Source organism: Loxodonta africana, chromosome 12 (assembly GCF_030014295.1).
Source record: "Loxodonta africana isolate mLoxAfr1 chromosome 12, mLoxAfr1.hap2, whole genome shotgun sequence".
Classification (NCBI taxonomy): Eukaryota; Metazoa; Chordata; class Mammalia; order Proboscidea; family Elephantidae; genus Loxodonta; species Loxodonta africana.
Genome location: NC_087353.1, coordinates 97,836,555 through 97,980,733, shown reverse-complemented (window position 1 = coordinate 97,980,733; position 144,179 = coordinate 97,836,555). Strand labels below are relative to the sequence as shown.

Below are 144,179 nucleotides of genomic sequence, written 5' to 3'. Positions count from 1 at the left end.
AAATATGCAGTAGCCTATTAATAAGGTCTCCCCACTTCCATTCTCCCCCTCACACTGTTTGGTTTCAACCCAGAGACCAGAGTGATCCTTTTAAAACATAAATCACAGTATATCATATTTCAGCTCAAATCGTATGTTACCTCCCCACTTCACTCAGAGTACATGCCAAAGCCTTTATATGGTCACAAAGTCCACGTGATGTGGCCCACCTTAATTCTCTGCCCTTACCTCTCACTTTCTCTGCTCCAGCCACATCACCCGCCTTGATGTTCCTTGAACATATCCAACATTTTTCCAGCCTTTGCCATGGCTATTCCCCCTGCCTGGAACATTGTTCTGAAAGATTCTTATACGGCTCATTCATTTTCTTTTTTGTTTTTTTAATTGTACTTTAGATGAAGGTTTACAGAACGAACTAGTTTCTCATTAAACAGTTAGTACACATATTGTTTTATGACATTGGTTAACAACCGCACAACATGTCAACACTCTCCCTTCTCGAACTCGGGTTCCCTGTTACCAACTTTCCTGTCCCCTCCTGCTTTCTAGTCCTTGCCCCTGGGCTGGTGTGCCCCTTTAGTCTCGCTTTGTTTTATGGGCCTGTCCAATCTTTTGGCTGAGGAGTGAACCTCAGGAGTGACTTCAGTACTGAGCTAAAGAGGTGTTCGAGAGCCATATTCTTGAGGTTTCTCCAGTCTCTGTCAGGCCAGTAAGTCTGGTCTTTTCTTATGAGTTAGAATTTTGTTCTACGTTTTTCTCCGGCTCTGTCTGGGACCCTCTATTTGATCCCTTTCAGAGCAGTCAGTGGTGGTAGCCGGGCACCATCTCGCTGTCCTGGGCTCAGTCTGGTGGAGGCTGTGGTAGATGTGGCCCATTAGTCCTTCGGACTAATCTTTCCCTTGTGTCTTCAGTTTTCTTCATTCTTCCGTGCTCCCAAAGGGGTGAGACCAGTGGAGTATCTTAGATGGCCATTCATAGGCTTTTAAGGCCCCAGATGCTACTCACAAAGTAGAATGTAGACCATTTTCTTTATAAGCCATGTTATGCCAGTTGAGATAGATGTTCCCCAAGACCATGGTCCCCACAGCCCTCGGCCCAACAACTCGGTCCCTCAGGGAGTTTCGATGTCTCTATGGAGCTTCCATGACCTTGCCTTGTACAAGTTGTGCTGGCTTCCCCAGTACTGTGTTCTGTCTTACCCTTCACCAAAGTTACCACTTATCTACTATCTATTTAGTGTTTTTCCATCCCCACCCCTCCCCTCCCTCGTAACCATCAAAAATTGTTTCTTTTTGTGTGTAAACCTTTTCATGAGGTTTTACAGTAGTTGTCTCATACAATATTTGTCCTTTCGTGATTGACTTATTTCACTCAGCATAATGCCCTCCAGATTCATCCAAAGTTATGAGATGCTTCACAGATTCATTTTTCTTTATCATTGCATAATACTCCATTGTGTGTATGTACTATGGTTTGTTTATCCATTCATCTGTCGATGGACATCTAGGTTGTTTCCATCTTTTTTGCTATTGTGAACAATGCTGCAATGAATATGGGTTCATTTGTCTATTCGTGTGATGACCCTTATTTCTCTAGGATATATTCCTAGGAGTGGGATTGCTGGATCATATGGTGTTTCTAACTTTCTAAGGGAACACCATATCATTTTCCAAAATGGTTGTACCATTTTGCATTCCCACCAGCAGTGCATAAGAGTTCCATTCTCCTTGCAGCCTCTCCAACATTTGTTATTTTCAGCTTGTTTGATTCATGGCAGTAATGCCCAAGTGAAATGGTATCTTATTGTTCATTCATTTTCTTAATGATAGGTAGGTAGATAAATAGACAGACAGACAGATGGGCAGATGGATGGACAAGTGGGTGGATGGGTGGACGGTTGGACAAACAGACGGATGGGTAGATGGATGGATGGAGAGAGATATAGAGATAGACTTATGGTGACCCTATGTACAACAGAACAAAACATTGCCCTGTCCTGCGTCATCCTCACGATCTCTAGTCCATCATTGCAGCTATTGTGCCAATCCATCTCACCAAGGGTCTCCCACACCCTCGCTGGCCCTCTACTTCACCAAATATGATGTCTTCCTCCAGTGATTGATCCCACCTGATGACATGTCCAAAGCAAATGAGTCAGACAATGTTCTGTTGTGATCCATAAGGTTTTCACTGACTCATTTTTGGAGGTAAATTACCAGGCCTTTCTTCCTAGTCTTAATCTGGAAACTCCATTGAAATCTGTCCACCATGGGTGACCCTGCTAGTATTTGAAATACTGGCGGCATAGCTTCCAGCATCACAACACATGCAAGCTACCACAGTAGACAAACTGACAGATGCATGTTGACTTTTCAGTGAAACCTACCTTAGTTGCCCTATTTAAAGTTCCAACTTCCTTCCCCTCTATCCCCTTTCAATACTGTATTACTTAATCTGCTCAGATTTTCCTGTTTTCCCAGGATTCTAATCTCCTAACAATGGATATAATTACAGCTTATAGTTTACTCCTTTATTATTACATCAGCTGGAATAGACCAGGTTATACTACAAACTGGTAAAAACAACCCCAGAATCTCAGTGACTTAAAAAAAAAAAATGTTTATCACTCATGCTACACATCTCAGGGAAGTAGGGTGGTTGAACAGCCTCTATTTGAATGCTTCCAGGTGAAGTGAAAGCTCTGAGGGGGTCTCCCACCAGCAATTAAATGCTCTGGCCTGGAAGAAACACAATACTTCTCTTCAGAATTCATTGGCCAGAACAGGTGACATAGTTTCACCCAACCACAAGAGGACCAGGAAGTAAAATCCTACCGTGTACCTAGAAGGAGGAGAACTGGAAATACTTGGAGAACAGCACTAATGACTACTACAATTATGTTCATTTTTATCATTTCCCTTCCCCCTCTAGAATATAAGCTCCACAAACACAGATACCGCAAGCACCTTGGAGAGTGCCTAACACATAGTGAAAAAAAAAACCAAACCAGTTCCCAACAAGCAGATTCCAATGCATGATGACCCCATGTGTGTTAGAGTAGAACTGTGCTCCATAGGGTTTTCAATGGCTATGACCTTTTGGAAGATCACCAGTCCTTTCTTCCAAGGTACCTCTGGGTGGATTCACACTATCAACCTTTCAGTTTATATCTGAGTGCTCAACCATTTATGTCACCCAAGGATCCTGGCACATGGTAGATGCTCAATAAATATATTTTTTAATTGTATTTATTTTGTTATTGTTGTTGAGAATATACACAGCACACACACCAATTCAACAGTTTCTACATGTACAATTCAGTGACATTGATTACATTCTTCGAGTTGTACAACCACTCTCACCCTCCTTTTCTGAGTTGTTCTTCCCCTACTAACATAAACTCACTGCCCCTCGGGGTTCCTATCTAATCTTTCAAGTGGCCGATGTCAATTTGATCCCATATGTTGTAGTTGTTGTTAGGTGCCATCGAGTCAGTTCCGACTCATAGAGACCCTATGCGCAACAGAACGAAATACTGCCCGGTCCTGCACCATCCTTACAATCATTGTTATGCTTGAGCTCATTGTTGCAGTCACTGTGTCAATCCACCTCATTGAGGGTCTTCCTCTTTCCCACTGACCCTGTACTCTGCCAAGCATGATGTCCTTCTCCAGGGACTGATCCCTCCTGACAACATGTCCGAAGTATGTAAGACACAGTCTCACCATCCTTGCTTCTAAGGAGCATTCCAGTTGTACTTCTTCTAAGACAGATTTGTTCGTTCTTTTGGCAGTCCGTGGTATATTCAATATTCTTCGCCAACACCACAATTCAAAGGTGTGAATTCTTCTTCAGTCTTCCTTATTCATTGTCCAGCTTTCACATGCATATAATGTGATTGAAAATACCATGGCTTGTGTCAGGTACACCTTAGTCTTCAGAGCGACATCTTTGCTCTCCAACACTTTAAAGAGGTCCTTTGAAGCAGATTTACCCAATGCAATGCGTCTTTTGATTTCTTGACTGCTGCTTCCATGGCTGTTGATTTGGATCCAAGTAAAATGAAATCCTTGACAACTTCAATCTTTTGTCTGTTTATCATGATTTTGCTCATCGGTCCAATTGTGAGGACTTCTGTTTTCTTTATGTTGAGGTGCAATCCATACTGAAGGCTGTGGTCTTTGATCTTCATTAGTAAGTGCTTCAAGTCCTCTTCACTTTCAGCAAGCAAGGTTGTGTCATCTATATAACGCAGGTTGTTAATGAGTCTTCCTCCAATCCTGATGCCCCGTTCTTCTTCATATAGTCCAGCCTCTTGTATTATTTGCTCAGTATACAGATTGAATAGGTATGGTGAAAGAATACAACCCTGACACACACCTTTCCTGACTTTAAACCAATCAGTATCCCCTTGTTCTGTCCGAACAACTGCCTCTTGATCTATGTAAAGGTTCCTCGTGAGGACAATTAAGTGTTCTGGAATTCCCATTCTTTGCGGTGTTATCCATAGTTTGTTATGATCTACACAGTCGAATGCCTTTGCATAGTCAAAAAACACAGGTAAACACCCTTCTGGTATTCTCTGCTTTCAGCCAGGATCCATCTGACATCAGCAATGATATCTCTGGTTCCAGGTCCGTCCTCTTCTGAACCCGGCTTGAATTTCTGGCAGTTCCCTGTCGATATACTGCTGCAGCCGTTTTTGAATGATCTTCAGCAAAATTTTGCTTGCGTGTGATATTAATGATATTGTTCTATAATTTCCACGTTCTGTTGGATCACCTTTCTTGGGAATAGACATAAATATGGATCTCTTCCAGTCAGTTGGCCAGGAAGCTGTCTTCCATATTTCTTGGCATAGACGAGTGAGCACCTCCAGTGCTGCCTCTGTTTGTTGAAACATCTCAATTGATATTCCATCACCTCCTGGAGCCTTGTTTTTCACCAATGCCTTCAGAGCAGCTTGGACTTCTTCCTTCAGTACCATCGGTTCCTGCTCATATGTCTACTTCTGAAAAGCATTGGTCAGTGAAAACCTTATGAATGTTTTAAGTGTATCCAACATCAATAAATATTTTTGAGTGAATGAATGAATGGATAACATGGTTAGATTCATGTCTGGAAAAGTAAATTAAGATTTAAATGTAAACCCCAAATCAAAGCCTATACAGCAAACATGCAGGGCAGAGGTCTTTTATCTATTCCTGTGCTGTTCTTTTTTTTTTTTTTTTTTTTTGAGATCATTGCTGGCTTTATTGTTGTTGTGACAGAGTAGAACTGCTCCATAGTATTTTCTTGGCTGTAATCTTTGTGTGTGTGTGTTGTAGGTGAAAGTTTGCAGTGCAAATTAGTTTTTTATTCAAAAACTTTATACACAAATTGTTTTGTGACGTTGGTTGTGATCCTTGCAATACTGTCAGCACTCTCCCCCTTTCCCTTTCCACCCTGGGTTCTCAGTGTCCATTCGTCTAGTTTTCCTGTCCCTTCCCTCCTTCCTTTGTGCAGGTGTTGCCCATTTGATTTTGTATACATGATTAAACTAAGAAGCACATTCCTCACGTGTGTTATAGCTTGTTTTATGGGCCTGTCTAACTGTTGGCTGAAAGGTGGACTTTGAGAGTGGCTTCGGTTCTGAGTTAGCAGGGTGTTTGGAGGCCATAGTCTCGGGGGTTCCTCCAATCACCATCAGACCAGTAAGTCTGGTCTTCGTTTGTGAATTTGAATTTTGTTCTGTTTTTCTCCCACTCTGCCAGGGACCCTCTATTGTGACCCCTGTCAGAGTGGTCGGTGGTCGTAGCTAGGCACCATCTAGTTCTTCTGGGCTCGGGCTGGTGGAGGCTGTTGTTCACGTGTTCCATTAGTCCTTTGGACTAATATTTTCCTTGTGTCTTTGGTTTTCTTCATTCTCCTTTGCTCAGAACATGCTGGGACCGATAGATGTATCTTAGATGGCCACTTGCAAGTTTTTAGGACCCAGATGCTGCTCAGCAGAGTAGGATGTATAGCATTTTCCTTAGGAACTATGCTATGCTAATTGACCTAGATGTCCCCTGAGACCATGGTCTCCAGCCCTCGGCCGCAATAACTCAGTCCCTCAAGGTATTTGGATGTGTCTAGGAAGCTTCTGGAAACCCTGGCGGCGTAGTGGTTAAAAGCTATGGCTGCTAACCAAAAGGTCAGCAGTTTGAATCCACAAGGTGGTACTTGGAAACCCTATGGGGCAGTTCTACTCTGTCCTGTAGGGTCACTATGATTCGGAATTGACTCGACAGCAATGGGTTTGGTTTTGGTTTAGGAAGCTTCTGTGACTTTGCCTGGGTCAAATTGTGCTGAGTTCCCCAATATTTTGTGTTGTCTTTCCCTTCATTCAGGTTAGCACTTATTTACTATCTAGTTAGTGATTTCCCCTTCCTCCTCTACCCTCCCTCGTAACCATCAATTTTTTTTTCTGTGTGTAAACTTTCTCTTGGGTTTTTATAGTAGTGGTCTCATATGATATTTGTCCTTTTGTGATTGACTTACTTCATTCAGCATAATGCCCTCCAAATTCACCCATGTTATGAGATGTTTTGAGGATTCATCATCGTTCTTAATCGTTGCATAGTGTTCCATTGTGTGATTGTGTGTATGTATATAATTTGTTCATCTATTCATCTGTTGATGGGCACTTAGGTTGTTTCCATCTTTTTACTATTGTGAATAATGCTGCAATGAACATGAGTGTGCGTATGTCTATTCGTGTGATGGCTCTTATTTCTCTAGGATATATTTCTAGGAGTCAGACTGCTATTTCTAACTTTTTAAGGAGGTGCCATATCCTTTTCCGTAGTGGTTATACCATTCAACGTTCCTGCCACTAGTGAATAAAAGTTCCAGTCTCCCACAACCTCTCCAACAATTGTTATTTTCTTTCTTTTTCTATTAGGGCCAGTAATGCTGGGGTGAAATGGTATCTCTTGGTAGTTTTGATTTGCATTTCTCTGATGGTAATGATCGTGAGCGTTTCCTCATGTCTGTTAGCCACCTGAATGTCTTCTTTGGTGAAGTGTCTGTTCATATCCTTTGCCCATTTTGTAATTGGGTTATCTGTCTTTTGATTGTTGAGGCGTTGAAGTATTCCATAGATTTTAGAGATTAGACCCTTGTTGGATATGTTGTAGTCAATTTTTTTTCCCAGTCTGTAGGATCTCTTTTTACTCTTTTGGTGAGCATAAGTGTTTAATTTTTAGGAGCCCCTGGTTTTCTAGTTCTTTTCTGATATTTGTGCATTGTTAGTTATGGTTTATATTCTATTTATGCCATATATTAGGGCCCCTAGTGCCTACATTGTTCCTGAAACCCATGAAATCATTTGCAAATTTTTCCAAGGGGGGTAGCTTTCACCAGGTTGTCAAAGATACCTCTGACCCAGAACAGATTAAAAACAAGTGATCCAGGAAGGAGAGTTTGGGTATTTCAGGGGTAACACCAGAGTCCATAACCAATATCAGTTAGGTACTAAGCGGTAACAGGTAAGTCATTTCACCTCTCTGTACCTCGTCTCCTCATCTATCAAGTAGGTCTGTGGTGGGGATCAACTGAATAAGTTGTGCATCACCACACAGCAAGGTGACTCACAAAAGCTGGGACGTCCCAGGGAGGTGCGCAGGCTCACCTGCGCAGCTAGCGCGCCATCTAGTGGCCACAGTGGGCAGTAAGGGCGGCTCTACACAGACCTCGCCCTGCAAGGAGCTCAGTAAGGTTTAAAGGGCTCGGCGTCTCTGCAAACTATGAAGCAAAGTGGGCTTTTTGGCCCTTTCTAAAGGGCAAGGAGCCCTGGTGGCACAACGGTTAAGTTCTTGGCGCTTACTGAAAAGTTGGCAGTTCGAACCCATCTGGCAGCTCCTCAGGAGAAAATACCTGACGTTCCGCTGCTCCCTTAAGATTAAAAAAAAAAGAAAACCACTCGGTTCTACTCTGCCACATGGGGTCACTGTGAGTCAAAATTGGCTAGATGGCACTCAACAGCAACGTAGAGTGACTACGTGGTGCAGACAGTTAACACACTCAGCTGCTAACCAAAAGGTTGGAGGTTTGAGTCCACCTAGTGATGGCTTGGAAAATCAGCCACTGATTTTTCTACTGACACCCACATGGGGTCGCCATGAGTCAGAATCAACTTAACAGCGACTGGTATAGGACAGGTGGAATTCCAGGGCTGGGCTGCCTGGGACAAGCACCTCCTCTGTCCATCCAGCAACTCTGACAAACTGGCAGGGACTGGCAGGCCTTCAGCTAGAGCAAGACCCAGACTAGGGTGAGGAAAATGAGGCACTGGACCCAGCACAAAATTTTAGGGTACACAAAGAACTCAGTAACCAAGATAGGGAATATTTTAATCCAACATTTTAAAAAAATCAAAATTATCCATCACCAGGGTAAGACAGTAGACAGTACTGGGGAAGCCAGCACAGCTTGTACAAGGCAAGGTCATGGAAGCTTCATAGACACATCGAAGCTCCCTGAGGGACTGAATTACTGGGCTGAGGGCTAGGGACCGTGGTCTCGGGGGACATCTAGCTCAATCGACATAACATAGTTTATAAAGAAAATGTTCTACATTCTGCTTTGGTGAGTAGTGTCTGGGGTCTTAAAAGCTTGTGAGCAGCCATCTAAGATACTCCACTGGTCCTAACCCATCTGGAGCAAGGGAGAATGAAGAAAACCAAAAACACAAGGGAAAGATTAGTCCAAAGGATTAACGGACCACGACTACCACAGCCTCCACCAAACTGAGTCCAGCACAACTAGATGGTGGCCAGGTACCACCACCAACTGCTCTGATAGGGATCACAACTGAGGGTCCTGGACAGAGCTGGAGAAAAATATAGAACAAAATTCTAACTCACAAAGAAGGGCCAGACTTACTGGCCTGACAGATTCTGGAGAAACCTCAAGAGTGTGGCCCCTGGACACGCTTGTAACTTAGTACTGAAGTTACTCCTGAGATTCCCCCTTCAGCCAAGGATTAGACAAGCCCATAAAACAAAATGAGACTAAACAGGCAGGCTGACCCAGGGCAAGGACAAAAAGGCAGGTGGGGACAGGAAAGCTGATAATGGGGAACCCAAGGTCAAGAAGGGGAGAGTATTGACACGTCATAGAGGTGGCAACCAACGTCACAAAACAATGTGTGTATTATTAAATTTATTTGCTCTGTAAACCTTCATCTAAAGCACAATTTAAAAAAGGAAAAAAAAACTACCCATCACTATAAACAAAAACTCAGTGTTCCATAAACAATGACTCCCTCTCTCTCCCTCCCTTTCACCCCTGGTAACCACTAATAAACTTTGGTTTCTATACATTTGCCTATTCTTGTCATTTGATATATGTGAGGTCATATATTTGTCCTTTCGTGATTGACTTATTTCACTCAGCATAATTGTCTTCCACGTTCATCCATGTTGTGGCATGCATCAGGGCTTCATTTCTCCTTTCCGCTGAGCAGTATTCCATTGTATGTATGTGCCACATTTTGTTTATCCATTCATCCATTGATGGACATTTAGATTGTTTCCACCTTGTGGCTATGATGAATACTGCTGCAATGAACACTGGTGTACATATATGTCTGTTCGTGTCTCTGCTTTTAAGTCTGTTGGGCATACACCTAGGAGTGGAATTGCTGGGTCATATGGTAGTTCCATATTTTTTTTAATAATTTTTATCGTGCTTTAAGTGAAAGTTTACAAATCAAGTCAGTCTCTCACACAAAAACTTATATACACCTTGCTACATACTCCCAGTTACTCTTCCCCTAATGAGACAGCCCGCTCTCTCCCTCCACTCTCTCTTTTCGTGTCTGTTTCACCAGTTTCTAACCCCCTCTACCCTCTCATATCCCCTCCAGGCAGGAGTTACCAACATAGTCTCAAGTGTCCACCTGATCCAAGAAGCTCACTCCTCACCAGCCTCCCTCTCCAACCCATTGTCCAGTCCAATCCATGTCTGAAGAGTTGGGTTTGAGAATGGTTCCTGTCCTGGGCCAAGAGTGGGTCTGGGGGCCATGACCACCGGGGTCCTTCTAGTCTCAGTCAGACCACTAAGTCTGGTCTTTTTATGAGAATTTGGCGACCGCATCCCACTGCTCTCCTGCTCCCTCAGGGGTTCTCTGTTGTGTTCCCTGTCAGGGCAGTCATTGGTTGTAGCCAGGCACCATCTAGTTCTTCTGGTCTCAGGATGATATAGTCTCTGGTTCATGTGGCCCTTTCTGTGTCTTGGGCTCGTAATTGCCTTGTATCCTTGGTGATCTTCATTCTTCTTTGATCCAGGTGGGTTGAGACCAATTGATGCATCTTAGATGTCTGCTTGCTAGCATTTAAGACCCCAGACGCCACTCTTCAAAGTGGGATGCAGAATGTTTTCTTAATAGATTTTATTATGCCAATTGACTTAGATGTCCCCTGAAACCATGGCCCCCAAACCCCTGCCCCTGCTACACTGGCCTTCGAAGCATTCAGTTTATTCAGGAAACTTCTTTGCTCTTGGTTTAGTCCAGTTGTGCTGACCTCCCCTGTATTGCGTGTTGTCTTCCCCTTCACATAAAGTAGTTCTTATCTACTATCTAATTAGTGAATACCCCTCTCCCACCCTCCCTCCCTGCACCCTCTTGTAACCACAGAAGAATGTTTTCTTCTCCGTTTAAACTATTTCTCAAGTTCTTATAATAGTGGTCTTATACAATATTTGTCCTTTTGCAACTGACCCATTTCACTCAGCATAATGGCTTCCAGGTTCCTCCATGTTATGAAATGTTGCACAGGTTCCTCACTGTTCTTTATCGATGTGTAGTATTCCATTGTGTGAATATACCATAATTTATTTATCCATTCATCCGTTGATGGGCACCTTGGTTGCTTCCATCTTTTTGCTATTGTAAACAGTGCTGCAATAAACATGGGTGTGCACGTATCTGTTCGTGTAAAGGCTCTTATTTCTCTAGGATATATTCCGAGGAGTGGGATTGCTGGATCGTATGGTAGTTCTATTTCTAGCTTTTTAAGGAAGTGCCAAATCGATTTCCAAAGTGGTTGTACCATTTTACATCCCATCAGCAGTGTAGAAGTGTTCCAATCTCTCCACAGCCTCTCCAACATTTATCATTTTGTGTTTTTTGGATTAATGCCAGCCTTGTTGGAGTGAGATGAAATCTCATTGTAGTTTTGATCTGTATTTCTCTATGGCTAATGATCATGAGCATTTCTTCATGTATCTGTTAGCTACCTGAATATCTTCTTTAGTGAAGTGTCTACTCATATCTTTTGCCCATTTTTTTAATTGGGTTATTTTTTTGTAGTTGAGTTTTTGCAGTATCATGTAGATATTAGAGATCAGGCGCTGATTGGAAATGTCGTAGTTAAAAACTTTTTCCCAGTCTGTAGGTAGTCTTTTTACTCTTTTGGTGAAGTCTTTCGATGAGCTAGGTGTTTGATTTTTAGGAGCTCCCAGTTATCTAGTTTTTCTTCTGCAGTCTTAATAATGTTTTGTATACTGCTTATGCCATGTATTAGGGCTCCTAACATTGTCCCTATTTTTTCTTCCATGATCTTTATCGTTTTAGATTTTACATTTAGGTCTTTGATCCATTTTGAGCTTGTTTTTGTGCATGGTGTGAGGTATGGGTCTTGTTTCATTTTTTTGCAGATGGATATCCAGTTATGCCAGCGCCATTTGTTAAAAAGGCTGTCTTTTCCCCATTTAACTGCTTTGGGGCCTTTGTCAAATATCAACTGCTCATATGTGGATGGATTTATGTCTGGATTCTCAATTCTGTTCCGTCGGTCTATGTATCTGTTGTTGTACCAGTACCAGGCTGTTTTGACTACTGTGGTGGTATAATAGGTTCTAAAATCAGGTAAAGTAAGAGTTCCATTTTTTTAACGCTGTTTTCCACAATGGTTGTACCGTTTTGCATTCCCACCAGCAAAGGTAAGGGTTCCAATTTCCCTACATCCTCAGCATTGATCAAGGATAATGATTGCCCAGCTGATTAATGTAACCGATGTCATTGAGCTGTACACCTGTAAAAAGCTAAACTGACAAATGTTGTGTGATATATGTTTCTACAACAACAAAAAAAGAAAAGCACCTGCTGATGGGATTTGTTTTCTTGGTTTGGAGGTTTAGAGTCATGATTTCATGCGCTATCCCTGTTAATTGGCCAAATATAATTTCTAGTGCTTCTGTTCTACCTTCTAGTTCATTGTGGAGTGTCTGGGGTCTTAAAAGCTTGCAAGCAGCCATCTAGGTCCTAAAAGCTTGCAAGCAGCCATGTAAGACAACAATTAGTCTCAACTTACCTGGAGCAGAAAGGAAAACGGAGAGTCAGGAATAGAAGAGTAAATGGAAGGCGTGGCTAATTTCCCCCATGAACAACTGCCTCCTTTGCCTTAAAACCAGAAGAACTGGATGGTGCCCAGCTACCATTACTGAATATTTTGATCAAACATTCTATAGAAGAATCTTGATCAAAATGGGGAAAAATGAGGAACAAAATTTCAAATTCTCATGGAATCCAGGTTTTCTGGAGCCATAGAGGCTGGATGAACCCCCAAAACAACTGCACTGAGATAATTTTTAAACCTAAAACCTTAACCTAAAAATATCCCCTCAAGTCTTCTTTTGACCAAACAATAGTTAGCTTAATTACTAAAGAATGTCTGCCTTGAGCATTGTGCTCTTTTAAAGAACTGTCTACATAGGATCAAATGGACAATAGCAATTTGAAAGTTTAGAGAGGAAGCTTGGGGGCAGTGAGTTTATGTTAACAATGGAGGAAAAATTCAGAAAGGAGGCTGAGAATTGTTGCACAACTTGAAGAAAATAATCAATGTCACTGAATTGTATATATAGAAACTGTTGAATTTGTGTGTTTTGCCATGTATATTGTCAAAAACAACAAAAATAAATTAATTTAAAAGTCAAAATTAGAAAAGCAGAGGGGCCTATAGTCAGAAGCACAACACCATCCCTCCACAGCAAAGACCCAAAAAACTAAGACAGACAACTGTCAGTCCTAGAACCCTAAGCATCAAACGAAGAGATAAAGAACTCAACCAAGCACTGAATAGAATAAGAAACTGACAGAGAACAGAGAGTGAGGAGAGATACAGAGTGGAAGCCCCCTATCAGCTATCACAGCACAGATTCACTATCTCGGACCCCTATTGGAGACCAGTAGACAGGGAATATGGGAAAGCAGCTTCAAGAATCTCCCAGCAGGAGACAGAGCACCTGCTGGACCTGCCCTGCTGCATCATAGCTAAGCAACTGGCCCTCCCCACTGGACAAGGTGGTGAGAAGTATCATGCCCACAGATGAGCAAACAAAAAAGAACACACAGCCGGCCTGCTCAGACATAACCAAAAAAAAGTTGGATGAAACAAACAAATCTACAATCAATAAATGAAGAAAATAACTACTGAATGTCCTGAAAGCAGCAGACAATACCAAAATACACTAAAAAAAAAAAAACAGGACAGGATGGTTCCTGTAGGCATCCAAAATAAAACACCAGGTGACTTTCCAGTAGAAGAAAACACACTAGAACTACCTGATAGGGAATTCAAATCTCTAATATTCAAAGCTATCTAAGAGTTGAAGGAAAAAGCAGATAAGAATGATGAAAAAATAGACAAGATCATGGAAACGACTGACAAAACAATAGAAGAATTCAGGAAAATAATACAGGAACAAAATGTCACTATAAATTCACAACTAGAAATCATACAAAAATAGCTATTAGAAATCCAAAAGATAAACAACAAGATTTCAGAAATGGGTAGTGTCATAGAAGGTCTGAGGAGCAGGTTTGAAACAATGGAAGACAGTATCAACAAGATTGAAGACAAATATTTGGATACCACTTTGTGTGAGGAAAAATCAGAAACAAGAATGAAGAAAAATGAAGAAACCCTGAGAATGTTGCTAGATACAATCAAAAGCAAAATTTTCCAAGTGATTGAAGTTCCAGAATAGAAGGGAGAAAACAGAAAACACAGAGAGGATCATTGAAGAATTGCTGACAGAAAGATGAAAAGCTGACCATCCAAGAAGCTCAACAAACCCCATATAGGATAGACCCTGTCATGGATTGAATTATGTCCCCTAAAAAATGTGTGTATCAATTTGCCTGGGCCATGATTCCCAGTATTGTGTGGGTGCCCTCCATTTTGTGATTGTAATTTTATATTAAAGAGGATTAGGGTAGGATTGTAACACCCTTACCCAGGTCACATCCCTGATCCAATGTAAAGGAAGTTTCCCTGGGGTGTAGTCTGCACCACCTTTTATCTCTCAAGAGATAAAAAGGAAAGGGAAGTGAGCAGAGAGGGGGGAACTCATACCACCAAGGAAGCAGTGCCAGGGAACAAAGCATGTCCTTTGGACCAGGGGTACCTGTGCGGAGAAGCTCCTAGTCTGGGGGAAGATTGATGAGAAGGCCAACAGAGAGAGAAAGGGTTCCCCTGGAGCTGATGCCCTAAATTTGAACTTTTAGCCTACTTTACTGTGAAGAAATGAATTTCTCTTTGTTCAAGCTACCCTCTTGTATTTCTGTTGTAGCAGCACTAGATGACTAAACCCAGACCCAGTGCCGTCGAGTCGATTCTGACTCATAGCGACCCTGTAGGACAGAGTAGAACTGCCCCACAGAGTTTCCAAGGAGCACCTGGTGGAACTGAACTGCCGACCTTTTGGTTAGCATCTGTAGCACTTAACCACTATGCCACCAGGGTTTCCAGAAGCTCCACAGACACATCCAAATTCCCCGAGGGACCAAATTACTGGGCTGAGGGCTGTGGGAACCAGGGTCTCGGGGAACATCTAGCTCAATTGGCATAATATAGTTCATAAAGAAAATGTTCTACATTCTATTTTGGTGAGTAGTATCTGGGGTCTTAAAAGCTTGTGAGCGGCCATTTAAGATACTCCACTGGTCTTGCCCCACTGGGAGCAAGGGAGAATGAAGGAAACTAAAGACACAAGAGAAAGATTAGTCCGAAGGACTAATGGACCACAATTATGACAGCCTCCAACAGACTGAGTCCTGTAGAACTAGATGGTGCCCAGCTAGCACCACCAACTGCCCTGACAGGGATCACAATAGAGGGTCCCAGACAGAGCTGGAGAAAAATGTAGAGCAAAATCCTAACTCACAAAAAAAGAGATTTACTGGCCTGACAGACTGGAGAAATCCCGAGAGTATGGCCCTTGGAAACCCTTTTAGCTCAGTAATCAAGTCACTCCTGAGATTCACCCTTCAGTCAAAGATTAGACAGGCCCATAAAACAAAATGAGACTAAAGGGGCGTACTAACCCAGGGGCAAGGACTAGAAGCCAGGAGGGGACAGGAAAGCTGGTAATAGGGAACCCAAGTTCAAGAAGTGAGAGTGTTGACATGTCATGGGGTTGGTAACCAATGTCACAAAACAATATGTATACTAACTGTTTAATGAGAAGCTAGTTTGTTCTGTAAACCTTCATCAAAAGTACAATAATTTAAAAAATAATAATAATAAATATGAAAAATTAGTTTATTCTTTAAAACAAACAAACAACAAAAGACTAAATTGGCACACTAGCCCACAGGCAAGGGCAAGAAGGCAGGAGGGGACAGGAAAGCTGATAATGGGGAACCCAAGTTCAAGAAAGGGAGTTTTGACATGTTGCGGGTTTGGCAACCAATGTTACAAAACAATATATGTATTAATTGTTTAACGAGAAACTAATTTGCTCTGTAAACCTTCATCTAAAGTATAATAAAAAAAGAAAGAAAAAGTCAAAATTAATGCAAAAAAAATCCACGATTAGCAAGATACCAATTTTTTAAATAAAGAAAAGATAAGCATTCCAGATTTTTCCATCTGCCTCAGGCTCTGGTATGGATTGCATGGAATGTTATTGATCCTCTTATCACCAGCCTCCCCCTGGAGGGAGCAAGGGCCACCTGCCTGGAGTCCATCAGAGTCACTACCACCCCCCTGAGCATGCAGGCAGATTCAAGAGTGGTCCCAGCCCCACCCTAAGCCCCCACCACAGCAGCGGCAGCGCCAGGACAGGCCCTAGGGTTGCTCTTTGGCTCTGCTCGCCTGGTTCCAGCTCTTGAGTGGTTTTGTGGCTGTGCAGACTGGCCAGTGTGGGGCCAGGGCCCACCTGAAGTCCAGGAAAACCCCGAGTTTATAAGGCTCAGGACCTCCAAGGTGGTCATCCACACACAGCTGGCAAGCTCCGCTGGTACTGCCAACAGAAAGGTGGCCTTGCTAGAACTACACAGTCCTGCCTTATTTTTTGGTTTTTTGTTTTTTAATTGAAGTGAAATTCACATCACAAAATTAGCCATTTTAAAGTGAACAATTCAATGACATTTAACGTGTTCACAATTTTGTGCCACCACTGCCTCCATCTAGTTCCAGAACTTTTTCATCACCCCAAAAGGAAATCTTGTACTCTGCCTTTTTGCTTGACCAAGGACATGACCCTGAAGAAAATGGCAAAATCCCAGCAATGTACCTCATGCCCAACCACCACCTGTTCACCATGATACTGAGCAGGTTTCAGTGACACTTCCAGACTAAGGCAGACTAGGAAGAAAGGCCTGGGTGGTCTACTTCCAAAAATCAGCCAATGAAAACCCTATGGATCACATGGTCTGATCAGACACCATTCATGGGAATGGCACAGGATTGAGCAGCATTTTGTTCCATCATGCATGGAGTCACCATAAATCAGGGGCCAACTCAACAGCAACAAGAACCAACAACAATCAGCCTGAGACCAGAAGAACTAGATGGTGCCCAGCTACAACCGCTGACTGCCCTGACAGGGAACACAACAGAGAACCCCTGAGGGAGCAGGAGAGCAGTGGGATGCAGACCTCGAATTCTGGTAAAAAAGACCAGACTTAATGGCCTGACTGAGACTAGAAGGACCCCAGAGGTCATGGTCCCCAGACCTTCTGTTAGCCCAAGACAGGAACCATTCCCAAAGCCAACTCTTCAGACAGGGATTGGACTGGACTATGGGATAGAAAACGATACCAGCGAAAAGTGAGCTTCTTGGATCAAGTAGACACATGAGACTATGTGGGCAGCTCCTGTCTGGAGGGGAGATGAAAGGGCAAAGGGGGTCAGAAGCTGGCTGAATGGGCATGAAAATAGAGAGTGCAGAGGAGTGTGCTGTCTCATTGGAGGGACAGCAACTAGGAATATGTAGCAAGGTATATATAAATTTTTGTATGAGAGACTGACTTGATTTGTAAACTATCACTTCAAGCACAATAAAAAAAAAAAAAAAAAGAACCAACAACAGCAACAAGCAGACATGTAGACAGACAGGCCCAGAGCTAGGCACCAAAGGTTGACCCTGACAGCAAGATGCCCACAACCTTTAGCTGAGACTTATATGGGCAGGAGACAGAGTTTTAGGGGATACGCTGGCTGGCGTTTGAAAACCAGAGACCTAGGGGAGACTGGGCACAGCCTCAGAGTAGCCTTTCCCTGCTGGGATTGAGGACACCCCCTGCTTCCCTATACTTTGGCAGAGCTCCGGGACCTCTAGGGTTTTCCTATCCTGAGATGCCCTGGTCCTTCACGGACACGTCATGGCACAGAATTAACACCCATGGGCTTGGCCCCCTCACCCTCTGCACAGGCCCAGCCCGGGTGGTGGCGCTTATCTCCGTATGAGACTCGGTATCTATGACCAGCTATATTTGCTGATGATGTCACATCCGTCCTGGGCTTCCTGATCGATCGTGACTCAAGGGTGAGCTGCTGGCCAAGGTGAGTCATGCCTTGACCCACACAAACAGGCAAGAATCTGACTCCCAGAACTGATACCGTCCTCAGAGAAGTAAGCTGGAGGGAAATCCCCACAGATGAGACACAGCTATTGATGTAAAGAGTTTGTTGTGCAAGTTTGTGGTAGCTTGCATGTTGCTATGGTGCTGGAAGCTATGCCACTGGTATTTCAAATACCAGCAGGGTCACCCATGATGGACAGATTTCAGCAGAACTTCCAGGCTAAGACAGACTAGGAAGAAAGCCCTGGAGATCTACTTCCAAAAATTGGCCAGTGAAAACCCTACGGATTATGAACAGAAAATTATCCGACTTGCTTTGGACACATCGTCAGGTGGGGTCAGTCACTGGAGAAGGACATCATGTCTGGTGAAGCAGAGGGCCAGCGATGGTGAGGGGAGACCCTCAGTGAGATGTGTGGGCACAATAGCCACAACGATGGACTTCAACATGCTGGCAATTGTAAGGAGGACGTAGGACTGGGCAATATTTCATTCTGTTGTATACGAGGTCGTTATGAGTCAGAGGCAACTCAACGGCAACCACCTATCTCTGTCTATCAGACCCCCAACCCTTACCTAGCACCGCAGTCTCTGCCAACCTCACATTTGTAAAGCTCACAATGTCTCATTCCCATTTTGCAAACGAGAAAAAAGGCTCAGAGCAGTGCTGCATGTTGCCCAAGGACACATAGCAAGCAAGCAGCAGAAAGGTTTGCTTACCATCTGGTGGCAAAAGCAGCAAAGTCAGGACAGGAGCAATATTCCCAAAGGCAGAGAGAGAAGGGCATTCCACGGAGAAGTGGGCAGAACCCTGTTGTAAAGAATTTACCAGGCAACAGATCTTTTCAGGGTGGGCCCAAATATCAGCAGCAGGTCCAAAGGCTTCCTCCTGAGCAAACCAAAGACCAAACCCATTACTGTTGAGTTGATTCTGACTCATAGTGACTGTATAGGACAGAGTACAACTGCCCCATAGGGTTTCCAAAGAGTGGCTGGTGGATTCAAACTGCCAACCTTTTGGTTAGCAGCTGAGCTCTTAACCACTGCACCACCACATGGTGGCCCAGGAACAGTTCCTTTCAGCTTTCCCAGGCACCTGGCCCATCTGTGGCTCGTCCCCTTTCCTGATCCCACCAGGACTGCTCAAGGTCAACAACTTAGACTCGTGATGATGGGTGGGCCAGCAAAAGGAAATCAAGAAGTGTGCACTCTGTTAAATAGAGAGAGAGAGAAAGGAAGACGCAATGCTTAGGGGGTTACTGGACTTCTGTCAACCAAAAACCCGAACCAAACCCATTGCCATCATGTCGATTCGGACTCATAGTGACCCCATAGGACAGGGTAGAACTGTCCCCATCGGGCTTCCTAGGCTATAATCTACAGAAACAAATCAGGTCTTTTCTCCCATGGAGAAGCTGGTAAGTTCAAACCGCCACCCTTCAGTTAGCTGCTGAGCACTTAACCACTGTGCCACCAGGGATCCTTTTGAGCATCTGTCAAGGGTGACGGAAAAATTTGGGAACCATTAATGGTGATGGCTGAACAACATAATGAAGGTAATTAATGTCGCTGAACCAGACATGTGAAGGTTGCTGAAATGACAAATGTTTTACTACCAATATATTTACAAATATATATATATTTTAATTAAATTTGAAATGCATCTGCAAAGTGGTTGTACAGCCTGGGAGAGATGTGGGAGTTCCACGTGACCTCACCAGCCTGCAGGGAGCCTGAGGGCGGGGGTGGGGGGCCAAAGAGCCTGGGCCTTGGCTGCAATCTCTGTTTACAGTGAAACGGAGTGATCTGGAGATCAAAGGCAGCTTTGGAGGGCAGAGGAGGAGGCAATGGCTGCAGCCTAGGACGTAGATCCATAGATCCATGGCCTTCCCTCTGCCTCCGCCAGGCAGCCCCAAGCCACCTGGTTGTCTCCTCCTGGCCAGGAGCCCCAGCAGCAGGGGTCACGCTGCTGCTCCTCGCTCCTGCATATTCCTGAGGGGCAGTCTGACCTGGCATCATGCCAGGCGGCCATATATCTTGAGAAGTGCCACAAGGGAAGTGTGGGCTCTCGAAGCCCGCCCCTCTTCAGTCATCTGGAGCCCTGCCCACCTCCACTCCTACTGACCAGAACACTGAGGCCCAGGGACATGACCAGACTTGCTCCAAGTCATGGGACCATTATCACTGAGATGAGATTTAAATTTGCCAGACCTGGATGGTGCAAATGGTTAACACCACCCAGAGGGACCTCAAAAGGAAAGCCTGGCAGTCTGCTTCCAAAAAATCAGCCATTGAAAGCCCTGTGGGGAGAAGTTCTGCTCTGGCACACGTGGGGTCGCCAGGAGTCAGAATCGACTTGACGGCAGTTGGTGATGGTGAGACAGTCCTTTCCACCACACAGAGGACACTACCATGGGGTCTACCATGGGGTCTGTCACATTCAAACAGTAGCAGAAATTCTCTGTCATCAAGTCATAATCAAGACAGGCCTCAGCAGCCTATGCCTGTTTCCGACTGGGGGAGGTTTCTTGTTGTTGCCGATGTTCTGTTTACAACTGCCTGGAAACATTTTCAGACACTAAATGCAGCACCATTTTGCAAGCTGCCATGCTTATGTAGAGGAAGAATCCATTGAGTCTAGACTCAAGAGTCCACTCAAAAATCGAACAGCTAGCTCAATCAAAGTGGGAGGAAATGCAAACCCCCAAATATTGATGGCACAATGGTTAAAGCGCTTGGCTGCTAACTGAAAGGTTGGCAGTCCAAAGCCACCAGTTGCTCCACAGGAGAAAGATGTGGCAGTCTGCTTCTGTAAAGATTGTTGTTGTTGTTGTTGTTGTTGTTGTTGTTGTTAGGTGCCGCCAAGTTAGTTCCAACTCATGGCAACCTTATGCACAACAGAACGAAACACTGCCTGGTCCTGCATCATCCTCACAATTATTGTTATGCTTGAGCCCATTATTGCAGTCACTGTGTCACTCCATCTTGTTGAGGGTCTTCCTCTTTTTCACTGACCCTCTACCAAGCATGTGTGTTGCATCACAGCAACACACAAGCCCCCACAGTACAACAAACTGACAGACACATGGGGGTTTGTAAAGGTTATAGCCTTTATAATGGGGCAGTTCCACTCTGTCCTGTAGGGTCGCTGTGAGTTGGAGTTGACTCAACGGCAATGGGCTTAATGTCAAATATCCACACTTCACAACCTAAGGAATTCTGAATGACATTTTGTACCACAAGTAAACAGCCAAAACCTCCTCTCCTTTTGTGCTCTGAAGAAAGCTACTGTTCTAGGAGAAATCACCCAAGAAGTATAAACTCAATTACAGGTCCATAGATGTAGCATCACTTGAGCTAATAAAAATGCAGGAATACTATCCTATTCAGGGACTTATTCACATCTGTGGATATTGTCGTTGTCGCTGCTGTTTTGTGGGAAGGCTTGCAATAAAAATGACTGGATCAAAAGCGAAGTTGGTGATTTGGCTTTATATTTTTATTTGCCAACTTTGAAAATTGATTTGGAAATTTATTTCTTAGAAGAATGGGTGTAAAATTATGTTCTTCAACTAAAGCAAAATAAAAGTCCTTTTGGAAAGTAGCCTGAGGACATAAGGCACAGACAATATGGGATTTTCCAGGAAAATCCCAATTTTAATAACATTTCCCTCCTTTGGGCTCTATAATCATACTCGAATTTGGCAGTCCAAGTGTCTTTTGTGTTATCTACAAAATATGGCCATCACAGAAAGGAAGAAATTTAAATGTATTAAAAATTCCAAGAAGTTCTTTTTCACCAGTTGGATTTTTTGTTTGAAGACTCATTATATTTACATTTGTTGAACTCAACACAATCTCAAATTTTCCTAAATTCTAATAACAATGTGTCAATTAGGAATGCTTTCAGCTGCAAGGAAGTCAATGCTCAGTGATGCTGTCAGGGCTCCACTCACCAGTCTTAACTTGTTGATTTTCAGTCCTGCTGTTGCTTTAGGCTTGCTAGATGGCCGCTTCTTCTTGCCTGGACACCATGTCTGCTTTCTAGAAAGGTTTGATGAGGCCAAGCAAAAGGCTGCGCAAACCCCAACTATTTAGCTTTTTTACCTCACCAGAAGACCTTTGTTTACTTTGTGCCTTTGGCCAGAACTGTGTCTATCTTGCCACCTCTAACTGCATGGCTGGAGGCAGAATTTTCACCTTCCATGCAGGAAACCCAAGTTCAATTCCGAGCCAATACACCTCATGGCATCTACCACTCACCTGTCAGTGGAGGCTTGCATATTGCTATGATGCTGAACAGGTTTCAGCAAACCTTCCAGACTAAGACAGACTAGGAAGAAAATCCTGACAATCTGTTTCCGAAAATCAGCCAATGAGAATACTATGGATCACAATGGTCAGATTCACTGCCGATCATGGGGATGGTGCAAGACGAGCAGTGTATCATTCTGTTGTGCGTGGGGTCACCATGAGTCAGGAGCCAACTGGACAGCAGCAAACAACAGCAAAGGAGTCCACAAAATCAAGTTTTCAGCTCTCCAGGGGATTGAATATCTGCCCTTATATGTCTGCTTGTTGCCTTTCTAAGGCTATAGAAACTCTGGACTTTAAATATCCCCAACACAAAAAATAGTAAATAGAATGCATGCTTTTGGTTGGCGAATGCATCCTAGTGATCAGTATTCAAATAGTGAAGGTCTTAGCACCATGAACTTGTGACTCCTGCTTCTGAGCCCGCAGTACTTCTTGACCTTACGGCCAATCACATGCTAAAAGTTTTATAGTGATCAGGCACTAATGGGATGTTGTAACAGGCTTAATTGGTGAAGTCCGCCTTTCCACACTCAGCAGAGTTTCCATTGATTCTTGGGCATTCTTGTGCTTACTCATCAATGTCAATATGTTGGGGACATTTTTAAGGAAACACATAAATCACTACTCAAGGTTTTGCTTAATTATTTATAATTGTATGCATTTGCCTAATGGAAATTTTCATTTTATGCTGAAGTTCCAGAAACAGTTACACTCTCTCCTCCGTTATTACTCATAGATCTGGGGAAATAAGTCAGAGCTGAGGCCCAATGGCAGACAGAGCAGAAGGTTACAGAAGGTCTGAGCTGATCTGGAAACAAAGTCTCTAGAAACGCCAAGGCCCAGTGCTAAAGGGGCTAGTGTTGTGATGTGGTACCTGACAGATGAACACAGCACATGTGTGTGATAAGGTGGGCATGTGGACAAAAGGTTCATCAGAGACATCATCAGTGTGGCTGTCCTTTGCTCTCACCGAAAGAGAATTAAAGTATTGAAAGACAAGTCGTCCTGGTGGAAAAGAAAAGTCCATTCTATTCCACGCCCTTGGCATCCTCTGCAGTTCGCTTTGGAGAACTGCTTGGTGATCCAGGTGTTTTCTTTCTGGCTTCATTGCTGAACAGCTGTAGGAAAGGAAACAAGAATTCTTTATCTGGCTTAATAGATTTCTGTAAAAGAGCTCCAGGGTGACTTTCCCACAACTTCCTCTCTCAGAGAAAGCAGCAACTGAGGGAAAATTGTTCCAGTACTTACTGTACTTATTTATCAAGGAAAAATACTGGGCACACAGTGCAAAAATTCAGGTTCCACTAAGAGGAAGTTTTCAGAAGTGGTCAATGTCTGAAGTTTGATCGATACAGAAAAACATTTCCTTAGAAGAAGAAAATTTGGAACTTTCTCTGATGATGTTTTCCCATGAGAAGTCAAGACAAGGCAAATGAAGATAGGCCAGGCAGATCAGCTTCCACGAATCCAACTGAGCCAATTCCCCATGAAGCCAAATCACTATGGAGTTTTTAGGACAACAGACCAGTGTTTCTCCCTTCCTGCCCTTGGAAAAGTAAAGAATGTTCAGGTTATCTTGGCCTTGGGCGAATAACCTCTCCTCACAGAGGCCAACCTGCATTTAAGGAAAGAGACCAGAATCAGAGAAGTGGACAGAAGTTAAAAAAAAAAAAAAAAAATCATAGAATTTTAGAACTAAAAGAAATTTGAACACCAAGTACCTTACTTCAAAGGTAAAAAAACTGAGAGCAAAAAGTGAAAAATGCCTTGCTCAGAGTACATAGAGATAGAGGCAAACTGAAACAGGATCTTAGGCCTCCTAGTCCAGCATTTATCACTCTATAAACAGTCTCAAATGAGAACTACAAAGGCCTTTTCAGGCTTCCGATTCCAGCAACATGGTGGACTTGTATAACGTAGAATTCCTCCTGTTACAGGTACCTCAGAATTATGAATAACATGTAACCAAGATATTTTAATACATAGCTGACTTTGCAAGGAAAAAGGAGACATACCAGGTGCCAAAATCGCAAAGGGAAGAAAGCTAAGCACATGAACAGATGGTATGGCAACCCTTGAGGGGGGGGACATTGAAGTTGGAAATGGGCCCAAATGGTCAGGTGTTTCAAATGTCACGTGTTTCATCTGCATAAGGACACGTGGTCTATTCAAGATGGAGAGTAGAAACTAAGACCCATGCACACAGGTGGGACCCTCTCAAAACTGCACACCAGTAAGAGGGGGACTGTTGTGGTTAATTGCCATCAAGTCAGCTCCCTATGGCAACCGTATGTATAACATAACAAAACATTGCCCAGCCCTGTGTCATCTTTATGATCATTGACATATTTGAGTCCATTGTTATAGCCACTGTGTATTATGAGTGCCTTCCAACCTAGAAGAAGACCTGGTGGTGTAGTGGTTAAGAGCTACAGCTGCTAACCAAAAGTTTGGCAGTTTAAATCCACCAGCTGCTCCTTGGAAACCATATGGGGCAGTTCTACTCTGTCCTATAGGGTTGCTATGAGTTGGAACCAACTCAACAGCACCTAACAACAACAGCAACGAACCTAGGAAGCTCATGTTCCAGCATCATATCAGACAATATTCAGTTGTGATCCATAAGGTTTTCACTGGCTAATTTTCAGAAGTAAATCACCAGGCCTTTCTCCCTAGTCTGTCTTGGTCTGGAAGCTCCATTGAAAACTGTCTACCATAGGTGACCCTGCTGGTATTTGAAATACTGGTGGCATAGCTTCCAACATCACAACAACACGCAAGTCACCACAGTAGACAAACTGATGGATGGATGGTGAAAGACAGGAACTAGAAAATACTTATTGAGCTGGGGGAGGACAGGAACCTTGACTTAACTGGGGTCTTGCATAGAAAAAAGAGAATATCCTAAAAGAAATTACCTCACCAAGCCTGTGACAAGGGGCAGATGCAGAGTCTGAATTTTACACTATCCCAAGTGGTGTGAGAATCTCTGAGTGAGAAATTAACACTAAGACCGGTCTACACCAATGAGCCCCTTGGAGCAGGAGCAAATGCAAACATTTTCTGGATCTTTTACATCCTTTACAACTCAGGTCACATGGGACTCTTAAAGATAAAACCATCCCCTCTGTTATGGATTGAATCATGTCCCCCTAAAATATGTGTTATGAATCCTAACCCCTATATCTGTGGTTGGAGCCCTGGTGGCACAGTGGTTAAGCGCTTGGCTGCTAACCAAAAGATCGGCAGTTTGAACACACTAGCAACTCTGTGGGAGAAAGACGTGGCAGACTGCTTCCGTAAAGAAACCCTATGGGGCAGTTCTGCTCTGTCCTATAGAGTCACAATGAGTTGGAATCAAATTCGGCAGCAGCTGGTATACCTATGGTTATAATCCCGCTTGGAAATGGATTTTCTTTGTTATGTTAATGAGAAAATATTAGTGTAGGATATGTCCTAAGTCAATCTCTTTTGAGACGTAAAAGAGATTAAACAAGCAAGCGAGCAAGCACACATGAGAGATGCCAACCCACATGAAAATCATCCAGGAGCAGAAGCTCAAAGGAGACAAGGACCTTTCCCCAGAGCCAACGAAGAGAGAGCCAGTGCCCTGAATTCAAACTTCTAGCCTCCTAAAATAATTTCTGTTTGTTAAAGCCAACCAATTGTGGTATTTCTATTATAACAGCACTAGAAGATGACCTCTGAAGATTACCTCATAATAAAAGATCACCCAAAAAATGAGGAAATTGTCCACTCCACCATTAGAATGCAAATGCCACGGGGGCAAGGGTCTTCGGTGTCTTCTTCACTGCAGGTTTCTCGGTGTCTGCCACACAGTAGGTCCTCAAAAACTGTTAAGAGAATGAATTTGTGAAATAGTCAAGATACTCTTCATTTCGTAAGAAGCTACACTAGGGATTTGTTTTTCTCTACTTTCAGAAAATCATAAAATAGACCACTGCAAAACAGATTGTGGGTCTGAAGTCCTTGAACGGAATATACAGATTTTAGATCCAACATATATCAAAAGATAATAAAGCATTGGCATAAAGGGATTTTTGAGAAAAAGCTGTGAACCTTTTAGCACAGCACATTCTAGAATAAGCACCTAGTCAGCGTTACATGAATGCGCTGAAAATGTTAGTGCTTAAAAAAAGGTAAATAATTATCAAATTCATAAAAGCACTAAATGATAGACCTAAAGCATATATATATATATAGGTATGATGGCTTATTAACCTCTAGTATAAGCCCTTTCAGGAATAAGAGGACTGTGATGGTTAAGGTTGTGTGTCAGCTTGGCTGGGCCATGATTCTCAGTGGTTGGCAGTTATGATGTAGCTTGGCAGCTGTGTAATGATGTAATCATCTCCATAATGAGATCTGCTATAATGTAATCACCTCCATGATGAGATCTGCTATGAGCAGCCAATCAGTTGAAAGGGAGTTTCCTTGAGGGTGTGACCTACCTCCAATATATGTGGACTTTCTGGCAAAGCTCACTGGCTTTTGTTCACTCTGGATTCTCATTTGACCTCCGGTTCTTGTGACGTGAGCAAGCAACTTACCTGCTGATCTTGGGATTTGTCAGCCTCTGCAGCCCATGAGCCAGTGGTCTACCGTCTTACCTGCCAATCTTGGGATTGTCGGCCTCTGCAGCCTGTGAGCCAGAGGCCTGCTGTCTGACCTGCCAATCTTGGGTTCATCAGCCCCTGCAGCTACATGAGTCAGGAGAAGCCTCCAGCCTGACCCACAGACTTAGGACTTTCCAGCCTTTACAACCGCGTGAGCCATTTCCTTGATATAAATCTCTCTCTCTATATATACACATAGGTATAAAAAAATATATAGCATATATATATATAGGTGTAGATATACCAAGCCATTTCTTTGATATAAATCTCTCTATCTATATTTAAATATATATAACCATATGTGTATGTGTGTGTGTGTATATATATGTATTATATATATGCTTCACTGGTTTTGCTTCTCTAGAGAACCCAGCCTAAGGCAAGGGCTTATACAAATAACAAATGGACGCAAAAAAGATTAGTAAGTGTATTAGTTCCAATTGCTGCTGCAATAAGAAAATTACCATGAACTTAAGTAGCTTAAAACAACGAACATTTATTCTCTTATAGCTCTGGGTCAGAAGTCTGAAATGAGACTTAAGGGGCTAAAATCAACGTGTAGCAGGGCTGGTTTCTTCTGGAGGCTCTGAGGGGAGAATCAGCTTCCTTGCCTTGGTTTCCCTGACTTTTTCCGTTTCTACTGGCAACCTGTTTCCCTTGGCTTGTGGCCCCTTCTGCAATGTTCAAGGGGCATCACTCCAGTCTCTGCTTCCATCATTCATCATATCGCCTTCCACTCTGGCTCGGATTCCTCCTGGGTCCTTCTTATAAGGACCTTTGTGATTACATTGGGTCCACCCAGAAAATCCAGAATAATTTCCCTATCTCAAGATACTTAACCACACTTTCAAAGTCTCTTTTGCCATGTAAGGTAACATTCACAGGCTATAGGGGTTAGGACTTGGACATCTTTGGGGAGCCATTATTCAGCCTACTGTAGCTACTGATAGGCACTACAGGAATTAAAATTGATATGATAGAGAGGACCTAAAATATTACTTTCACCACACATCTGCCAGTTTATCACACAGTGGTGGCTGGCGTGTGACAAACTGTTGCTATGATGCTGGAAGCTATGCCACCAGTATTTCAAAAACCAGCAGGATCATCCATGGTAGACAGGTTTCAGCAAATCTTCCAGACTTAAGCCTGACAACCTACTTCTAAAAATTAGCCAATGAAAACCTTATGGATCACAACCAAATACTGTCCAATATAGTGCTGGAAGATGAGCCCTGTAGGTTACAGTTGGAAGGCACTCAAAGTACACAGTGGCTGCAACAATGGACTTGAGCATAACAACGATCATGAGGATGGTACAGGACCAGGCAACATTTTGTTCTGTTGTACATTGGGTTGCCATACATCAGAGCTGTATCAGAGTTGACAACAACTAAACAACAACAACACAATACTACCTCGGGTTGAGTGGTCAGGGGCAGCCTCTCTAAGGCAGCATCTAAGCTGAAATCCAAATGACAAGAAAGAGCTGTGGGGGCACTAGGAGGAATATTCTAGGCAGAGGAAAAAGCTACTGCAAAACTATGGCAGAGATGTGCTTGGCAGGATGGAGAAGCTAATACTGCATGGACTGGAAGAAAGTTACAGAAAGGTCAATGTGTTTTCAATTCAAATTTGTTTTTTTCAGAATAAGAAAAGTTGAGGTCTCACGCTCACAGTATTTCATACGGGTGTTTGCCCAAAAGAGCTGTCATGGACAGGGACCTCTCTGTCACAAAACATTCTGTCACAAAACAGTTCCCAGAGCCCCTCAGCAGACCCTACAGTAAGTTCAGAAGAAGTAAACCTCAGAACAAAAGCCTTTTCTTTCTTTCATGTTCATTTTTGGTGATAAAATACATATTACATAAAATTTGCCATTTTAACCATTTTAGTTGTACAACTCAGTGGCATTAATTATATCCACAGGGTTGTGCAACCACCACGACCATTTGTTTCCAAATTTTTTTCATCACCCCAAACAGAAACTCTGTACTCATTGAGCAATAACTCCCCAGGCTCCCCTCCCCCGGCCCCCGGTAGCTGCTATTCTACTCCCGTCTCAGTGCATTTGCCTATTCCAGACGTATCATGTAAGTGGGATTGTATGATATTTCTTCTTTTGTGCCTGGCTTCTTTCACTCAACATAATATTTGCAAGGTTCATCCATGCTGTAGCATGAATCAGAATTTCATTTCTCTTATGGCTAAATAATATTCCATTGTATTATGTACTACAATTTGTATATACAATAGCCTTTTTTTGATTGTGGCCTTCAAAACCTAACTGACGTTGTCACCTGCTGGTCTTACAACCATAAACAGGAACTATGATTATTTAAATTCCAGCAGAAACTAAAAAAGGAAATCTTGGTTGCTTGCCCTGCAGAGTCAGGGTGTTGACTTACAGAGAGAAACCAGACCAACTTCCCTTCAGGTGAATGTTTGAATGTTCAGTGCACCTGGAGCTGCTGCAGGGCTTTTTCAGTGCAGAGAGCTGTTGAGCAAAATAATAGCAGCTGCTCCTCGCCTTCTCCTGAGTCATTCCTTCCTATCGATTCCCTTTCCTTCATGCTCAGCGCTCCAAGAATTACGAAGACTATGGATTTTCAAGTTTACATGAAACTAACAAACAGACTTGTATTGGTTTCCTAGGGCTGCTATAACAAAGTGCCACAAATTGAGTGACTTATAAGAACAGATTTATTGTCTCACAGTTCTGGAGGCTAAGAACCCAAATTCAGAGTATCAACTGGGCCGTGTTTTCTCCAAAGGCTCGAGGGGAAGACTTTCTTGCCTCTCCCAGCTTCTGGGAGCCCCAGGTGTTCCTTGGCTCAAGACTGCAGCACAACTCTTGTCACATGGCCGTCTTCCCTCTCCCTCTCTCTGTCTATTCTCTCCTTTCATAAGACACCACTCATATTGGATTAGGACCCACCTATTCCAGTGTGAAGGAGCCCTGGTAGTGCAGTGGCTAAGCACTTGGCTGAGTAAACCATTTGTTCATGGGAAGAATGTGTCAAGATGCAAACAATTTGCTCCTGGGAAAAATATGTTCATGACTGCAATCATGTATAACCAAACCAGCTGGCGCTACTCACCTAGGTGGTAAGTCACTCCCTCCTAGCCAAGTGGCTGACCTTTACATTTCAAAGGACTTCAAGCTGAAGCTGATCTTATCTATAATCAACCATTAATCCCCTACCTTTCCTTGTTCTCTATGTATGTAGACCCCTCTCTTCCCTTGAATGGTGGAGTGCTTTGTATTTTTACTCAGCGTTGCCCAGGTCAAGCTATACTATTGCTCAATAAAACTCCTTTTCTTTCATTCCTAACAGAGTATGAGATTTTCTTCTTGACACTTCTGGTGTCAGAAGTGGAACTTCAAAGGTGCATTATTTCTGATGATCCCCAAGGCATCCAGACACGGGCATGGTAACTGCTCAGCTGCTTTAGGCTCACTGTTTCTGCAAATTCTCAGGAATCGTTTAAGGTAACAAACCTCTCGAATCCAAACTCCACTCCCTTGCACTGATAGTTCTTTGAGTTTTATTGTGGATTTGTTTTTTTTCTTGCAAGTAAACGTTTGTTTTGTTGTAATTGTCATTCTAAAATGGGTAATGCCATGTCTAAAGGAGACTTGGAGCCACCTTCCGGGACTCCTGCTCACTACATGAACAAGCATTATGGTCCTTTATCATGCATGTTCTTGTCTGTCTGGTGTAGCCTTGTTTGAGACAGTTTGGAACGGTGGCGACTTTGGGGTTCTTTTGATCTCTCTAAGTTAACCTTTCTGTGCAGTAAACAGTCTCAGTGGGATACCTATTTTGGTTGGTATATTGAGGCTCCTAAAAGACATAAAGATGGTAAAATTATTTCCCTGCAGGACACTGTCTCTTAGTTAACTAAGCAAAGTGAAGAATTTCAATGTCAATTTCAGCTCCCGTCCCTTCTGTTCCTCTGCTGGCTGCTACCTCTTTATCCCCTTCTTTGCCTCCCTACTCCTCTGATAAAACTTTATCCAAACTTTCCTTTTTCCCTGAAAAAAACAGCAAATAAACCTTTGCCTGAAATGCCCTTTAAAATTCACCCCAACAGTGATGCCAAAGTTTCCTCTCATATCACTTTTTCCCCATGGACATGCTCAGAATTACATAGCATTGTGAAATATTTTCCTAAACTCTGTGAGGACACCCACAAAATTTCTGAAGAATCTAAAATCCTCGTTGAAACCTATCAGCCTGGGCTCCCTGACTTATATCAGCTTGTTCACATGATTACTTCCCCAGGGGAAGCCCAATTATAGCTTAAACATGCAGAATGGAAGGACCCCAAGGACAGCCTAGCCTTAAATATTGACAAAACAGACAATGAACTGTTGGAAGACTCTCGGGCCATGAGTAAAAAATTGCTAGAGGCTATCCCAAAGGCCTTTCCTCCACTAATTGATTGGACTAAAATTCACTCTTGTGAGCAAAATAAAGATGAACACATTTACGATTATCAGACTCAGCTGTTTCAGAAGTTTTCTGAACACCCTGGCCTCACTTTGTCCATGCCTGGTGCCTCCAGTGTTTTCAATGCTGTTTTCATATCTGGTATAAAACTTGAGATCTCAGCCCTAGTAAAGCAACATCAAGTAGACTGGGAGACAGCACCAATTGTCGAGCTAACCAACTTAGCTTACAAGCTTTCCCAGACTCTTGAAGCCAAAAGGGTTTCTAAGGCTAATAAATTAAAGACCCTTCAGTTGCAGCAATTACTATCTCCCAATCAAAAGAAAACTGCTAAACCTTCCAATGGCACAAAGGTGAGTATTTGTCATTATTGTTAATTAAAAACAAACAAACAAACCTGGCCATTGGAAAAATGAATACTGTAGTTAAAAAATAAATGAAAGACTGACATAGCTCCCTTTAAAAAAATTCTACAATCTAATTCAGAATGCAGGGGCTCTGGGGACAAAACAGGGACTTTTCCTGTGATTGCTCTTAACTGGCAAGAAGAAACTATTTATTATATGGAGACTTTGCCAATTTTTAATTGACACTGGAGTCTCCCTGTCTGCTATTAACCTCAGCTGTTTACAAAAGCACCTGCCCCAGAGTACTAAAACCTCAAAAGTATTGGGAGGGGGTCACCAGTCAGGAACAAATGTTGATTCATTCCCAACCTGTTTTGATATCTTTCGGTCCTATTGAATTTTTACACTCCTCTTTGCTCAGTTCTGATACCCCTGTCAATCTATTGGGAAGAGATCTTTTATCCAAACGGAATTGCCATTTATAATTTAATGAAAAGAGGGAAAAGTTATTGAGCCTGACTGATATTCCTAAGTCAACAGAGATAAGCTCTGAATTAGACAACATTCAAGAAGAAGAAGCCATTTGTTATATGCAAGCACTCATCATGCTCTCCAAAATTCAGCTCAGCCTAGTCGTCTCTCTTCTGACATCTTTTCCTGAGTTACTGAAACCTTATAAGCCACCACATCCACAGATGTAGGTTGAGTTTTGTCAGCTGAGCTGATTAAAATTCAAATAGATTTATCTAAGCCTCTGCTGAAAATTTCCCAATATCTACTCAAATGAGAAGAAAAAGGACTAGTTCCCATTATACGCAGTTTCCTTTCTAAAGGTTTAATTGTCCCTTGTACCAGCCCTTGTAATGCTCTTGTTCTTCCAGTTAAAAAAAAAACAACAACAACAAATAACAGAGGCAGAGATCTGTTCAAGATTTTCCTGCAATCAACTGTAGCGTTACTCCTAGTTTCTCGGTAGTTTCTAATCCTCATTTATTATTTTCCTTTGTCCCTTCAGATGCAATTCATTTTATGGTTGTTGATCTTTTAAGCACCTTTTTCACTATGCCTGTACATTCTGAAAGTCAATATTTGTTTGCTTTACCTGGGAAAATCAACAATTTACCTGGACTGTAATGCCCTAAGGATTCACTGAAACTCTCCCCTATTTTTCTCAGATTCTGCATGTGAATTTGCAGCCTTTACAGTTTACAAACAAATCCATATTGCTGCAATATGTTGATGATTTGCTATTTAGCTCAACCTCCCAGCAAGCCTGCCTTGATGACAGTATATGTTTATCAAAATATCTGGCTGTTGGTGGACATAAGGTATCCAGAGAAAAATTACAGTTGGCTCAGCCTTCTGTTAAATATTTGGCCCACCTAATTTCTGCAGAAGGCATTTCTATTGATTCTAAATGGAAAAGAACTATTCTCATCTTTCCTATACCCGAAACAAAGGAATAGCTACGGGGGTTTCTAGGACTCTGCAGCTATTGTCGAACCCAGATTCCCAATTTTTCTTTGTTGGATCAACCTTTATACAGATATTTAAAATCCTCTGAGCCAGATTCATTCCAAATTGCACCAGAAGATTGAGATGCCATAATCCAATTAAAAGGACCTTTAATGAACACACCTGCTCTAGGTTTTCCTAATTACCACCTAGATTTTTCTTTATTTGTAAATGGAGTATCTGGAAATGCTTTAGGCATACTAACTTAAAAACATGGAGCACAAAAAGACCTATAGGTTATTATAGCCTACAGCTTGACCCTGTAGCCAGAGGATACCCTCCCTGCTTTAGGGTTGTGGCCACTACTGCCGAACTAGTGGAAACCACAGTAGATGTGGTGCTAGGAAATTTTTCAGATGTCTATATACCCTATCCTGTGTCTGCCTTACTTAATTCTGCCATGACACATCTTTCTGCTGGCAGGCTCACCTCGTATGAAGTTCTCCTCTTGGCTACATCTAACATTAGACTACACTCTATGGCCTGTTTATATCCAGCTACTGTTTTCCTCACAACTAATGAAAACATATGATTGTCTAGACTTGACTGAGCAACTTTTAACCCCTTGCAAAGACTTAAAAAGACCTGTTTAACTAATCCTGATTTAGTTTTGTTTGTGGATGGTTCCTATTTAAAACCTAACCGTTCTAGTCCTTACTATCAAGCTGGATATGCTGTTAGGATTTCTAAAATTTCTACTAAACTCCTTGGAAGTCAGGCTCTCCCTGACTTCAGCCCAACAGGATGAATTAATTGCCCTCACTGGAGCTTGTAGAATTGCTTCAGGAAAATCTGTTACTATTCTTATGGACAGTAGATATTGTTTGGGGATTGTATATTATTTTGGCATGGTAGGGAAACAAAGCAGATTTTTAACCTCTTCCAAAAATGCCATAAAAAATGGAGCCTTAGTAGTGGACCTTCTAGACGCTCTATTACTCTTCTCTGAAATTACTGTGATAAAAATACAAGCTCACCAACCAAAAGCAGCACCCTAAACTGAAGAAATTAGAGGAAATAATCTTGCTGATATGGCATCCAAGCAAACTGGCTCTCAAGTTATTTCTGCACTTGTGATAAATAAAGTAAGGGACTTCCCAAGTTTGCCTACAGATAACTCCTTCACGAATTAACATTAGAAAAACTTTTAAAACACCAACAATTAGCCCAAACAGACAAAATTAAGGTATGAAAAAAGGCAAGCTGTAACCAAGATCTTGCCACTAAATTGTGGACTAGGCATAAAAAGAAAACTATCTTACCCAATTTCCTGCATGTTCCTATGATGCGAGCCTTACATAAAGGTTCCCACATGGGACTAGATAAAATGATTGAGACTTAAAAAAAAAAATTGTGGGGAAAATTTTTCGAGGCTGATGAACATGTTGCCACCCATTGCCCTATTTGCCCTCACTATAATCCCAGAAAACACCTTAAAGTCCTACCCAGATAATACCCTTTACCTTCTGGACCTATGCTTGAATGGCAGCTAGATTTTATTCAGCTTCTACCCTCAAATGGTTATAAATACCCTCAAATTGTTATAAATATATGTTAGTAGTGGCTCGGCTGCTAACCAAAAGGTCAGCAGTTCGAATCCACCAGGTGCTCCTTGGAAACTATCTGGGACAGTTGTACTATTGTCCTATAGGGTTGCTATAAGTCAGAATCGACTCGATGGCAATGGGTTTGGTTTTTTGTTTTGGTGGCAGACGATAGCTAAGGCAAACAGCTGACCCGAGACCCTGGACCAGGCCTGAAAATTCACCTCTTTATATCTCTTTTTCTTTTATCTTTGTTACAGTTATGCCTCTACTAAAGTTTTCCTAGATTGGGCAGATACTTATGCTCACTGTATTAAAAGGTTTAATCGTTGGATATGTGGTGCCCTTCCAACCTCAAATCGGTCTGGCTTTTCCTGGTGGGTCTCTCCACTACAGGGATCTGATTGGGTTGCTCTTAATCTATGGATACAAGAACAATGGAGAAATAGTTCATTACTACAGGAAATCACTGTTACTAGATTTTCCACTGATAAATGGTCTCTTTTCTAATCTGTATGAAAGCCAGGCCATAACTTAAACTTTAGTCTTACACAACCCTTACTTTACTAAATAAAGCTGCCCAAGAAAGGTAGCTAAAGAATCTTCCAAACCCAAAAAAAGTAGTCTTCATATTGTAGGTCCATATCAGCAACTATGGGATGGATTCATCTGGTTAACTCTCCAAGAGGGGAGGCTAAGTCAGGTTGCTACCCTTTGCTGGAAACAATCTAACCACACCGATATGAATAACCCAGCTGTCACCAGACCTATAGGATGGCTTCCAATGTCTGAATGTTCATCAATTATGACATTACAAGCTACTGATTGATTCACCACTGACTGGCTATGACACTCGCGTATCTATTGGGTAGCCCCTAAAGACACCTTTTGGCTATGTGGAACCAACCTTTGACCCTGGTTCCCAGCAGGCTGGATTGGAAGATGTACTCTGGGCCTGAGCTGGACTCAAGGGCATATTTTAACTGAACTCCCTTTACCTTCTAATATACCCATATTAAGAGCTTGATAGCCTCAATCAATGTTTCATTGGCTTGATCATTTAGCTGCAGTATTCAAATCTCAGATAGGACTTGAAGATGTTATAGCACATGCAGCAATATTAACCAAATATATACAAATTTCCCTAAATGACTGTGCCTGTGGGCTTCAAGAGATTTAATACCAAAATAGCAATGATGAGAAAAGTAGTACTCCAAAATAGAATGGCCCTTAATATTCTCACTGCAGCTCAGAGAGGTACCTGTGCCATAATAAAATCTGATTGCTATTTACATTCCTGACAATAGTGCTAATATTACACTCTATATTAATCACATGCAACGTGTAGTATCTCACCTTAACCATCTTGTTCCTTCCTTAACTGATATTATAAATAATTGATTTTCCGGATGGTGGAAAAAAATTGCTACTTTATTTTGGTATCTTTATATTCATCATTGTTTCTATTATGTAATGATATAATGCTGTTTTGCTTTAGTTTAGCACATTTTATCCATGAAATACTGTACTTCAAAGCCATTTGATCTTTCACATAAAATCATTCTGATTTCATAGGCTTTCACCAATGATCAGGCTGTTTAATTACCTCCCTTTTGTCTCCCTGAGTATGTTTCATCTTGACCTCTATCATTCTGTCCTGACTGAGAAATGTTCCTTGAATGTGGTCTTGTCCGTTAAGATGTTCCCCATAAAACCTACTCACCCTGAAGATGAGGCCTATTAGCTCAGCAAGGTGAAGAAAATAATTTTTATTAACCAAAGTACCTCAAAAAAACAAGGTCTTTGCAGAAGAAAGGCTACTCCATTGTGGGTGATCGGCGCCCCCTAGCACAGGCTTGATCAAAAGAGGGAAATGTAAACAGAAAAATTTCAAACTGGAGGCACTTGTGTAAGACATAAGAATGACGGGGCCAACGTGGATTCCCAGGGAGCAAAAGGCCAGGATGTAAACCATTTGTTTGTGGGAAGAATATATCAAGATGTAAACAATTTGTTCCCAGGAAAAATATGTTCATGACTGCAATCATGTATAACCAAAACAGCTGGTGTCACTCACCTAGGTGGTAACTCACTCCCTCCCAGCCAAGTGGCTGACCCTTACATTACAGAGGACTTCAAGCTGAAGCTGATCTTACCTATAATCAGCCATTAACCTCCTACCTTTCCTTTGTTCTCTATGTATATAAACCTCTCTCTTTCTGCCTGAATGGAGGAGTACTTGGTATTTTTACTTAGTGCTACCCAGCTCAAGCTATATTATTCCTCAGTAAAACTCCTTTTCTTTCACTCCTAAGAGAGCACTAGATTTTCTTCTTTGGCAACCAAAAGGTTAGCAGTTCAAACCCACTAGCTGCTCCACAGGAGAAAGATGTGGCAACCTGCTTCTGTGAAGATTTACAACCTTGGAAACCCGATTCTACTCTGTCCTATAGGGTCACTATGAGTTGAAATTGACTCCACAGTAATGGGTAACGGTACTCCAAGGTGACCTCACGTTAACTTAATTGATAACACCTTCAAAGACCCTCTTTCCAAACAGTACCAGGGTTAGGACTTCAACATATCTTCTAGGGAGACAATTCAATCCATACCTACTTGTAAAGCCTAATGCAAATGCCCTTTTGTGAGCGCCCCTACTTTTTTACACCTAAAGCACATTTATTTCACCTCTATTACAGCTTTCATTGATGTCCTCCTTTAATTTCACATTGTGCCATGTATTAAAGGCAGAGGTCAAACCCTGATCATTCTGCACAACTACAGCCACAGCACAGCACCTTGCACAGAGCTGATAATCATTGCTCACTTGCTATCTCATTCAACAAATGCTCCTGACTCATGGCAACCCCACACGCAATGGGATTGGACTGTTGTGATCCATAGCGCTTTCATTGGCTGATTTTTGGAAACAGATCACTAGGCCTTTCTCCCTAGTTTGTCTTAGTCTGGAAGCTCTGCTGAAACCAGTTCAGCATCACAGCAACAGACAAGTCTCCACGGCGGATGAGTGGCGGCTGCGCATGAGGGGATTTGGCCGGAAGTTGAAGCCATGGACCACCACTGCCTTCTAACAAACTCCTACCAGGCATCTCTGTGCCAAGCACTGAGCCAAGGGATCTTTTTTATTTTTTTTATAATGTATTTTATTTTGTTGTTGAGAATATACACAGGAGAACATACACCCATTCAACAGTTTCTACATGCACAATTCAGTGACATTGGTTATTTTCTTCAAAGTTGTGTAACCATTCTTACCCTCATTTCTGATTTTTTTCCTCTCCCATTAACATAAACTCACTGCCCCCTAAGTTTCCTATCTAATCTTTAGAGTTGTTGTTGTCAGTTTGATCCTATATAGATAATTCTTTAAAAGCGCACAGTGCTCAAGGCAGACATTCTTCACCAATTAGGCTAAACCATTGTTTGGTTTAAAGAATACTTCATGGGGTAATTTTGGTTTAAGGTTTAAAGATATTCTCAGGGCAATAGTTTTGGGGGTTTGTTCAACCTCAGTGGCTCCAAAACTCTGAATTCCATGAGAATTTGAAATCCTGTTCTGCATTTTCTGCCTTTTGATCAGGATTCTTCTATAGAATCTTTGATCAAAAAACTCAGTAATGGTAGCCGGGCACCATCCAGTTCTTCTTGTCTTAGAGTAAAGGAGGCAGTTGTTCATATAGGCAATTAGCCACACATTCCATTTCCTCCTATTCCTGACTCTCCTTCCTCTGTTCTTCCCAGGTGAGTAGAGACCAACTGTTGTGCCTTCGCTGACTGCTTGCAAGGTTTTAAGACTGGAGGCACTATGCAACAAAGTGGGAGGTAGAACAGAAGCACTAAACAACAAGATTAGGCCAATTAACAGGGATCAGACTGCCCTACTCTTAACGTGGGTAGACCAAGAACTGACCATTCTCAAAGACTGCTAAAGGAGCAGGATAGTCAGAACCTGGAAATTATTTTGGAGAAGGAAAGTTGAATATGACTGGATGTTTGCCTGGAGATTTGCATACAATTAGGAACTTGGTCCTTCTATCAAATTGCAACCTTGGCAATCAAATGGGACCATCTGAGATACTTGCTGGGTTTAGGGTGGTTTCTTAATCCCTGTCATTGCTGGCTCTGAACCACACTTCTGGGCTGTAGGGTGTGAAAGGTTAAGCCTCTTCTCTCTTTCCAACTCCTCAGTTGGCTGCCTTTCAGCAGATGGTGAAATGACCCCATTTATCACAAGGCACAAAGGGAAGTTCTAAGACGAAGGATGATCTGTAATGTTAAGGCGGTGATTTTCAAGTTTAAATTTTCAATTATAAGGTTGCAAGTTCCACTCACGTATGTCAAATGAAACCCACTTGGCAAATCTCGTGTGCCAAATGTTGGAAACCTTTAAGGAAGGAGGCAGCTGCTTCCACTGCCTGAAACCTAGGTGTCTTAGTTATCTAGTGCTGCTATAACAGAAATACCGCAAATGGATGGCTTTAACAAAGAAATTTATTCTCTCACGCTCTAATGGGTTACAAGTCCAAATTCAGTGTGTCAGCTCCAGGGGAAGGCTTTCTCTCTATCAGCTCTGAAGGAAGATTCCTTGTTATTAATCTTCCCCTGGTCAAGGGGCTTCTCAGGCACAGGGACCCCAGGTCCAAAGCACGCACTCTGCTCCCAGTGCTGCTTTCTTGGTGGTAGGAGGTCCCCAACCCTCTGCTTGCTTCCCTGTCCTTCTATCTTTTGAGAGAGAAAAGGTGGTGCAGGCCACATCCCAGGGAAACTCCCTTTACATTGGATCAGGGAGGTGACCTGAGTAAGGGTGGTGTTACAATCCCACCCTAATCCTCTTAACATAAAATTACAATCACAAAATGGAGGACAATCACACAATACTGGGAATCATGGCCTAACCAAGTTAATACACACATAATTCAATCCGTGACACTAGGGCTGACATGTTATTTCCCCCCAACATCCAAGAATACTTTTAGTTTCCAAGTGTGGTATGTTTTGTAGCTTGAAAAACCTGGTAAGATTGCATCAGAGTCCAAGTTGTGTTTCTTGTGCTCTTGGTGTTCCCATCTGCACCACGTAATCCTTTCTTTGTGTACATTTCCCAGTGGACTTTAGCACAGGAGCAGCTTAGAAGCCTTATATCCTAAAGGCCCATAAAAGATCTAGTTGCCCCCAGATAACAGTTCTTAAAAATCAGATTAAGACCACCTACCTTGGTTTGAATAAAGTCTCAGGTGGCTAAACAGTGGTTCCCACTGGGAGAAGGCTGTTCTGGAGTCCTAGGGTCTGGTCACCCCAGCCCTAGGTGTATACTCTGGGAGAGAACCAGAGAGGGCAAGGGCCTTACCCGGGGCTGGGTTGAGATAGAACAGAAACTAGACTGTCTGTGAGTGATGGAAGTCAGAACTATCTCCACTACACCTCAGTGCAGCGTGGTTTTACAAATCCTGTAATACCTTTGTGAATAGCATGGTTGTATGGCATTGGGTTAAAGGCAGGTCTTAAAGCAAACTTGAAAAATACACTGCCATTTCTGTAACCAGGCCTTGGCATTTATTAATTTTTTGATATATCAGAAGATTCCAAAACTTCAAAGGGCAGCCCCCTTTCCTTTCTCCACCTCTGAGGGTCCATGCTTTGGGGCCTGTAATAGCGATGGATGGGGAGGTGTCAAACAGGGATGTCAAATAGAGGAGCTGGGGTCGTGGGCCCTCTTCCTTAAGTCCCCAAAAGGGCAGGGCTGAGCAAAAGCGCCCGCGGAGGGAATGGGTCTTGGGGACTCCGGGCCAGCACCATTAGGGACACGAGAAGGCTCTAGGACTACAGAGGCCTAACCACCCTCGGTCGGTGCCCTGCCCAGGTAGGTCAGCATCCCCAGCTAAAGACGCCTCCGGTGTCTTGTCCCGGCATCGCAGGGAACTAGGGGTGGGCCGCAAGTGGGCGGAACGAGGGCAACCCGTGGCCTCCGGGCCCGCCTCAGGTGGGGCCCCCCGCCTACCTGGCCCGGCCCTCCTCTGCTCCGCCCATCTCGGCTGAGCAGCCCCGCCCACCCTGTCGCCCTCCCCGTGGCCTCGCCTCCCGCCTCAGGTGCAGCCGCCCCGCTCACCCGACCGGCCCCACCCACTCCAGCCCGTACCTCCTCCTCCTGCCCATCCGAGGGGCTTTGCCAGGTCTCCGCCGCGGCCCCCTGCCCGCCTCAGGTGCTGGTCTTCCCCCACCCGCCCGCCCACGTCCGCTGTCGCCCCGCCCACCCGGCCGGAGGCCCCGCCCCCACCGACCGACGGCCCCCACCCCGACCAGCGGCCCCGCCCCCGCCCCGGCCAGAGGCCCCGCCCACCCCGACCATTGGCCCCGCCCCCCACCGGCCAGCGGCCCCGCCCACCCCGGCCCGCCCCCGCCCCGCCCGCTCAGGTGGGGCCGCCCGGCCGCCCGGCGCTTCAGCCCCTTCTCCTCAGTTCTCCGCGGGCGGCGGCGGCGGCGCAGCAAGTTTCAGTGTTTAGGCGGCGGCTGCGGCGGCGGCGCGGGCACTCTGCGGCCGACTGTGCGGCGGCGCCGACCCCCGAGGGCCTCTCAGCCGCGCCCCGGCGCTCCGGCCGCCAGGAGTCGGGCGGCCACGAGGCTCCGCCGCGTCGTCCCGCGCTCGCCGGCCCGGCGGCTGCAGCCATGTCGCGGGGGCCGGAGGAGGTGAGCCGGCTCACCGAGAGCACCTACCGGGTAAGCGGGGCCCGGGGCGCCGGGGGCGGGGTCCGGGGAGGCCCCGGGGCTGCGGGGTTCGGGGTTCGGGACCCGGGACAGGGAGGCCCCGCCGGCGACTGGCGCTCCGGCCGTGGAAGGTCGCAACGTTTCACCTTCGGGGACAGGAGGGGACTTTACGCGGCCACGCCTCGCCTCCCCCGCGCCTCACTCCTGGCGCCGCCCTCCGAGCCCCGCGTTTCCCACCCAGTGGTGTTGGGGTCGGTCCCGGGCACCCCCTCCTCCGACTTCATGGGGTCCGGGGCTGCCGGGCTCCAGCTCTCGGAGGCCAGAAATGCCGGTCGAGTTTCTCGGGATAAACTAACGCGCCCAGGAACGCAGGGCAGAGACTCCCAGGTATTTAGGAACGCCAGGTGAGCCGTGCTCCTCGAGCCTCCACGAAGGCGTCCTGGGCGCTGGGGTTTTTCTCGGGTGGGGACGAGTCGGTGCAGCGAGGTTGGAAGCTCCTGCCCTTGGAGCCGTTTTCTCAGCGGTGCTGAGGTGAGCTTGGCTTTTACACATCGATTATTTTGTAAACTTGTTCGAAGTTGTTCATAAAATTGACCCAACCTTAAGGAATGCGTGGATGGTCAGTCTCGGAAGTTGTATTTATTATAAGAAGATTTTTCCAGAAACAGACGTGAATTTAGGATTAGTGGCTAGTTTACTAAGTTTAAGTACTTATAAATGAATTCCAGTTGAAATAAGATATGTGTTTAATCATCTGCTATTAATAGGATGCAAAGCAACTGTTGTTTTAATTCATCTCAGGCTCATTGAACCCCTGAGACTTGAAAGTTCTCTAAATTCATTTGTAGCCGTTTTTAAGGCCCCGGGTTTGGTCATTTTGATAGTTTTTTGTTTCTAACCCTAAATTTTAATTTCTGGGTTTGCAAGGTCTGAGTAAGTTCCTGAAATCAGAGGAGTTTATTGACTTTTGTCGGATAAGAATTTATTTAAAAAAAAAAAAGATGGAAATATTTTCATAGTTTATCCTTTCAAGTCCAAAAGATTATTGATTCCCTTCATCTGAGTACACAAAGTGGTTGCTGTAGCGTGATTAACACTATATTGGTAGGTAGGGTAAAAAAAACGGCGAAATAGTTGACACGGTATTTTGGGGCTAAGCAACAGTGACCAAAAACTGTTCCTTATCCATGTTTTCCATAATAGAGGACAATATTTGGAGATTTGAGAAACTGTACAGTCTTACATTTATATTGAGATGGTTAATGTGTAAATGATTCTGAAGATGGTGGGGCAGAAGGCGCGGGGTGCTGACAGAGTGTGTAAATAAAACATTTCTACTCTTAGACTTGGGAGCAGTGGCTATCTAATGAATGTCAGTTAAGATAAACTATGTAATTGGGAAATATGGAGCATTGCGGATTAGAGGCGGAGTCTAAGTATCAGCTGGGGTACAAAAACTCATGAACACAGAAGTTCCTTTCCCTCTGCCTCCAAGAATATAAACCAAAACAAACCAAGCCGGTTGCTGTTGAGTCGATTCCGACTCATCGTGACCCTATAGGACAGGGTAGAACTGCCCTGTAGGGTTTCCTAGTCTGTAATCCCCAGATCTTTTCTTGCACAGAGCAGCTGGTAGGTTCACACCACTAGTCTTTCTCTTAGCAGCTGATCACTTAACCACTGCACCACCAAGTCTCCTTTCCAAGAATATAGGTGTATGTATCTTTTCAGCCTTAGATGAAATATCACATTGAGACAATTAGATGTTCAGGAGTAAACTGTTTGCTCGTTCTGCTACTACTTCCTGACTTATTTTTAGTCATGACTCGATGGAGGGGCTGCCCTCCAGTGAATTAGTGTCACAGGTGCCAACCACTTTGGCATGTCACCCCAAAGAACAATTAAGTGTTCGTGCAGAACCTATACATAGACTAAGAGGTGGTCATTTGAACAGAACAAGGAGGAACACTACGTGGTTTAAAATCAGGAAAGGTATGTGTCAGGGTTGTATCTTTTCACCATATCTATTCAGTCAGTGAGGAAATGGTGAGTAAAGCCCATCACTTGGTTTTAATCAACAATTAGTGAGCTTTTGGTATGTTTCAAGACACCTGGGAAGCAATAAGGTTTTGGTCTCCAACCTTTGGTGATTATAACCTTTCAAAAAATGAAAATGACTTATAGATACATATAACCCAAATGATAAAAGCCACAATTTTTTAATTCTGCTCCATTCTTTGGGTAATGTTAAGCACCTGGTGATGCAGTGGTAAAGAGCTAGGCTGCTAACCAAAAGGTCAGCCACTTCTTGGAAACCCCGCGGGGCAGTTCTTCTCTGTCCTATAGGGTTGCTGTGAGTCGGAATGGACTCGCTGGCAACGGGTTTGGTTTGTTTTTTTATTCAATCTGTATGCTGAATAAATAATGGGACGCTGGACTATATGAAGAAGAATGAGGCATCAGGATTGAAAGAAGACTCATTAACAACCTGTGATATGCAGATGACACAACCTTGCTTGCCGCAGTTGAAGAGGACTTAAAGAACTTGCTGATGAAGATCCAAGGCTACAGCCTTCGCTATGGATTACACCTCAACATAAAGAAAACAAAAATCCGTACAATTGGACCAGTAAGCAACATCACGGTAAATGGAGAAAATATTGAAGCTGTCAGAAGGATTTCATTTTGCTTGGATCCACAATCAATGCCCATGAAAGCAGCAGTCAAGAAATCAAACGACATATTGCACTGGGCAAATTTGTTGCAAAAGACCTCTTTAAAGTGTTGAAAAGCAAAGGAGTCACTCTGAGGACTAAGATGCACCTGACCCAAGCCATGATATTTTCAGTCACTTCATCTGCATGCGAAAGCTGTACAATGAATAAGGAAGACTGAAGAGGAATTGATACCTTTGAATTATGCTGTTGATGAAGAATATTGAATGGCCTGCCAGAAGAATGAACAAGTCTGTCTTGGAAGATAAATAGCCAGAATGCTCCTTGGAAGCAAGGTGGGGAGTCTTTGTCTCATGTACTTTGGACGTGTTATCAGGAGGGACCAGTCCCTGGAGAAGACATCATGCTTAATAAAATAGAAGGTCGGCAAAAAAGAGATGGATCGACTACAGTGGCTGCAACAATGGGCTCAAACGTAGCAATTATTTTGAGAATGGCACAGGACAGGGCAGTGTTTTGTTCTGTTGTACATAAGGTTGCTATGTCAGAACTGACTCGATGCTTAACATTACCCGAAGAACTGGAGCAGGAGTAAAAAATTGTGGCTTTTCATCATTCGGGTTGTATGTATTTACAAGTCATTTTCATTTTTTGAAAGGTTATAATCACCAAAGGTCAGAGACCAGAGCCTTATGCTTCCCAGGTGTCTTGAAACGTACCAAAAGCTCGCTAATTGTTGATTAAAATCAATTGATTGGCTTTAATCACCATTTCCTCATTATTGTTTTGGAAACACATTTTTGGTGTTGGGGTGATGGATCAGAATTTACAGTGCCAGATAGGTTTATGTCATCTGTAAAATGAAGCCCGCTAGGTCATGCTTTGGCTGTGATGGGAATTCACAATGAAGTTTTACATTCACACCTCTGATTGGAAGGCTGAAATCCTTTCACCACCTCCTCATTCCCTTCTCCCACCTCTTCACTGCCCCTCCCCACAACAGTCAAAAGCCGGACATAATTTAAGCTTAATATGGCAAAAATCTACTGGCAGTGTTGATGAATCCAGTTCTTTTAAAAAGAGATTTTCTTTGTTACCTAACAATCTACAATGTTTTACTAATAGAAACACAACCTAACCAGTTGCATTTACAAAAGACACCTGTGAATAAGATTTTATGTCATGCTAGTATGGGTTTTATATATATATATATATTTTTTTTTTTTTTTTTGATACAGTCAGTCCCTGGGTTATGGATGCTTGAGTTATGGACAACTCATACTTAAGAACGGACTGCCATAAAGCCTATTATATTAAAAATTTGAGTTAAATACAATAACACAGTAATAACCAATGCACATGCTACTTTGTGACACTCATGAAAACATTGCATGGTGTGCTTTGGAAGTGTTTTAAGTATTTGGTTTTATGTGCATGCCCTGTTGCCGTCGAGTCGATTGCAACTCGTAGCAGCCCTATAGGACAGAGTAGAGCTGCCCCATAGGTTTTCCAAGGAGCGGCTGGTGGATTGGAACTGCTGACCTTTGGTTAGCAGCCGAGCTCTTAACCACTGCACCACCAGGGGTCCTTTATATGCATAGAAAGATAAAGTGTATACTATATACTGAGACATTCGAGACTAAATAATAGCCATACATACCTCTTGCAACTTACCTATAAATTCGACTTAAAGGCACATAGGAAATGATCTTGTTCAAAACGTGAGGCCTGCCTGTACCCAAATATCTTCAATTTTGACATAAAGGAATAAATTCTTTAGAGAAATGGGGTGGGGGAAAGTGGGGGTTTATAGAGTAGTGTGATCGTCTGTATGCAGCATCAAATATCCTTAAATACATGTTTACACATTTACTGAGTTTTCGAAAATATGTACTTAGACAAATGATTACTGGAGATCCATGCTAACTTCCAGGAGGATTTGTGTTTTACTACTTCGCAAACAAATGGCGTAATAATAAGCCCCAAACTGTCAAGTAACGTTACTGTTGCTAATTAGAGCTCAGCCAGAGACCTTTCCCTCTCCCCACACTTTAGTCCACAGTGTGCCCATAATTTGCCCTCAAAAGCTTGCTTGTGATTTTGCATGGTTTTCTGATGAGTACATGCTTTCGTGGTACTGGGAAGAAATAAAAGTTCAAAAAACCTTTAATTAAGAGTAGCCACAACCTTCCTAGAAGTTAGAACTGTTGAACTGTTGAAGTCTTAGAAAGTTGAGGAGGGAAGGGCAGGGCACCATCCAGGGATATCTTCCTGCGTTAATCTTGTTAAGGCAGCAACAAGGTAGAAAATGACAGTTAAAAGGGAGAAGGGAAAGGTGCTTGAGCTTCTCCCCGCCCCCTGCCCCGGCCTCCGTAGCACTTTGGACCTTCTAGTAGACTATATAGTGCGTTTATTATATTTCTCTCTCTTCCCACACCAGCTAAAATGTGAGCCCCACGAGGGCAAGGAGCTACTGGCATGTAGTAGGTGAGCTTATTTGTTGAATGAATGAACATTTACTAAGCACTATCTTGTGCCAAAGGAGCCCTGGTGACGCAGTGGTTAAGCACGTAGCTGCTGCTAAACGAAAGTTTGGCAGTTTGAACCCACCAGCCACTCCTGGGGAGAAAGATGTGGCAGTCTACTTCCATAGAGACCACTATGAGTTGGCAGTGGGTTTTGGGTAATTTTTACAGAAGCAGACTGCCTCATCTTTCTCCCAAGAAGCCACTGGTGGTTTTGAACCATCGACCTTTTGGTTAGCAGTTGAGCACTTTAACCACTGAGCCACCAGGGTTCCTTTCTGTAAAGATTACAGCCTTGGAAACCCTATGTGGTAGTTCTGCTCTGATCTGTAGGGTCGCTATGAGTCAGAATCGACTCGATGCCACTGGGGTTTAGTTTTTGGTGTGCCAGGGCCCCCTCCCGCCCTAGACAATCCACATAGAGCGTTTCATTCTAAGTGTGCATCAGCCCTGTGAGTTGGATATGGATTTTGCTTATTTGATTCTCATTTTTACATGGAGAAACTGAGGCCCGAGGACTGTTGAGTCATCAGCACCCACATACCACCTGCCGCTCTCTCCATTTTGTGCAGTAATTTAGTTTCTAGTGGCCAACAAATGCCCAAACCAGATGCATTTTCATAATTCGGTGATCTAAGATGGTACCAAAATATTCTGTCACCTTCATGGTGCTGATTCATCGTCCTTGGCTTTTTTTTTTTTTTTTTAATTTCATGTACTTTTTATTGTGGAGAAAATAGGACAGAATATATGCCAGCTCAGCAGTTTCTACATGTATCATTCCGTGACGTTGATTACGTTCTTCAAGTTGTGCAATCATGCGCACTATCGTTTTTCAGCTCATTCTGCCCATTGGTTTGCTCGGAAAATGAGGTTAGTTGTCTTACTGGGTAAAGCAAACAACCTAGGCTCGTGTGCAAGGTTTTATTCGTTTGTATTAATGGTTTTCTATTTTCTCGGACTTGGGTTTAACTGGGGTGCGTAAGTTAGAGCCCCTGCCTAATTTGTTTCCACTGTGGACTGCAAGGTACAGGTTTAGTTTTTGCAGCATAAACTGCCTTTGTAAAAACCCCCTATTAGGTATATTTCTTGCTCTAGGTGTATACACTGTTTGATATCTTAATCTTTCCCCATAACACAGCTTTCTTCAGGTATGCCGAAGATAAAATGGGATTTACAAAAGCCCAGACAACCTGCTCTTAGCTCCATGATGACTAAAAACGGGGACAGTGAGAGGCAGGTGCCAGGTAGTGGCCAAAAGGTTGCCAGGTATCGGATACTAAACTAAAACAGCCCAGTATTTTAGCTTCTTGTCTAGTAAAATGAAAATACAAAACCAAACAACAGATGTCTTTTTCTGTCTGAAATATTTTTTCTTGGTTGGAAAGAGGTTGGAGAACTGTAACATTGCTATGCAGACAAAGCAGCCTCCTTTATCACGAAGCCTGGGAAACTGGGACCACTTGGATAGACGACACCATTCACAAGTTTCAGGTCGCTTTTGAGTTTACATTCATGACCTTATTTCCACATGGGGCACTAATTCTGGCGGGCACAGAATGCATTTCTCATGTAATGAGCCAGTGTAGCCCTTCCAGGGAAACTGAGTGTGCATAGAATTGCAACAAATCAGATTTGTGTTTTCCTCAACATTTCTTTAGGAATTTATTCCACATTTAAAAACTCACAGTTATAAAAGCCTTATAGCCTTGACATGAGTATAAGTTATCTGTCGAAACATGCAAATATATTTTTCTTCCATGTATTTTTAAAACTTTTTCTTGGACTGCAGAATACATATAGAAAAGTATAACAGTTTACTAAATTGTTACAGACCAAACACATCTGTGTAACCAGCGCCCAAATCAAGAAACAGGCCATGACAGTGCACCTGAAGCCAGCGCACCTGAAGCCAGCGCACCTGAAGCCCCTCTGCTGCCTCCCTCCGCTTATTACACCCCCTCAAGGGTGACCACTCTCTGAACTTCCAACAGCGTCCATTAGTTTCACCTGTTTTGTGCTGCACGTACTTGGAATCTGGACAGTAAGCGCTCCTGGGAGTCTGCCATATTTCTCCCAACGCCTTTGTTAGATCCGTCCATGTCGTGGGAGTGATTACAGCTAGCTTGATCTCACTGCTGTACAGTAGTCCATAGTGTGAATGTATTGCAGTTTTATCTGTCCTTTCGATGGGCGTTTGGATTGCTCGCAGACTACTCCAGGATGTTACGAACAGTGCCACGGTGAACATTCTAGTACATGTCTGGTGGCCCAAACCCTCGTTTCTTTTGGGCGAGTACATAGGAGTGGATTTGCTGGGTTTTAAGTGTTGCAGGGTTTAGCTTTAGTGGAAACTGGCAGGCGGTTTTCCAAAGTCATCGTGCCTATTTAAATTCCCACCACTAGTGTATGAGAGTTCCAGTTGTTCTGTATCCTCACCAACACTTGATATTTTCCATCCTTTTCACTTTACTCATCCTGGTGCGTGTGTGCAACTAAAAATTTTAAATTTAAAAACAAAGCAAAAGAAGCAAACCTGTTTACCCCAGGCCTGCTGGTGACGTTTTGCAGTGCGGACATCTGCATCCTCAGCAGGAGCCCTGCCTGATACCTCTCTGGATCTCCATAACCCATTGCTATTGAGCTGATTCCGACTCATAGTGACCCTATAGGACAGGGTAGAACTGCCCTGTAGAGTTTCCAAGGAGCACCTGGTAGATTCAAACTGCCAGCCTTTTGGTTAGCAGCCATAGCCGCTACCACTGCGCCACCAGGGTTTCCTAAATCTCCCTACCAAAAAAACCAAACCCGTCGCTGTTGAGTTGATTCCAACTCACAGCAATCCTATAGGACAGAGTAGAACTGCCCCATAGAGTTTCCAAGGAGCATTTGGTGCGTATGAACTGCCTACCTTTTGGTTAGCAGTTGTAGCTTTTAACCACTACACCACCAGGGGTTTAAGTACGGGGCGGGGGAGTGGGTACTTAATGTCAGAAGCCCGACTAGGACTAGGGAACATGGGGTTGAGAGCTGTCATGCAGTTGGGGTATTCACTAAAGTAAAACATGAACTTAAGTTTATTAAACTCAAAAGCTGTCATAGCCAGACACACCAAAAGATTTTGTGTGTAAGGGATGTTGGTGGCCCTATTTAAAGAAACTGGGGTAGGATTTGGGTTGGTTGAATATTCTTGTTAGTTGAGTATTCATGAGCGTACCCTCCCTTTCTTTTTTATGTGACTTTTCTTAGAAAATCTACCCACTTTACTGTTACAGACATATTAGACTAGTTTTTAAAAAGAATTTCAGTGAGTTAACAGTTTAATCAAGAGTTTTTAAGAATTTAGCATCTTCTAAAGGAAATGTTACTTTTAATTTGGGTCTTTTCCCCAGTTAGATTGTGAGCACTTGAGAACAAGTTCCCAAAATGATACTTCTCAGCATCTTCCACAACTGTTTATATTTTATTTATTTGTGTGTCTGTTGGTTTTAACTCAGAGGTTTTTTTAAACTGCACTTTTTTCTCTGATAACCAGAAAGTTTTCTGTGAAAAATTACACTGAAAATAAGTTACCCAGAATCTCAGAACTCAGAGAGAACACTGTTAACTCTTAGCATCTCTCTTCCAAGTGGTTTTTTTCAGTACGTCCTTCCATGTCAGTCAGTATTCTGTGCCGCCTCATTCAATGACTCCACAGAACTTCGTTCTTTATCATCTTTTATTGATCCAGTCCCCTCTTGTTGGGTATTAAGATCGCTGCCAGGGTTTTGCTATTAAAGTTCTGCAGTCGATGGACATCACTGCAGATATGCCTTTGCACTCATCCCTGGTATTTTCCTTCAGCTAAATTCCCTGAAGGGGACTGGGAATCAAAGGCTAGGCACATTTTAAAGCACATTTCCTACACATTGCAAAATGTCTTCTAGACAACAAATACCGAGTTATGCTTTACATTGTGAGAGTGCGCCTTTCCTCAAGCCCAGCCAAGGAAGTAGATTTTTTAAAACTACTTCCTTTTTTATAACACAAAGGGTTTGTTTTTCTTTCCAACAGTAGTAAAGCTTATACACCTATAACATATAGGTACAGTCCGTGGACTTTGTACTTGTGGGGAATAGAGAGTAGTTACAGCTCTGTGACCCCTCCAGCCTGCATACTTTAGTTCCTCTTTCTCTCAGCCTAGATTTTAATACTTCTTTGTATGTTTTCCTGGCCTTGAGTCTGTCTTTTTGTTTTATCATTATTTTGTTGACTCTGTCGTGGTTGTAACAACTGCCTCATATCTTTGTGGACAAAGGTGAGGCATGTGTAAATGAGATTAAAACGTTGCTGGTTTCTCTCTCTTTCAAAAATAAATGAAAAATATTACCAGAGTGCTTTCCCAGTCCAGGGAGCAAAAAGGACAAGCAGGGCTCAGAGATCTAATTGACGGCTTGGAGCCTCATGGTACCCTTGTGTCTTAGAACAGCAGGTGAGTGAGGATGCCCTCAGGTTTATTGCTTAAATTGTTTTTGTTTACATGCTACTTTGGGGGTTAACAAGTCCCTAAACAATAGCAGTTCCTTCGGTAGAAATATCAGAATAACAGTGGTTAACCTTGGGGGAGGTTTCTCACTTTTACGCTACCTTTTGGAGTGTTTACTTTTTTAATATATACGTGAACGGATTACTTCTTATACTATTTAAAATAAGCAGAAATTGGTGTATATATTCAGTTTCAACAGGTGAAATATTTTTAAAATTAAGCAAAAATTTGCCTTTTTCTCCCTCTGTTTTGCAAATTAATCTCTTGTAAGATAAACCAAATTTAAAATCTTGAAGCTTTTCTCACAATTTTTACACACAGGAGTATTTTTTAACATTTACTAACCAGAAACTACAAAATTTTTCAACAAAATTGAAAATACCCAAACGACAATGCTTCTAACTATCTTTTAGAAGTCTTATTCCTGATGTTGCAAGCAGCCAGTCCCTTTCAAGGTGCAGCAGCTATATACATCCAAGGTAAAGGGAAAGTACAAATGCGGTAATAGCAACCTGTCACAGGTACGTAGGAGAAGGAGAGTCAGGAATAGAAGGAGGAAATGGTACACATGGCTAATTGCCTCCATGAATAACTACCACCTTTGCCAGGAGACAGGAAGAACTGAATGGTGCCTGACTACCGTTACTAAATGTTTTGATAAAGATTCCATAGAAGTATCCTGATCAAAAGGGAGAAGGTAGAACAGAATTTCAAATTCTCATGGACTCTGAACTTTCTGGAGCCATGAAAGTTGGATGAACCCCTGAAACTATTGCCCTGAGATGATCTTTAAACTTTAAACCAAAAGTATACCCCTGAATTCTTCTTTAAACCAAACGAGAATTTATCTTAACTAGTAAAGAATGTCTGCCTTGAGCATTGTGCTCTTTGAAAGAACTGTCTGTGGGATGGAACTGACAACAGCAACTTGAAAGAGAAGCTAGGAAGCTTAAGGGGCAGTGAGTTTCTGTTAATAGGAGAGGAACAATTCGGAAAAGGAGGGTGAGAATGGTTGCAGAACTAGGAGAATGTAATCAGTGTCGCTGACCTGCACATGTAGAAGTTAGGGAATTGGTGTGTGTTCTGCTGTATGTATTTTCAACAACAACAAAAATAATTTTTTTTAAAAAGTAAGTAGGGAATAAAGTTCAGATGATTAGAACCCATGGCTCAGAATAAACATGCAGAAGATAGGGAGCGAAGGTCAGAACAGGCCTTGGGGTGACAGATCTGACTATTGGCTACCTTAAGTGCTTCTCCCCATCTTCATGGCAGAGAGCCCTGTGCTGTTGGCACTGGGAGGAGGGAAGCCCCTGCCTGTGGTTAGAGGTTAAGGTACAAAAGTCTGAAGAGGAGAGGAATACAGTACAGGAAATGACCCTGGTCACCTTCATATGCCTATCAGACACAGAGGCCTGTTAACAGACCAAGCCAAAATGATGAGTCTGAAGTATGTAACAAAAGTGATCTGACAAGTGACAACAGAAAACCAGGAGGAAAATCTCAGGGATTACTCTTTACTTCAGTACTGCAGTTCTAATGCAAAACAGAATGACGTGTCCTGCCAGGTCTGGTGGAGGGAAGTTCAATAGGGTTATGCCAGACACTGTCAGAAGAGTGGCATATGAAAAGAACTATTGAACGAAAAAAGAATGTCATTTGCTATATGAAATCACTGTACTTTGATCTTGTAAAGTGCCTGTTACGTGTTACATACTTTAGGACTTTTGAAACAAACGGGGCCCGGTGCCTGACACGTTCTTTCCAGTAAATTCGTTGCCTTTTTATTCCACGACATACCTTTTTTTCTAAAATTTTTATTGTGCTTTAAGTGAAAGTTTACAAATCAAGTCAGTCTTTCATATAAAAATTTATATACACCTTGCTATATACTCCTAGTTGCACTCCCCCTAATGAGACAGCGCACTCCTTCTCTCCACCCTCTATTTTGGTGCCCATTCAGCCAGCTTCTGACCCTTCTAACCTCCCCTCCAGACAGGAGCTGCCCACATAGACCCATGTGTCCATGACATACCTTTTAAAAACAGTAAGTAGACAGGCAAAAACACTTAACCAAATGGCCTAGTGCTCTCTGTGGTCTTAAAAGTGTAGATGTTATACATGGTGACAGCTGTTTAAAACCCAATAACTAACTAATTGCTGTTTCCTTATTGTGGGCTATTTATCTGTGATAGTTATATATTTCTAAGTGACATTCAAGTAATACTAAAGATGTTTGCATTTCTTCTTTTCAACTGGTCAACCTGGATTGCCTCTGTATTTTTTCATACCTGTCTCCTGATTAGGTGGTACGTTTTCAAGGGCTGGAACCCTTTTCTTGTTCGCCTTTATGTTCCTGAGTCCAGCAGGGCCTGCCTCAGTGTAGATATGTAACAAAGCTCGAACAAATGTATAGTTTTTTGTGTTGTTTCAAAGGCCCAGAGGTAAAAAACACTTTACAGAGTTAGTGGAGTGAAACATACGTGCACATATCATCTAGGACTTGCCTTGATTTGTCTCTCAAGACATCTCTCTCTGTCTCTATCATACACACACACACACACCCTAGAGGAAAATACTAGAAAGGAGGTACATTTTCAGATTCAGATGAAGTGTTATTTTTTGTTTCCTCTGAAGTCACGTTTTCTAGTTGTCCTGGTGTCATAGCTTAAATTGAAAGAATTGTTTTCCCACCCTTTCAAATACCAACATGTACCTATACCAACCAAGCAAAACTGGATACTGATATTTTTATCACAGTTGGAGTTTCATGAAGTGATTTTACTTCAACCATAGGTACTCATCCCATTGTTGAAGTCCAAGAGTTCCTAGAGGCGGGGTCCCAAAATCCCCTGCCTGGCTGAGGCCAGTGTGGGCCAGACACTGTTAGAATATCTGATCCCTTGCTAATTGCCAAGGCTCGTGAAGCCTGCACGCAGCGCCTGAAAGCTTTCTTGGCGCTGCCACACAGCTATACCACCTTCTGCACCTTGAACCCAGTGTAATTGGCTACGCTTGAACTAAAGGCAAAGTGGTTTCAAATGATTCTACCCTTAGACAAATGTAAAACTTTTATCTGGTATTGAAAATACCATGAAATTTTCCAGTTTCAAACTGGGTTCAAACTGGTTTTTTTTCCTCCATTTTAGTTACTTTATCAGCTGATCATTAACTCAGATTGCCGGTGAAGGGACATGGTTTTCCCTCCACAGTTTTATTTTTAATAACAATTGAAAAACTATGTTCTTCTACCAGCTTACTGGGTGGGGTCGCACTGGGAATTAATTTTCCAGAAAGGCCTGAGCAGCTGTAGGACACATGTCTCATTCTCCCACCAGTGTGCTGGGCCTTTTGGTCCTGCTTAATTGTGCTTTAGCTTCAGAGCAATTCTTGCTTCCTAAATGCCTCCAGGAGAGGGAAAGTGGAGTTGGTCACAGAAGTGTGATTGCACCTCGTGATGCATCTTAAGAGCTGTCAGGACATTTTTCTGGAGGGTCACACTGGTTCTGATTGCTTGTTGGTTCTTAGGGAGCTCAGGATCTGGTAAGTGCTCCCAGGATTGTCAGAATGTCCTTCTGCAAGAGGCTCAGGCCAAGAAGACAATGACTGCCACAGCGGCTTCCTGCAGTCAGGTGACATTGTAGGGATGGAGCCATGTCAATCTGCAGGCCTTGTGGCTTCATTTCCAGTATGACCTTTGCACCTTCAAGGACCACTTTTGCAGAAATACGTCTTTATAAGCCAAAGCTTTATACAGTCTATGGATGAAGAGAAAGGAAAGATGAAGGCAAAACAGTGTTTGAGTCACAGTGAACGTTTCATGGAGAAGCTTTCTCGGTGTGCTGAAGACTTTATGAGGAGACAGCAAGAATTTTTGCCTGGAGAAACATTTGTCAAACTCCTTCCCCAGTCACAGCTGTAAAGACAGCTGCTAACCCAGCAGCACATTTGTCTCAGAATAGCTGGGTTATGTTTTTCTAATAATGGGTCAAATTGATTTTCACCTTACAAAGCGAGGTTGCTACAAACAGCTAAATGAGCGTAAAGGCTTTGCAGACCAATAGCACTCTTCTGGCAGGTTGTGGACCAGTGGTCACAAAGGACACTGGATGACCTGCACCTCAGGAAATCTGGCTCTTCTGTGGACAGGCCGGTCAGAAACAACCAAGAATGAGCAAGTGCACACAACTTTGTGGCCATTCCCTAGCACTAAAGATTAGATTCCTTTAATCTTTAGGAGCCTGGAACAGAAGAAGAGCTGAAGGTTGTTTTTCTTTCTTTTTTTTAATAGCATTATTGAGCTCTAATTTATATGCCATAAAATTTACTCATTTTAAACATACCATTTAGTGATTTTTAGTAAATTTATGGGGTTGTGCAGTGGTCACCACAATCTAATTTTATGACATTTCCGTCACCCCAGGAGGATCTTTCGTGCCCGTCTGCCGTTCCTCTGCTTTTTGTTTCCATAGATTTACCGTTTCTAGAGGTTTCATGTATGTAGAACCCTAACATGTGGCCTCTCGTGACTGGCTTCTTTCACTCGGCATGCTTTCGGGGCTTGTCCAAGTTGTAGCACCTGTTAGTTCTTCATTCCTTTTTATGGCTGAATAGTACTCCATTGTACAGGCATACCACATTTTGTTCATCCACTCAGTTCACCAGTTGATGGGTATTTCCAACCAGGTGTTTTCTTAAAGACCACATTAATACTTAAAAGATAATTTAAAAGACTTTTTTAGTTTTAGTAATTTAAAAGAGCCTGGAAAAACAGGGTTGGGAAGCGAAGTTCACAGGAAAGCCCTGATGTTTTGGATCTGGAAGCCTCTTATGACTGGCTAGGCAGAGGGCAGAGGCTGGTAGCTTTTGTGGGTTGGAGAATGATTACACTTTGAGCTAATGAAGTTGCAGGTAGCGGCCCCATTAACTCACGCTCGATTTTCGTGGCTAATTGGCCCACTGGGCCATGGTGTCTGTAGTGGTGTTTCCAGGTGAGCTGGTGGAGATGAAGCCACCTTATGCAGCTGATTTGTCCATAAGCACAGATACATTTGATAAATGCACCATCTCCAAAAACTGCCGGTGTTGAGGATACTGGGGCTTAAGCCGTTCCCAGCCCTGCTCTTAGTGCTGGGGCTGCAGTGGTAAACTAAGATCCCTGCCCTTAGTTTACATGTACTTTCTACTGGAAGACAGAAGAGTAAACAGATAATACCATGTGAGGTAGTGATAAGAACTCTGAAGGACGAGGAGCGGGGAGCAGAAGCAGCAAGGAACAGGGCTAGAGAGAGAGAGGGAGGCTGGAGGTGCTGCCATCCATGAGAGAAGGATTGAGGAAAGCGCTCTGAAAGGGAGCTCTTGGGGCTGAGATGCAAGTAGGATGGATACTAGGAGAAGAGGGTTCAGGCAGAAGGAGAAGCGAGTACACAGGCCCTGCAGTGGGATTGGGTTCTGAGAGCAGCATGGAGGCGAGTGTGCCAGGAGCACAGTGACCTGCAGGAGACATGGCCAGGGACCAAACCCGTGTTTGCGTTGACTGCAGGAAATGTCCAGGCTTGTGGTGCTTCCTCTACCCAGTCGTTATGACAGAAATCACTGACTGATGACATTAATCTATAGATGCACGTGAGAACCAAGGATAAACCATTAAGTTACAACATCCTCTTCCCCTGCTTAGACATTTTCATCATACATACATTTTTAATGCTCACAAGGGAAAAAGTATGACATTACCAAGTGCTGATGAAGATATTGTAAAAATAGTACTTTCATAAAGTAATTGTGGGAGCGTAAATTGCTGCAGCCACTTTCTCCAAAGTATTTGATATCATCTGACAAAATTGAGAAATTTATCAGGTACCCATGCCCCAGCAGTTCTATTTCTGGGTAAATTCTTATCTATATGCACGAGGAGCTGTGTATGTGGCAGTAGTGAAATTTTGTAAGCCACCTAAGTGTCCCTCAGTAGAGAAAAGAGTGAATGAAATGCAGGGTATATGTAAACCCATTGCTGTCAAGTCCATTCTGATTCGTAGCGACTCTATAGGACAGAGTAGAACTGCCCCATAGGGTTTCCAAGGCTGTAATTTTTATGGGAGTAAATTGCCAGCTCTTTCTCCCAGGGAGCAACTGGTGGGCTTGAGCCACTGGCCTTTCACTTAGCAGCCTAGTGCTTAACCATTGTGCTAGCAGGGTTCCAGTATATGTGTATGATGGGTATATTGGTCAGGGCTGTACCAGAGAAAGAAAACCAGATATGTGTGTGTGTGTGTATACATACACACACACACACATATTTCAATCAGTTGGCTTACACAGTTGTGGGAGCTGGCAAGCCTGAAATTTGTAGAGCTGGCTGACTGGGAAAAGCTGACGGTACATTCCACAAATGGAATTTCTTCTTCCTCAGGGAAACCTCAGTTTTGCTTAATCTTAAAAGCCTTTCAGCTGATTGGATAAGGCCTATCCAGATTGTCTAGGATAATCCTCTTTCCTTTAAAGTCAACTTATTTAGATGCTAAACACATCTACAGGATACCTTCACAACAATACCTAGGTTAGTGTTTAATTCAACAACTGCGCACTAGAGCCCAGCCCAATGGCAAGGCTAACTAACCATCACAATGGGATACATATAGAAGTTAAATAGGAATAAACTCAATCATAATATATCAACATGGACAGGTCTTAGAAGCATAATGTTGGATAAAAAAGTAAGAGGTAAGAAGGAAATGTATTTTATGATAAGGATATATTGTTAATGGCCAGAGTGAAATTATATGTCAGACACAGCTAAAAGTGTGTGAGTGTGAAAGTATAAAATAATAGGTTAGAAAGTTAACAGCTTTTCTTAACTAGGGGTTCCCTCTGATAAGAAAAAAAGGTGAAGCTTGGATGGGGGTCCTGGAGCTTCGTCTGTAGTGTTTTCATTCTTTTTGAACAATGGAAACTAATATGACGGTGTTAGCCTTTATTAAATTCTGTGTCGGGGCTATGGGTGGTTCTGGAGAGGCCTCCTTCATGTTGGGGATCAGGGGGGCTGGGGGTTCTCTTTTCTTGGTGGAGGGGAGGGAGGTCAGTAATATTTCTTTTTGTTTGCCCAAGCAGAAAATATGTTTTTGGTCCTTAGATAATGCTGCTGCTGCTGTTAGGTGCCATGCGACCCTGCAGGACAGAGTAGAACTGCCCCATAGGGTTTGCAAGGCACAGCTGGTGAATTTGAACTGCCACCCTTTTTGTTAGTAGCGAAGCTCTGAACCTCTGTGCCACCAGGGCTATGTAGGTTAATTATATTCCTCAAAAATCAGGAGTAAGGCTACAGAAAAGCCTCTAAAAAAGAAAGTATTGTAGAGACTCCCTTAATTTCTCACACTTAAATTAGTGCTTCCCAGTCGTAAAAGCATTTCTATCTCGTTTTATTTCACAATTCAATTCAAGGAACTTGCATTAAGCCTGAGGGGGTGAGTACAGAGGTTAGTAGGGAGACTGACTCCGAAGTCCTGCTGGACCAGGGGCCTTCGCAAGGTTTTATAGTTTAGCCTCTCAAAGCTTCAGCGTCCTCATCTGTAGAGTGGGCATAATCATAGCCACGTTTTTTAGAATCAAATGAGATAATCCATGTAAAATGCTAGGCGTAGAGCCTGAAGCGAGTAACACTCCGTTAATGTTATAACGTTTGTCAGATGAAACAATGAAAAAAATGAGTAAGGTGCTCTCAACTGAACAGAGCAGATGATAACAACACCGTCAGTTTCCTTGGTGCCGCACACTTCTCTGGAGGTTTTTGTGTTCACGTTCTAGCTCTTTCATCCCGATAAGGAGAGTTGTAGGTAGGGAACCTGGTATCGTTTATTTTTGTGTTATAGAGAGGAAGTGGAGGTACATGGAGACATCTTTGTAAATTGGGATGTTCAGCTATTTGTAGAGTTGGCTAATATTTTAGAGCTTTTCTCTTGCAGTAAGTCTTGATGGCTCCTAACAGCACAACACAACAATAATTACTGCAATCGATTCAGTATTCACCAAGTGTCACGTGCCGTGAAAAGCACATAATATTCTCTAAATGTTAGTTATTATCATTGAGTCCTCATACCCCTTATGAAGTGAAAATTACCGTAATTCCCGTCTTACAGAGGAGGAGACCGAGGCTCTGAGGTGGTGATGTGATTTGCCCAAGAATTCAAGGCCAAGGCTTTTTCATGCTGGGTCCTGTCACCGCCCCGCCCCCGGGCCCAGTGCCACCTCCCTACCTGGATTGCATGTTACAAATAATAAATAATACAAGTTGATACATAATGCAAGTCGATAGTTAATACCATAAATAATACAGATGGAAGGAGAGCCAAAGCCTTATTCATACGTGATTGACAGGATTTTGTGTTTATGTATTTGAATATGGATATTTCTGATCTAACTTAATACTTCAAACAAAAACATCTCAATTGTCTATTACTTGGTCCATGCTCCCTAGTCGTGACTCTTCTGACCGTCTGTTAGCCCATAAGCAGCTGTCTTTTTGCCAGATTTGCTTGCTAATACTTTCCCTAAAGGCAGGGGAGGTAACCAGGGATCCGTGATCTTAGTCTAGGAACAATAGCTCCCAGCAGCACAAGGAAGGAGGAAGCAAAACTCTACAAATAACCTCTATCTGGAAGTAGTCTTAGGTAGCCCTTGCTGCAGTCTCTTGTTACAGGAAATCAGAATACACCTTGTTTAAACATTTGTGACCTTGTTATCTTAATTTGTAAGAGATTGAATAAAATAAAACCTATAAAACTTAAAGGATACATACATTACCTGAATCAAGTTCTAAAACTCCATGTTAGAGATTCTTAAATCACTTTTAACAGCTTATTCTAATGTAAATATTACCAGCATTTTTCAAATGAGAAAAATAGAGCACTGAACTAGCAAAAAAATTTTCCCTCAGTCATGTAGAAAATTGGAAAAGGCAGCAGAGGTTAACTCTTAGAAGTGTACAGTCCACTCGGTTTAATTGTCTGCTAGTCATGATTGTATTAGCCTGTGTTTTATCGTCCATAATTGAAATCGACAATCACTTTCCAGAAATGAAAGGAAAAGTCCGAATGCTAAGGAAGTTAAAACCATCATGAGATCGTATAATCTGTTTTAAGATGAAGATCTCTACCTACAGGAAGTATTTTTGTGTTTATATATTTGAATATGGATATTTATGATCTAACTTAATACTTCAGACAAAAACATCTCAATCGTCCAATTTTCCGGGGGAGGCACATGAGATAAACAGACCAGCTATGAATCTGGTGGAAAGCGCCTGTAGGTTCCTAGTGGCCTGTTCCTCATCATTGGATTTGGAATACCAAAAAACCAAACCAAACCCACTGCCGTCGAGTCGATTCTGACTCATTGTGACCCTATAGGACAATAGAACTGCCCGATAGAGTTTCCAAGCAGCGCCTGGCGGGTTTGAACTACTGGCCTCTTGGTTAGCAGCTGTAGCGCTTAACCACTACGCCACCAGGGTTTCCAAATTTGGAATAGCTAACCATTAATGTTCCAGTGTTGAGCTTTTGTGGTAGAACCTGCCCCTCTTCAGGTGAGACTCAGCATAGGTAGAACAGTAGTATTGCCAGCCTTGTAACCATAGCTACCCATATTCTTCTCTGAATAGAAGTGAAACTCATTTTGGTTAAAACTGGTTTGGCAAATCATCTTCCTTGCCAGGCCCTAACTGGTGGACTATATACTATGCCTTTGTTGCTGTTTGTAGCAAAATGATACTTCTTGGCCTGTTCTACCTTTTATGATTCATTTGGTTTTTGCACTTGGTATCCTAAATCTTTTTTTTTTTTTAGTGCCAACCTTATTAAAATGGATTTGTTCATCACTGCTGGTGATTCTCCCTAAATTTTAGGCTGCATTACAATCAAGTCTTCACAAACCTTGCCACAGTACTGACCTTTGACCCAGCTGCTACCATCCCAGAAATGTGGGACCCATTCAGTTTGCAGATATGTCTACTGCTACTGTAGAACTTAAAGATGTGGAATAGAAAGGCAGTGCTGCTCTTTTGTTCTTGGGTTAAAAATACATGTACTTCAGCTAAAATAACTAGATTAATGGCCAAGAGCCATTGTAGAAATGGATTTTCCACTGCTCAAAGGGGCCAGAATTTCTGGGAGGAAAATTTCTGTAGCTGAAGCTAAAGTTATAAAGGACTGAAGTACATATGTTGAACTTTCAAGCTTAAAAACTCTTGTATTGCTTTCTTTGAAGCTGAGTGTAGTCTGAAATCTTAGTTGAAATTTTTTTCCCCAGTGGAATCATTTGGATATTGATTTGTGGTTGGTGTTAACTTTGGAACTTCTCATTAATTCCTTGTTCTTGGTATCTTAAGATGTAAGAGCTATACGTGGGCATTTTAAAAATTAAATCAAGACATCAAATTATATTTTCCCCTTTATTTTGATAAGATGGACTAAAGAATAATCTTAGGAAAGATACAGATTTGAGCTTCTTTCTGTGACAGCTTGTATGCTATAGGACAGGGTTAGCTCTGTCTCAGTTCCCTTAGCTCTTAAATAGTCTTATCATCCAAGCTCAGTCTCAGAAAAATATTATAAGAATTTTGAATAAGGTATCTTTAAAATAGTTTTATCTTTTTTAAGAAAGTAACCATTTTATAGTAAAATTATTAGATTAAAAAAATTATTGATTGCTGTAGCTATCATAGATTGTTGATGGGAATATAAAATCATAAAGCCATTCTGGAAAACAGTTTGGCAGTTTCTTGTAAAGTAAATATACACCTACCATGTGACTCAGCAATTGCCTTCCTCGATCTTTATCTTAAAGATAGGAAAACAGGTTTACACAGAAACATGGGTTGTTCATAGCAGCTTTATTTGTAATAGCCAAAAGCTGGAAATAACCGAAATATTCTTTAACAAGTAAATGGATCAACAGATGCGGTACACCCCTACATGGATTACTACTCAGCGATAAAAAGGAATAAACTGTTGATACACCCAACAGCTTGGATTGATCTCAAGGCCATTATGCTGAGTGAAAAAGCTAATCTCAAAAGGTCACACTGTGTGGTTCCATTTATATACCAATCTCAAAATGACAAAATTAGCGTGATTGAAGTGAGTGGTTGCCGGGGGTTGGGATTTGAGGAGGGGGTTGTTGACTATAAAGGGGTAGCGTGAGGGCAATCTTTGTGTGAATGGAATAGTTCTGTATTTTGATTATGGTGATGGTTATATGAATCTATACATGTGATAAAACTTCGCAAAACCAAACACACACACAGGTGTAGAAACTGATAAAATCTGAATAAGGGCTGTAGCTCAGTTAGTAGTACACCTACTCCTCATTTACCGACTGTCATGCATTGAATTGTGTCCCCCAAAAATATGTGTCAGCTTGGCCAGGTCATGATTCCCAGTATTGTGTGATTGTCTGCCATTTTGTCATCTGATGTGATTTCCCTGTGTGTTGTAAATCCTATCACTATGATGTAATGAGTTGAATTAATGGCAGTTATATTGACGAGACCTACAAGGTAGATACTGTCTTAAACCAATCTCTTTTGAGATATATAAGAAGTGAGCAGAGAGACAAGGGGACCTTATACCACCAAGAAAGCAGGGCCAGGAGCAGAGCTCGTCCTTTGGACCTGAGGTTCCTGCGCTGAGGTGCTCCCAGACCAAGGGGACTGATGATGAGGACCTTCCTCCAGACCGACAGAGAGAGCCTTCCCCTGGAGCCTGCGCCTTGAATTTGGACTTCTCGCTTACTGGACTGAGAGAGAATAAACTTCTCTTTGTTAAAGCCATCCACTTGTGACATTTGTATTAGGACCAGTAATGGATGACTAAGACATCGACTATCTCATTATCCAATATTTCACATTTATAACTACAGTAAAAAATCTACTGGCTATTTTGCACATTAACTACACACGTCTGGCAGTAACGAACACCGAAGTGTGAGGCGAGAGTCACGCTGGCTGTGGTGGTTAAGGTTATGTACCAACTTGGAGAGAGTGACTGGCAAAGTATCATTATCACCCTCTGGACTTCAGCTAACTCAGAATTGAAGCCACTCCCGAAGTCCACCTTTCAGCCAAAGATTAGACGGGCCTATAAAACAAACAATAACACACCTGAGGAACGTGCTTCTTAGTTCAATAAAATATGTAAGACCAGATGGGCAACACCCGCCCAAAACCATAGCTGAGGAGGTAGGAAGAGACAGGAAAACTGGATGAATGGACATGGAGATCCCAGGATGGAAAGGGACAGGGAGAGAGTGCTGACAACATTGCAGGGATTGCAACCAACGTCACAAAACAATTTGTGTATAAATTTTTGAATGAAAAACTAATTTGCACTGTAAATTTTCACCTAAAGCACAATAAAATTTAAAAAAATCAGGAAATGCTGTCAGGAGTGAGGCTTCGAATGGTGAATAGTTGAGGCAGGGGTTGTTTTTCACTCTAAGCCTTTATCACTATTTGATGAAAATAAATATGTTCTCTTTATATATCCAGTTTATAATGGAGAACCTTTTTATCCTAAAGAGTACCTGTGAAGTATCTGCCCCTTTGAATGTTGGGTAGTTTGTCGTTCTTTTCATTGTGTGGTCATCAACAAACTGCACATTTTGGGAGAGGTGGCACTGTGGCTTTTGTGGCCTATTTGAAGTGATTAATTGATCATGAAAACAAATAATACACACTCACTTGCCATGTGTTCTGAGTCAGGAAGTCAGAGCACCATTGGAATAATTTTGTTTTCTGTACTTCAGATTTAGGATACTTTAAATTTAGACCAATGTTCTAAATAATTGCATGTTTCATACTTGACGTGGCATTTGTCTCTTTGCTTTTCTAATGATATAGGAATGACACTTTTTAAAATGAAAACCATGCTATCTGCTGGAATGCTGCCCCATGAAATTCATGAGGGGAAATCCAGGTCTTTTCAACCACGAGTGTATGCCTAGGGTACTTACTCCATAAGTACTTCATGAATAAATGACCACTAGAAAAAAATGCCAGTGACCACCTAGAAAGAAGTTTCCAGGCTGGCCTGTGTCCTGGGGCCATCAACAACACCCACCTCCGTATTCTCCCCTGGTAATTCGGCATAGCAAACACAAAATCTCTTGGAAATTTTCTGTCAGACCAAGAGCCAAAACGTTGCCCATATAATTAAGCCCAGGTAGCTGACCAGGTGCCTGTTTCTTAACGCTAGAATGGCAGCCATTAACTGACTTCAACCCAAGAGAGAAAGCGTTAGCTTCTGGGCTCACAGTCCCTGTGGAGTAATCTTCGACCATAGACACCTGTAAGTCTGCAGCTCCAGCCATTTATAGTAGGTTCTAGGCAGCCCTCGGGCAGCTGGAGAACTGCCAGGGTTGCATACACCTGGCTGGATGTGAGCACTACCAGGTAGGAAATGTGTGTTGTTAATTACTTTAAAAGCAACATCCATTGCTTTGTATGTAGACTGTACTATTAGGCATACATAGGTCTCCTCAGCTGCACAGTGACAAAATCCGAAGATTACTTGGCTTGTTTATTTTATTGTTTGTCTTGTTTATCTTTTGTCAGAATGTTATGGAACAGTTCAATCCTGGACTGCGAAATTTAATAAACCTGGGAAAAAATTACGAAAAAGCTGTTAGTGGTAAGTCTTCCTATTTTCTAAATTTATAAATGTAAAGCAATATGAAAGCTATTCAATAAATAATTATCTTTATATGCTTAATATTGAATTTTTAAAATATCTTTAAATTGGTTGAAATTATTTATAATTAATCTACAGAACTTTGCAATGATAGTATATTTGAAAGGAGCAAATTGAATAGTAGGCATACGTTATCAAATCATGGTTTATAACATGGCTCAATCTTTTATATCATTGCCATAAACAATGATACTTTTAAACCAAATTCTTTGTGAACTGATAACATATAAAATGTCTACTTAAAATACTTATATTATACGTAGTGTCCTGCAGCATAGGAATTATTTTCCTTTTATTTATATAGGATTTCTTGCTGTTAGCTGTATTACTTTTGCTAGTAATAAGAAATATTTGTAGCCCGAATGGTATAAAATATCCAGATTAAAGGCTGACCTTGGATTTCTCACGCCAGAATAAGTGTTTCATTCAAAATGAGTTAGAGTCTTGGTGTTTGTCTCTCTTTGTGAACTGGAGTTGTTGGGACAGATATCATTTGAGGAAGCTCACATTTGTCTACCTGTGCATTTCCATAGTAAAAGGTGTAGGCACCAATCATTGATCACCTTGAAAACTGAAAATGCTAACAATTACCAAATTCTCCCATGTGCAAAACAGTTCTCTCTGTGTAGGCAGTGTTACTACAAAAACCTTCAGACCCCTGTGTCACCCTCTAACCCATTTTAATGAGACCACCAATAAACATCAGTGGAAATTTTAGTTTCTAACAGTTTTAGGTCTGAAGAGCTCAGATCAAGTTGTGTGTCTTTAAAAAAATTTTATTTATTTATTTTTTACATACCTCTTATTTCTCCCTTTTCCCATACCTCGCTTTTGCTTGCTCCCTGTTGATATTTTGAAATCAAATCTGTGGCCTCACACACCCTCTGCATGAACCTGCCAGGGGAAGGGGGTGTGCTGAGTAGACCTTGAACGCTGAGGACGGGGAGCATGGCTGAAGTTGCTGGAAAGTAAACTGCATATTGACTTTTCTTCTGGATCGCTGGGTTATTGCCAGACATTTTCAGTATCAGGAAACACAGCAAGTCGGGGATTTTCCTCCCTGCCTGCCCTCCAGAGCTGCTGGTGCCACCAGCCTTCAAGAGCAGCAGGCTTATTTTGACTTCTTGTATTGCTGACTCTCCCTTGATGTTTACTTAATCACAAGGCCACAAAGTCATTACTTAGATGTCCCTGTAAAGGAAATCACTGTGACCTGCACGCACTGGTTTTTCTTTCTATTCTGAGCTGCCTCTCTGAGGCAGAGTTTTTACAACCCGAGTCACTGAGCTGCCTGTGACTTAGCCTCTGCTCACAAGGCTTTTCTCCAGAGGGCTCAGCACCACACCTTTGGTCTCTTATCACTTTAACACCTCCTAGGAATTATTCTGTAGTCCATAAAGTGTACCTGGAATTTCTGTGGGCCATCTGGCTGTACTTTTTGCTGTAGGCATCAAGAAATTTAGATAAATTTGTAAAGTCTTTGTATATACCTAGTATGTTTAGTATACTCAGGAACACAAAACTTCTGAGAATTTGTAGTATAGTTGAAGATTCCAGACGTGCAATCAGCAGTTAGGTTAAAATGCAAGGCAGTATGTGTATGGCTAAAAGAGAGCTGGGGACAGGCCAGTACGACAGGAATTCAAGCAGTGGAGGCTGGAGCAGAATGGAGCAGGCCAGAGGCCTTGTAGGAGCGGAGCTAGCTGACAGGTGCCAGGCTTCACCAGGCAGACACTGCTTACGAGTGCTTCAGGCAGAAGAGAGAGGCCCCAAGCCAAGCCCAGGGTCCCCATGGGCATGAGAAGAAACTGTTGCGGAATAGTAAAACATAAGATGGGTTAGGGTTGGCTTATAAATGCATCTTAAGGCTGCATCAGCTATCTGTTACTACGTAACAAACTGCCCTCAAGCTTGGTGGCTTAAAACAGCAATAATTTATTATCTCACAGCTGAGCAGTTCTTTGGACTCCTTGGGGCTCACTCCTGTAGCTGCCCTCACTCAGCTGGGCCTAGGCGAAGCTGGTAACTGGGCTCGCACTCTCCCCATGGGGCCTTTTTAGCTTTAAGGAGGCCAGACTGGGTCCTCAGGTGATAAAAGTGGTGTTCCAAGAGTGTGAATCCCAATGCACAGCACTTACCACACCCCTGTGGGAGCCATGCTTGCTGATGTCTCATTGGCCAAAGAAGTCACATGACCAAGACCAGCAGTGTAGTAGTGGGCTGGGAATTCTGGGAGGTGTGATTCATTGAAGGCCATTACTCTGGAGAGTGCACTTACCCTGTTGGCAGTGAGAGGCCACTGAAGGTTTTTGAGCAGAGCAGTAACCCAGTGAAATAATTTTTTAAGGAAAATTTATCTGGCAGATGTAGATTAGATTGATAAAGTAGTCGATCAACCATTAAAATAGAACTAAAATGTTTCATTTCATTCCTTAAAACAATAAGTGATAGAAAATCTCTTAATGTGTTCACAAAAGGGAACAGAATTATAAAAATGTTGTATTAGTTTTGAATTAATTATATACTTTTAAGTTAATTCAACTTTATCGTAAAAGCAAGATATTTTACTAGACTGTGGAGATTAAATGGTTTTAAATGTAAGTCAACAGTTAATGAAAAATTTCAATTTAATGGATGGAAGTAAACCAAGAATGTTGTTTAAATATTGTGTAATCCTTCATACCATTCTCCCACAAATTTGCTTTTCATCTTATCAGTGCCTTACAAATTTAAATCTCCATACTAGAACATTACAGATGTTAACCTGACAGTTTACTGGATGGAGACCTTGTTTTTAGGTGGCACTCTCTCTTTTTCGATTCTATATGAGACCAAAGATGGAAAAAGCACCAGAATTTAGAGCTGAGGAAGTGTCTCCACCAGAGTTGTGTACACTACCTCGGACTCACCACTGTCCACAGTGTCCACTCCTTTCCTCTAGTGAGACACGGTGATAGCCTCACCCGCCATGTCTTAAGATTGTCAGATAGATGAACTACGTAATGACCCGAAAGGGCTACATGAGTGCTGGTCAGTACTGTTCTTTTTGTCATGGTGCTTTAAGGTTATCCCCAGTCTGATAACACTGTACATCATATCACATTTCCTAAACTAGTATTCACAGATAGTAAAAAGCCATAACTTTTATCATTTCATAAACTGCAATAAATGCTAAAATAGATGAATTTAGCATAAAAATATTGTTTTGGCCTGCAGAACCTTTAGCTGGACCTATACATGAATTCATTCCCACTGTCAGCACTCAAGACCATTGAAGGTTTTTGAGCAGAACAGTAACCCAATGAGATAGCTTTTTTAAAGAGAATTTATCTGGCAGAAAATATAGATTATATTGATTAAGAACTCGATCAGCCATTAAAATAAGAGCTAAAAATGTTTCATTCCTTAAAACAATAAGTGGTAGAAAGTCTCTTAATGACTTTTGAAATCTACCTCTTTTAAAGCAGTACCCATTATCTGTTGGGACAAAGCAGCTGAGATGGCCTCTGGTTTTCCTCCTCGTGATGCAAAGGGGCTGAACTAGGAGATCCCTGAGGATTTTTTGGAAACGCTGGTCGCGTTGCAGTTAAGAGTTCAGCTGCTAACCAAAAGGTCAGCAGTTCGAATCCACCAGGTGCTCCTTGGAAACCCTATGGGGCAGTTCTACTCTGTCCTATAGGGTCACTATGAGTCGGAATTGACTTGACAGCTATGGGTTTGTTTTGTTTTGTTTTAAGGACTTTTTTAGCTCTCAAATTCTGTGGTCTCCAAAATTAATTTGTATGTGTGAAACCAATCTTTGAGTAAGATAAAATGAACAATTTTCTCCAAAATCGCACGAAGTAGGCTAGGTCTTCTTGAAAAACATGCTAGTCACATACCTTCTGTCTAGCTTATTAAAGGAAAAGAACTGATATTAGCAACTGCTGTTTGTCTGTTCAGCGCTCACATTGTTAGGGTATTTTATAGACAAGGGACTTTTGTTTCAGAAAGAGTAAGTAGCTCACCCAGGTCATGTAGTTTGAAGGAAAGGTAGAATTCAATCCCAAGTCAGCCTGTCCCTCACCCCCAGAAAAAGACTAGAAATCAAAAGCAGACTTTTGTACCTTATGATTTAGTGTTCTAAATCAGTTACAGAGGAGAAATACTATATTTGAGATAAGTAGATCCCAATTGGTATAGCAATAAAAGTTTTCCTGTCTGCCCCATTCCAAAAAAAAAAAGTAGAGCATTCGGTTATTTTTCAGACAATTTTATTGTTTTTTTGAATGAGAATCAATTTCAGAGTTTAGACTTTCCCCTGACAAGTACGTCGTCAGTTGTTTGTGACTCAAAATGCTTTTTTCTGTAGAAAAAATTAAAATATCCTCCAGGCCACCCTACATAAGTCCTTTGAACTGATGGTGTTACAGCCCGGTAGTGCTATGAGAGGATTCCTTGTGCCTAGCCCTACTCTGGAGCTGGCATCAGGACAGGCAGGGCCTTCTTTGCCAAAGGCTGATCTGAGGAGGGGTTCTGTGGATGTCTCCACTGTGATGGGATATGGAGGGCTTCGGAAGTGCAGCAGCGTGACCTGGGCCCTAGGCTCAGGTGTCACACGGCAGGCCCTGCCTTCTCCGAGCCACTGTGATGGGATGTGGAGGGCTTCGGAAGTGCAGCGGCGGGACCTGGGCCCTAGGCTCAGGTGTCACACGGCAGGCCCTGCCTTCTCCGAGCCACTGTGATGGGATATGGAGGGCTTCGGAAGTGCAGCAGCGTGACCTGGGCCCTAGGCTCAGGTGTCACACGGCAGGCCCTGCCTTCTCTGAGCCACTGTGATGGGATGTGGAGGGCTTCGGAAGTGCAGCAGCGTGACCTGGGCCCTAGGCTCAGGTGTCACATGGCAGGCCCTGCCTTCTCTGAGCCACTGTGATGGGATATGGAGGGCTTCGGAAGTGCAGCGGCGGGACCTGGGCCCTAGGCTCAGGTGTCACATGGCAGGCCCTGCCTTCTCTGAGCCACTGTGATGGGATATGGAGGGCTTCGGAAGTGCAGCGGCGTGACCTGGGCCCTAGGCTCAGGTGTCACATGGCAGGCCCTGCCTTCTCTGAGCCACTGTGATGGGATGTGGAGGGCTTCGGAAGTGCAGCGGCGTGACCTGGGCCCTAGGCTCAGGTGTCACATGGCAGGCCCTGCCTTCTCTGAGCCACTGTGATGGGATATGGAGGGCTTCGGAAGTGCAGCGGCGGGACCTGGGCCCGAGGCTCAGGTGTCACATGGCAGGCCCTGCCTTCTCTGAGCCACTGTGATGGGATGTGGAGGGCTTCGGAAGTGCAGCGGCGGGACCTGGGCCCGAGGCTCCGGTGTCACATGGCAGGCCCTGCCTTCTCTGAGCCACTGTGATGGGATGTGGAGGGCTTCGGAAGTGCAGCGGCGGGACCTGGGCCCGAGGCTCAGGTGTCACATGGCAGGCCCTGCCTTCTCTGAGCCACTGTGATGGGATATGGAGGGCTTCGGAAGTGCAGCGGCGGGACCTGGGCCCGAGGCTCAGGTGTCACATGGCAGGCCCTGCCTTCTCCGAGCCACGTTTGCCTGCAGCATGCACCTTCTCAGAGGTATGCTTTGAAGAAACATCCAAGTTGCTTCCTCCCTGCCTTTGTTTAAGTGACAGTTTTGTGTATGTCACCTTTCCCTGTCTAGCTATGATCCTGGCAGGAAAAGCCTACTACGATGGAGTGGCCAAGATTGGTGAGATTGCCACCGGGTCCCTCGTGTCGATGGAGCTGGGTAAGCCATCCTGTCCACTGCACATAAACCCAACCTGAGCCTGTTTCCTTTTCACCCTGTGGGCGCTGATAAGAACGTGTGAGGTTGCGCGTTCTCGGGCACAGGCAGGAGAGCCCGCCCTGCACTCTACTTTGTTCCCTGGAGGAGCAATTGAGCTCAGTGTGGTCTGACGGAAGCTGGGGCCGGTTAGAGGAAGGCAAGGCTGCTACCCGAGTCCGAATGGAGGGGCTGCTGGCGGGGGTCCTTTCGGCACCAGTCTGAGAGCGGCTTCTGCCCTTGGGGCGGCTGTTCTCCAAGCCCAGAGCTCAGCGAGCTTTGCCCCACATTCTTAACTGGACGAGATGAGCCCTGGGCCTCCCATCCTGCCGATGTGGCTGGAGTATTTCCTGTGACTCACCTAGCAGTAAAGCAGACTCATTTACGTTGTTCGAGTGACTCTCAGTTGTGATTTTCCGGTTCTCCTGGTATGAATGGGGCTCCTGTGCAGGAGCAGGGCAGCACCACCCTGGCAGCGAGCCTCGGGCCCGGGAGCCCAGTTGCGGGGGAAGTCTGGACTTCTGTTCAGAGCCAGTGCGCTGTGACCATCTCCAGAGGGGGAGCTGAGTTGTCTTAACCAGCCCCATGCATAGCTGTCGTTTTAAAAATCTGCTAAAAGTACCTTACTGCTCAGAGGGCAAAATTTCTCTTAACAATGTTTGCCCTGGTTTGAAAGGTTCCGAAAACCAGAGGAAAAGAATGGTCTAGTGTATGTGTGTGCATTTAGGGAAAAGCACATCCCTCTGTAAAAAGTGGGGAGGGAGAGCAAAGGAGGAGCTCACTGTCAGACAGTTCACACCATTTCAGTAGAAAGTGTTCTGAGGATTTTTCAGGGTTGCTTGGAAAACTCTTCACTAACCCACAGAAGCCAGAACAAATGAGAGGTGTGATGAGGTGCTGGGGCAGGGGCCAGGCTGCAGTGGACCTGTGCTATCAATGGCATTCTCTAACCACTTTATACTGGAATTGTGTATAAAGAGTCTTGAAACCTGGAGGTGTACACGGTAGACTGTACACCTGAAGTTATGCTGAGTAACGAAGAAGTCAACACTGCTATGTTTAATTGACTGAATTACCTGCAGAAGTTTTTCACAATCCTGCCTTGTGCTCTGGTTGGTGCCATGAACTTCTTCACGTTCTGGAGAGGACTGAACTATAAAACTCAGTTCTAAGCATGATCGATTTAATAAATACAGGCCACGTTATATAGACAGAAGCAGATAGCAACAAAGTTCAGTACATTTTAGGGGAGTAGTTGAGATGATTACAGGGTTCCAAAAATAGGACCAAGGTAAAAAGAAACATCCTATTTGTGTCAAGCATTGGAGGAAAAAAGTCTGACCCTTACATTAAAACATACAGTGCTCTGACTCAGTATCATCCAGTATGCCTTTTTAATGTTTTATGGTTCCTGTCACTGTTTAAATAAGACCTGTTCTTAAGCTCTTCCACACCTTACTTTATTCAGCTGTGAGTTCATAATGTTGAGTCAACTATTTCCACAGCAACACTGTTGTTATAAACATGGCCTTGAAACTTGAGTTTCAAGAAGGAAACTATGTTGCGATGGTAAAGCTTCTTTTATGTGGATATGTGTTTTATTCAGAGGGAATGGAAATAATTTGTGCTTTCTTTTTCTTTCAAGTTGTCTTTTTGCCTGTACTCATATCTCTACCTGTAACCTGTTGCTACTGGGTTGATTCTAACTCATGGCAACCCTGTGTGTTACAGAACAGAACTGCTCCATAGAGTTTTCTTGGCTATAATGTTTCCAGAAGCAGATAGCCAGGTCTTTCTTCCACAGCTCCTCTGGGTAGGTTCGAAATGCCAACTTTGGTTGTTGTTGTGTGCCATTAGGTCAGTTCTGACTAATGCAACCGCGTGGGACAGAGTAGAACTTCACACAGGGTTTCCTAGGCTGTAATCTTTGTGGGAGCAGATCTCCTGGTCTTTTCTCCTGCACAACTGCTGGGTAGGTTCAAACCAGGGCTTCAAACTGGTTCCTCCGAATTCACTCATGGCCGAGGAGATGACACTGGAACAGACCCCAGTTTTTAAAATTTGGGTAACCCAGAACCATAGCCAGAATGGAAAAAATTATGGGTCGAACCCCTGCTAGAAACGTAATCTCCCTCTTAGAAAATAAGGGCAGCGTATATGTTGCATAGCAACCAAATCTCTTGCCCATCGGATTTGCGCAGAGTTGGAAACAGTGGTGCCCAGCTTAAAGATGGCAGCTGACCGCACTGTGTCACTCTCCTTCGTCCTGGCAGTAATCCAGTCTCACGCATCAGATTCCTGAAAGGGCTCACTAGGACTCTTCCGAATCTCCCATTCCAGGGCTTTGACCTGTAATTTTTCCCGTTCCAGTTATGATTCTGGATCACCCAAATTTTAAAAATTCAAGTCTCTTTTGGTTGTGCTTCGTCGGCCGTGACTGAAACAGTTTGAAGCCCTGGTGCAAACCACCAGCCTTTTAGTTAGCAGCTGAGGCTTAGCCATTGCACCACCAGGGCTCCATCCAACCTTCATAGTTGAGTGCAAACTGTTAGCACCATCCAGGGACCTATGCCTCATATGGCTCTTAATTTTCTGCTATCGTTTACAGAAATTTCAGAATAAAATGCTTTTCCAGTAGAGTTGCTTTTGGAGGCCTAAGATTAAGTTCTTTTCATTCGCTTTGTTGTTTGTTGTGAATGTTTAGACTAAACTACCATCCACCGTTTGAGTTCTTTGTATAGCAGAGTAGTCGACAACACATAGAAAAAAACCTAGGGTAGGTGGTATTTCTCTCATTTTTCTAGAGAATTTTATCTCATTACTACCTTTGGCATTGGTATTCATAACTTTATTATGTAACCTATGTTATAAATTCCATCTGATAAAACTGAAGGGGTAATTGAGTCATTTCAAAATTTTCATCATTTATTATCTCTAAACCAGGAGCCCTTGTGGTGCAGTGGTTAAAGTACTTGGCTGCTAACCGGAAGGTCAGCAGTTCAAACCCACCAACTGCTCTGCAGGAGAGAGATGTGGCAGTCTGCTCCTGTAACGATTTACATCTTGGAAATCCTGTGGGCAGTTCTGCTGTGCTCTACGGGGTTGCTGTGAGTCAGAATCAACCTGATAGCAGTGGGCTTGGGCATTGTCTCTGAAAAACCTACATTTTCACATTTTAAAATCCTTAGTTTTAAAATTTGCAGTGTAAAAATTTTGCTTTGGAAAGAAAAGGAGGGATGCTGAAGAAACCTTATTATTCCAGAAACTTTTATTACAAGAACAGTTTTAGTCTTTCTTTATTTTGCTGAAAATATACGTAGTGAAACATACTCCATGTCAACACTTTATGTGCAATTCACGGACATCGTGTTCTTCAAGTTTTGCACCTGCTCTTGCTGTCCGTTTCCAAGTCATTCTCCCTTCATTAACATAATCCAGTGCCCCCTAAGCAGAAACTCCCCATTTCCTCTCCCTCCTGCCCCTGTTAACCACGAATCTTTGGTTTCTTTGTATTTGCTTATTTCATGTAAGTGAGATCATACACTATCTGTCCTTTTGAAACTGACGGATTTCAGTTAGCATCATGTTTCTAGGTTCATCCATGTTGTGCTATGCCCAGGTCTTCATTTCTCTTTCTGGCTGTGTATGTATATTATACACATTTTTTTTTTTTATCCTTTCATTTGTTGATGGACATTTAGGTGGTTTCAACCTTTTGGCTATTGTGAAAAGTGCTGCAGTGAAGATTGGTGTACAGATTTCTGTTTGTGCTTCTGCCTAGGTGTATACCTAGTATTGGAACTGCTGGGTCATCTGGTGGTCCTGTGTTCAACTTTGTGAGGAACCACCAAAGTGTTTTCCACATTAGCTGCATCATTTTACATTCCCACCAGCAATGGATGAGGGTTCCAGTTTCTCTACAACCTCACCAATGCCTGCAATTTTTGTTTTTTTTTGTTCTTTGCCATTCTGATGTGGGTGAGGTAGTGGTATCTCATTGCTTTGATTTGCATCTCCTGCAAGAGTAGTTTTAGTTCTAATGATGAGTTGAAATGTTTTGTATGTTGTTATGGGATACAAAACGATTTTTTCATTTCATACATATTTTTTACATGAAGTATGTGTAACATTCTGGTATTTCCAAACTTTGGAGGTAGATAAAGAAAATATCCTCTGGATAAAATATTTACTTACTTTCACAGAAATTTGTAGTGATGATTTAGCTTGGAAAACGAGGTCAAATACATTATAAATATTTATCAGGGGTGGCAAAGCTAAACATTCCTCTCTCTTCCCACTTTAAAAAAAAAAACAAAACTAAGAGCTGAAGGAGAAAGTTGGTTATGCCCTTTACTTTTCATTTGTCTTTTGGAGAAAGGCTCTGATGGAATCTGACTCAATAGTGATAACGGAGCTGCAGCAGCTCATTTCTGATTTCTAGCTGCAGGTATTTCCATTTAGACATCCTCCTTCCAGCATCAGCTCACCCATTGCTCTGTGAATAACTTTGAATGCTTTTGCTTATAGGAAGTTCCTGGGTGGTACAAACTGTTAATGCACTCGGCTGCCAATCAAAAGGCTGGTGGTTCAAGTCCACCCAGCCTTTTTCCTTTTTTTGGAAGTAGGGTTTTCCTATGGAGAACAGTTGTACTCTGGCACACACCGGGTTACCATGAGTCTGCATCAACTTGACAATTGATTTGGTTCTGGAGTTTTTTGCTTCAAAGTAACAAAATACCCAACTAAAAGTGGTGTAAACGATAAGGATGTTTATTATCCCACATAAGACATTCAGGAGTAGCAGATTCCAGGTTAGTTAATTATCACCAAGGATGCAGGTTTCTTTTTTCTGTTTCTTCATGCTTATCTCCTCATGGACCCAAGATGGCTGCCATTGCTATTCTAGGCATCATCTCCTCCCATTGTACCCAAAGGTAGGAAGGGGTATTTCTTCCCAGATGTGCCCTTTTACAAAGGAAAAAATCTTCCCAGAAGCCCTAGCACACATCCTTCATGTCCTGTTGCTGGATTTAGATCCCCTACCTGTGCCCCAGCCACCAAAGAGGCTTCTCCAGCCTTGTTAACCAAGGGATACAGCTGAGGACATGCTGCTAGGGCAACTCCCAGTGAGGGGCCACCACATGGTACATCTCCGGTGTTAAAGCTCTTGCTTCAGCAACTAGCTAATGAATGAAAAGGACTTGTCTACAAGGTCTGGATTTAGCTGTGGCAGGGATTTACGTAGTGCTTCTGCATTTCGCATGAGTCTCTGATTGAAATGATGTTTTTTCCACACATGGGATGGTGTGTGGTTTTACTAGCATATATGTACTTCGAGCTTTATAATTATTTCTCCTGGACCTTATTTGCTTTTTTTTTTTCCCCTTCAGAAGATCATAGCCATCCTTCCTCGTCTGTTCTTATATGGCAAATGGGAATCTAAGGATACAGGGAGAATTAGAAGCATTGGGTAGTTTGTTTTTTCTGTTCTTTGGTTTCTCTTTCCAAGCCTTTAAATATCTTATAGTCATTAACTCATTTGTTACATTCTCACTGCCTCTGTCCCTGTGCTTCTGTTTCTCCTTTCTTTTTCTCTCATCTTCCTCTCTGCCAGTGAGTCAGCAGCAGTCATTTCAGTTGTGATCCCTACATCCTCATTATTGAAGATTTGGTAGTGGAAGCCTTCCAGGTTATTTAGCATTGTCTGGGCTATTCTAGGACCTTTGCTTTCCATAAATTTTAAAATTAGCTTGTCAGTTTCCACCACGGCGGGGGGGGGTGGGGGATGGAAACCTGCTGGGATTTTGACTAGGATTGCATGAATCTATAGATGAGTTAAAACCCTATTGAGTTTTCTAATGCGTGAATGGCATAGGGCCGGGCAGCGTTTTGTTCTGTTATACATAAGGTCACCACGAGTCAGAAACAACTCAATGGCAAATAACAGCAGTCCATGAAAATGGTATATCCTTTTATTTATTTGGAATTTATTTAAATTTTGTCACCACAGTTTTATATAACACATTATTGATATATAATTTAGTTGCTAAAACATGAGCACTGAGTGATCCACATGAGGAATTTGATATCCTTCTTTTCTCCAAAGAAAAGGAAGTCCCTTTCTACCTCTTTCTAAGTACCTGGGTTTAACGTACACTAACAGTATGCTCCTAACACCCACAACAGTATAAGCACAACTCCTTAAGTACTTAACCTTGATGGGAGGAAAACACAAAAACCAAAACCAGAGCTTTGTATTCAGGATTTGGCAGGTAAAATATTTAAGCCCCTGTGTTTAATTATTAAATAGGTCAGAGTGTCAAATTTATACCACTCTACAAGTTGTCGAGCTGTCTATCCATAATCACATACAGATCTTTACACACACATGCACAGTCAACTCAAGGCAGCCATAATGACCCCCCCCCAACAAAAACCTGTTGCTGTTGAGTCAGTTGCGACTCATAGTGACCCTATAGGACAGAGTAGAGCTGCCCCGTAGCATTTCCAAGGAGTGCCTCGTGGATTTGAAGTACGCCACCAGGGTTTCCCATAATGACCCAGCAGTACTCATTTAAAAGAAGTAACTGAAATTTGAGTAGAACTTCCAGTTTTGTTCCTAAACCGAGCAACATTTACTTTTAAAATCTTAGAAAATAATTAAAAAGGTAGAGAAGGAAGATAGATATGGTCAAGGAAAAATATTTTGGTAAAAGAACCTTTGAACCAGTTTTTCATCCTTAACGTGGAGGAAAAAAAATACTTGTTCCTATTTATTTCTCAAGAAATAACGAGAAACTTTCTTCAGGGAATTTACAGATTTCCCTTAGGTGCCTTATAGTTCACCATTATATAAATGTAAACTGTGTTGTTTCCAGTTTAGCCCACTTTTATATTATTTTGTATCATTTATTGTTTGGACCAATTTCTTAAATAGGGCACAAAACAGAAGATTTTATCTCACCACCAGGAACCTAGAAAATAGTAGGTTTTCTTTCATCATTGAATGTTTATAGATCATGCAGTTTTTAAAAAAACATTGGTTACAGGTTTATCTTCGTACTCAGAATCCAGACTGACAGTCTTTGATCTTAAAAATGCAGAAAAATATTTCTGACATATTTTCAAATAAATGTTGTTAATTCAAGAAAGTATTATAAATATATTCCTCAGGTTTAGATAAAATGAAAGAATTCATACCAGAATCAGTGAGAGAGCCAAGTTGAGCCAAAGCAGTTGTTATTGACCAAGATCACTTGATCTTTTGGTTGCAAGTTAGAATCACTTTAAAGGGATTACTAAACTCCTTCCCATAAAAATAGAAATGAAACATAAGGAATTTACTTTTTTTATTTACATAGTACCTACTGTGTGCCAGGCACCAGCCTCAGCATCTTCTAGATATTAACTCCTTTTATGGTCACGACAGCCCTCTGACGTGTATACTACTATCGCTATTATTTCCATTTTACAGATAAGGAAACTAGGGTTCGAACAGAGTAAGTGGCTTGCCAGGGCTACCCAGCTGGTTAGTGGCTGGTTAATTTGATCCCAGGCAGTTTGCCAGCTGTGTTGTCTGTCATGCTGGTGAGTGTTCTATGTCATAAATGTGTAGAACTTAATTGTGTGCTTTTTCTCACAAAGTTTTTTTTTTATGGCAGTTGATTATCCTGCCCATTACAGCTCAGCAAAACAAAAGATTATGTTACATTTTGCTAACTGTCGTATACTCCTAAACTGTGACTCAGAGTGTGAGTATGAGTCTGTAATTTGTGTTTTCAACAGCTCTAATCAAGATTTTGTGTTTCGTACTTTGGAGTGTTTATAACATGGCTGTTTATTCCAGTTTCTTGTTTTCCCTGGAGTCATGCACACCATACGTGCCTCTTGACCTTGCTCCTTGTAATTTTCAGGTGTCTTTTGCTCACTGATAACATCTTTGTCCATTTTGGAGTGGGAAAGATCTTAGCTATGTTACAGTAACTGTAGCGAAAGATAGGCTTATAGCTTATAATTTATAGTCAATATAAGCATGTACCATATATAAGTTCATATGCCGTATAGGCATATGGGTATAAGTATACAAATTCCTAAGACTTCAAGAGGATGTTCTGCATTGTAAATTGCCCTTCTTTACTAAAGACGTTATAAGAAAAACACTTCCCTCAGCATTGAAGTAACTATATGTATAAACGATGTGCAATAATTAATAGACTCTGTACGTAAGAGCTAAAGCGTCAAACCAGTATTAGTTAGTATGTAATGTTTCCTAATTGCATTATGGGTACATCGTAAATGTAAATCTGAAATAGCATTGCCTTTTTTTTTTTTTAATACTTGACCATTCTCTTAAAAATTTTGAAGTGTATGAAGAGAGAATTATTTTGCTTAAGCCCAGTTTTCACAATTATTCAAGTTGGCTTTTTTCTCCTTGAACAATGTCATGTGTGCTATCAACTTAAGATGAGGAGAGTGTAGGGGTCCTCTCCTGATCAGAGGAGGGGCCTGTTCTCATGCTATCAGCCAGGGCCAGAGTTCAGCTGGCCAGGTCCCACAGCAACTGGACAGAACAACTAGCCTGTCACAGGAGGGCAGGGCAAAGAGTACCCAAGTGGCTCTGCCTCAGCCACTCCCACCGTCTTTGTTCATGAGAACTACTCACATTCTCTCACACGTGCACGCAGATTTCTTGCTCTGCTCAGGGCGCTGAGCTGGGCCAGAAACTGGGTGCAAGAAAGACAGAGCGGCTCTGTCAGATACACAGGAAACAGCAAAGGGGCATGGCCCTGTGGCAGATCGAGGAAGGACAACTGAATAAAGGGGAGAGGGAAATGCCGAAGACAAATGTACTTAGAATCATGGAGTAGGTGAAGCCAGGCCTGACCACACCAGACACACTTTCCCAAGTGTACCATGTGCCATATAGGGGGTGACATTTCTGGTAGCGGGTTAGGTAAACTCCTTGTTAGTGCAGGCAGAGCTTCTCAAAGTTATTAAAAGTAAGGATGCCAACAAGCACATGGAAAGATGCCCGGCATCATTATCCCTCAGGGAGATGCAAATCAAAACCACAACAAGACACCACTTCATACCTACTAGGTTGGCTATAATCAAAAAAAGGAAAATAACAAGTGTTGGCAAGGATATGGAGAAATTGGAACGGTTGTACATTGCTGGTGAGAATGTAAAGTGGTGCGACTGCTATGGAAAACAGCTGGGAGGTTCCTCAGTAAGTTAAGCATAGAATTGCCATAGGACCCAACAGTTCCACTGCTGATTATATTCCTAGAAGATCTGAAAACAAATGTTGAAACAAAAACTTGCACAAAATGTTCATAGCCAAAATGTGGAAGCAACCCAAGTGTTCCTCAGTGGATGCATAGATAAACCAAATGTGGTCTGCAGTGGATTGTTCAGCCGTAACAAGGAATGAAGTATTGACACATGCTACAACATGGATGAGCCTTGAAGACATCATGTGAAGTGAAAGAAGCCAGACAAAATTCCACATACTGTATGATTCCATTTATATGAAATGTCCTGAGTAGGTAAAGGCATAGAGACAGAAAGCAGAGAGAGAGAGAGAGGGTAGACGGCAGCTGATTAACGGTGTGGGGTTTCCTTTCTAGGTGATGAAAACGTCTTGGAGCTAGGTGGTGGTGGGGGTTGCACAACATTGCGAATGTACTCAATGCCAGCAATGGTGCATCTTATGTGTATTCTACTGTAATTTTTAAAATTAATAAACTAAGGATGCTACTTCTGAAAAGTTCATAATATAGGGTGTCCTAATTAATTCATAAGGAGCCCTGGTGGCACAGTGGTTCAGCATTTGGCTGCTAACCAAAAAGTGGTTGGTTCAAACCCACCAGCAGCTCTGTGAGAGAAAAGACCTGGCGATCTGCTTCCATATTACAGCTGGGAAAGCCTATGAGGCAGTCCTATAGGGTCGCTTGCGTCAGAATTGACTCGACAGCACAATTGATTCATACTTAAAACAACAGAATAGACGTTGTGATTGAAGATGCCAGCTGTGCGCACCCTACTTTGAAACCTGTAGGCATTAATGGAAATGCAGAACTGAGGAGTCTTAATTCTCACAACAGCCCTCTGAAGTGGGAGGTACTAGTCCCCTTTTATGGACAAGCAAATGGAAACTTAGATTAACTTGTCCAACTTCACACAGCTAGTAAGGAGTGAAGCTGGGGATTAAATTCAAATTTGTGGATTCCGTGGATAGTGGAAGATTTATCACAAAGCTCATGTTGCTTAAGCTTTAGAGCCTCTCAGGTTCACCAACCCCTTGTAGAACCCTGTACTTAATTTTGTAGTTTGTATTCAACTATGAGTTGGAACAGACCCCATGGCACCTAACAACAATTCTTTTCCTTAAAGAAGAGGACCACAAAAGCTGGATTTGCCCTTACTTTTGAAGGGAACAAATCACGAAAGTAGGGTAGTCTTTAAAAACTGGACGAGTGGGCATGCAGAGGAAAGATCTAGACGTCCTGTGTGTGGTTCCTTAGATCCAGTGGAAGGAAGAGACAGGAAGCCAGGTTTTTCCATATAAAAAATGGCCCTCAGTCAAGGCCTTCTGTGAAACCTGGAAAGGAGCTGTGAGCAGCTGGTCTTGTGATAATGCTTCCAGAAGGATTCTGAGAGTTGGGGAGGTGTCCCAATGATCCATCAGCCATCAGTGTCTGCTGTAGGGAGGGATCGGAGGTGGGGTGTCAGCAGTTACAGCAAGCATGCCATCCCTGGCTCAGTGATCCAGTTTTGGTGAGGCAGGCATGTGAGAGGTAGATACATAGAGCCAAAGATGAGCTTAGAAATCTCTGTTGATCACTAGTTGGGTGTATCTTCCACTCTCACCCCTAGGAATCAGATTTCTCTGGGCTTTCTCAAAGCCATGGCTATCCTTTACAGCATTAATAAGACCTTGTCCCCACCTTCAAGATACCTACACATGTTGTTGTTGTTAGGTGCCATCATAATGACCCTGTGCACAACAGAATGAAACACTACCTAGTCCTGCACCATCCTTAAAGTCGTTGCTATGTTTGAGCCCATTGTTGCAGCCACTGTGTCAGTCCATCTCATTGAGGGTCTTCCTCTTTTTCTCTGACCCTCTACCTTACCAAGTGTGATGTCCTTCTCCAGGGACTGGTCCCTCCTGACAACACGTCCAAAGTATGTGAGACAAGGTTTAGCCATCCTCTCTTCTAAATACATACATACATAATTTTAATACAGGGCTTCTGATTACAAGAGTTAAAAGGTATAAAAACTATGGGGTTTCTTGGGAAGAGGTGATCCTACCAGTGGGGGAGGAGGCAGTAGAGGGACACTGAGGGCTGGGGATCTGTAACATCCAGATGTGCAGCATTGGAGGGGAAGCAGTGGTGTTGCCCGGTAGACGGAGGAGAATGGAGGAGTGCAGGGGGATATTTCCGTTTACCTGGGATTTAGGGTTCATGGAGATGATCACAGGAGATTATGGGTAAAAAGAAAAATAGGAACCTTGTTATTTTGAGGGAGCCCTGGTGGTGCAGTGATTAAGACCTACGTCTGCTAACCAAAAGGTCGGCAGTTCAGATCTACCAGGCTCCTTGAAAACCTTACGGAGCAGTTCTACTCTGTCCTATAGGGCTGCTACGAGTTGGGCTTAACTTGACGGCAAGGGGTTTGGTTTTTGTTTATTTTGAGTGCTGGGCTAAAAGTTGCGTGTTTGCACGTCTCGTTTCAAATTATAGTAAGAATATTACTAGGACTAAAAGGTTTTGAGTTTTTAAAAACCTCACTCATATCTTAGGAGCATGGGTTCAAAGGTAAAATAAAAATTACTAGGTGACTAAAGTGGTAAATTAAATGGCAAGCTCTAAGAGCCGGACTTGAGTGCAGAGTAAGCCCGTTCCTGTAATTCTTGAGCCCGGTGACGCTGACACTTACTACTCAGGTAGTTATAACTAAAGCTGTGGTTGATAGTAGTTTCCATTTTTGTAGACACTTGTGACATACTAAGGTCTCTTACTTCTCTGTTAATATGTATGATTAAATAGTTTTATCCCACTTCTACTCTCTCCTCAATCCTGCCCAATTTCACATTTCATATAAATGTTTTAAAATAATAACTTGAGTCTTCCAGGGAGTTTAGAACTATGCTTGCCTATTATAAAAAAAAAAATGTGTATTAAAGTATACTTTAGGTTTTTTAGAATTTATACCTTTACTGAAAAACAAACTTAATAAACATCAAATGCAGTTTCTATCTTTATTATTTTAAAATATCTTTTTACGTAATTAAAATCTGTGGTTATAAACTGTGCACTGCTGTTTGAAAATTTTATTTTTCCCCATTTGGGTTATTTCCTTGGGGTATGTTCCCCCCAAAATGGGATGATTCAGACATATTAAATATGTATTTCCAGATTGCTCTCTGGAGGCGAACTGCTTGTACTCTATTAAGGGAGCCATTTCCCCACAGCTTTGTTAGCATTAGGTTTTAACACTTCTGTTTATTTTTGCACGGTTAATGAGCTTTAAGTTGTTTACTTAGCATTAATGATGTCACCCTAATGCAGAATTAGGTGATGATAAAACAGCACTCCTATAAAGTGAGCTAATGGACGTGAATGTAAATTCCTACAGTATGTCAGCCTGAGAATGGAGGGCTTACGCTGCCTTCAGTGACAGCCAGTGCCGTGTGTGCCTCCTCCTTGGAGCTGTTTGTCTGCTTCTCTTAGGATCCTCAGTCCTGGCACGGCGTTCATTGCTTCCTCCACATGTTCTTCACACCCTAAGTCCTGGCACGGCGTTCATTGCTTCCTCTGCTCGCTCTTCACAGATACTTACTGTGAGTGTGCTAAGTGCAGGGACTCAGGTGTTGGGCCGTGCCGTGGGCCCTTCCCTCATGGAAGACCAGATGTTAAACAGGAAATTTCAGGACTGGGGAGGATCAGTCAGCAAGGGAACTTTATCTAGTGATGGAGGCCAAAGAGAGCCTTTCCAAGTTGCTGGAGTCGCAGGATATATACAAAAGCTAGTGATGGTCGCAGGCTGAGGAGACCTGGAGCAAGGAAATAAAGTCCAGTATGGCTGCAGCTTGGTTGCAGAATGGGGTGCAGGTGCGCAGGGGTCATGGACATGAGGCTGGAGGGCTCACAACCCAGGTTAAGGATTTCCCATTTATCTCAAGGACAAGAGGACACAATATTAAAGGGTTTAAGTTGGGAGGATTGTCATCAGAGCTGTTTTCTGGCAGGTCGGTTACACTGACTAGTCTGAGAGCTGGGTACTGCGGAAGCCAATTTGGAATTTGTTCCAGTGTGTGAGGCAGGAGGTAGCTTGAAATGGGATGGAAAGAATCAAGCAGACAATTGGAATAGAGTCCGCAGGACTTACTGACTTGGTTCTAAAGGGTGAAAAGTGGCCGGGGAAAGGGTGCGATGAAAATGAAGGATGACACTCAGGTTCTGCCTTGAGCAGCCAGAAGGATGGTGATGCTGTTTACTAAGGTGAGGACGAGGCTAGGGTGGGAAATCAGAGTCCAGCGTTAGACTTGCTGTTTCTGCCTGGGCACATCAGGGTGGCTGGACTCATGGTGACTTCAGAGGAGGACTGGCAGCAGGCCGGGCACCTAGATGGGGAGCAGAGGCCCTGAGAGGAGTGGCAGGCAGAGTCCACTGGGGTGACTGTCTGGGCAGCTTGACACTGGGGGGAGAAGGAGGGGGGGCTAGGAGAAGTATTTAAGATGGAGAGCTATTAGAAAGTTTAGTTACTGATGGAGAGGATTAGGTAGAGATGGAGAAGAGACAGCAATGAATGGAGTAAGGTCCCTGGGAAGTGGGAGTGGATCTCAGCCCAGAGAGCACCATTACCGCAGCCTGTGTGTTTCGACTTCTAAATCAGAGGATTCCTGGAAAGCGTCTGGGGTCTCTTTCTTGGAGTATTAGTTCCTCTTGGGAAGGTAGGCTTTGTGGTCTCATGGGCACACCATGCTTTCTCTTGCTTCTTGTCTTTGGTTGTGCCCACCCCTCTCCTAAGCCCCTTGGCTTAGATGTCTCCTCCTCCAGGAAACCTTCTCTGCCTCCTTACACTGAATGAGGTTGGCTCTTCCTTTGTGTCTTGCCCGCCTCATGGCACCACCAATGTTGAGATGAGGGAGGTTGGGTCTCCTGGTCTACCTGCCCACGGGAGTGTTGCTTGTCCCCATGGGGGCTCATCTGTTCCTGTGCTGCCAGGGCCCTGGCTCTTCCGACGCCCAGTCAGTGGGTGCAGATGAATCAGCCGATGCTTTTTAATACACAAGTCACGGACTCTGCTACCCTCTTTCCTTTTTTCTTAAAGTATAATCAAGATGGCCATTAAACCACGTATCTATGAAGCAAATCGAGTCATTTCCTCACTTAAATGCCTTGAAAGTATCAGAAGGTTCCTGTTATGTTGTTAGAATAATGAGACGTTACCGTATGTGAAATGTTTTATAAACTGTGACTACCATTCCAGACGGTACCCTCGTTGCTGCTGTCGTAGCAAGCCTCTCTATACTTCGTGCCCTTCACTCATTCCAAAAATAGATACAGGACAAAGTGTTTCTCACTCTGGTAAAGACCATCTTAATAGTGCTTTTTAGCGTTTAAGCTGGAAAGAAAAGAGATGGTCCAGCTGTCTCTCTGGGCCTCTATCATCATCTCCACCTCTCTGTCTGCCCTTCCACCTTTCATGGGGCTTGGAGGTTACACGCGAAACCCTCTTTTTAAAGCACTCAAACCAGCCATGACTTCCTCAAGCTGGATCTCCTTTCGTATCGTTCTCTTCAATCTAATACCTTTTGCAAACAGTCCTACAAATTCATAATCTTCCTGTGGGAAAAATTAGCCCTGCACTGGCCAGCTCTGTGCCTGGGGCAAGCTTCTTGTCTTCTGAGCCTCCCCGCATTCATCTGTGGCAGGGAAATGTAAACACCCAAGGAGAAGACAGAAGTGGAGCAGCTAGCACTCTGTGGTTCTCAGTGATTAATAGTTTCCGCCTCCGGAATCCGCGGGGCGCGAGTGTTAAATATCAGTGTTGTTGGGCAAGTGAAACAGGGCTGAACCTGTTCACAGGGATATGGAATGAGTTTGGACTCTGACAAAACTACACATTCACACAGTGAACTCTTGATCATATATCCAGTGGCTGACCTGACATTTCCACTTGGTGATCTAGTGGGCATCCCAAACTTAATACCTCTAAGGTGAATCCTGACTCCCCTAGCTACCAAACACCCCACCTACCCATATTTCACACCCATCAACAAATTCCATCGTCTCTCCCTTCAGTCCCAATCCAAACCATCTTTCTTCCTTTCCTGCACTGTCTCCCTGTTCACACCCTTCCATAGTCCGTTCTTCACACAGAAGCCAGGAAGATCTCTTTAAAATGTAGTCACATCCCATCACTCCTTTGTTCAAAACCTTCGGAAACTCCCCAGCCCCAACACAGATTAAAAGGCAGAGTCCTCACCATGACCCACAGGGCCCTGCATGACCTGGCCCCACCCTCACGCCTGCTCTACCTCCAGGCCTCATCTCCCGCTCTGCTCATCCTCAGCTACATGCAACCAGAAGGGCTTCCCACGTTGTGACCCAAACTCAGGCCTCAGGGCCACTGCACTTGGTGGTCTCCCTGGACATCTACCTCAGTGAGCTCCTCCCCTCCTGTTTGGCCCTGGTCGCCTGACTTCAACCAGCCCAACTCCATCCCTTTCCCCATCGCCAATAGCCCCTTTAGTGCTTGTGTGACCTTGGGGAAATACCAAACATCTCAAAGCCTCAATTCCCTCCTCTGTAAAATGGGCATAAGTACAGTAAATGAGACCATCTTTGAAAGCAGTTGGCACAGTGCTTGGCCCAAAGTAAGGGAATACCTGTGAGCCATCACGTGACTTTTTAGTAGTCTAGAGTTGTATTCTCGTGTGTCATCTTTCCCCTCTAAGGTAGAAGAAGGTAGGCGGTGCATTTGATCTAAGAAAAACAAAAACCAGTTGCCCTTGAGCTGATTCTGACTCATGGTGGCCCCACATGTGTCGAGTAGAACTGTACTCCATAGGGTTTTCAGCAACTGATTTTTTGGAACTAGATGGCCAGGCACTTCTCCTGAGGTGCCCGTGGATGGACTCGAACTGCTGAGTTCGTTAAACTCTTTGTACCACCCAGGGACCTAGGAACACAGAACTTACTCTGTTTGACTGTATTCTGCACTTGAGTTGTCAGTATGGAGGAAGGGTTTTATTGTTGTTGTTAGTTGCCGTTGAGTCGGTTCTGATCCGTGGCAACCCCACGTGTGCAGTGTAGAACTGCTCCATAGGGTTTTCAAGGCTGTGACCTTCCAGAAACAGATCGCCAGACCTGTCTTCTGAGCTGCCTTGGGGTGGGTTCGAACTGCCTACCTTCTAGCTAATAGTCGAGTGAGTAATGGTTTGTGTCACACAGTCACCAGAATAAGTATTAGATACAGTAAAATAGATTCTAGGTTTTGTGGCATGGCCCTTCAATTCACAGTTAGGGGGCCCAGTCAGTATCTCTGTGAGGCCTGGCTTTAGAGCTGAGGAATAAATGGCATACCCTCTGAAAGCTGGGAGTAGTAGCCCTGTTCTATGTTTTTAAGCTGTTTGACTTAGACGTGGTTGCTTTAAAACAAAACCAAACAACAAAAAGCCTTAATTCTTTTTGGAAAAAAAAAGTCTTTACTTGAATTTTTAAGGGGTTGTGCTGAGTAAAAACCTCATCTTTGCGTTTTGAGATCCTCTTTTAATATACTTTAAAAACGACAAAAGATTTCAGATTTATCTCTTTTTAAGCCTTAAAGGAGCATGCCTACAGTTAATTATCACAGGGGAAAATCAGTTGTCGGCGTCATTCATTATTGATGTACACCTGTTTTCACTTTTGTTAGCATCAAAATAGTTTAGTTTTAGCCTTAATCTGCTAATTGGTGAAAAAGCAAGATTAATATTTAATGTTAACTTAGCTCATAACTTTCAGAAAACTCTCAATCTTTTGTTTAATGTTGTGTTGTACATTTGGATATAAAAAAACCTCTTGTAATCTGTATATATGGATGCAGTATTAATAATTTCTTTGTGATATATAATTGGTACACTTCAATAAATGTTTTTCATTTAGTTAAGAACAGTACATTAAAATCCAAGTTGAGGGATGTTTTTTTGTTGTTGTAAGTACTGTGTTTGTTTAGCCGAACAGTACTTGTGCACACCAGGTAAGCTAGATTACCTTAGTTGGTAATCAAAAGTGAAGTAGGAAATAAACATTTTCATTTCTTTCCTGAATCAATTTATCAATCCTAATAACGGAATTAAGGTGGTGTTATAGTGGTTAAATAACACCTGCTAACCGTAACTGTAAGGTTGGTTCAAACCCACCAGCCACTCCTTTGGAGAAAGACCTGGCGATCTGCTTCCTTAATGTTACCTGTTGCAGTCGAGTTGATTCTGACTCATAGCAACCCTATGTTGTTGTTGTTTTCCGTTGAGTGGATTCCAACTCATAGCGACCCTATAGGACATAGTAAAACTGCCCCATAGTGTTTCCAAGGCTGTAATCTTTACAGAAGCAGACTGCCACATCTTAGAAACCCTGTAGGGCAGTTCTGCTCAGTCCTGTAGGGTCACTATGAGTTGAAATTGACTTGACGGCAATGGGTTTGGTTTTTTAATAATGGAATTACGTTATCATCTACTCCCTGAATCTCCTCACTCCTTGACATAGCACTTGGTTCTACTTTTCAGAAAAGACATCTCAACTAGATACTGAAAGACTACATCGTTGCTATTCTCAGTTCATGTTTGCTGTGTACCTTGCTGAGAAGATGATGTTAAAAATATCTAGAATGTTTTCTAATAGCAGTTCTTGAGATTTAAGCCCTGTTGAAAGGATAATAGTAATGTTTTTTTTTAAGCACTTCTTACAGATATGTTTAGAATTAGTTTGAAAAAAAAATTGAAATAAGTCAGCAGCTAGAGAGAGCAACATAAAACTTTTTTTTTTTTTTTTAAGAAAGAGGATGCAAGAGAAAAGTGGGGTGTAGAACTCAAATTCACATAAAAAGACCAGACTTATTGGTCAAAATTGAAGGAACCCCGGACTCTCTGTTAGCCCAGAACTGAAACCATCCCCAAAGCCAATTCTTAAAACAAAGATTAGACATAAAACGATACTCATGAAGAGAGTTCAAGTAGATACACGAGACTAAATGGGCAGCTCCTGTCCGGAGGCGAGATGAGAAGGTAGAAAGGGACAGGAGCTGGCTGAATGGACACGGGAAGTCCGGGGTGGAAAGGAGGAGTCCACAGTCACATTATAGACAGCAGCTAGGGTCACATAACAATGTGTGTATAAATTTTTATATGAGCAACTAACTTCAGCTGTAAACTTTCACTTAAAGCACAATAAAATAAGAGGAGGACTTGTAAGGTTTGAGAGAAGAATAAGTAAAACCCGATAAACCTGTGAACTTTCCATATACCTGACATGCTGAATTAACCCTAAAACTCCCAAAATAAGTGGGCCATGACAACTTCCTGCTTTCCCCGCCATCACTCCCTTTCTTTCCCACCTTTTACCAGAGATAAGGAAGCTCGAAGGAATCTAACGTGGAATGTTCAATGTGTGTCTTGATCATGGCCCATCTCGCTTGTTGGGACATTTAATCCTCACAGCTTGGGTTGCCAAGTGTCTGGCACTGAACCCAAATAGTCTGTTCTTGTAGCTCCTTGCTTGGTGAAGTGAAAATTTTGTAAACAAAAGTGTCTTTTTTTTTTTTTTAATTATTGTTCATGGCCTGGAATCCTCTGATCCGGGGCCTCAGGGTTGCTAAACCTTGGTGATAGAGTCTACAGCTGCCAGGAGTTGGCTCCAGGTGGTTAAGGATGGAGACACAGCTGATGGCTCACCCTGCCCAAGAGGGCTCCCACTGCCCAAGAGGGCTCACCCTGCCCAAGAAGGCCAGTTCTGTCCGAGAGGGCTCCCTCGGCCTGAAAGGGCTCACCCTGCCCAAGAAGGCCAGCTCTGTCCGAGAGGGCTCCCTTGGCTTGAAAGGGCTCACCCTGCCCAAGAAGGCCAGCTCTGTCCGAGAGGGCTCCCTCGGCCTGAAAGGGCTCACCCTGCCCAAGAAGGCCAGCTCTGTCCGAGAGGGCTCCCTCGGCCTGAAAGGGCTCACCCTGCCCAAGAAGGCCAGCTCTGTCCGAGAGGGCTCCCTTGGCTTGAAAGGGCTCACCCTGCCCAAGAAGGCCAGCTCTGTCCGAGAGGGCTCCCTCGGCCTGAAAGGGCTCACCCTGCCCAAGAAGGCCAGCTCTGTCCGAGAGGGCTCCCTTGGCTTGAAAGGGCTCACCCTGCCCAAGAAGGCCAGCTCTGTCCGAGAGGGCTCCCTCGGCCTGAAAGGGCTCACCCTGCCTGCCCTGCCTGAGAGGGTAAGTTCTGTCCAAGAGGGCTCATCCTGCCCAAGAGTGCCAGCTCCACCGAAGAGGGTTCCTTCTGCCTGAGAGGGCTCCCCTGCCCAAGAGGGCCCACCCTGCCGAAGGCTCTGTGCCCTGTGGTGCTGGTACCCCAAATGCAACAGAGATCTGAAGTGTTTGTTTGATTTTTCTCCTTTATTCTGTATTGGGATGGACTGTGTTGATTAATTTTAGAATGTTAAACCTGTACATTCTTAGGATAAAACACACTGATTATAATGTATTACTCTTTTTACGTACCGTTGGATTCACTATGTTAATTTTTGTAAGGGATATTCGTGTCTGAATCCATGAGGCATATTGGTCTGTAATTTTCTTTTCTTGTAATGTCCCTATCAGGGTTAAGCTGCCCTCTTTTCTGAAAGTTTGTATAAAAGTGATAATATTTTTCTCTTAAATATTTGATAGAATTCACCATGGAAGCCTTCTGAGCCTCGAGTTGTCTTTGTGGAAAGGTTCTTAATTACAAACTCTTTACTTTGTTCTTGTATTAGTTTGGCAGGTTGTATTTAAGAAATTTGTCTACTTTAAGTTAAATTTTTAGCATGAAATTGTTCGTAATATTCTCTTATTGTTATGTAGAATGGAGCTGTGGTGGTGCAGTGGTTAAGAGCTACAACTACTAACCAAAGGCCGACAGTTGGAATCCACCAAGCTGCTCCTTGGAAACCCTTTGGGGCAGTTCTGCTCTGTCCTGTAGGGTTGCTATGAGTCAGAATTGACTCGATGGCAGTGGATTGTTTGTTCTATGTAGGATTGATAATAATGTCCTCTCTTTCATTTGTGGTATTGGGAATGTTTCTTTTTCTTGGCAGTCTTGCTATGGGTTTATCAGTTTTATTAATCTTTTATCAACTTTATAGATTTTCTATTTCATTGATTTCTGCTCTTATATGTATTCCTTTTCTTATACTTGTTGAGTACCAGCAAGTCGATTCCAACTCATAGCACCCCATGTGACAGAGTAGAACTGTCCCTTAGGGTTTTCTAGGCTGTAATCTTCACAGGACCAGATCACCAGGTCTTGTCTTCTGCAGAGTCGCTGGGTGGGTTCAAACCGCCAACCTTTCAGTTAGCTGAGCACTTAACTGTTACGCCACCAGAGTTATATTGGGATCAATTTGCTCTTTTCTGACTTTTTTAAATGGAATTTTAGATGATTGATTTTAAATATTTATTTCCTACATAAGCATTTTGAACTTTATATTTCCCTCTAAACATTGTTTTAGCTGTCTTCTACAAATTTTGATATATTGTATTTTCATTATCATTTAGATTGAGATTGTTTCTTATTGCCATAAATATCCATATCCTGATATCGAAATATTTGGAGATTTTCTCACTATCATATTGTCAACGATTTCTAACTTCTGTTGTGGTCAGAGAACATTCTCTATATTCAGTCCTTTGAAATTGATGAGACTTGTTTTATGGTGTAACATATAATTTATCTTAGTGACTGCCCCATGTACACTTGAAAAGCATGTTCTCTGTAGTCATTGAGTGTAGTGTTCTATAAATTTCAATTAGATCAAGTTGGCTGATGGTGTTTAGATTTTCTATGTCTTTCCTGGGTTTTTGTCCATTCGTTCCATCAGTTACTGAGAGAAGAGTGTTAAAATCTCCAACAAAGTAGATTTTTCTCTTCTTCTGTTTAGTTCTGTCAGCTTTTGCTTTATGTATTTCAAGGCTATAAATGTCTCTCTAACAGTAACTTTAGGTTGCATCCTACATGTTTCTGTATGCTGTATTTTCATCATGATTTAGTTCAAAATACTTTCTACATTTCTGTTGTGACTTCTTCTTTGACCTGCGGGTTATTAAGAAGTCTGTTTCTTAATTTCCAACCTACAGAAATTTTCTATTTATGTTTTTGTTAATGATTTCTAGCTTTATTGTGTAGTGCTTAAAGAACATACTTGGAATGGTTTCAGTATCTATATTTCCTTGTAATTCTGTTTTGGTGTAAGTATGTTAAGACCATGTTACTAGCTGTATACACATGTAGAGCTGTGTTGTTCAGATGGATTGGACCTTTTATGCCTAATAATGCCCCCTGCCCTCTTCGTCTACTTTGACCGTGTTGTTGTTTGTTTAATATCAATATACCTACATCAGTTTTCTTTTGGTTACTCTTGGCTCTATATCTTTTTTCATTCTTTTACTCTTAACCTTTCTGTTTTTTTTATTGTGCCCTAGATGAAGGCTTACAGAGCAAATTAGTTTCTCAATGAACAATTAATAGACATTCTTTGTGACATTCGTTGCCAACCCACGACATCAACACTCTCCCCTTCTTGACCTTGGCTCCCCATTACCAGCTTTCTTGTCCCCGCCTGCCTCCTTGTCCCTGCTTCTGGGCTGGTATACCCATTTATTCTCATTTTGTTTTATGGGCCTGTCTCATCTTTGACTGGAGAGTGAATCTCAGGAATGACTTCAGTACTGAGTTAAAAGGGTGTCCGGGGTCTGTATCTTTAAGTTGTGACTCTTATATGAGGAATATAGTTGGTTTTTTAATTCTAACAGTCTTCATCTTTTAATTGAAGTATGTAGTCAATTTATATTCAGTGTAATTATTTTTTGCTTTCTATTGCCTCTTCCTTTATTTCTTCTCTCGTCCTTTTTGGTTGTTTTTTCCCTCTGTATTAGCTTGATAGTTAGGTGCGCTTTATTCTTTCAGTGGCTCTCCTAGAGATTTTAACATGCATTCTTATCATAGTCTGTTACTTGGCACTTTTAGCTTCATTTCCGACAACGGAAGACCTTTAGAACACTGTATAATACCGTTGTATAACTTCTGTTTGTCCCACTTGTTTTCATAAGATGGGATAAATTACGGCCAATGGTAGAATAATTATTCTTTCTATGCAAAATATTAGTTAGAACTGTAGTACTATAGTGGGTTAAGTCGGAAGCTAGACTCTTGAAGGAATATTTAGTAAGTGCATTGTTACATTATTTCCTCATATAGTACTGATGCTGAGTAGAGGAGAGTGCCTCTGACGACCTCCAGGGACTGTGGGTGGACAACCATGGAGAGCCGTGTTTAGAGGCTGGCAAAGCCTTTCAAATTTGGTCACATGTTCGTGGTTTACTCATGTGCCTCTGCACTAATTCAGTGTTGGTGGCACTAACATTTAGCATCCATACTTGCGTACGTCCCATCTGTGTGTGGTTTGCTACTACTTCCATCATATTTTCTCATCCCATTTGGTATTTGGAAAATTGTCAGAAAAAATTATATCCTTTTCCCAGTGACGTTTTCGTTGGTTCTCTTTAAGCCATGTGGTATAATTTTAGGCCAGCAGCAGGTCACTGTCTGATTCCACCTGTGGTAACAAGTACAAAGCAGCATGTGACTCAGCCGTTGGTCTGTGCTCGCTGGAAATAATGTGTATCTGCATATCAAATATAAATGAAGAATCTTGTGCCTACGTATTCGGCACATGTTCTGGGCCGCTCGGGAACGTTAGTAACCTCTGTGTGGTTCTTCTAATAAATTTATACCGTAAGTTGAAGAATCATCTAGTAGAAAGTGTATCAATAGTCCAGTGACTAATCTGTATTTCAGACCAAAGCTTTCTATGTGTCCATACCAGTAATACTCTTGATTTTTGTTATTTAATATTTTAAGTCCTTACTTTTGGCTAAATGCATCCCTTTATCTAATATTTTCATACATACTGGACATACTTGTTCCTATCCCCTAGATTTAGGGTGATACCACTATCGGCTATGATTTGTAGGAATTTTAGGGGAAAACTGGTGGTAGACATTGTCTTTTAGTTACATTGAATCACGGTTTTGAAAGGTCTTATTTAGTCTAAATTCATTTAAGAATATAATTTATTCAGATTGAGTCACATTACTGTAATTACTATGAGTTTCTTCCCAGAATGTTGACTCAAAGCCTGAAAGAGAAAAAAAAATGATTGATCCAGTATATAATGTGATGTGTATTTCTGGGCTCGACAAGTCAGTTTGCGTTTGGGCATGTAATTAGATAGTTAGACCTGCTCCATTAGAATCTGGGCTGGGCTTTCTCCACGCCACATTTTTTTTTTCCCCCTAATTTTTGTCTCTTAAATGTAATTTATGAAAAAGTGGGCTACAGAACTAAAAGTAAACAAAGGTGTGTAACATTGCAAACCTAAAGTAACACTTGCTGTATTTAATATTAAACTTCTGTGGATTGAACATAAAAGCCGTTTTCATTTTCTATTTCAAGATACACTTTTGGCAGCTTGCATAATCACAGTAAAAACTTTTAAAATCTTTTTTTATGACCTAGGATTCAGTGGCTGCCGCTATGAGGTGGGCATCTAAATTCCATGAACTGTGAGGGACAAGAATAACAAGCACAAGGTCAGGTTTTCCATTCCCGACCTGCAGCATGAATGGGCTGTTTCACAGAGCCTTTTCTCTGCACCCTGAGGGAAACCACTGGAGGGAGGGACGAGGGTGACGGGGGAATTCTCTGTCTGGCCACGTGGCCTTCAAGCCAGAGCACCAGGTTCGACAGTGTTGACGTTCACAAGAGTGCTCACAGTAGCACTTAATTCTGTTTTGACAACACACTTTTCAGAGGTCCACAATATATAAGGCCGTAGAAGTAAAGTTCATGAAAGATGTCTTAGTTATCTAGCGCTGCTATAACAAATACCACAGATGGGTGGCTTTAACAAACAGAAATTTATTTTCTCATAGTTTAGGAGGCTGGAAGTCCAAATTCATGATGCCAAGTCTAGGGGAAGACTTTTTCTCTCTGTCAGCTCTGGAGGAAGGCCCTTGTGTCTTTTGAGTGTCTACCCCTAGGCTATCTTCACGTGGCTTGGCATCTCTCTTCCTCCATCTCTGCTCTGTTCACTTGTTTAATCTCCTTTATATCTCAAAAGAGATTGACTCAAAATACACCCTACACTAATCCTGCCTCATGTGTATAACAAAGAGGACCCATTCCCAAATGAGATTATAACCACAGCATAAAACCAAACCTGTTGCTGTCAGGTCAATTCCAACTCATAGTGACCCTATAAGGCAGAGTATAACTGTCCGATAGGTTTCCAAGGCTGTAGTATTTACAGAAGCAGACTTTTCTCCCACAGAGCTGCTGGTGGGCCTGAACCGCTGACTTTTCAGTTAGCGGTGCTTAACCACAGGCATTTGTTGTTGTTGTTAGGTGCCATCAAGTCGGTTCCAACTCATAGTGACCCTGTGTACAACAAAAAGAAACACTGCCCGGTCCTGTGCCATCCTCATGATTGTTGCTATGCTTTGAGCCCATTGTTGCAGCCACTGTCAACCCATCTTGTTCAGGGTCTTCCTCTTTTTCACTCACCCATTACTTTACTATGAGTTTTTTCCTACTTTACCAAGCATGATGTCCTTCTCCAGGGACTGATCCCTCCTGATAACATGTCCAAAGTGTGTGAGATGTCGTCTCGCCATCCTTGCTTATAAGGAACATTCTGGTTGTACCTCCTCCAAGACAGATTTGTTCCTTCTTTTGGCAATCCATGGTATATTCAGTATTCTTTGCCAACACAAAAATTCAAAGGTGTCAGTTCTTCAGTCTTCCTTGTTCATCGTCAAGCTTTTCCGTGCATATGAGGCGGTTGAAAACATGGTTTGTGTCAGGTGCTCCTTAGTCCTCAAGGGTAATGTCTTTGCTTTTTAACACTTAAAGACGTCTTTTGCAGCAGATTTGCCTGGTGCAATGAGTCGTTTGATTTCTTGACTGCTCGCTTCCGTGGGTGTTGATTGTGTATCTGAGTAAAATGAAATCCTTGACAACTTCCGTCTTTTCTCCATTTATCATGATGTTGCTCATTGGTCCAGTTGTGAGGATTTTTGTTTTCTTTATGTTGAGGTGCAAGCCATACTGAAGGCTGTGGTCTTTGATCTTCATTAGTAAGTGCTTCAAGTCCTCTTCACTTCCAGCAAGCAAGGTTGTGTCATCTGCATAACGCAGGTTGTTAATGAGTCTTCCTCCAAACCTGATGCCCCGTTTTTCATATAGTCCAGCTTCTCAGATTATTTGCTCAGCATACAGATTGAATAAGTATGGTGAAAGGATGCAACCCTGACACACACCTTTCCTGACTTTAAATCACGCAGTATCCCCTTGTTCTGTTCAATTTGCAACACATATTTTTGGGAGACACAATCCAATTCATAACAAAAGAGAACACACACACACACACACACACACACAAAGTGAATGCTTTGCTTTTAGCCTGAATCACTCTGAATGATTTAAGCAGTATTATTTTTAGACATTTTTTTGTAAGTAGATCCGACTTGCCAGGAATAGAGTGCTTGATACTCAGATAATTGAAGTGTTATCCCCCCTCCGTAGTTTGTTTTTCGTCTCCAGCAAGTTGTTGATGGGTTTTTAAGTATATGTGAAAGTAACTCAGATTATTTCAATATCTGAAATGGCTGATATAAAATGATATATTAAGGTAAGTACATCTCAGTCGGAAACCCTGGTGGCATAGTGGTTAAGTGCTACGGCTGCCAACCAAATGGTCAGCAGTTCGAATCCACCAGGCGCTCCTTGGAAACTCTGTGGGGCAGTTCTACGCTGTCCTGTAGGGGTCGCTATGAGTCAGAACTGACTCGACGGCACTGGGTTTGGTTTTGTTTTTTGGTATATCTCAGTCCTGTGAAGGCTTCTTTTGTGAAGATTTCTGGTTTGTTTGTGTTTTATTGAGTTTAAGAGAATTTAACTATGGGGTCAGTGAAGTCCGCATCATTAGAGATGTTGACCAGCACCCTGTAACCTGGTGTGAAACCACGAGAGCTGGACTGTCTCTGCCCTCATGCTCAGGTTCCTCCAGCAAGCTCTTCTGTCAGAGGTTCCTGGGATCACACTGTGCTCAGGGACTTGGAGTCTGTCCCCACCACCCACCATAGTTTTAGGCAGCATTGTTCATGGCAGGCTTTGGAGGTATTACTGAGGAGTGTCTGGGGCACCGTAGGGGAAGCAGGGGAGTGACGTGTCACCTTTATATTTTGGAAAGATCCCTGGCCTCCATGAGGAAGATGAGCTAGAAGAGAACAAGCCGGGAGCCAAGGAAACCCATTGAGAAGCAATGATAAGGGCCTGAGCCAGGACTGTGGTTGAGGGATGGTGATGAAGGGAAACTTAAGAGGCCAGATGGGCAGGATTTGAATGTGTTTGTGTGGATGGATGTGACTGGGGAGAATCCTTTCCCACTTGTACTGGGACAGATGGCTGGATGGACATACACTTCACCTGTCATCCCCACTTGCCTTCTCTGTTGGGCAGGAAAGAGATCCCAGAGCCTGGGAAGGGCTGGTACACATGTGCCAAAGGAAGCAGGATGAGGAAGGGGCATGGATCCACCCTCGAGGAGGCCCAAGTTGATGGCCCCACATGCACAGGAAAATGAGTCTTTCTCACTGGGTATGACTCGTAAGGGAGGTGTCGACCCTCAGGATTGCCTGACCGGCAGTGCTGATGGCTGAGATTAGAGAGCCTGGGGTAGTTGGCAGGTTCTGTTGTAGACATGTTTAGTATGAGGCACCCAGAGAACATCTAGGCTCCCTGGGTGGCACAAATGGTGAAGCGCTTGACTGCTAGCCAAAGGCTTGGTGGTCTGAACCCACCCAGAGGCTCCTTGGAAGACAGGCCTGGCGATCTGCTTCCAAAGGTCACAGCCTTGAAAACTCTGTGTAGCAATTCTACTTTGCACACGTGGAGTCGTCATGAGTGGACAGCAGCTAACAATAACAACAATGAAACATCCAGATGGATGGTTCCAGAAAAGATTGGGTTTCTGAGTCTAAAGATGAGAGGAAAGACTGGGCTGCAATTAGAGTAAGATACCTTAAAATGTTGCTGGAACAGGGCATGGTAGAGTCATTTGAATAGAGGGGACAGTAGAGGCCTTTTTCTCTTTCTCCGTGTTCTACCACCGTATTCTCCTCATCTGAGGCCTTCCAGTTCGCCAGAAGTATTCCTTCTTTTTGGCTTGTCACTGAGCTGTGGGATGATGCATCCAGCACATTTGGTTCTTGTTTGGTTTGGTTTGGTGATGGCAGTGGTGTCAAATGATTCCGTGTATCCGTCTCTCCTATCTCTTACGTATCAGACCTGTTTGAGTCCTGTGGATAAGTTGGTGGGGAGGTTGCTGCTCACGTTTCTCAGAGCAGAACGCAGAGATACAGCACACTGCCGCGTAACTGCAGCAGACATGTGCTCTGCAAGCCAAGTGGTCTTCTTATCACCACTCTTTGGAGGAAGATTCCTTTGTCTGGAACATTCTCTCCCACCGTAAGACCATACTTGTTTCAGAACTGGTGTAGTCCCAGGAGGTACAAGGCAGAGCACTGTCCCTGCTGCAGTTGCCCATAACATTAATATTTTCCAGAGCTAATACGAGAAAAAGAAAATAACCTTTAACTTTCATGCCTGACAGATCATCAGTGTATTTTGCAAATTATGGAAAAATAAATCATTTGATCCTATAGTAATTAGTTACTGTAATGACCTAAACCAGATATCTAAGATTCAAGGTGCCCTGGTTGCGCAGTGGTTAAGAACTTGGCTGCCAACTGAAAGGTCAGTGGTTCGAACCCACCAGCTAACCAGAGGAGAAAGATGTGGTAGTCTGCTTCCATAAAGATTACAGCCTTGGAAACTCTGTGGGGCAGTTCTGCTATGTCTATAGGGTCGCTATGAGTCAGAATCAACTTGACAGTGACGGATTTATATAGGATTCAGTCTAGTCCTTAAGTATATTAGAAAGCAATGTGAATTTGAAGACAAGTGTGGCATCTTTTGGTTAACAATGTTGTAGAGTGAGTTTGCTGTCAGCTTTGTCCATCTCAAACCCACCCATGTGGATGCAGTGTCCTGAGGCGTAGACACTCTGAGGGCAGCATTGTGCTGCGTCCATTCACTTTTCCTAGCCTTCATATTTTTACAGAATTATGCCATGGCTTTTCCCCTGACATGTCTGGTTTTGTTCACAGGGCATGTTCTTATAGAGATTTCAAGTACACACAAGAAACTCAATGAGAGTCTTGATGAAAATGTATGTAAATTGTTTTTATATTTACAATTTTTTTTTCTAATTTTGCTTTAAGGTTCAAATTTAGTGTGCGCTGTTTGATTTCCTTTTCTTAACAGTTCAAGAAGTTCCATAAAGAGATTATACAGGAGCTGGAGAAGAAGACAGAGCTTGATGTAAAATACATGCATGTAAGTACAGGGTTTCTCTCCTCTGCCCCCTGAGGGCCCAGCGTTCAGGGAGGTGGCACTTGCCTGCTGTCTCGGCCCTGGAACCTTCCCCCAGTGTTCATCCAACAGCAACAAACGTTGGCGGAACTTGGCGTTGAGTGGCTGCATGGTGCATAAAACTGGCAGGGTCCTTCTGCGCAGAGTGGGCTCATTTTTGCTAACACTTGGGGTCTTTGTGAAAAAGCATTGAAAAAGCATTGCAAGACATCATACTGCTTTTGCAAAGAATAATTTTCAGGAAAGACTGTAGGTGATTCAGTCTCTGTGGCAGTGTTTGTACAATTGTTGCTTTTACCAGTCAGCATGTAGGACGGCAGACATGTGAGAGAGAACGCTGCCTGGGGCTCCCAGGTCTGATTTCCGGAGACCTCTCCTGCTTGGTGTCTCTCTCGCATCACCCCAGTATCGTCCATTCTAGCATCTTCTCTAGGTCGTCTTCAGCCTGGCCCTCCAGTTCCAGTACACAGTAGTTACTTTCTTTTGCCACCCAAAGTCTCCTTTTTTCCCACCCAACTGTGACCCTTATGTAGCAGTAAGTGGAGCAAGTTACCCCAAAAGTACCCCTGGTGGGGCCCCAGAGAGCCTGCTGTCCGCACCCGCGTGTGCTCTGTGCACCTGTGGAGGGAGGCCGCAGGGCCAGGTACGATTGCTGAGGTGTGTTTGATGACACACACTTTCCACACATTATCTGATTTTTGTCCCTACAAAAACTCCTTCAGGTAGGCACTCTTATTACTCTCACGTTACATTTTGGAGGGGAAAGTGGATCTTACCGAAAGTTAGTAATTTGCTGAGATCACCCAGGTAATAACAGGTGAAGCTAGAATTCTAATCCAGGTCCGTTTGGCTCCAGACCTGTGTTCCGAAACACTCTGTCACATAGCTCCCAAAATAACCGTAAGGCATTGCACTGGTTCGTTCTATTTCTTGAAACGGTAAATCACAAAACACTGAGGAACGTGACTGAATGTTGTTTATTTATTCACCAGAGCACTTACCAACCAGCCAGTGTCCAAAAACCCTTGAGGAAAGGAGGAGTAATACAAAGGGAAGACATCGTTTTTGTCTTCAGAGAACTGCCAGTTCCATCAAGGTCCCCTCACGTAAACAGGGGGCCTGAGAACAGGCAAACGCTAAAACTGAAGGCTGGGGGAGCAGAGGTGGGGGGTGAGGCGTGTAGGGCCCCAGCCAACCACACACAGGGAGGTGTTAGCAGAAGTGCCCGCGTGGCGGTTGGTATGGTGCTGCAGTTATTTTAGGAGGATACCTCTTCACTTTCAGGCAACTCTAAAACGATACCAAACAGAACACAGAAACAAGTTAGTTTCTTTGGAGAAATCTCAAGCTGAGTTGAAGAAGATCAGAAGGAAAAGTGAAGGACGAAATGCACTCAAATATGAGCACAAAGAAATTGAGGTGAGCTTTGCAGTAATGTTTGGTTTTGTTATGTGGTCGACAGTGTGTACAGCAGAGGGGGCTGCTGACTTAGGCAGCCTGTACTTAGCCACTCACCGTGCGCTACTGTTGATTTAATAAGAGCCAACGCTGCAGAGCTTTGTGCAGTTGAGAATAATTGGTGACTTCCTAAAAGCTCTGGCGTTTTCTCTTGAGTCAGGGAGGGGAGGAGACCCTTCATCCTAAGCATGACTGTCCTCATTTTACAGATGGGGAAACAGGCTTAGGTTAAGTCATGTGGTTAGCATTTGGAACTAGGATTTGAGCTGAGAACTTTCTGGTTCCAAAGCTCGTTTTTCTTTCTGATAGAACATAATCACATCCCTGAAATACAAAGTAACATTTCGTGCAGGTTGCACAGTGGAAACCTAAAGCCTTTGGCAACTTCCCTCCACATATGAGTCAGGCATCTTAGTGAGAGTGATTTTATGTGCTCAAATTGGGTTACAGCTTTGTTTTGTCTGATGCGTGTTTACATTTCGTACGTGCTCCATCATCAAAATATACCAAGTGGAAGGACAGTGGGAGATAAATGCCAGGCTGGGCAGCTCTCTGATTCCTCGTGTCATACTTGGGTAATTATTATTTATTTTCCTAGTATGTGGAAACCGTTACTTCTCGCCAGTGTGAAATCCAGAAATTTATTGCAGATGGTTGCAAAGAAGCTCTGCTTGAGGAGAAAAGGCGCTTCTGTTTTTTGGTTGACAAACACTGCAGTTTTGCAAATCACATACACCGTTATCACTTACAGGTGGGTGTGAAGGCCAAGTGTGTTGTGTGTATTAATCATCTTAGTTCATATTTAAATGCCCTTAAAATGCTGTAACTTCCACATACGTCTCAGCATAAAGTGATGGGGCTGTTGTGCCCTGAGACGATTCTAGAGAAAGCATTTTTGGTACCTTAAATACGTGAACTTTTAGGAATGTAGATGAAACGGTTGGGTGTCTGCTGCTTACGATATTTAGTTAATTTAGTGGTGCATCCATATCTTAAATCCCTTTTGACATAATGCCTCATAATTGAAAAATGCCACTTGTTCATTTTCTCACAAGGAATCAGCTTGGTGGTGGCGGTGGCGTCAAGACGGTTCTGTATATCTATCCCTCCTATTTCTTACCTATCAGACCCGTTTGAGTCCTATGGCTAAGTTGGTGGGGAGGTTCTGAGGAGGGCTCTGGGGGTGCATCCTGACCACGGTGCCCTCCCCAGGGCCACCGTGGGCTCCGTGGGCCGTGCGTCCACTTCCTTCTGAATCGTGTTGAGATGCTACACTTCTGAGTCTGTGTATAGTGGTATCCTGGATATTGTACCCCAGGCCATGAACATCCATTCACGTGACATCAAGCACATTTGTGTCTTCCCATTTCTAAGGCGTACCAGTCTTTTTGGTGGTTCCTTGGAGAAGCAGGCCAGGGTGTGGTCACAGGGCAGCATTGCCAAGGTGTGTCAGGGCTGCAGTCAGGGGAGCCTGCCCTCCGTTCTGATTTACATCAGCACCCTGCGGCCCACTCCTAATAAACATGGTCTAAGGAAAAACAGTGGGCTTGCTATGCGCAGAGCTTCAAGAAAGCTTCACTGAAGGGCCTTGGGGAACCTTTGAGAGTTCAGTCAGGAGAACAGAGCCAGGCTTGGGAGGGCCGAGGGAGGGACCCCCTGCCTTTGGTTCTGGGACTGCAGTGCTGTTATCTCTTCTCTTTCTGCAAAGCCCGCAGTCAGATTCCTCTAGAACTTCCATGACTGGCATTTCTGGGGCCACTGGGAACATAGTGGGGGTTAATACAGACTGCCCCATCCTCCCCTTTTATTTTTCAGTCATTTCTTATCTTTGTATTAGTCTTAACTCTGTATTCAGGCTGAGGGAGAGGGTACATTCGTTTAGCAAAGGAGCTGTGCCTATGTCCTTCTCAGCAAATCAGACTCCCCAGATGTTCACGGGTGCTTAAACCACTCACTGAATTTAACCCAAAGCTTCCACGCTTCAGATAAGCCAGTGTTATCAGTGATGTTATTTAATATGATTTTTGTCTGCTCTCCAAACAACGCATGTTTGTCTCTACTTTTGTTTCTTTGGAATTTATAGTCTGCAGAATTACTTAATTCCAAACTGCCCTGGTGGCAGGAGACCTGTGGTGATGCCACCAAAGTGCCAGAGAAGATCATGAACATGATAGACGAGATAAAGACCCCAATCTCTACCCCAATCTCCGGAACGCCTCAGCCCTCACCAATGATGGAAAGAAGCAAAATGGTAAGAACTGGTTATCTAGCCAGGATTATGGTTGTGCGTTTACTAATATGATTTGGGCCAAATCTATGCAGAGGACAAAGGCCTTCCTTATTAGTGGAACTCAAAAGTCCCCTTTATTTCTTTTGTTGTTCGGTGTCGCTGAGTCGACTCCAACTCATAGTGACCCCTTGTGACAGGGTGGAACCACCCGCATAGGGTTTTCTTGACTATAATCTTAGCAGGGGCAGGTCACCAGGTCTTTCTCCCACAGAGCCACTGGGTGGGCTGGAACCACCAGCCTTTCCGCTAGCAGCCGAGCTCTTAACAGTCGAACCGCCAGAGTTCCTTGTTATTTCTTCTAGGGCCCAGCTTTTCTCACCGTGATCCCTTCACGTTCAGATTTGGAATCAGCTGTACAAATGTCTCATACTATGTTTAGCATTATTATCTTTGTTTTGGAAAATTTATTATGACTATTTTTAATTGTGATGATTCCAACTTTTTAGAAGTTTTTTCCAATGAAGAAGTACAGCTATCTTAGGGAATAAAAGACCAAAAGTCTAATGCCAAGTCATCACAATGTAAGACATTTGGGGAAAAAATAGTCACCAAAGTATTCTAGGTAGTGAATTAGAGCGTTTTAGCTGTCTGGTCTTTGAACCTGGGCTTTATTCCTATCACAGAATAAATGTGATAAGAGTATGTGGAGCTTTGGGTGCAGCATGTAGCATAAACACAGAGGTCCACCTGCCTTAATGTAAAAACCCCCTGAAAGGACAGCAAAGGGATGAAAGGCCAGCCGACCAGCTGCACAACAGGCCCATCACGAGGAGACGAGGGAGAAAGGCAGGACCAACGTGTGAGATCCAGGGCATAAGCACAGGCAGGACAAGCCTGCTGCAGAGGGCGGAAAGTCCCTGGGAGCCTGGAGCTCAGAGCCAAGAGTGGGAAAGCTGGATGTTATAAACATGTCTGTCTTCCTAATGTGAATATAGAAACCTAATGCAGTTTTAATCAGAATCCCAGTTAGAATTTCTTGGAATTAAATAAAATTTGTTTAGAAGAAAAATATCTAAAAATTTTCCAAGAGAACTAAGGAAAGTGAACCTACTTCTAGGTATTAAAATGTATTAGAAAGCAACTCTACTTGGGCAGAAAAGCATTTCAATAACAGGTTCAAATATATATATATTTAAACTTCACATATGAAAAATGGTTACAGGTTGGCAAAAAAGATGGTTTATTTAATGAGTGGTGCTCGCATCATTGGCTACTCATCTGGGAAACAAAGACACATATCTTATACTCCATATAAAAATAAGAAAATTTAGAATGATATTACTAACATCCTGAGGTGTGGGAGAATTTACTTCCTAAGCAAGATGAGGAACCAAGAAGCCAGCTCCCTGAGGGCAGGGCACTCCAGCCCTTTTCCTCTCTGATGCTGAGAATAGCGCCTGGCATGCATCATTTACTGAATTAAAAATATATGTGACAGTGAGCTTCTATAATTGTTGCCATGCCAATTGGAAATGACAACCCGATTTAAAATCCACATATAGGATATGAACAAGCAATTCACAAAGAATGCAGATGGACAAGGAACATAGGAAAGGAGTTTGCACCTCCCCTGTGTTTGAGAAATACAAGTCCAAGTGTTCCTGTTAGTGTACAATATGTATTAGACTGTGTGCCACCCATCAAAAATTAAACAGAACACAAAAGCTGGGGAAAATGTGGAGAAACAGCCACTTTTATACATTATTAGTGGGATGTAAATTGCAATAACCTTTTTGGAAAATTATCTGGCAAAACCTGTTAAAAATTAAAATACACATATTCCTCCAGCAGTTCTACTTTTTAGGACTCTCTTCTATAGAAATAAAGGCATCGGTGTGTAGTGACAGACAATGAGATTTATTGGCCAATAGGCAATAAAAAGCATGGAAAATAACTGGATGCAATCAGTAAGGGAACGGGCCCATGAATTGTGAGATACCCACACTGTGGTATATATAGCTATTAAGAAGAAAAGAAGAAGTTAAACCTTTTTTTTTTAAACAATGAAAAAAAAAAATTTGTGCAGTACTCTTGAAATAATTCAAAATGGGCCTTGCCCTACAACTAAGAGAACTTTGGGAAGCAGGTGGAGTTTCAAGTGCGTGATGCAGAACAACCCTAGGAAGCTGTATAACTCATTTGCTGTGTTACACTAGATAGATATTAGACTAATAACGAACTGTTCACAGGTTGGGAAGGATTATGACACCCTTTCAAAACATCCGCCAAAGATGCCCCCAGCTCCTTCAACCAAAGCCTATACTAGTCCTCTGATTGATATGTTTAATAACCCAGCAACAGTTGTGCAGAATTCAGAAAGGGTAAATAATTCAACAGGTAAGAGATTGGGTTTGATTCTTTTTTAATATGTTTTTAATTTTTTCCAAATAAATGTTGGCCGTATTTTGGATAAGTGTGTCATGAAGTAGAGTGAAACATATATGGTAGCTTATGTTCAGTGTTAGCTTTAAGGAACTTATATCCCAAAACAAATAAAGATCTGGGTTTATTATAAGATGGTAAAATCTGTCGAAATGTCTTAACACTGTCGACTATGTATATTTCAACTAATTGGGACCAGTGATTGTTGGCAGACATTTGAGACAGCTTCTTTGGTTAGACTCCACTCTTCCTACAGAGTCTTTGGCACTCAGGACCCTTGAGATCTGTGTGGTGAGTTGTGACCCCTGTCTTTGTGTGGCAGTTAGGAAGAATTTGCAAGAATAAAGCAGAAAGAGATCTTGCATTGTTTTAAAGTAAATGTGCCAGATGCATTACTGGGTTAGCAGAATTTGACTGGAAAAAAATATCTAAAAAGAAAAAATATATGTGTCCAATTTTTTTTCTTTTTTTTTTGAGTGATAAGTACCTGCCTGTGTTTGACTTGTGACATAGAACATGCCACCCAGGGCTTACAAGTGTAGGCTTTGGAGCTAGGCTGCCCTAGTGTGACTTCCTGCTCCGCCACTTGCTAGCGCAGTGATCCTGGCTGAGTCACCGGCCTCTCTGAAGCTCGGTTTCCTCATCTGTTGATGTGGACAGTAACACTGCCCTCCTCAGAGGGTTGCTGTGACAGCCAGCTGAGCTCATGGTTGTAAAGCCTGGAGATCACCCACTGGCACTTAGTGAGGGCACAGTAAACATGATGTCATGGTCACCATATCCTTACTGCGCTCACAGATAGAAGTTGAGCATACTTGGTGGTGAGAACTGCTACGTTTCCAATTTCCTCCTTGTCTTTGTGGCGTTGGTCAGTGACAGCTGGGTTTGAGTTCTTGCCTTAGCCTTCCTTTGTGATTCAGATTGAGAGAGCAGTTTAAGGAAAAGTTCAAGACCCTTTGTTGGTGTTGAAGCAGTTTGCCTCTCCAAAGAGAGCAGCCATGATCAGAATCCGATCGCAGATACATAAATCTGTCATACGCTCTGGAAAAGAACCGCTAGCCTCAGGGAGCCTTCCCTGGGGGCTTGGAAAGACCTCAGGCCATGAGTCTGCCCCTGTTCCTTGCAGCCCCTGCCGTTTCGGACAGTATAACTCTATTGGAGTTCCAGTAGGAGAAGTGCAGGCCAGATGGGTTTGGGTGGTTTTCTGGATTTTACCTTTTGAACTTGCCTCTTGACTACCATTTTCTGAATAGCCATTAATGCTGTGTTCGTTTTTTAACAGATTCTTCTGAGGACCCCAGCTTACAGCGATCAGTGTCTGTTGCCACTGGACTGAACCTGATGAAAAAGCAGAAAGTGAAAACCATTTTTCCACACACTGCTGGCAGTAACAAGACCCTGCTTAGCTTTGCACAGGGAGACATCATCACGCTGCTCATCCCCGAGGAGAAGGACGGCTGGCTTTACGGGGAGCATGACACCACCAAGGTGTAAGTCGCTGCATGGACGCCATCCAGGGTGGACACTTCATGTCAGTCCCTTAGCCAGAGTTAGGCTGAGAGGTTGTTTAGACTTAGAATTAACTGGAGGATTCTGTCTCATGGAGCCTGGTGGTACAGCGGTTAAGAGCTTGGTTGCTAACCAAAAGGTCGGCAGTTCAAATCCACCTGCCACTTCTTGGAAACTCTTTGGGGCAGTTCTTCTGTCCTGTAGGGTCACCGTGAGTCAGAATCAGTAGCAGTGGGTTTGGTTTATTTATGTTATCTCAGGTGGTTTCCTGTGTGTCTATGCATTTATCTGTTGCTTGAACAGATTATTAGATTCTACGAAGTCACCTCTGGAAGTAATTCGGTTTACCTATTCTTTTGTTTATTAAAAGCATGTGACTTGATTTCTCAAGAATAATCTGTATATCAGACATACTTTGTTAAGATTTAACATATGGATAGTAAATACCATCCTTGTCATTTCAGCCACGGGCTGGCGCACAAGTCTACTGTAACCAGGCTAAGCAGTAAAGTATGTATTTTTACAAGCCTTAATCCACTCAGTCCACACACAGGCCTCCGTGACACACATGGGCCCATACGCACCTGTGCTGTCACTGAGTCACTCCTCAGTGTGTCTGCCACTCATACCACAAAAGGGTCTTTTTTTCTTGCTTTTCACCTGCAGGAGAGGTTGGTTCCCGTCGTCATACACAAAGTTGCTGGAAGAAGATGCAAAGGAAGCAGCGGCTGTGCCCACGCCAAGGTAAACCTGAGTGTGGCCTATACTCCCCTGCAACAGGAGGCTTACTCTTGACCCGGTATTTCCAGGCATATCAGAATTATACTCTAGACAATGTAGCCAGTTCCATGGAGAATCCTCAGCTCTGTGGGATGGTAAGAAAGAGAAGTTGCTAGTCCACATTATTTCCTTTGTAATTCCCATTGTCCACAGGCGTTATTGACTATCTATGATGGAGAGACCCAGATCACCTCAGATCACCTCTCTGCACCCACCACCCCCTCCGGCCCTTGGAACCCACTCTCCCTGTCATCCACCACCTCTGGTTACTCAATTCTGTGCACACATTTTCCATCTTTATTTACTTAGCAGTGGCTTTAACACTGTTAAACACTCTTTTTTTCTGGAATGTTCTCCTGCCTTGGTGTCTTACCTTGGACTCTATTTTTTCCTTCTACTTCACCAGCAGTCCATTTCCAGTCACCTTTGTGGGCTTTTCTGCTGCTCATCCCACGGACACTGGTTTTTCCTCAGGCGTCCCTGCTCAGTCCTGTTCCTTCTCTGTATGTACTTCCTGGCCCACCTTATCTACCCCCAGTGCTTGAATTACACCTCTGAGCTTCAGTTAGCACCTCTGTATACACAACCCCCAAAGTGTATTTCACTCCAGCTTATTATAATAATAACAGTCATCACTTGTAGATCCTATTCAGAGTGCTGTCCGTAGCTCATTTAATTCTCACAACCTCGCTCTGAGGTGGGCCACCATTTTAAAAGTAAGGGAACTGAGGCAGCTGTCCAGGCCAGACCCGGGGTCACCACTTGACACCTCCCCGGATCCTGTCCATGGTTCTTCCACAATGCCTCTTGATTGTATCTGCATGTCACCGTCCCTTGTAAAACAGCCCAACAGCTGGAATGACACTGTGTCCAAAAATAAGACTAACGTTTGTAGGAAAGTAAAATGCCGATGGGTTTTAAACTTAAGTGCTTAATACTTGCCAAGATTTTTGCTGTAGTCTTCGTTTTTTTCTTTTTATTGATCTCCTTAGATTAAACAGATCAAGAGCCGGCTCCTACTAATCAAGCCAGTTTCCGCCAGCTTTTCTTTTGTCAGGACTTTAAAGACTTTTTGGAGTTACATTTGTAGACCAGTAAAAATATTGCAGCGCCGTGGGTATTTTTGTGTGTGTTGCAGTCCCCTCCTCCCTCACCCCTTTCATTTTGACTCTTGTGTAGCTCTTGGTCTTAGGCTGTTTAGGAAGATTGGGACCTGGATGGCAGGATCTTATCTAACTTGTATTCTGTGATCTCTTTCCTTTTAGCCCCGCACCTGTGAGGAGCATCAGCACGGTGAACTTAGCTGAGAAAAGTAGTGTTGTCATCCCGCCGCCAGATTATCTGGAGTGTGCGTCCACCAGAGCAGCTGCAGATAAGAGAGCGGAAATTTCCCAAAACACTTCTACCTTTAAAGCTCCGGTGTCCAGACCAGAAGCCCTACCTCCTGTGAGTAAAGCTGCGGGACCGCATCCCGTGTGCTTGACTCACTCACACCCCAAATATGGATTATTCTCACCTCGACAGCTTTGGTCGGCCACTAGTGGGAAGGTGGTGTCCCTGCAGGGGGTGTCTGCTCAGTAGTTACTTAAGGTTCTCTTTGTCACGCAGCCTCTGCCTCCTGAACTTCAGTCCTTCTTTGGTTCTTATTTTATCTTGCAAATTGGTATTTACGCATAGTAAATCCATCGTTTGCCAGATATCATCAGGTTTTTAATCTCTCCTTGCTTCTTGGTCATGGCTGAAGCCCTTTGATAATTTATTCACCTTTTCTGCAGTTGCCTCCAATTTCACATTGTTTTCTGAAGGCAGGAAGGCTTAAGGTTCAAAGTGGGAGCTTAATCTGGCGGTTGCTTGGAAAGCGTTAACTGTGCGCCAGCCACCTCGTGAGTGCCGCGTGTATGCTCACTTTCGTCCTTGAAGGTCCCTGTAAGAAGGACAGGAGAGGATGCAGACCGGGAGGTACCTTGTTCATTCCTCCCACGACTGCGTGGAGGGCTGCTGAGTGCCAGGCTCTGGCCTGGGCTCTGGAGACACAAAGACGAACAGGACAAGCTCTTGCCACCCTCGGGAGTTATGATGCATTCTAGTGAGAGGAAACTGACATTAAAAAAAAAAAAAAAAAGATCCAAATACCAATGAGAAAAGCTATGCAGGGAACCAAAGCAAGTTGAGGTGGTAGAGGATGGGGTGACACCAGCGGGATGGTACAGATTGGGCGCTGGAACATGGACTGAGATGTGTGCAGGGTGCTTGCTGGGGTACACCCTTGGGACCAACACTGGTGAGAGTGGATGAAGGAAGGAAGCAGCCATGGCAGAGGGAGATGCTGGAGGGATGCAGTCATCACAGGGGCCTCCGCTAGCCCCACACGAGCTCAGCAGCAGGATGGGCCTTAGGGCTGTCTTGATTTGGGACAAGGGAGTCAGGCCTTATATGGCTGTGTCTGGGGACAATATCTTCAGCCAAGGTGATGCCTGAAGTACGCCAAGGGCGGAGGCGGCCTGCGAGCAGTGCACCCTGAAAGAGAACCTGAAGACATATCACAGTGCCTGCAATAGCAGACATCTCTAAGGAGGTGACCTGAATGGCATGGAGGAACAGCCATGTAGGGGCCAAGGAGAGGAGTTTGCCAGAGTTTAATAACCCTGAGGAGGGAGCATGCCTGGCATGACTAGGGGCAGTAGTTACAGGACGATGTGGCATCAAGGGGAAGATGTAGGTTTCTTGTTGTCTTTATTTTATTTATTTATTTTCAGTATAGATTATACAATAGAGAAAGAGGAAATGACGGAGAAAAAGGAGAGATGTTAGTAAGGGATCCGGAGCACAAGGGGAGCCCGTCCTGGCCAGGAGCAGGGACAGCAGCCACTGGGATAGGCGAGAAGGCCAAGGGTGTGGGCCTGGATGCAGCTGGGCAGCAGCAGGGAATTCCTGTCTGACAGCTTCTGTGTTCTCCTGCTGAAGTCAGAGCATCAGCTGATGAGGGTGGGCAGATGGGGGTGAGCAGGCTTGAAGAGAGAAGCTGTAAAGTAGGCATTTTGAGAGAGAAAGGGCCCGCTACAGAAGCCGAGTAGGATGTGGCCTGACACTGAATGCCCTTTAAGACGCTGAGTCATGATTTCAAGCGAAACCAGTCAGTGTGCTTGTGTGCTTTTCTCCAGCAACATTCAGCTGCTCAGGTTGGGGTTAGTCAGGGCGCCGGCACTGGTAAGGGAGCAGGGGGAGCAAGTGCCAGGTGTTCGTGAGGGTGGGTTGTGGTGTCCGGGACCACGGGGTCCAGCTAGATGGACAGTGGGAACATGGCGGTCAGTGAAGTGGAGAGAAATTGCTGGAGTGAACAGAGTTGAAAGGGTGCTAGGAGATGACGATCATGGTGAGAATGTGCTGGAGGATGTGCAGCTGAGCAAGGTGCCCAGGGCTGCAGAATGGCTAGACCCGAGGCCCACCAGGCAACCATGCCGCCTCCTTACGGACAGTCACCCAGGGTGATGGTAGCGCACACGTAGTTGGTACAGTTAAGCCCGTGCTGTTTTTATTGTTAGGGTCCCCCCCTCCGCTGGTTATTTTTCAGTTACCGTGGGGTACTTTCAGTAATGCACACATCAGCCATCGCCCTGCTTTCCAGTGGGATGTGTGGCTCGACAGCCTTGCCCCACCAGGCAGCGGCGTGTTGGGGCCTTCAGCTGTGAATGGTGCAGGGGCAGAGCCTCATAATTGCATGGACCAGGTGCTCTTCTGAAAACGTGCCCTCCCTTTAGCGTGGGCCTTAGTCCTGCCTCATTTTGGTCCAGAAAATGCAAGTGTTTGAGATATCATTCAAAAATGTCTTTGTCCGGCTTCTCATCTCAGATACACCCACCACAGGATGTATTGTTGGCATATTTATCATTCCAAATGACTCCGGAGAGCTGACTCCAGAAAGTATTTTCAAAACAATGACATGTGCAGGTCTCCCCTTCTGCCTGTTGCCTTCTGGCTTACTGTATAGAAGAACAGGGTGTTTATCCTGTCCCCAGTCTGGATTTGGCTGACTGTGCTCACATGGTGTTCTTTGCTGCACTCCTGTGTCTCCTGCATTTCTGGTAAATTAGCAGTTAGATCTAAGTTAAGGCTTCATCAGAGTTCGTGCTTTGTTGTTTGCTTGTCTGTTTTTCGAGACTACTTCTTTGGTCGTGGCAGCTACGCCCATCAGGAGGCCACTGTGTGGTAGAACTTTCTGGGATTTTTTGTGATGATGGAAATGTTCCAGAACCACACTGCCCAGTCCTGTGATCTTTGCAGCCATTGATAGGGAGTGCCAAGCACTGTGACTTTATTAAGGTTGTATAATGCCTTTCAAGGTAAAAGAATCTTGCCCAAAGCTCATAGTACTGAAATTATAAATGAAAACCCTGACACCTCAGCCAACACAGACAGTCACCAGTTTTAGAAAATGAGGGCATGTTTTTATTTTTAGTATTTTTGCCATGTGGGTAAATGGTTGGAGAAAGCTGTGGTGCAGTAGTTCTTTAGAACTACACTGAATTTGATAAATTGAAAAGTCATGTTTTCAAACATCAAATACTCAATAATGACAAACCAAACCCACTGTCGTCAAGTTGGTTCTGACTCATAGCAACCCTATAGGACAGAGTAGAAAAGCCCAGCATTTCCAGGTCTAAAGGCTGTAATTTCTACAGAAGCAGACTGCCACATCTTTCTTCAACAGAGCAGCTGGTGGGCTTGAACCGCCGACCTTGCGGTTAGCAGCTGAGTTCTTTAACCACTGAACCACCAGGGCTTCCAATAATGACAAAGTAGTCTTTATTTAGTATTTGGTAGTTTAAATATGACCTAACATTATTTTTAAGCCTTAGTTGGCTGAATCTTAATAGGCTGCCATAAGAGAAGACTGAAACTATAGTAAAGTGAGAATTGCAAGCAGCACCCCACCTTCTTCCTCTCCCCAGTTCCTTGGGCGGAAGTGCTTCAACCCATAAGTTTCTCCCAACCCCAGGAGGTGAACCCTCTGCCTCTGCTGTCTCCTCTGACCATTCAGTCTGCCCCACTCCCCATGAGGGGTACCCGGTCAGTCCTGTCACCTCAAATGTTGTCATGTGCTAGATGCATTAAACATATATTGAAGTGAGGTTTCCTTTTGAAATTCACGTGGCTGTCACAGTCTTGCACTTGGAAAGAGCAGTGTCCAAATTTGTTCAGGATCCCTTTGTAGAAATTATCTAATCATTACACCCTTATTTGAAATAACACTTTTTCTGCTTATAAAAATAAACCAGGGAACCCCTGAGGGAGCAGGAGAGCAGTGGGATACAGACCCCAAATTCTCATAAAACCAGACTTAATGATCTGACTGAGACTAGAAGGACCCCGGTGGTCATGGCCCCCAGACCCTCTGTTGGCCCAGGACAGGAACTATTCCCAAACCCAACTCTTCAGACATGGATTGGACTGGACAATGGGTTGGAGAGGGATGCTGGTGAGGAGTGAGCTTCTTGGCTCAGGTGGACACTTGAGACTATGTTGGCATCTCCTGCCTGGAGGGGAGATGAGAAGGTGGAGGGGGTTAGAAGCTGGTGAAATGGACATGAAAAGAGAGAGTGGAGGGAGAGAGCAGGCTGTCTCGTTAGGGGGATAGTAATTGGGAGTGTGTAGCAAGGTGTATATGGGTTTTTGTGTGAGAGACTGATTTGTAGACTTCCATCACTTAAAGCACAATAAAAATTGTAAAAAAATAAAACAGGAATTTTTGGGGGTTGGCAGGTAGAAATTTTGGAAAACCTAGAATAGTATTAAAAAGAAATGTTAAGTATTTTCTGATAGCACATTAAATGTGTTTGTAAGAGCCAGTGAGCCCACGGTAGTGCCTCGCGTGGTGGGCTTATTCTAGCTCTGACTGGGGGCCCTGCCCTCGGACACCTGAGTGTCTGCCTTGTGAAATGGACAAGAGAGGAGTGGATGGAAAAATAACAGCAGCTTTCTTTGGTCCCACAGCAGATTGAGAGAGAAATTCAGCTCTAAAATCGGTGTCCCACAGCAGTCCCTCTTTACTGATAAGACAAGTGCCATTGTCGTCCAGGTGCTCACATTAATTGAGGGACTGAGAAGTTGCTATCCTGGTTTTCTGATCTGGGAGATAGTGGAAAACAGCAACTGATCAGTCACAAGAAAATTGTAACTGGCCTTTAAGAATCAAGAAGGCCTCAAGGTGAGCGCCTCCCTGAACTAGGCACTATCGGCCATGATGTCAGGGGCCCTCACCTGGTCACCCTTCTCCTCCAGCTTCACTCTTCCCTGCCTGTAAAGTAATAAACTGTATCTAATCTTGGAATAAAGAGGGTAGTAACCCAAAAATGAGTACAGACTGCTTCACAGATACAAGATTTAATGACTGACTTCATCTTCCATTTCTATCGCTAAACCAAAGTAATTTATATTGTTTGAATTAATATGTGAAGATCCCACACAAACTTCAAGAGGGAGAGGAAAATGCAACCCTGTCACCAGTAGACACCTCACACACGTCCTTGGCTGCTATCATTCCATCTTTCTAGTAGACAGACTACTTACCTTTCATCACTCCCAACTCAAATTAGGGGTTGTAAGCATATAGCTGTGCAAAACAGGCAGGCCTGCATCAGGGAGGACATAGGAAGGATCAGTGGTACTCTCTGGAAAATAGCCTCAGGAGCAAATGAAATTGCCTGCTTTTAACGGACCTCCTGGTCTTGGCAGCCTTTTGCAAAAGCAGCAGGAGGCATAGGATCTAAATCTATGAGAGCAAGGGAGGACGAGAAGTGCTTAAATAAATGAAACCAGAGAATTTATAGATCAGTGCTGTGCGATAGAACTTTCTAGAAGGCAGAAATGTTCTGGAACTACACTATGCAGGACAGTAGCCACTGGGGACATGCAGCATTGCGAAGTGGATAATGCACCTGAGGAACTGGATTTCTAATTAGGTAACCATCTGTGCCTAGCCTACCGCATCAGACAGGTGTGGATCAGACTGAATAGAACAGATTTCCGTGATGAAGGCCCAAGAGATGGACTGAAAAGCAGGCGGCCCCACCTGAGAGCCTGAGGAGGTTTATATCACAGAAGTTATTGCCAACTGGAATGATAATTTATCTTTCCTAAACCAAACTAAAACCAACCAACTAATGACACTGGACGGAAGTGTGTTATATCTCCGGCCAGTCACTGGGATCCATGGGAGTTGGCAAAACATTTTTTTTTATATAGAAAAGCTGATTTTTATATGTAGTCTTTACCTATAAACACTCATTACTTCCTATCAGCTACACGGGGAGTTTTCTTCAGTCACAGGCATGTTAGGTTTAGGTATACCAAACACGGGGTACTAGGAGCCACCCACCATGAGTGGAATGTTCCTGAACCCACTTACCTAGAAGGCACTTGTGGCCCCAGGAGGCTGCATCTCAGAAGGTCCCAGGTCAGTGCTCCCCTCTGTGAGGCACAGGGGAGGGCTGCTGGGAGTGGAGCTGGAGGGAGGGCAGGAGGTCCACTCGGTTATCCACCTTAGTTACAACTCAGCAAGTGTTGGTTCCCTCCAAATGTTTCTATATCAGATAGCGAGGCCTTTAAAAACCTTAGAAAGTAAGCCCTCCAACACACAAACTTTCCGTGGAAGTGTGTGTTTGCCATGACTGAGACACCTTGTAAAAGCAGGAGGTACCCGGTGCAGGCCCCTCACAGCCTCATTGGTCCCCACTCTCCACAACGTACGTGGCTTGATGTATTCCTCCATTTCGGCAAATAGCCCTGTGACCCAGAGCGGTTGGCTTTTCCCCTTTTGGGCTTCTGTCACCCCATCTTGAGAATAAATGGGCTGAAGTAGATCAGAGGTTGTGTCATGGGAGATAAGTCTGGCCACAGGTGAGTTTTGCTTGGCCCATGTGGCTTTTTAGAGGGCTTGAATTAGCTGTTAGCATTTAAAATAACTATCAGTGGGGGCTGCTTATGTTACAAGTAACAGGAAGCTGGCCTCAAGCTGGCTTTAAAAATGAAGGGATTTTCTGTTTTATGTAAACTGAAGTCCAGAGAAGGCAGCAAGAAGGACGGCCAGAGGATGCCTTCTAGGGCCAGTCTCTTTATCTCTCTGCCCCAGGCCTGCCGGCTCTATGTCACAGGGCTGGCTGCTGGAGGCCAGTGGAGCTCCAGGGCTGCTTCTTAGCATCCTCACAGGCCCCAGCTCACTCTGGCTTGACTGCAGAGGCCCCTGGCTCATCGCTAAGTGTTTGCCTGTGGCCAGGGACATGACTGCACTAGCTGGTCTGAGCTGGCCAGGGCTACCCTGCAAGCAGGGGCCTGATAGTTTCCCCCAGAGGCATGGCTCTGTGGTGACACCCAAGCAAAAGTCTGGTAGAGTAGGAAAGGGGAGCGGATGAAGGGTGACAGGCACTGACAACGTCTGTTTTCTGGGAGTGCCACACTCTGCTCCAGTTCCCAAGACCTTCACTGCTCTGTCTTATGGCAGCTTGTTCCACTCTTGTCATGACCTGCCTAGCTCCCCTGTAGGCAACTGGCTTCATGGCCTTGGGGATCCTGTCTTACTGAGTACACTCTGTAAGGCCGAGGGAGGTGGCCCTCCCAAGCAGACTGACAGAAATGCCTTGGGGTTGTGCTTTTTTAAAAATCTTAAGAAAAACAAGATACAAAGCCTGCGGCTAACTTGGCACAGCCACTGATGTCTGTTAGGGATCAGAAATTCTTCCACTGATTGGGCACAGGACAATAGACAAGCCACTTGTTACTCAAATTTAGACCCATTTAATTCCACAGACGTGTCCTGAGCTTGTGCTATGGTGTACCCCGTACTGTGCCAGGTACTGAGGAGATGGGTCAGGGGTCCCTGCTTCAGGGGCTCACAGCCAGACAAGGCAGGTAAACCCAGATGTAAAGGCCTCTGGCCTGGCAGGAGCCACACAGAGACAGAGGTCAGGCCCACGGACACATAGAGGACTTTGAAAGGCTTCCTGGAGACCCTTGAAATGTTTCTGGAGGGTGAGGAGGGAGCAAGGGTTCAGGACACAAAGATAGGATGGACCCAAAGCCTCATGGTGTGGCCGAAGGGCCCTGGGCAGTGGAGTGACCAGTTCAGAGGGAGCTTTGGAAGGATCTCTCAGGAGGCGGCACACGGGTGGCAGGAGAACAGGTGGGCTCTGGGCCCACCAGTGAGAGGGGCGAGGCCTGGGGTGGATTTGAGAGGATGAGGGAGTGGGCTTGTGAGATCTTTCAGAGCAGAGCTCGCAGGCTTTCCTTGCTGATGAATGAGGGCGGAGGAGAGGGAAGACTAGAGGGCCGTGCCGCTTGTGGCTTGGAGGTGCCCTGTTCCCTGAGAGAAAAAAGCGTGAGGAGGGGCGGGTTTGGGGACAGGGCTCAATTTGGCAGCTGTGACGATTGCAAGGCCTCCAGAAGGTTCACATGGAAATGGTGAGTCAGCAAGGGCAAGACTCTGGAGTTGAGTGGGTGAGCTTATCTGTCAGGCTCAGGTAATCACTGCCATAGGACAGGGAGGTTGGGAGAATATTACGGAAAATCTTCTAGATCACCCAGAGAGAAGGCACCGGAAGTACAAAGTAGTAGTAGATCAAAAAATAGAACATTCCCAGCCCCCAGAGGCCCCTTTGTGCCCTGCCCCAGGTATGGTCCCTGTTCAAATTCAAGACTGCATTGACTCTGACCCTGGAGGTGCTCTGGTATGAACTTGGCGAGCAGTGGGCAGCCGCCTTGGCTTGTGGGTTTGTGAGACAAGTCTGTCCGCTGCCCATGGTGTCCACTGTTCCCAGTCCAGGCTGTCACACAGGCTGGTGTGTCTCGTGCCCGTGTGCGCATTCTGCTTACAGATACTGGGGCGGAGCTGCTGGGCCGCAGAGACGCGAAGGATTAGGGGTGTGCAGGCTGGTCGCCCCGACCCTCAGTGGCATCAGGTTGCCATCCTTAGGAGTTGCCTCCTGCCCCACTTCCACACAGCGGACATGAGAACTTCTTGGCCCTGACAGCATCTCTTCCCCCTTTCCTCTCAAACCCAGAGGGCTAAGCAGCCAGATGACACCACTCGTTAATTGTGGCTAAATTCCTTTAAAGTTCACTTGGGTCCTGGGGGTTCTGTGAACAGCTCCAGGATTTTTGCCCTGAGGTCAGTTTTCAGAGGCGTGCCCAGGCGGGAATGTCTGTCTGGTTTCCGAGCCAAGATACAGAGCTGGATATGTAGCTTTCCTTAGATGTCAGGACACCTGGGAGGGGGGGCAGAAAGAAGGAGACTTCAAGGGGGGAGTCAGGAGGGAGGGGGCGCTCAGAGCTGCACACACCCAGCGGGAGTTTGGGTGGCCCCAGTGTGCCTCTGTGTGGGGCGTGCTCCCTTCTTCCTGACCTCTGGACACAGGAGGTCTCTTCACTAGCACAGAGCGCTGGGCACCCTGCTCGCTTTAATGCCGGCTCTGGTGCTTTAATGCCGGCTCTGGTGTTTTAATGCCCTCACAAAGGGAATGAATTGACAGGCATCCTAGGGTATTTTAGAAATAACTCTTCAATTAATCCTTCATCACCACATAACGTAGAAGCTGCACCAGACGTGGCCACGCTGAGGTGGCTCTGCGTGGCTGGGAGGAGGACCTCACCCATGCAGCCACTTGCAGCCTCTGAAGTCCTCCGGGGATGTGCCCCCGCCCCTGCAGCCGCACCATGGCTCTGAGACGGCAGCATTCAGAACCTCACCGTGACCCAGAGCAGACACTGGAAAGGGCGCTGGGCTGTCAGACCCAGCTGCCCATCTGCTGGCCCCAAGCCCATCTGCCAAATGTCTCCTGGTTCCGAAGAAGACACTGAGGCCCAGGGCCAGTTCCAGGGAGGACAGGCCTGAGGTCACAACCCCGGTGCCTCCAGCCATCCCGAGGAGCCTGGCCCGGGTGGCCATCTCCATCCATGACCTTTGAGTCCAGGGGCTGGCGGGGAAAGTCAGAGCTGAAAGGCTGTACAGGCCAGGCTGCTGCCCCAGGAGGAGGCCTGGAGTGCTCTGGGGACAGCAGGACAGCAGGGCCAGTGGTGGGTCAGGTGGCATCACACTGCCCTCTCCTGGGCAGCCACAGAATTAGCTCCCTGAACGCCTTCTCAGGACTATGGCAGATTTTCACAGCCTGCAAGCTTTCGGGATAAAAGCGTGAAGGACCATGCTCACTGGCTGCTCCCCTGTGCCTGGACTCAGTGGTCCTGGAGGGAAAACACCACATCTGCGCTTTGGTCTGCCTTCTCCTTCCCTCACGTTTCGGAGCCGCCTCCAAGCTCTCCGGCTTTAGCGGTTCACACCAGTCTGCAGGCAACCAACACCAGCAGGGTCATATTTTCTTTTACTGTTTTGTCGTGCCGTTACTCAGGACGGGGCTCACACAGCAGACCCAGTGGCTGCAGTTCTGAAAGGGCATCGATGAGAGCAGAGCCCGTTTTCTTGTCCATTTCTCGGGTCGCTGTGCCCACCAAAGGGGTAATAGTTTGATTTGGTGCAGTTATTTTTCCTGTCAGGGAGCTCTGAGTGTCCATGTTTAGGGACAGCCTGGCCCCCCCTCCCCGTAAGCTCCTTGGCTTTGCTGTCCTATCCCTCAGTGTCCTCAGTAAGCTCCTGTGCCACACTCCCGAGGTGGCCTTTTGTCACATGTCCTCATACTCCTAAGGGTGCCTACTGTCCTTTAGAACTTGCTGTTCTTGCCCGATTCTCTCCAGTCCACTTAGGATCCAGTCTCAACTGAAGACAGACCACGGGGTGCTTCTGAACCTGTCTTTAAACAGTCCCCCATGCTTTAGATGTCTTCACTTTCAGGTCCTACTAAAAATGTCCCCAATTTCACAAACTTTCCATAAACTTCGTCTTTATCTTTCTTCACAGAATGATGCAAATGGGACCGCAAAACCGCCTTTTCTGAGGTATGTTTCATTTTCTACATTACACTCTGCAGTTGGTGATGCTGCCCCTCCCCGTTGTTTGAGCAGGACTGTGTCCCCTCTGGGACACAGCTGGAGCACCTGCCCTGCTGGCACTGCCACCAGCATCCCTGTGGCCCCACAAAGGTCCTGAGAAAGTCCTGGGGCCATGAGGTCTGAAGAGCACGTACCATGTTCCCACCACCACACCCGCTAGAGTACCCATTAGAGCAGGGCTTGGGGGATGGCCCCGCGTCTGCCCGGCCACGTTGGTGACTCCATCCAGACCCTGTCCCAGAGCGGCTCCCCTGGTAACCACCTCCCTGCCTTCCAAGCAAACTGTTGAGAAGACACTTTCGGGGATTCGTGCTGAGTGGTCAGTGAGGCCACCTGACAAAGCGAGAACCATGGCTCTTGGCTTTTTTAAAACCCCATCTCTGTCTTGTAGTAGTATTTCTGAAGGCTCTTTTCCTCCCACAGTGGAGAAAACCCCTTTGCTACCGTGAAACTCCGACCAACAGTGACAAACGACCGGTCAGCTCCAATCATCCGGTGAAAAGGCGGCCGGGAGCGCTGGGCTCCTTCCTGTAAAGTCTCCCCTCAGGACAATAGGTCGACATCGCTGAGGACGCTGTAACTGTTGTGATGCTTCATCAAAGGGGGCCTGGTTTTAAATGTATTCTAATCGAGCAGATCGGTGCGTTTTCTCAGTTTCACATAGTTGGGTTTACACATTTCTGTCTTTGATAAAATAGTTTCATGACCAACTCATTTAAAATTTTTTCTTCCTATTCGGTAAATTGAGTTCCAATCCTTACTGTATCATTTTTTTTAATGTTTTATGATTTTTTTTTTAATGCCCGCCAGAATAAGGGATAGTTTATGCTTGACTGGCTTTCTGCAGCCAAATGCAAATGAAACCATAGTGTTCTTTATGAAGCACGTACTCTGAAGTAGCATTATATTTATCTAAAGAAAAATATTGTGGAAGTTTGCATCTTAGCATGCAAATCATAATCTTAAGCAATATAAATTATGAAGATATATAAAATTTAATGATTTTGTAATTTAAAACTTTTGTTTAATCAAGTATGAAGCTACCCAAGATGAACTCCCAAGCTTTCCTGCAGTTTAGACACAGCTGAGACGTTTTGCCTAGCCCTGTAGCTGTATTTAGTGTTTATTATTTCCAAGACTGGGGAGTTACCAGCTGGGTTTACCAGTAAGAAGCACACCCCCGCCCCTCACCCCAAGCTGCACGTCAGAGCCTGTGCACACTGGGTGCGCTTGCTGAGCAGGGAGGTTCAGTGTCTAGGCTGAGACACTACGCACACAGCACCTGTGCTGCCATACTGGTGGCAGGAGTGACCCTGAGGGGTGGCTGCCTTCTACCCTGGCTGCTAGCCTGTGACAAGGGCCCACTAGTGGGAAGGACTTTACTCGCCCCACTCTGAATGAGCGGAGAATTGTGATTAAAATTCACTGAGGCCACTCACTGGAGGGTAGCAGGGAGGAGGTGCCGCCTGTCTGTTGCTCACCACAGTTCCTATGGTCTGCTGTAACCATAGTTTTTCCTGTAAGCTTGAAATTGGTTGAGGTCAAATGCAGCAGTGTGTGTGATACTCCAGGTGACTGGCCCCAGACTCCTTCCTGCTGGGTTCAGCAATGTCACAGACTGTCTCTTCTGGGAGGGCAAACCAGGCAGACCCTACCAAGGACTAATGACAGGGTTGTTAACGTGACCCCAGGTGGCCCAGCAGCTCCAGCACTGAGTGTACCAGCCAGGAAAGCAAACTTGGTCAGGTCTCTTCTCACCCCTTAAACAGGGTCGGGTTCACAGAAGCCACTGCTCCCAGCGGTGGTCAGGATGAGGTATAGGTCCTGGAAGTGTGTTAAGAAGGGGGAACGGTTGGGGGCCTTTAGCGCTCTGCTTTTGGGGATCTTCTAGCTTTGTTACAGGTATCTAAAAATAGATCCTAGGATTACCAGATGCAACTTGCAGACCCACTGGGCTCACCCGACCCCCGTTTTCGCCTTCACAAAATGGAGCTTCCCTGGGTGCCTGCTGTACAGAGGCAGGGAGGGTTTGTCTTTAGGTCCTTGGCACTGAGGTGCACGCTCTGTAAATGTCAAGGTGTTATGTTTAATTACAATAATAAAAACTTGAAATAAGCACTTTCTCAAGCTGTAAATGAGGAATCTTTGGTCACCTTGGCCAGGCCAAAGCCCATGGGGATGGGCAAGAGGTACGAAGAGAAGTCTCAGCAGCAGGCCGAGCTCCCCGGGGTGCGTACCTGAAAGACTTGCAGGGTGCTGACAGATGGGGTTCACGTTAAGTCCAAGATCCTGTCTCACTGTTCCGATACTTCCCAAAAGGCATGAGGAGAGAGGTGTTTGTAAAAAGTCACGAGGTCGAGCAGCTTGGGCAACGCTGGCTTAACAGGAGCAGGTTTGGGACTGGCCGCCTCCGCACCTCTGGTACGTTGACGTGCCTTGTGAGCTGTCCACGTTGTCCAGCCTCTCAACTCCTGTGGTTGACAGGCCGCATGTCCCAGAGGACCCACACTGGGAAATGTGGTTCCCAGAAACACAGTATGTTGCCCACCTGTTTAGGGCACTGCATTCAAAAACAAGGCTTTTAAGACTGAACCAGTTGAACAGAAATATTCTTCACAAACATGTCTCTGTCTACTGCAGCAGCAAAGCTTTTTTAAAATTTATAATCCAGCTGAGGGGAGGAGCTGAAGCTCCAGATCGGCCATGAGTCGGTGATGCAGAAGCTGGCAGTGGTCCGTTCTTCTAGTCCCCCTACTTGTGTGGATGTTTAGAATTTTCCATGACAGACCTTTTCTTTATACAAGTGGCAGCGTGCAAACACGGAGCAAGCAGAACCAGGTAAACAATGGTATGAATTTCATTTATTAAAACAGTGTTCCTCACCTTTCTCAAAATGAAGACTGCAAAAAATAGAAGCAGTGCTTTATTGAGTTGCCATCACCCTGGGTTTCCAGACCTGAGCCCCGGGACCCCAGCACTCATCCCACCTGACTTTACAAAACAGTCCTGAAGCTTTGTCTGATAAAGCTATTGTACACAACATTTACATTAGAAAAGATAACGGTGTAGGAAAGCCTGGTGTGTTCCCTTTAGGAAAAGGTTGCTCCACAGTTGGGGCATCTTCGCTTCCTCAAGGCGAAACAGCAGATAAACCCGAAGGGAAACAAGATGATGGCCAAGAAGATGCCCAGGAAGGTGAAGGAGTCCTCCAAAACCCCGACTCTGTGGAGAGAGAAAGGGGGTGCAAGGTGAGGGCTGTGCTGGAGACCTGGGCCTGCCTGGTCGGACATCCTGGCTCGCTGACCCAGACTCGCCCTGCCTGGCCAAGGAGGTTCCTGGTGACCCACCTCACGTGCAGGGAACAAACGGACAGACAGATGGGATTACCGAGGCCTGGGGCCCAACTGTGAGCACCAGATTCTCGGTGAACTGCAGCCTGCAGCTATTACTCTCCATACAAAATCGGAAGAAAAGAGGGAATGCAAGAAATCACTTATAAAGGCAAGAGCAGGTCAGCTGCCATGTCGTTTGCCACACGTTTCTCTCCACACACTCGGGCGCAGAATCAGGACAGAACAAGCAGCCCATGCTGGCTCCTACAGAAATTCCTGCATCTCAGAAAAGCCGGAGGCCACGGCTTTTTCAGTGTTGATGCGCAAGGATGACATCTGGTCTCACGTTCAAAAAAGGAGAGGTTTTGGGTTTCTTTCCCCTCCCCCCGCCATGGAAATTTTAAAAGAATGATAAGGGAGGGTTCAGGGTTTTGTTTGGTTTTTCAAATTTTAGTAAAAATCAACCATATTCATACAATACCTAGAAGGCCCCTTGAGAAATTTAAAGTCAAAGCTTCTTCCCAAAACAATCCAGTTTACCTCTGACATGTATCATATAATCTGTCACCCAGACTGTGCACCAGGGAGCAGAGGTTTAGGGGGATGAGGTCACCTCTTGGAGCCCAGGGTCGTTTCCCGAAGCCTCCTGGGGGAAGCAGAAGCCAGCTCAGCGCTGCCGCTCCTCAGGCCGCTTCTGCGAGGCTCTGAGCTCAGAGTAGACGCTCCACCCCACCAGCCAGGGAGCCCACAGCAGACACACGCGCTTCACCAGGACAGCCAGCTCCCTGCCCCACTGGTGCTCGGATTCATCAGCAGGATGTGAGAAACCTGGCCAATCACAAACTGGAGAGTGCTTGAAGGAAAAGGGAGGAGCCAGAAACGACAATGGGGGGTTGAGTCAGGGAGGGTCTCCCCAGGTGACACCTGAGATGGCCCAGACAGGAAGGCTCAGGCAGCAGCTCAGGCTCACACAGGATCAACCTAAGGGCAACAGGAAGGGGTGGCAGCAGAAGGGCTCCGGCGGATCCTTTCACTTCCAGCTGCTTTAAAGTATGAAAAGCTTTCCTCTGCATGGCCGCCAGAGGGCCCCACTCACCCCCAGCACACACACAAGCACTCCGTCCCAGCATCTTCCTGAAGCCACTTCACAGCCTTCTCTCAGCCCACGAGGGCCAGGAAGCCTCTGCTGCCTTGTGCACAGAGGAGGGACGTTCCCAGTCAGTGAACAAAAGAGCGAACAGTTAACCGTATGTTCATCAACAGCTGAACAGAAAAACAAGATGTGGTGTAAATACAGAAAATGGAATATTAACCAGCCTTAAAAAGGAACGAAGCTCTACTACATGCTAGAACGTGGAGAAACCTTGAAAACAATAAGCTAAATGAAATTAAGCCAGACACAAAAGGTCAAATATATTATTCCACTTATATGAATTTATCTAAAATAAGCAAATTCACAGACAGTAGATGAGACATTACCCGGGGCTGGAGAAAGCAGAGAATTGGGAGTTATTACTTATAGGGTATAGTTTGTTTGAGGTGATAAAAAATTTTAGAAATACATTAGTAATGGCTGCACACTGTGAATGTAATGTCACTAAATTTTATACTTAAAAATGGTCAAAATGGCAAATTGTTATAAATAATAATAAAAAAAAAACATGCATAAAGGTGACACACAAGAGCACAGAGGGCATCCCCAAACTCCCAAGACACTGCTCCTGGTGGTCCTTTCTCAGGAATTTGCATCCCTGTATTTTTATCAGGGCAGGTTGGATGGTACTGTCCCCTCCTACCAATGGTCAAGGCTCATTCCCCTGGAACCAGGCATGGCACACTGCGGAGCTGCTGGTCAGAGACCCTGCAGCCAGAGCCCAGGGCCCTGGACGGCCCAGCCACCTCCCGCCTCACAAAGGGACCTGGGCCTGCTCCTCTGGGATCAGGAAAAAGCAAACCAGGATATTCCATGGAGAATTCTCGTTTCCAGCTGCTTTCAAAAAAAAAAAAAAAAGTAAAACCCACCCCCACCACTCATGAGGGAGTTCCTAGAACAAATGAACAGTAATAAAATGGATGGTAAATTCTAGCTGCACTTCCCAAGGTGTTCATCTTGAAATCCTCCTCCCCTGATAAGCTCTATGGAAAAGACGTGGGGCATTCTCTGGTCACTTGGGCAATTGTTCTCTCTCCCTCCTGGAGAGTCACAGTGGAAATCCAATGAACGTTATTGTGTTCAAGGCTCTCAGAAGTCCTGCAGCAAAGACACCTGCTGAACTCTGTGCCACCCTGTTTCCCAAATTCACTTGGTAACACCCTTTTTGTGTTTATATGTATCTTGACAGGGAACCCACAAGGAAGCCCTGTTCCAAGTTTGTAAAGTTTGGTCATCATGTTGGTAGGTGCCATTGAGTCAATTCCAACTCATAGCAACCCTACAGGACAAGTAGAACTGCCATAGGATTTCCCAGCCTGTAATCTTTATGGGAGCAGGTTGCCAGGTCTTTCTCCCCCAGAGCCACTGGTGGGTTTGAACCACTAATCTTTCAGTTAGCACCCAAGCACTTAACCACTGCACCACCAGGGCTCCTTTAAACTAACTAGTGGGCCTGCTTGTGTGTCAGCAAAGGCAATTATCCTTTCTTGTCTGGACTATTTTGAGAGTCTGTTTTTGAAAGTCTTGTACTACAAACACCATCATGTCACCAAGGTGTCTCTCAGCCCTTACCTTCCTTGGCTGCCCCACCCATGAGACTCCAAGCCCAGCAGGATGCCCCCAGCCACCCATGCCAAGCACCCCACCCCAGCACCAGTCCCCTCCCAGCCCCACGTGTCAGGTAGGCATGAAACCCAGCTGAAAAAGCACCCAGGCCATGGTGCCAGGGAAGGGGCTTCAGGAAGGCCATGAGCCTCCAGCTGTGTGCCACGCACAAATGGACACGGCAGGCTACCCTGAGCTAGCCATGTGGCCAACAGAGGCCAACAACTTCCCTGCTTATTGCACCAACCTCCAAAGAGCCCGCTCTGCCCAGACACCAGCCCTACTGCAAGGGCTGGAGGGGTGCAGGGGCCACCAAGGGAGCATGGGGAGTGCCCCCCCCCCCGGCTGCTCTCTCTGTCTCTTGCCAGCTGCTACTCGAATCTTCTACCCAGAGAGGAAGCCCCAGGAAGCACACTGCTTCGCACGTTCCACTTAGAACGTCCAGTGACAGAGCAGAGGTGAACCAGGTCCGTACCTGGGCCAGCAGGGGAACCTCCTAAAGGAGAAGCCCCAGGTCACCAGGGCCAGCCAGGCCTCACGGGCATCCCCTCGGGTCCGCCATGGAGTTGGGCACCTTGGGGCCAGTGAGGCCCGGGCAGGACAGGGCACCATCTCTATGATCAGAGCCAGTATGAGGCCGGGAGTGGAGCCCAGTGTGTCCGCTCAAAGAAGCCAGAGCAGGTTCTGCTGAGAGGCCCTGGGGTGGTGGTAGGGTTCCTGTCCCGTACCAGCTGTACCTCTGTGTCACGGGCAAAAACAGCCCCCAACAGCCCTATGCCTGGTTCTACATCGAGATCCCAGTCAAGGCTGGAGGATGCCAGGAAGGCTGGGCCTCCTGCCCTGAGGCCAGGGGTGCTGGCCCGCCTGGGGATGTTGGGCAGAATGGTTTCTAAGGGTAAGTTTGCAGCAAACCCGAGCTGGTGTGGCTATTTATAGCTTCAGCTATCCCAGTTCACATGTGGCCGCAGAAGCATCAATGTTCAGACTCCCCAGCTGCCCCAGACCACGATGGAGCCACTGCTGTACACAGACTTTTAAAATCCACTCTTTGAATTGAGAAACCACCTAAATGCTAGGTCTACTCTTGATTCAACAAAACGCCACAACCCAGCCATCTAAAATACAACTACTAGTCTCTATGTGTCAGGGGTGAAAAAGGACGATACCCCGAGACCAGAACTAGATGGTGCCCAGACCACTACCAACCGTTCTGACCAGGAACACCATAGATGGATCCTGATAGAATAGGAGCAAAACATGGGACAGAACTCAGATTCTTAAGTTCACATTCACTGGACCAATTGAGACTGGAGGATTCTGCGAGACCATCACCCTGAGATACCCTTCAAACCTTGGACCAAAGCTACTCCATGAGGTCATCTTGTAGCCAAATAACAGACTGGCTCATAAAATAAACATCACTCCTGAGTACTGTGCTGCTATAAAAAATCATGTATAAGAGACGAAATGTCAACAGTTACTATAAAACAAAGACGTAAAGACAAGGGGGCAGGGAAACTAGATTAATAGAAACGGAGCAACCAAAACAGAAATGAGAAAATTGACATACTGTGTAAAATCTAACTGATGTCACTGAACAAAATGTATAGAAATTGTTAAATAGGAACATAACTTGCTCTGTAAACTTTCACCAAAACACAGCGAATTAAAATAAAGTTCCACAAGCCACAGTCCCAGACCCCCAGGGCTGCTATACACAGGACGTGCCAGACCCCTGCCAGCTTGCACCCCCCGCCCCTGGCCCATCCCACCACCCCACATCTGACTGGCAAAGTTTCAACTCCTGTCAGTTGGCTCAGAACCCACACAGCAGTAGTAGCTGTGGCTGGCCAACACCTCCTCCATTCTTGAGCAATCGGGACGGGTCATGTGGAGGAAGCTGCTGGAGCTGTGGAAACTGGGAACTAATTCTGAACACACTTCCTTAACCTCTGATAACCGTATACAGAGTAAGCAGCCAGCTGCTGGACGGCCCTGGGAGGGGTCCTGGGTGAGCAGAAGCACAGGGCCTGGGTAGAAGGGCCTGGGAGGGGAGGGGGTCTGGGCAGCACCACCAGGAAAGCATCCCCCCCGGGTGCTGGGAAGGAAGACCCTTGTCCTTATGGCCTGCTGTACACCGCACAATCAGCCCACCCCAGAGGTACCACTTCTCTTCCCACCTTCCAGGGGAGCTCAGGCCCAGGGTCTAAGAGAGCTCGTTCAAAACCACGGCCCCGGGATGGAATGGCCCGGGTCTCCCACCAGCAGGCTACCTGTGGTATAGAGCCTATCAGGAGGGCTCAGCCGCACTCAGTGCACCCAGCTGGCAGCACGGCCCACACAGCCCTTGGAGGGCAGCTGGCTTCCGCCTCCCTCCCAGCACCTTCTGTGTCACTTCTCCCAGACCAAGCCTCCCCCAGGGGCCACCGACTGGAGCCACAGCTCAAGCCAGCAACATGACTCCAGACCTCCCCCAGCCAAGCAGTCCACACCTCTCCAGAGACCAGGTGTACCTCCTCATGGTCCCTGCTCTGCACCCCTCCCCCTCCCCCACCAGTCTCTCTCCTGAAGCCTATTCTGTCTGGCCTCTGGGGGTCCCTGGGATTACCACCTCCAAAAGGCCTCCCACAGTGGTAACGGCTTCTCAGCTCTTATTCAAAAGAGTTCTCTACAACTCTAGAGCAATCAACCACTGCAGACCCTTCTGAACGAAGCCTAGACCACCAGGTAGCCTCAGGCCCCGCCTGATCCAGAGGCCAGACTTGTGCCCTCCTCCCCACTCTGTAGACACCCCAGCAAAGGCTACTGGCAGCTGGGGGCTGGGCCTGGGACCAGAGACAGAGAGACCAGGGGAGCAGCACAGCCTGTCCGAGCTCAGGACGGCCACCAGGCCTGTCACAGCCCACATATTCCCTGGAGGGCCAGCCCTGGGCCCTGACCTGTGTAGGCACCCCAGGCTGCTAAGTCTCCAGGGGTCACCACAGCATGGCCCACCTAGCAGGAGGCCCTAGCAGGAGCCAGGACCTTGTCCTGGGTGATCTGCTTGCACCCTGCCCCCCAGGCCCATCTCACCGTGCCAGGAGCCCATAGGGCTGGGACAGCTGACTCTCTCACCACCTCCCCAAACCTGGAGGGATCCTGGGGCTGCAGCGAGGCCAGAGCTCCAGCTCCACAGGCATGGCACCACCCAGGGCACAGTGCTGCATGCATCGGCCCGCTGCCCAGGGCACAGTCTGCACACATTGGCCCACCGCCCAGAAACCCACATTTTCATAGTCCCTTACCACACCCTTCACAGACACCTCCTTATCACTGTGCACCCTTAGCATCCTACTGCCTCCACGGGCTCGCCCGGGGTCACCAACTATCTATACTGACCACTTCCCAGACCCCACAGCCTGACCCTGGGCAGCACCTGACTTTGACAGCTGCCCTGAGAACTCTCCCTGGGTTCCCACAGCCCACACATTCTCCTGGCCTTCTCCCCTTTCTGGGTGTCCCTTGAGTTTCCTCACAAGTACCTCTTCTCCCCCAAGACCCAGCGGCCGGTGATGACACCAACCCAGGTCCTAAGGCCATGCACACCCACCTTTGCCACGGCGCTGCCCATGGCACCTCCTCGCACCCTCCCCACCCTGGCTGCGCCGCCTCGCCCTGCACCTGGAGACACCTCACATCACCCTGAGCTGGTAGGTCAGATAAGGCACGCTAGGAGGAACTGAGCACGTTACTCGTCTGTGGGGCTCAAGAACACCTTGTAAATGGCTAAAAAGGGAAGGTGGAGTCAGGCTGCACAGCCGGACAGCAGTGAGGCCAGCAGTGACCAGGTGGCTCGCCTGCCAAGCCTGGCTTGGTGGAACCACGGCAGCGTGAGTTCTGCCAGTACCTGCCCAGCTCCCGGGAGAGATGGGACGGGGCCTGGCCAGCTGGGCCCGGGTCCTGTCTCCCATCCCCAAGAGACCAGCCGGCACCTGACGGGACTGTTCTCCAGGCACACGTCCCACACCCTCTCCCAGGGAGCAGGCCACCCAGGGGCTGCACCCTGGCACCAAGACCAGAAGCAGAGCCAGCAAGGGGAGCCCCGGCTTTCCTTCCGTCCTGCTGCCCACCTCCACAGCCCATCCCAGCCCAGCACTGCTCCTGCAAAGGCCGAGAGAGCACTGTGAGCAGAAAGCAGGATACGGGGCCACACTGGGAGGGCCCTACTGCCCCCCAATGTCCCTCCCTCCCAGGCCAAGGAGCACTGGAGGCCATACCACCACAGGGGGAATGAGAGAGTGTTAAAGGGCTGGGATCCCACACCTCTTCAGGGAAGAGCTGCCCCTCCTTGTCACCCATGCTGGTCAGAGTAGAGAGATCCACACATAAAAACTGAGAGACTATTCCAAATCAAAGGTGCCCACCCCCCTGCCCAGGGCCCAGGACCCTCCCCAAGAACCAGAAGAGCATAGCCTCTGCCACAGGCTCCAAAGTGACACACATCCCTCCCTGCAAGGACAGAATCAGGGAAGGCGCCCCCCCCCCCCCCGAGAAAGCAGGTACTCTGCAGCCCCAGGGCCATCTCAGCCACGGCCCTCAGCCTCCACTGTCCACACGAACCTGGATGCTGGCCTCCGGCACCCACTAGGTCAGGGGCTCAGGCCAAGAAGGGCCCCGGACATCCCATCAGACACCCCATTTCCCAGTCAGGTGGGCAAAATCTGAATGCAGCTCCTCCGAAAGGCTGGGCTTACTGGCCGGGACACGAATGCCAGACCCCTTGCCCCAGGCACCTTTTGGATTCTCGCTCTAGCTGGAAGCCTAAGGTCCCTCCCTAAACTTGGGTGACCATTCAAGGACCCCGGCCTAAGAAAAAGGGGCCCATGGACACCTCAGTGGGGCTTTCCACCACCCACCTCATCATGCAACATCCCCAGAACAACTCCTGGAGGCGTTCTCCACATGGGACCAAGTCTGGCCCCCTGCCCACCCCACTCTAGAGAGACCAGCTCTCCCTCAGCATCCAACCCACCCCTCCGTCCGCACCGCCCTTCCCCACAAAGCCTGCCCTGTGTGCCAAAAACCTAACCAACCCCAAAGCCCCACAGAGCAGCAGATGCTCCCCCCACTCCAGAGGGCAGAAGAGAGGACACCCAGTTTTCTTCCCTCCCCTTCCCCTCCCTCCCAGCCAGCCCTCATGTTCTCCAAATGCCAACCTGTCAGCCAGACAGTGACCCACCCCAGCGAGGTGTCTCCCCGTCCCACAGCCCCCTTTCCTAGGCACGAAGGCAGCTCTGAGGGGTCCAGCCTCTAGGGCTCAGACCCTCCCTTTCTGAGGCCACTGCTTTTGCTACACGTACCACCTATGTCATCATGTGACTCAACTCCAGGCCTTCCCAGCATACTTAAGATTAACTCTAGAGCTAAACAAGGGTTTCTTCATTCCACCTCAAACCTCACCGTCCCCATCCGGGCCACAACCTGGAACCCGTCCTTGCCACTCTGCTTTGAAATGTCTAAACGTCCTGCATGCCCCATCTTTCAAGTTCATCTCAGTTTGTACTCTCAAGACTCACACAAGGTAAGTGTCCAGGTGCCTCTCAGGCCTACAAAAACCCACAAATTGCTGTCGATTTGATTCTGACTCATGGTGACCCCTATATCCAAAAAAAAAACCAAACCCGTTGCCCCTGAGTTGATCCTGACTCATAGCGACCCTATAGGATAAAGTAAAACTGTCCCATAGAGTTTCCAAGGAGCAGCTGGTGAATTCAAACTGCCGACCTTTTGGTTAGCAGCTGAAGTCTTAACCACTGCATCACCAGAGCTCCCCTATAAAAAAAAGTTATCAGAAAGTATCTGTAGACTCCTGTGTGAGAATACGAACAGCCCCTTCTGCCCTAACAGAAAACCACAGGTGTACATCCTCAGCCAATGACAAGGGGTTTCGAAGCCCCACTTTGGATGAAGCGGCCCTTAGAGCTGTTGCTCTCCCGGCCTCTCAGACGCCCAGCTCCTTGGACGCACTGGCCGTCAGACTCGGGCTCTCCTGCCCCCACACCCGGCAAAGCGAAACCTCCCGCCACCTTAAAGAATCAACGGCAGAGTACGTTTGCCAAAACTGGAAGGAAAAAAAAGAACTTGATCCCTAGCAGGTCCCATAAACAGGAAGGATTCTGGGGGTCAACATCCCACATCCCACCCCCTGAGGAGTGAAAGCCCTTCTCCACTCCCCAGGAAAAAATACCCACGGAAAAAAATCAGCTCCACCTCTCTGTGCCCATAAACCACGCTCCATCCACTCCATGACCCACAGGCAGATCAGGAGCTTCTCAGCACCCCCACAGAGGTCTCCGATCCAAGTCCAAACCCACAGACTCCCCCAGCCCACCTGTCTACGGCCTTGGGGACTTGGCCTACCTGCAGACTGGGCAGCCTCCGACCACCACGATGGAGTTGGCGGGGTACCGGGTGACATCTCGACTATGGATGCTGTAGACCCTGGGGTGGTGGGTGGGCAGCCCTGTGGGGAGAGGAGCAGATCAAAGGGGCACAGAGAGAAAACCCCTGAAGCCTGAAGACTCCTTCTCCTGCCCTCCCCCTCCGAAAAAAACCACCTTATCGTTCCCATAATCAAGGTAAGTGCCTCCATCTGCTAACGCCTACTGTGGGCATTATTAGACATAGAGCCGCAAACGGCACCTGCTAAACACAAAGTTCATTTACTGTAGACTTTGGACTTCACAGAACAGGCAGCCAGATGCACCAAATCCCCTAGGTAGTGTGGAAGGGTGGCCAGGTGCACCGGATCTCCTAGTAGGCCAGAAGGACAGCCAGGTGCACCGGATCCCCTAGAAGGCCAAAAAGGCGGCCAGGTGCACTGGATCCCCTAGCAGGCCAGAAGGGCGGCCAGGAGCACCGGATCCCCTAGCAGGCTGGAAGGGCGGCCAGGTGCATCAGATCTCCCAGGTAGCCCCGAAGGGCGGCCAGGTGCACCGGATCCCCTAGTAGGCCAGAAGGGCGGCCAGGTGCACCAGATCCCCCCAGTAGGCCAGAAAGGCGGCCAGGTGCACCGGATCCCCTAGCAGGCTAGAGAGTGGCCAGGTGCATCAGATCTCCTAGGTAGCCCCGAAGGGCAGCCAGGTACACCGAATCCTCTAGCAGGCTAGAAGGGCGGCCAGGTACACCGGATCCCCTAGCACGCTAAAAGGGCGGCCAGGTACACCGGATCCCCTAGCACGCTAGAAGGGCGGCCAGGTGCATCAGATCTCCTAGGTAGCCCGGAAGGGCGGCCAGGTAAACCGAATACTCTAGTAGGGTAAAAGAGCGGCCAGGTGCACGGATCCCCTAGGCAGCCTAACAACCCACGGGCGGCGCCCACGATGGAAACCTGGGGGGGTCCCTCGGGTTGTTAGCAAGGCAGCACCTCGAAAACTTCTCAGGGGCGGGACCCCAGCGGGCCCTCCCCGCCCCCTCCTCCAGGCCCCACGTTCCGGCCCCACGTCTCTCCCTCGGGGCCGACAGTGCGTGTCCCCGGGCAGGCTCCGGGCCCAGACCCCACCTCTGCGGGGGCGTCGGGGGAAAGTTTGTTTGGGGCTAAAGGTCACCGCGCGACTCGGCCCAAACTTTGCTTCGGCGGGGCCGCCCCGCTCCCTCCCGAGGGTCCCGGCCCCCGTCCCTGCGCCGAGTTCCCGCGCGCGGGGCGCACCTGCGACGAGGTAGGGGTAGGGCGGCGGCGGCGGCGCGGCGGGGATGGCCCCGTAGCCGTGCGGGCCGCACGCATAGTCGCCCGGGCCGGCCTCTAGGTTGTAGGCGGGGGGCCGCTCCTGCAGCAGGGGCTTGTGGTCCATGGCGGGCGGCCCCGCTCGGGCTCCGCTCCCGGTTCCGGCTCGGCTCCGCTCCGCTCCGGCGGGGACGCCCGGACGGCCGGCGGGCTCCCTCCCTCCCTCCCGGACGCCGCGGGCTTCCCCTCGCGCTTCCCCTCGCGCCCCCCCGCCGGTCACAAGACCCGGGTCACGTGGTGCGGCTCCCGCGGGGGCGGGGCGCGGGGCGGGGCCGGGCGGGGCGTCTTAAAGGAGCCGCAGCCTCCGCGCGCCACCGGGTCGGGGCCGCGCGCCCTGGGGGCTCCCCGCAGCGGGCCGGAGGCTCGCGCTCGGTCTGCCCGCCCACGCGCGCGGCCCAGAGACCGTCCCAGGCCGCCCGGCCAGGATCTTTGTGGCCTGCGCTCCCCCCGCCCCCGGCCGCCACCTCGCGCCGCGGAGGCCACGACCCTCGCAGGCCACTGGCCTCTGTCCGAGGGCGGGAGACCCCCAACCGGGAGCCCGATGGCCGGAGCCCACGACCCACCCACCCACCCCCACCGGGGAGAACGGGGCCGCGTCCCCACGCCCCTCCCGAGCGTGCCGGGCCGCGTCCACGTGGTGTCCCCGCTCCCAGCGGGAGGGGCCGGGGGCTTAGCATTCTGGCGACTGGAGATCCCGACCAGGGTGGGGGCCCCGAACCCCAATCAGTGCAAAAGAAAATCCTGCAGGAAGAACCAAGGTGTGCGCCTCAACCGCGGCCTGCTTGGCTGTCCAGTCATATTAACTCCTTCAGTTCTTTTTTGGATGAATTAGGTAATTTATAGGGGTGTGGCCACTGGTTATAAATAACTCCCCCGTTTGGGCATCTGCTGTGCGACAGACAGAGTCCTACGCTTGTTCCTCAGTTTCGTTAATCTACAGCTACCCAGGAGGTGCATATTATTATCCACAGTGTGCAATAAGGAAACAGGCTCAGAAGAGGGGAGTGCCTTGACCAAGGCTATCACCGGGCAGAGCCCCAATTTAAGGTTGGATCTTGCCTGACCTCAAAGACCCCTGTGTCAGGCACCCCTAGAAGCCTTGATGGTGCGATGGTTAAGCACTCGGCTGCTAACCAAAAGGTTGACGGTTTTAACCCACCTCAGTGGGTCTCCGGGAGAAAGGACTTCGGGATCTGCTCCTGTAGCCTAGAAAACCCTATGGGGCAGTTCTGCTCTTGCACATGGGGTCGCTGGGAGTTGAAAATCAACTCGAGGGCACCCAACAATAACGCTTCATGATGTTCCTGGGTGGTGCAAACTGTACCCAACTACTAACCTAAAGGTCGGCAGTTCAAACCCAGCCAGCAGCACTGCTGAAGACAGACCTGATCATCTGCTTCCAGAAGGATTACAGCCAGGACAACCCTCTGGAGCACACATGCGGTATCCAGGAAGTGAAATCCACTCCATGTAACAGGTTGTTTTTTTGTTTTTGTTTTTAATGCCTCATGAGTTGTCAATAAAACTTAAAAAACAAAGATCTTGAAGCTTTAAAGCTACTTGTCAAAAACGCCTTACGTCCACCTTCCGCATCTTTCCAGGGGCTCCTGGAGGAGTTACTCTCTCTTACCCTTTTTACACAACTTGCAAGTTGATTCAACTCTGGGACAGCTAGGGCTCCTCTCAGACCCGCCATCCTGTTTCCTTACCACAAGTTTAGCTGCTCAAAGCCCATTCCCATCAGTCTTAACTCCTGTCCAGGTGACATCCCCAACAATCCTGGGGGAGGGAGGTCTGGAGTGGAGGCTGAGACTGGCTGAGGGCTTCAAGGTGAGCAGAGGCCCCCGCTACGGTGGGGAAGCCAGCGACTCCGCAGGGCGGCTCCCAGATGAAGCCACAGGGTAGGAGCAGCTAGAAGTGTGACACTCACACCTGGTCAGCTATGGCCACCCATATGGGTCCCCCATTTTCCCCCCACCTTCTAAACCCTAAAGAACGGCTTTAGATTGCTGCCATGCTTCCCTACTAGACAGCGCAGAGGTCAACAATCTCACATGCCTGTGTGTGCTTTTTGAAGCCCACAAAATCCACAGCCTCTGGCTCCCTTCTCCAATAATTGAATTTTTGGGTTTTGTTTTCTCCTTAGGGGTGCCTCCTACTTTGAAGTCCTTGTTCATGGATAGCTGCCTTTGAGTAGACTGACTGACTGACTCATGGTGACCTTATCTACAACAGAAGGAAACGTCTGGTCCTACATCATCCTCAGGACCACTGGCACGTTGTCTGGTCCTACGTCACCCTCAGGACCACCGGCACGTTGTCTGGTCCTACGTCATTCTCAGGACCACAGGCACGTTGTCTGGTCCTACGTCACCCTCAAGACCACCGGCACGTTGTCTGGTCCTACGTCACCCTCAGGACCACCGGCACGTTGTCTGGTCCTACGTCACCCTCAGGACCACCGGCACGTTGTCTGGTCCTACGTCATCCTCAGGATCACTGGCATGTTCGAGTCCATTGTTGTGGCCATTGTGCCAACCCTCCACGCCCCCGCTGGCCCTCTGCTTCACCAACCATGACGTCCTTCTCCAGCGACTGATCCCTCCTGCTGATGTGTCCAAAGCAAGCAAGTTGGACAGTGTCCAGTTGTGATCCATAAGGTTTCCATTGGCTAATTTTTGGAAGATCACCAGGCCTTTCTTCCTAGTCTGTCTTAGTCTGGAAACTCCACTGAAACCTGTTCACCATGGGTGACCCTGCTGGTGTTTGAAGTACAAGTGGCATTGCTTCTAGCATCACAGCAGCACACAGGCCACCTCAGTATGACACACTGACGGGGTGGTGGTATTTGTGGATAGGGTGGGATTTGGGGAATTCCCGCCATCTCTTTGAGAAATATTGCTCACAGACGCTAAGCGGTGCCTGCCTTTCATTCAGAGAGCTGCGTGTGGAGCTGTCGCTGAGCTAACCTGGGATACGGGGGTGACTGGCACACAATCCTGCCCCCAGGGGAGGAGCTCTCTGGCCAGGAGCCCAGTGGTCACCTACCAACCGCAGTGGAGTGACATTTACGCAGTGAGAGGGTTAGGGTGCAACCCCCGGGATGGTGATAGGCTCTGGGCACCTCAAGACTCCCAGGGTCGTGTGGAAGCTGGGCTGCACGGCCGAGTGGGAGCTGACTCGATGGGCAAGGCAGAATGAGCTGAGGCTCCCAAGAGCGCTCAGCAACCCAGCTCCATGTGCCAGAACTCCAGTCCAGAGGGCTGTCTGGAGCCCTGGAAGGGTCTCCAGGATCAAGGGTAAGGTGGCCGGCCAGGTGAGATGGGGCCCAGCTGTGGGCATTGGGTGGGCAGCCTGCTGGAGCTGTACTGGGACCCGCAGCACAGGGGAGCATGGACATCCCATGTGCGTGTTGGAAAAATGACGTTGGCAGGGGTACAAAGGGTAGACTGTGGGTAGGGGGCCACCGAGGACCCTTTGGGGTCATTCCAGCAAGAGATGACAACGAGGACTGAGGGGAGGGTCAGCTGTAGAGACAGGGAGGGAGAGAAAGGTGCAAGCAAGCGAGGCTAAGATCCCATCATGACCTAGTGACCCACTGAGGGGTAAGGAGCAGGAGGACCCAGAGAACGCTCAGGTTTCTGGCTCTGGTGACTTAGCGGCACTAACACCTAGAATGGGAACTCTGGAGAGACCAGCTTGAGGGGAAGGAGGGGGAAGCCGAGTTTGCACTTGTCGGCCTGAGGTGCACCACCCCAAAGCCACACCTGATGAAAGGTGGACAAGGTGCGCGTGAAGGTATTCTGTGACACCTTAGCTTCTCAGGACTGCTGTAACAGAAACACAAGTGGGTGGCTTTAACCAACAAATGTATTTTCTCACAGCTCAGGAGGCTAGAAGTCCGCATTCAGGGCACTGGCTCTAGGAGAAGGGTCTCTGTTGGCTTTGGGGGAAGGTCCTTGTCCCTTTCAGCCTTCGTGCCTCGGCTCCTTGGTGATCTTCACCTGGCATCTGTTTTTCCCCCTTTGTGATGGCTTCTGTGTCCCATCCGCTCCTTTCACATCTCAAAAGTGACTGGTTTAAGACACACCTGCACTGATACGGCCTCATTAACCTAACAAAGAAAACCCTGTTCCCAAATGGGATTAGTTCCACAGGCATAGGAGTTAGGATTTATAACACATAATTTTGGGGTCACTATGAGTCAGAATCAACTCGAAGACAACGGTTTTTGTTTTTTTTAATTTTGAGAGGACACCACTCAATCCATAATACCTGACTATAAAAGGCCTGAGGCCATCACAGTGGCTGCCACCCACTCGTCCCCTCGGGGAGTATTTATGGAGGCCTGGCGCACGGAGAACAAAGCTGAAGACACAAAGCTCGGGGAGCTCATGTTTTAATGGGGAGGGAGCTTAGCAAGTGACCAGTGCTCTGGGGGGCATAGGCAGGGACAGAAAATGGTAGGCAGGAAGGGCAAGGGATGGTTTGGGATTTCATACTGGGCGGCTGAGGGGCCACGTTGAGAAGGCGATGTTGGTGCAAAGACTGGAGGGGCATCAGAGAGTCAACACTGTGAAGACCGAAGGACCAGCTGCCTTTTGTTTGCCTGATTTTGAAGGTGGAGAAAAACGACGGCATGTCGTACGCTGGTGGAAAGAACCCAGGAGAGGGGGAGCGAGGTGCAGGCGAGAGGGGACAGGGCCCAGTACGGGGCTCATGGGAGGCCCCATCCAGGACAGAAGGCAGGCCCCGGGGGCACAGGGAAAGGAAGGTGGGTGGGTAGGTGTCACGGAGGGGCTCTCCTGATGGTTTCTATGTTCTTTATGAGATAGGAAGCAAGATTATCAGCCAAGACAGGACAGGAGAGGTGTTGGGGGTTTGAGGAGACAGGAGAACCGGGAGCATGAACAGACCCGAGTTCTGTGACTGCTGGACGGACGGCATTCAGGGCCGATTGGAGATTAGCCATGCTAGCTTTAAATAATCATAGTCTCAGCTCCACCACCTGTCTGTCAGCTTGCTGTACTGTGGTGTCTTGCATGTTGCTGTGGTGCTGGAAGCTGTGCCGCCAATATTTCACATACCAGCAGGGTCACCCGTGGTGACCAGGCTTCAGTGGAGCTTCCAGACTAAGACAGACTGGGAAGAAAGGCCAGGTGATCTTCTTCTGAAAATCAGTCAGTGAAAACTCAATTGGATGAACCCCCCTCAAAACCATTGCCCTAAAATACTCTTTAAACCTCAAACCAAAAATGTCTCCTGAAGTTTTCTTAAAACCAAACAATAGGTTAGCTTCGCTAGTAAAAAAAGTCTGCCGTCAACATGTTTTTTTTTTTTTAATCTATGTGACATCTGTAGGGTCGCTACGAGTCGGTATCAACTCGATGGCAACGAGAGTTTTCTGTGAGATCAAACTGACAGCGGCAACTTGACAGGTTAGCTGGGAACCTTAGGGGGGCAGTGAGTTTATGTTAACGGGGAAGGAACATCTCAGAGGAGGAGGCTCAGATGGCTGCACAGCTCAAGGAACGTAATCAGTGTCACTGAATTGTACGTGTAGAAACTGTTGAATTGGTGTACGTTTTGCTGTGTATATTCTCAACGACAACAGAAATAAATTTTATTTTTTTTTAAAACCTATGGATGACAATAGAATATTGTTTGATGTAGTGCTGCAAGATGACCCCCTAGGTTGGAAGGCGCTCAAAATACACAGCGGCTGCAACAGTGGACTCAAGCATCGTGAAGACGGCGCAGGATTGGACGTTTTGTTCTGTTCTGCATGGGGCCGCCAGGAGTGGAGCTGAATTTTCAGCAACAGCAACAGTCTCAGCTACCATTTACTGGTCAACCAGTAATGCCAGGCACTCTGCTAAGTACTTCACGTGCTTCATCTCGGTTCCCGCACAGAGCCGGCCTACGAAGGAGGTAGAACGTCCCCAAATGCTTGATGGAGATGCCTGGTTTCCTTAGAGAGGCTCTGAGACTGTTCCAAGGTCTCTCAGCCAGTAAAGGCGGATGTTCAGACACCCTGTCTACCACATCCTAGAGACCGCACCACACTGCCTCTGCGAGAAGGCCATAGACGCAAGCCACTGCTTTCCGGTTGCAAAAGAAATACATTCTTATTGAAGAAAACTTGGAACATAACTTTTGCATATTTTTTCAGACACTTGAAGTTCTGCTCTTTATCCACTTTTATATTTTGCTCCAGTTGAAATTTATTATTATGATTATTGTTAGTTATTGCCAAAAAACAAAAAAGCCAAACCAGATGCTGTTGATTCTGACTCATGGCCACCCCGTGTGTGTGCCATAGGGTTTTCAATGGCTGATTTTTTGGAAGCAGATCACCAGGCCTTTCTTCCAAAGTGCCTGAGTGGACTCGAACCTCCAACCTTTGGGTTAGCAGCCAAGCACATTAACTGTCTGCACTGCCAAGGAACTCCTTAGTTATTGCCATTTCCACAAACATGAGTAAATACAATGCTAACCGCCATGTGCAGATGTCTTCTCTGGGAAGACCTGTCACCTGGGTGGCTGTCACTGTCGTCTAGACCTCAACAGCTGCCCCTGATTCTACCTCAGGGACAGCTAGAGGCCATCAAAGAAGGCTCGTGTTCTTCTCACACGCTAGTAGTGCTCGTAGGTCATCATATGAGCTTCTTGGTACATTCAAGAAGCTACTGTCTCACATGGTTAGGATTATGGTGGGGGCGGGGAGAAGCAAATTGTGATTTTTCAGGCCCATTGCTGGTCCTGTAAGGATCCCAGTCTTCTTCTCTCAGCCATTATTCTATTTTGGCAACAGTGCAGGGGCCTCAGTTCTCCTTCAGGCCACAGAGAGAGAGAAAAAGGAAAACAAGGCTGAGATTGTGTTTTCATGGGGCCTTGGTTTTGTGAAACAAGAAGACTGCAGTGGGGAGTGAGCTTCAAGAAGGACAGAGATAACCATGGCCAAGTGACAGAGAGAAGAAGACACTAAGGCCCCCGATACAACGTCCCTCCCTCTCTCCTCTTCCCCTCGCTACCTTCTCCTTCCCGTTGGGCCCACCTTCCTCCTTTCCCTACCTGGCACAGTGCAGGGGCTCTTACCTGCTTCTTGCACTGTGGTCATGGCTGGCTCCTGTGAGGCGCTCAGAGGTGGTGGGAGGGAGCCTGAGGATGGGGCTGGGCAAAGCCCTCTTATGCTCCAGCAGAAGATGGGCAGCGACCGGCATGAAGGACCAGGACAGAGCGAGAAGGCCACAGGCGAGGAGCCATCGCGGGCGTGGGAGGCCGGAAGGAACTGGGAAGGGCAGGCCTCCGCGGGGGACAGAATGCTGCCTCACAATCCCGCCCTGCCCCAAGATTCTCAGGTTCTGAGTCTGGAGTCCTCACAGTGGAAGCAGCTCACTGGGCCACAGTGTGGAACGTTCCGGAAAGAAGCCCATTTAATACCACTGCCCAGGGGATCCTGAATAAAAATCACGACTTGTGAGAGGCAAGGATGTCAGAGCAAGCCACGTTAAGACAAAATGCAACAAGGCACCAGAGACAACCCTGTTTCAGGCTTTTTCCAGTGACCCTAGAAAGTGTTACTGGAGACAGGTGAGGTAAGGAGCCCCAATGGTGTCCTCATCCCTGAGAAGGCAAGAGTAGCCCCCTAAATTACCACAAGCCAAGCCCTCATCAAATAAGGCAGTCATTCATTCATTTTTGTGAGCCTTCCCCCTTAGTTTCGTAGAACAAAGTTGTTCTTCTGTTTCCATTGTAGATCTAAGAAAAGGGGTATGTATTTCTCCACCTCTGCCAGGGGAACGGGGTACCTCCAGGGGCTGTGTGTAAAGCTGGTGTCAGGATCCAGGAGAGCAAGGGCCAGTGGAGGTGCCCAGTGGGAGAGGCTACCTCCCATCCGGGGGGCCAGGGTGAATCTTGTGTCCATGGACTGTCGTCCCTAAGCTGGGTGTACTAGTGTCCTAGGGACGCCGTAACAGAGTACCAAACACAGAAATGTATTCTCTCACACTTCTGGAAACTAGAAATCCAAAATCAAGGTGTTGGCAGGATTGGTTCCTTCTGGAGGCTCTGAGGGAGAATCTTCCATGCCTCTCTCCCAGCTTCTGGTGGTTGCCGGTAATTCTCAGCATTCCTTGGCTTGTAGCCTCATCACTCCAATCTCCGCCTCCATCTTCACATGTTCTTCTTATAAGGACCAGTCATTGGATTGAGGGCTTCAGTATGACCTCACCTGTAACTAATTACATCTGCAAAGACCCTATTTCCAAATAAGGTCACATTCTGAGGTTCCTGGTAGACATGAATTTTGGGGAAACACTCTTCAACCCAGTATACTGGGTAAAACAAGTACTTAATCCTGGCTGCTACAGGTTAAAAATAACAAGTCCCAGTATGGTGAGAGTATCTGGGGTCTTAAAAGCTTATGAGTGGCCAGCTAATATCTAACTATTGGTCTTTATTCATCTGGAATAAAAGAGAAAGAAGGAAACTCAAGAATCAGAGACGGAACTGGACTAGAGGACTAATTGTTTCCATGAACCAATGCCTCCTCCACCTTGAGATCAGAAGAACTAGATGGTGCCCAGCTACCACTACTGAAAATTCTGATCAGGAACACAATAGATGAATCCTGATAAAAAGGTAGAAATATGTGGAACAGAACTTTAAACTCTTAAAGAATTCGGACTTACTGGACCTACTGAGGCTGGAGGAGTCCCCGAGACTATGGCTCCGAGTTGCTCTTCAAACCTTGAGTTGAAACTATCCCCTAAAGTCACCTTTTAACTAAGTAACAATTTGGCCTGAACAGTAAAGATTGTCACGCTTGATTGCTGCATTTCTTAAAAAAAAAAAATTATTATATAAGACCAGAAGGTCAACAGCTATTTTAAAGCATAAATGAGAAGGTTGAGGTGCAGAGAGATTAAGTAAATGGAAGTGAAACAACTAGAACAGAAATAACACAACATGAAGAATGGAACCAATGTCCAATGGAACCGATGTCACTGCTCATTACGTCTAGAAGCTATGGAATGGCAGCGGGTTTTGCTGTGTATATTTTCACCAAAAATTAAAAAAAATTGATAATGGGTGTGAAATATGGAGTTGTTTCTGACTCCGTACCATATGCCACCCTGCCTGAGGAATCCGTTTCAGTCTGAGCTGTTCCCAGATGTTGATGTCATCACAATAAGCAGAACTGGATTTTTTCGGATCATTTTTGGCCTTTGGTACTATGCATAATGCAGCTTCTAGTCCTCTTTAGTTTCACCTGGAAAAGCCCTTTCAGTGGAAACATGTTCTCCCATACACCCCTCACCACCACCCCCCAATCTGAAGAACCATCCCTAAAAGCCACCTTGCTCACTGGTGTGTAACAGCTTTCCCTACTTAGCAACCTCCCAGGGCTCTCCACTGCCCACAGTGCAAAATCCAAGCTCTTTATCAACATATCATTCAAGGTCACGTGCAATTCAAACTCTGTGCACCGCCCAAGTCAGGTTCTGAGGGCCCCTGAGAGAAGCATCTTCCACACAAACTTGTCTTCCTCCTCTGACTTCCAGCATCGCTCACTTGGCATGTACCATTAAGTGCCATTTCATGGGGAATTGATTTCATTGGTAATTATATCATGTTCAGACAGGTCCCCCTCCCCAGCCAGGTAAGGAAGGGAGGGGCTCCCACAGCTTTCTGGTTAAGCACACAGGCTCCCAGGTCATGCTGTCTGGGTTCAAAGCCCCTACTTCCTTAATCTACTAACTTGGCGCCTGAACGTGACTCAGTTTCCTTATCTGTAAAGTGGGGTGATAATTGGGACCTTCCACAGGGCATTTGCACATGTAGCAAATGAGAAAATGAGTGCTCTAAAGAGTTGGATTAACTAGTAGTCCTCTGGGTCCACCCGATGAATACAGTTTTTAAAGAACACGTACGAACTTGACAGGGGGCAGTGGTGAGGGATGAAGTTTTAATTCACATCTTCATTGGTTACTAGTAATGCTGAGCTTTTTTCCTATGTTATTAAGCATTTCAATAGTCTGCTGTGAATCATCTGTTTCTTGCCTCTTCCTCCTGTTTCCACATCATCACATTGTGTGTGTGCATATATATACATTTTTAATTTAACAAATAACACATTAATACATCCTTATTCTAAAACAGGGTTTCTCAATCTCAGCACTGTAGACATTTGGGCCTGTGTCTTAGTTTCTAAGATTAATGGAAACACCACAAGTGGGCGCCTTTAGAGAACAGAAATTCATTTTCTCGAAGTTTTGGAGGCTGAAAGTCCACATCAGGGTCTGGATGTGTTGATTCTTTCCTTGCTGGTAGCTCCAGGTGTTCCTTGGTTCCTTGGTAATCCTCTTGTGGTGTCTGTCTTCCCCAGTATGTGGCCCTGTCTGCGTCTAATCTAGTTTGTTTTCTAACTCAGGAGTGATTAGATTTAAAATCCACCCAACTCAGTATGATCTAATTAACATA

At 45.2% G+C, this 144,179-nt stretch overlaps 2 protein-coding genes and 1 long non-coding RNA gene across 3 annotated transcripts; 2 read left to right on the top strand and 1 right to left on the bottom strand.

The window, feature by feature from the left end:
• Nucleotides 1-41,344: 41,344 nt before the first annotated feature.
• Nucleotides 41,345-122,817, top strand: BAIAP2L1 (BAR/IMD domain containing adaptor protein 2 like 1). The gene is made up of 14 exons (XM_064296031.1): nucleotides 41,345-41,394; nucleotides 64,711-64,786; nucleotides 70,526-70,612; nucleotides 99,168-99,229; nucleotides 99,325-99,396; nucleotides 100,717-100,851; nucleotides 101,489-101,641; nucleotides 102,974-103,141; nucleotides 105,370-105,517; nucleotides 106,845-107,052; nucleotides 107,738-107,815; nucleotides 109,117-109,297; nucleotides 119,751-119,788; nucleotides 120,266-122,817. The coding sequence occupies exons 2-14, from the start codon at nucleotides 64,717-64,719 to the stop codon at nucleotides 120,339-120,341; spliced, it is 1,476 nt and encodes a 491-aa protein (XP_064152101.1). The 5' UTR covers nucleotides 41,345-41,394; nucleotides 64,711-64,716; the 3' UTR covers nucleotides 120,342-122,817.
• Nucleotides 122,753-133,826, bottom strand: BRI3 (brain protein I3). Its single transcript, XM_064296032.1, has 3 exons — nucleotides 133,620-133,826; nucleotides 132,332-132,434; nucleotides 122,753-123,064 (listed from the first exon to the last, which is right to left on the bottom strand). The coding sequence occupies exons 1-3, from the start codon at nucleotides 133,759-133,761 to the stop codon at nucleotides 122,932-122,934; spliced, it is 378 nt and encodes a 125-aa protein (XP_064152102.1). The 5' UTR covers nucleotides 133,762-133,826; the 3' UTR covers nucleotides 122,753-122,931.
• Nucleotides 133,827-134,060: 234 nt separating this feature from the next.
• LOC135233016 (uncharacterized) lies at nucleotides 134,061-142,582 on the top strand. Its single transcript, XR_010323715.1, has 2 exons — nucleotides 134,061-135,171; nucleotides 135,841-142,582. It is a non-coding gene; the product is annotated as an uncharacterized LOC135233016 (long non-coding RNA).
• The last annotated feature ends 1,597 nt before the right edge of the window (nucleotides 142,583-144,179 follow it).

Bases quoted from the DNA above. Each gene is read 5' to 3' on its own strand.
- BRI3 (XM_064296032.1), bottom strand. From the start codon at position 133,761: ATGGACCACAAGCCCCTGCTGCAGGAGCGGCCCCCCGCCTACAACCTA. The intron at 132,435-133,619 runs GTGCGCCCCGCG...CTCTCCCCACAG, and splicing joins CTACCCCTACCTCGTCGCAG to GGCTGCCCACCCACCACCCC. The intron at 123,065-132,331 runs GTAGGCCAAGTC...CTCTCTCCACAG, and splicing joins GGAGGCTGCCCAGTCTGCAG to AGTCGGGGTTTTGGAGGACT.
- BAIAP2L1 (XM_064296031.1), top strand. From the start codon at position 64,717: ATGGAACAGTTCAATCCTGGACTGCGAAATTTAATAAACCTGGGAAAA. The intron at 99,230-99,324 runs GTATGTAAATTG...TTTTCTTAACAG, and splicing joins ATGAGAGTCTTGATGAAAAT to TTCAAGAAGTTCCATAAAGA. The intron at 107,816-109,116 runs GTAAACCTGAGT...CTTTCCTTTTAG, and splicing joins GCGGCTGTGCCCACGCCAAG to CCCCGCACCTGTGAGGAGCA.